Source organism: Oryctolagus cuniculus, chromosome 7, assembly GCF_051225735.1.
Source record: "Oryctolagus cuniculus isolate XC-2025 breed Fujian yellow rabbit chromosome 7, ASM5122573v1, whole genome shotgun sequence".
Lineage (NCBI taxonomy): Eukaryota > Metazoa > Chordata > Mammalia > Lagomorpha > Leporidae > Oryctolagus > Oryctolagus cuniculus.
The window spans coordinates 53,750,078-53,894,256 of record NC_142873.1 but is presented as its reverse complement, the minus strand read 5'-3'; the positions used below and the strand labels follow the sequence as shown (position 1 = coordinate 53,894,256).

At 46.6% G+C, this 144,179-nt stretch overlaps 2 protein-coding genes across 7 annotated transcripts in view; both read right to left on the bottom strand.

Moving 5' to 3' along the window:
• Positions 1-1,498, bottom strand: part of TRIM45 (tripartite motif containing 45) — a 10,285-nt gene extending 8,787 nt beyond the window's left edge. For 2 of the 6 annotated variants that reach the window (XM_051858761.3, XM_051858762.3), the window contains exon 1: positions 125-1,498. In XM_051858761.3, the coding sequence (XP_051714721.3) occupies positions 125-612 (488 nt within the window). In that variant the 5' untranslated portion in view covers positions 613-1,498. The remainder of the gene's footprint in view (positions 1-124) is intronic. The other 4 variants (XM_089336977.1, XM_089336979.1, XM_089336978.1 and 1 more) reach the window with 4 other exon arrangements.
• Positions 1,499-29,692: 28,194 nt separating this feature from the next.
• On the bottom strand, positions 29,693-94,250 carry VTCN1 (V-set domain containing T cell activation inhibitor 1). Its single transcript, XM_002715400.6, has 6 exons — positions 94,165-94,250; positions 57,285-57,349; positions 40,977-41,324; positions 39,679-39,957; positions 33,839-34,008; positions 29,693-31,285 (listed from the first exon to the last, which is right to left on the bottom strand). The coding sequence occupies exons 1-5, from the start codon at positions 94,194-94,196 to the stop codon at positions 33,884-33,886; spliced, it is 849 nt and encodes a 282-aa protein (XP_002715446.3). The 5' UTR covers positions 94,197-94,250; the 3' UTR covers positions 29,693-31,285; positions 33,839-33,883.
• Positions 94,251-144,179: the final 49,929 nt, after the last annotated feature.

Below are 144,179 nucleotides of genomic sequence, written 5' to 3'. Positions count from 1 at the left end.
TGGTTGACGTTCAACTGTAGTTGAGAAAGCTTTCTTCTTCATCTGCTCACCCAGGGGTCTCTGTATCTGATACCTCCTTGCACTCTGCTCCTAAGCCACACCCGGGAGGGGATCCCATCTTTACCTATGAGCCTGGCAGCAGAAGTGGCAGAGATTGGCTTTGCAGGTCTGACACCTCTTCTCCACCTCCCTGTCGCTGCACAGGTCACACACCAGGCCCTGGCCTTCCCCACGCAGGCTCTCCAGCATGACATCATTCATGGCCAGGTGGTCTAGGGTTAAAGCCTTCACTCCACCCACGGGCAGGTCCACCTGGGCATCACATACCGGACAGAGGATGCCAGTCTGCGGCTGCACACTGCGCGGCTTGAGTTCCTGGAACATTGACCCCTCAGAGCTGCTGTCGGAGTCTCCCCCTCGGATATCCACTACCGAGAAGGGTTCCAACTGCTCCAGACACTGGGTGCAGACCGTGTGCAAACAAGGCAAGAGCCTGGGGGCTTTGAAAAGCGCCAAGCACGAAGGGCAGTGGGTCTTGCCCGGGCCCCCAAGTGCAGTCCCGCTGGGAAGTTTGCGCACCAAGCCCATGGGTGGCTTCCCGTGTTCTGACATAGTCCCCACGTTTGTGCCTAGTATCAGAAACAGCCCTGGGCAGTTCTAAAATGGTGAGGAAGCCCACCCAAGGAGAAAACTTCCAGAACTTGAACAGAGACCATGGGGACGCTCTCGTTGGCAAATAAAAGGGCACACGGGAGGAGGCTTCCTCAAAGGACCCACCCACAGATATCGGCAGGATCTGTGGTACGGCCCCCTCCTTTCCACGGCATCCCATACCAGACCCGCCCAAGCCCTCCTCCCCAGATGCGCTTCCAGCTCTAAGCCTCAGGCCAGTGGCGCTGCCAGATCCTCGACCCCTGCATCGCCCGCCCACCCCAGCCAACCCCTCCCGCCTTCCCGCCCCAATGGCCCCGCGCCCCACACGCGACAAGCGCCACCCCCGCCAGCGCGCAGTGAGGTAGGGAGCCCTGCGGCTCCTGCCCTCCGTGGAGGGCGCGCGGCGGGCGACGGAGCCGCCAGTCCCCGCCGGCTCCTCCGTGGTCACTGTATCTCGGGTCCTCGGCCCAGGATGCCCGGAGAAGCGCTGCCCTCGTCCCACCAATCCCAGCCCCGTCTACTCCAGCGAGTCCAATCACCATCCGAGAGGGGCGGCCCTCGCCGCTTGGGGCCCCGCCATCCTCCAGAGTGACGCGAGCAGCAGCCAGTAAGTTTTGGAAATTCCACATTCTCGCCTGTCCGCTCACGCGAGGGAAGGGACCAAGCTAAGGGCCGGAGGCTGGGCGGCCAAAGAGCACGGGGCGGCGAAAGGGAAGTTAAAGAGAGAGGCAGGGAGTGAACGACATAGTGTAGGCAGCGTCACCATTTCACAGGGACTGTCCGTCTCTCTAGCTCTGAGGCGACCAGAGAGGGCTCAGGCCCATCGAAGAAGCCGCGCAGATACACCACACGCACGGCCTTCTTTCTGCCTTTGGATTGGCCCCGAGAACGCCGACTGGGCTCTCCCATTGGTCCGTGGCGCTGTCAGTTGCCCTCGGACGTGCTCAGCCCGGAGCTTGCTGGGAGTTGTAGGAGCTGCTTTTCTGGCGGCGCGGTCACGGGTGTTTGTTAGCTGCGGAGTTCCCGCGTGGCTTTGGAATTTTAGTTCAAGAATCCCTCAGGCCTAGCGTGCGGGTCACAGAAACTCCCGTGGCCCTGGTTCTGGGCACGAGTTAGGGACACCTTTGAACAACCCGAGGAGCTCGACTTGCATCCCCTGGACCGGAGAAGCTTTGGTTTCACCCACTTGGGAAAAGTGCAGTTGGTCCAAGAGGTGAACTGTGTGTCACCCAGAATCCTACAGCTGTGTGTAACAGAAGCCGGCCAGCAGAGCAGATTTGGAGCCGGCTTTACCCGTCAATCTTGATTGAGGCCGCCTGAGCGGTCACAATGGAGTGGTTGGAGGATGATGTCCACTTTGTGGGCTCACGGGCTAATTGGGAAATGAACCCGTCTGGCACCCTTAGCTTTATAATTTTGTTGTCTTTGCAAAGTGCCCTGACCGGGAGTCTCTGGATTCGGCCAAATCGGGGCTTTGCTACGCCTGGGATCTGAGACCTGTATCTCCAAAACTCCAAAAACGGTAACTAGCTGACTCCTCACCCTCGGCTTGGGGTCTCCAGCGGCTTAAGCCTGCCTGGAGAGCCGAGGTGTCGCCCGGCTTTGCAGCGGGCAGCTGTTTAGCTGATGCCCTCATGACCCGCTTCGGGCATAGTGCCTGGAGCCTTTGAAAAACATAGAAGGGGCAGGGCAGAGGTTGACTCCGTAAAACATGAAAACTATTAAGTGAAACCATCGAAGGGTGGCTATTTCAAAAACACAACCTCTCAACGAGTCAAATGCCGCTTTTATATGAACATTACATGTAATTTCCAAATGTAGGCATGGCTACAAAGGCCTTAAAACACTCCTTACCTAGATTTCTGCAGCCTGTCTTCCTTCTCCACACTTGTCCTCAGGATCTGCTCTGTCTCCACTCCAGTATGTTGGAATAAGTCACACGCTGGGCCTGGTTTGCTATATATTCTTGCTGAACTTCACCCCCACCCTCTCTGGTGCCAGGCTGCGCTTCGCTTCATCTCTTTTTCATGCAATATCACATTGCCTGTGATGGGTGTTCCCACTTCTCTCATTAAGAAGTGCTTTATAATTTACATGTGCCTTATCTCATTTACTCGTCACAACTTGGAGGAAATCAGAGAGGTCTGGTGATCAGCCCGTGTAGCCTGTCTGAGACTTGAACACAGCCTTGGGATGTCGTGTCTGAAGTTCTACCTCGGCTACCTCTGCACTTCCCTTTCTCGGCTTCTTAAACATCCCATCCCTGACGCGCTCCACGGCTGCCTTTAGTTGAGTGGAAAGAGAAGGTTGCCTGGAGGACTCCCTCACCTCTCTGCTTCAGGATCAGAGTCTTGACACTCCTGACCAACCTCACTGCTATTGTTCTCTTCCAGGGCCGGCCACTCAAGACCTTCCTTCTTTAATCCCAACCTCTCTCGCCTCCTCCGAACTCTTCTATGTTTTCAGTGAGTCCTCGACTAACATTCTATCAGGAAGTGTGCCCGAGCCCTGCAGGGGCACACAGATCTTCCCCTCGCCCCACTCCCTTTCGACCAGCTGACTGTGGTGGCTCTCACCACTCCACTGTCCAAAAGAACACTCACTGTGTGTTCATCACCATCCATTTACTCCTTGCCTCTTTCCTATTGAAACTCTTGTAGATTACGAGTGACCCTATTACCGGCCTTTTCTCAATAATCTCTCCAGCATTCACCATTTTTATGCGTCTCCTCCTCCTTAAAACCTGCTTCCTCCTTGGTGTGGGGAGCAGCCCGGACTGGACTGAGTTACTGGAATTAAGACTTATTCTATGCATCTGCTCTCCCACAATATGGCGCTGGGAGAGAAGTAAACAGCTTCCACACAGCTGCCTCCAGTTCAACCAATAAACTGTAGGACTTGCTACTGATTGGAGGAGAGCAGCGTACTCGGCGTGTGGGCAGCCGAGTTGGGATTGGCGGAGGAGGACTATAAAGGAGGAGAAAGACGGCATGCACCAGGGAACATCTAAGGGGAACATCTATCCGAATAACACCTGTGCAGCCCCCGAGAAGAGCCGGCCGGCGGTGTGCCGCTCCCCTGCAGAAGTGGGGAATGTGGCCAGGGGGAACTGCCCTTCCACGGAGGTGGAAGGGATAGTAGCCAACCCGGGAAGAACCAGCAGCAAACCCGGGGAGGGCCGAGCAGACGAAAGAACAGCGCAGGGTCCTGTGTTGTTCCTCCACGAAGAGGGGGAGCGACACTTGGTTTCTGCTCTCCTGGCCTTCGGATCTCAGGATGCTTCTCCCAGGCTTCCTCTCTAGTTCTCTTTCCTCTTTTCTCTCTTGTGCTGATGATCCCAAGAGTCACACTTTTCTTTCCTTTTTATTTTTTTAAGCAGAATATCAAGCCCCAGTTCTTAATGATACATTTCTTTTTGTGTTTAGACTTATTTATTTATTTGAAAGAGTTATAGAGAGAGGGGGAAAGACAGAGAGAGCTTCCAACTGCTGGTTCACTCCCAAGATGGTTGCAACGGTCAGAGCTGGGCCAGGCTGAAGCCAGAAGCCCTGGCTTGCTCCAGGGCTCTCGCATGGAGAGCAGGGGCCTAAGCACTTGGGCCATTGTCTGCTGCTTTTCCCAGGCTGTCAGCAGGGAGCTGGATCAGAAATGGAGCAGTTGGGACACAAACCACCACTCATGTGGGATGCCAGCATCACTGGTGGTAGTTTTACCTGCTACACCACAACACTAGCCCCTTCCTTCCTTCCTCCCTCCCTGCCTTCCTTCCTTCCTCCCTTCCTTCCTTATTTGTTGGCCTATTGTTGTGACACAGTGGGTTAAGCTGTAGCTTGTGATGCCAATACCTCCCCCCCTTTTTAAAAAAAGATGACGATTATTTATTTGGGAGGCAGAGTAATAGAGAGTAAGAGGCAGAGACACAGAGAGAGAGAGAGAGAGCGAGTGAGCAAGCTCTTCTTCTCAGATGGCTGTAATGGCCAGAGCTGTGCTGATCTAGCCGGGAACCAGGAGCTTCTTCTAGGTCTCCCACGGGGGTGCAGAGGCCCAAGGACTTGGGCCATCTTCTACTGCTTTCCCGGGCCATAGCAGAGAGCTGGATCAGAAGAGAAGCAGCCGGGACTCGAACTGGCGCCCATATGGGATGCCAGCACTGCAAGTGGTGGCTTTACCTGCTATGCCACTGCACCAGCCCAAACACTTTCAGTACTTACCTATTCCCAGAGGTTTTGTCAATCCCTCTATAAAAAATCTGCATCCAGATGTGCCCCTATCATGTTAGCCCCATGTGTCTTAATTTTCACTGGACTTTGCTTACTGAACTGTGCTGTCTGGGTTTTCCCCTTTCATTCTTTCCAGGGTGACCTCAGTCTCCCTCCTCTCCAGCTTGAAATGTTATAGCGCTCCTGGCCTACTTTCCCTTTTCCCATATCCAGGCAGGCACTGTTTTTTTCCATCCCGATTGCCAATATCTTACTGCATAGAACTTTAAAGATGAGGCAGAGCTTTATCACCTTCACATCAAGTATCACAGGAGTCTCTTATTACCCCGTATGACGTTTTTAAAAAAATTGATCTACACGGTTATTCCACATCATGCAAGTCAGTCTTCATTCTGAAAACCTTCAGGAGCTCCCCATCTCTGGAGGATGATATTTGGATTCCTTAATAGAACCATAAAATTGGCCTCTAAGATGTACCAAGGACATTTAAGGCCAATGTGCCTGCAGTATTCTCTTATATTATTTAATCTACCCTTCCTTCTATGTCAGGCCTGCTTCCCAGTAATTCCTTGAAGCCTTTCTCAATATTTTAAGGCTCCAGATTTGAGCTTTCAAAGCTCTCTAGCCAATATTGTTGACTTTGCAGTTTGTGCTACCTTGTAATGGTTTTTACTTATGTATGCATATATATGTTGTACATGTCTGTGTATACCATAAATATCTACACATGTGTCGCTCCCCCTCTTCGTGGAGGAGCAACACTGAACCCTGCGCTGTTCTTTCGTCTGCTCGGCCCTCCCCGGGTTTGCTGCTGGTTCTTCCCGGGTTGGCTACTATCCCTTCCACCTCCGTGGAAGGGCAGTTCCCCCTGGCCGCATTCCCCACTTCCGCAGGGGAGCGGCATAATGGTGCCGTGACTCGGATAGGAAACCTGACTCGGATAGGAAACTTAGGAGGGAAGAAACGGGAAGAACTGGGAAATTACCGGAGAGAGAGATTAGCAAACAGCCTAGGGAAAAGCCGGACGAAAAAGGAGCCGGAAGAAGCTATTGAAAGCATAGGCATAGACTCGGATACGGACTACGGGGGGAAGCTGGGAGAAATCTCTAAGGTCGAAAGCGAAAGTGAAAGCTAGAACAAACAGACTCGGACGCGGACTGTGGGGAGAGGCCAGGAGAAATGAGGGAGGAATATCGTTGGAGGAAAGCTTGGGGAAACATACCGGGTAGAGAAAAATGTTAGGGAAATTGAAGCCGCGGGGGGCAGGCCAAGGCGGAAACGAAAGCCACTTTGGGATTCTCAAGTTAGCCCGGGAATAGGGGGCGAAAAGTTAAAACCAGAAGCTGAGACGCAAGCCAGATTGGGATCCGTCTGATTAGCCCGGGGAGCAAAGGACGGGAAGCCAAATCGTGGGGCGGAGACGTACGCTGGGTTGAATTCGCCAGGCTAGCCCGGGGAACTTGGATTGAATCCTAGTGGCGGAGACGCAAGCTACGCTGTGTTACTCGCGGAAGCCGCCGCGTGCAGAGAGAGCACGGGGCGTGAATAGATAGGGAACGCTGGCGTAGGCCGTGGTTCAGACGCGAAAGGGTTAAGCGTGGAGACCGCGGAGCCGCGCAAAGCCGGGAAGCTGCGCAGATGAGAGAGGCGCGCGGGCTGAAGCGGCGCAGAGCCGGGAACCCGCCGGCGGGGCGAGGTGCCGGGAAGCTGCGGGGATAAGAGAAACAGAAGTTTTAGAAGTAAAGTGAGAGAAATAGGAATGCTGGCAGACAGAAGTAAAATGGGAGAAATAGAAATGCCCGGAGATAGAGAAATAGAGAAAAATAAGGCCTCCCCTCAACATGCCAATTAGAAGGCTTGGATTCGGTCTGCCTGATTTAAGGCGGTAAGCGCCAGCAAAGCTCGACCAGAGTATGAGCTGCAGGTCACCGAAGATAGGCACGAACCAACACTAATAAGTCTCCCCCACAATACGGCAATGAGAAGGCTTGGATTCGGTTTGCCTGATAGGTTTTGTAAACACCTGCAGGCAGTTCTAGCAGAGCAGAGCATGCGCTGCAGGGCACCGAACACAGGCACGCATCAGCGCCTAAAAACCTCCTCACAATGGCGAAGAGAGGACCCGGATTCGGTTTTCCTGATTGATAGGACTTGTAAGAGCCTGTGGCAACTCTAGCAAGTACAGCAGAGTGTGTGCTGCGGGACACCGAAGACAGGCGCGTATCAACGCCAAAAAATAAAAAGAAAGGGGGATCTGTGGGGAGCAAACCGGACTAGACTGTTACTGGAATTAAGACTTATTCTATGCATCTGCTCTCCCACAATATGGCGCTGGGAGAGAAGTAAACAGCTTCCGCACAGCTGCCTCCAGTTCAACCAATTAACTGTAGGACTTGCTCCTGATTGGAGAGCAGCGTACTCAGCCGAGTTGGGATTGGCGGAGGAGGACTATAAAGGAGGAGAGAGACGGCATGCACCAGGAACATCTATGGGGAACATCTGAGGGAACCCGTGCAGCCCCCAGAGAGCCGGCCGGCGGTGTGCCGCTCCCCTGCGGAAGTGGGGAATGCGGCCAGGGGGAACTGCCCTTCCACGGAGGTGGAAGGGATAGTAGCCAACCCGGGAAGAACCAGCAGCAAACCCGGGGAGGGCCGAGCAGACGAAAGAACAGCGCAGGGTTCAGTGTTGCTCCTCCACGAAGAGGGGGAGCGACACACATGTATGAATGGTATTAACTGTCTCTCTGTTCCCTTGCCAGCCAACCTAGCACCTACACTGTAGGTGTTTACTAAAGACCTGTTATTAACAAGATAGAGAATAGTGAACTCAAATAATAGTAAGACAACAGTCACACATTGAGGGAAGAGTTTTGTGGTAGTGCCCACCATAAGTGGTATGGGGTGAGATTACTGGATGAAAGAGGATTTGTTAGGGTTGCTTCTTTCTCAGAATTAATGCAGTGCCTTGTCTCATGCTCACACACAGCTTCATCTGGGGACCTCAGCCAGCACACAGTTACCGGGAGGTGCATAAGTCATGGGATCAGAGGAACAGGACTGATGACCAGGGTTGTGTCAAGGTGTTACGAGTGCAGCCCACTTCCATTGCCCAAAACTAGGGAGGGAAGATGACCCGTCAGGAAATCAGGCAGGTCAGGACTGGGCTCTTTGCTTAATCAGTGCCGGCAGACACGGAGTGAATATATGGGAGCGGAACCTGAGAGCTCTGTCAGAACCGTTTTTCGCTGTTGCACCTGTCTCTATCAGGCATCATTCCTCCTCCTGTATTTCAGAGGAAGGTGAATCCTCTTGAGACCTGTGCTTGGAACCCCAGCCTCCTTCCTCTCTTCTGACATCCTCTTCTTCTGTCTGGAGGATCTTTCAGCTCATACCCAAGCGTAAGTCACTCCTACCTTATGCTCCTCTCTGGTTCCCAATCTCTTTCTTCCTGTTATGGCTAAGCTTCTTGCTCCTCTAACTCTTTTTAGTTGTTGCATTTTACTCTGGAACACAGGATAATCTAGTGTTTGGTCTCAGCTATGCCCTGAAATTGCTTTTGTCAAAGTTACCAAAAGCTTCCTATTGGCTATATCTGGTGGTTACTTTTCAGTTCTTTTATAAATGAATTCACTATAGCTTTTGACACTGAAAGCTTTCACCTTGAAACTCTCTTCTCTTGCTTGCTGTCCACTGACCCTGGTTAACCTTCTGCCTCCTGCCCCTCTGCCCACTCCTCCTTTTCCCTGGTAGTACTTCTTCCACTTAACTCAAATGTTGCTTTATCCCAGGTCCTTGGCCCTGTTTGAACTTCTTTATCCTTTCTTTGTTGTGGTGTTTGGAGGTGATGTATGTAAAGCACTAGTCCATTTTGCTACCTGGGGCCTCTCTTTACTGTTGTCCTTATTGCTTCCGACAGATCTCTGAATTCAGTAGCTCCTTTCCATCCCTACTCCCTGCTTTAGCTCTTGTTCTTAGGCTTTGTCTCGGTTCCTAATTGGTGTCCCTATCCCTGGTCCATTCACTAGTATTCCATCAGTGATCTTTCTGCAATTCATATTTGATTTTTGTGGCTCTTCATGTGTATTTTGACTTAGAATATGTTTTTCCAGGTGTCTTTCTGGCCTGCTCCCAATGAGATTAGTAAGCTCCATGAGGGCAAGGTGATTTGACTATGTGCCAGGCACCAGAGACAGATACAACACTGTTAGAACAAGCAAACATTTCTGCTCTCATGGGACTTGTCTTGTTGTAGGAAAAAGCAGCCAATAAACAATGAGCATAGTAACTACATGAACTGTATAGGGTGTTAGGATGGGATAAGTCCCACGGAGGGAAATTCAGCCGAGTGAAGAGCATCTGTCAGCCGGGTAGGGTGTGTTGCAAGTTAAATGGGGTGACCAGAGCTAGTATCACTGAGATGGTGATATTTGAGCAAAGATTTAAAGATGAAAGAATGCCCCATGCAGGTGATTGGAGGAACGGTATACAGAAGAGTCAGTGATGTTAGGAGAAGAAATACCTACTGTGTTAGAGCAGTGGCTAGGAGTCCAGAGTGACAGGAGCAGCCTGAGCAAGGGAGAGAGGGGTAGGAGCTGGCTGTCAGCGTCCAACTCCATGGATACGTACGTGTTTCCCCTCATTCTACTTCTGCCAGTCCAGCTGACCTCATTTCTTGAATTGCCTTGTGCCAGTCCCTTCAGCCTTCTTTTATGATTGAACAAGCTACTTGCTCTGCTTAGGACACCCCGCCCACTCTTCTTTGACTAATTAAAGTCTAACTGTTCTTTAAAGCACAGTTCAGACATCACCTTCTCTAGGGATCATCTGTTTCCCGATCTTCATTGGGTTCCCCTCTATTCACTACCCATGTAACCATGTGACTCTGTGATGATCTCTGTCAAGTTTTTAACTTTTTGCCTTTCACTTTTCCACTTGCTTGTGTACAAAGTTTGACAAAACTATTTTCAGTAATACTGAGTGCACAAGGTACAAATTCACTCCCTTCAGAATGTCCATTCTCCCAAAAGCAATTTATAGATTCAATGCAATCCCAATCAATATACCGAAGACCTTCTTTTGCCCTCTGCCCTCATTATACTCCCACCCCAATGCACTAGGAACCATGTCTGCCTGCCTGCCTTTCTTTTTCTTTTTTGAGGATTGACTTATTTAATTAAGTCAGAGGTACAGGGAGAGGGAGAGAAAAAGAGAGTTTCTGGTTCATTCCTAGAATCTCATCGGATCTCCCACATGGGTGGCAGGGGCCCGAGCATTTGGGCCATCTTCTGCTACTGTCCCCAGTGCGTTAGCAGGGAACTGGAATGAAAATGGAGCAGCTGGGACTCAAACTGGCCCTCCTGTGAGTTCAGACACTGCCAGTATTAGAGACACAGAAAGACATGGTGCCGGTACTAGCGTTGTGGGTTTAACAAATGCGTGATGAGTTAACAAATGGCTGAGATTAATGTTTCATTTCTAAAAAACTGATCTTAATGACAGGACAAGTTTTGCTTCTGATTTTCCTTTTTGAAAAGGGCAAGATTCCTGAAAAAAAATCTTTAGTGCCATCTAGTGGAAGTAGCTGCAATGAAAAGATATACTTTGGATCGTGTTTGCTTCTGTTCTATCTTATTTTTCATTTGAACTGAGAGAAGGAAGGACATGGTTGCATAGGCTTCAGCACACACTGCCTTATGGGTATTTTGATATTTTACATTTAAATTTATTTGAAAGGCAGAGAAAGAGAGAGACAAAGATCTTCCATCTGTTGGTTTACAACCCATATGCCCACAACAGCTGGAGCCAGAAGCCTGGAACTTAAACATCCAGAGCTCCCTCGTGGGTGGCAAAGATCCAGATGCTTGACCCATTACCTACTGGACCCCCTGGTGCAGCTTAGCAGGAAGTTGGAATGGGAAACGGAGCTGGGACTCAGACCCAGGCACTCTGATACGGGATGCAGGCGTCCTAAGCAATATCGTGACTGCCACAACAAGTACTCATGCTGGGAGTTTTGGTTTTCTGTCTAGCAATTCTCTATATTCTGAGATGATTCTGCTTGTGATATCTAATAAGTATAAACATAGTCCTTCCTAACTGATATAATATGTGCTAAGTGGGCAACTCTGCAAGTTGAAGGTGCAGGTGCAATAGCTAGAATAACATAGCTTTGGAGCTCTTGTGTAACTTTTTTCAGGTCAGACTATAAAAACACAAGACATCAGTTCCATTATTACATAACTACCTACCATTTTAGGAAAAATTTTCCACTGTGTTATCCAAGCTCTTTTAGCTCCCTCATTTCGCTCCCAGTTGTCTGACCAAATGGTTTGCCATAACTTCAGACATTCCATAGTTGACGTAGTGTGAGAACCGCACCCAATCTCTGTTGGTTTAATGTAGATTTAAGTGGTTCCTAGACCGTGTGCCTTAGTCATCTCTTTCTGTGAACTCCCTTTTCTATGTGTATCACAAAATAGTTTTAACCTCTTTCAAAATGAATGGTTTTGAAAGTACCTGTTATATTAATATATTTTATTAAAAAATAAATGGAAGAGCAGGCATTTGGCTTAGCAGTTAAGTTGCCTGCATTCCACATCACAATCCCTGGGTTTGATTCTCAGCTGTCGCTCCTGCCTTCAGCTTCTTGCCAGTGCAGACCCTGAGAAGTAATGATGGCTGTGGTGTTTGGGTTCCGGCCACCCCTGAGGGAGTCCTGGATTGAGGCCCCAGCTCCAGCCCTGGCCCATCCCAGATCACTGGGAGCATTTGGGCAGTGAACCAACCAGCAGCTGGGATCATTCTCTCTCTCTGTGTGTCTCTCTGCCTTTTAAGTAAACAGATAAATTATTTAAAAATGGGGATAAGTTCTCTTTGATAGTTTATACAGATGTGTTTTCCATATGAAACATAATCAAGTGGGTGGTAATAGGAGAAAGGGCACAGTGAGAGACTGGATTTCCTGGTGCATATGCAGCAATGCCCAGGGTTGCAATTAGAGCAGCAGCTGGCACTGCTCACACTGTGTGTGTTAGAGAATCAATCACAAAAGTCATGTTGATAATCATCTTCATAATATTGCATTACAACTTAGCATGCACTAGTTTTTACTTTAGATTCTTTTATTTAATACACATGTCAACTTTCAAGATTAGCCATGCAAATTTTGGTTTAGCCAAGGGCCTTGGGAAAGGGTTTATAATGTGTTTGCTCCAGATACCTTCATGGCTTGCTCCTTGCCAGAATGATAAAGCAGCAAGGGCAAGGACTGTTAGCTGTTGAATTCTCTCTGCTTTCCCAGGATCTAGGTGCATATCCAGCCCATAATTGGAACTCAGTAAATATTTATTAAATAAGTGTATGAAAAAACTGAGGCATGGTGAGGTAAAAGCATTGGCTTAAGGTCTCAGATGAAGCAATTAGGGCAAGAATTCATATCTTCTGACATCTTTTCCATTGAGTGGTTCAGTGTAGCACCTGTCTCCAATCAGCACAGCTTTTAGTTCCCTCCCCTGGGGCCCCTGGGGCCTTTGCTTCGAAAGGACCCATCCTGGCCCTTCTCCAGCCACACCCATTGTATGGGCCACGGAATTCCAAGAGCTCTTGGAATGTATTATGCAATTTAAATGTTATCTTTTCATAAGAAGGCTCAGAAGTAACTTATTCAGGAACACACAATCAGTATCCTCAGGAAGTAATAATTCTATACTTACCAAGTCACTAATGTGTGTATGTATATGTGTGTAGATGTGTATGTGTATGATACACAGGCTGGTCTGCTGTATATGTCAACTTGCATCTGTGGATTCAATCAAATGTTGATTTAAAATATATTTTTAAAATTTAGGCCTATATTGAACATGTACAGACTTATTTTATTTATCATTACTTTCTAATACATAACCACTATTTATATAGCATTTATATTGTATGAGTTTTGGGTATTATAAGTAATCTAAAGATGATTTAAAGTGTACAAGACAATGGTTATATGCAAACACTATGACATTTTATTTAAGGAACTTGATCATCCATAGATTGGGTGCCTGCTGGGATTCCTGGAACCAATTCCCCATTGATTCCCAAGGACCACTCTATATGTGTGAGTGGTGTGTATACTTGGACATATACACATACACATTTTTCATTGAAAACATGTGTTTGATTAAAAGCATGCAAACAATTTTTAAAAATATAAGTAAACAGTAAATTCCCCATGGTAGGCCCCACGTCAGAGACAGAATATTAACTTTTTTTTAACTTAAAAGAGCCCATACATTTAAAAAGTTGTATTGAAATTTAACTGAAAAGTGATCCCTGTTAAATATAAGAGTGGGAATAAGAGAGAGAGGAGATGTACAATTTGGGACATGCTCAATCGGACTTGCCCCAAATGGTGGAGTTAGAAATGTGCCAGGGGATTCCAATACAATCCCATCAAGGTTGCATGTACCAGTGCCATCTCACTAGTCCAAATGATCAATTTCAATTCACAATTGATCACACTGATGGGTCTGGGAGTCGAGGGGATCACACAAACAGGACTAGTGTCTGCTAATACTAACTGATAGAATCAAAAAGGGAGAGAACGATCCAACATGTGAAGTGGGATACACAGCAGACTCATAGAATGGCAGATGTCCTAAACAGCACTCTGGCTTCAGAATCAGCCCTTAAGGCACTCGGATCTGGCTGAAGAGCCCATGAGAGTATTTTAGGCATGGAAAGCCAAGACACTCTGGCAAAAAAAAAAAAAAAAAAAAAAAAAAAAAAAAAAAAAAAAAAGAAAGGTCTCTGTGAGTGAGATCCCAGTAGAAAGAACAGGCCATCAAAGAAGGAGGTACCTTTCTCTGAAGGGAGGAGAGAACTTCCACTTTGACTATGACCTTGTCTAAATAAGATCGAAGTCAGCGAACTCAAGAGGCTTCCATAGCCTTGGCAACTCATGACTAGAGCCTAGGGAGATTACTGACGCCATAAACAAGAGTGTCAAATTGTTAAGTCAACAACAGGAGTCACTGTGTACTTACTCCTTATGTGGGATCTCTGTCCTTAATCTGTTGTCCAATGTGAAGTAATGCTATAACTAGTACTCAAACAGTATTTTACACTTTATGTTCTATGTGGGTGCAAAGTGATGAAATCTTTACTTAATATATACTGAATCAATCTTCTGTATATAAAGATAATTGAAAATGAATCTTGATGTGAATGGAATGGGAGAGGGAGCGGGAGATGGGAGGGGTGTGGGTGGGAGGGAAGTTATGGGGGGCAAAAGCCATTGTAATCCATAAACTGTACCTTGGAAAATTATATTTACTAAATAAAAGTTTAAAAAATTTTTTTTAACTTTTTTATTTGGGACACTATACTTATTACATACACGATAGTGTGGAAAAGTGTAAGGTGCTCCCAAGTACCCTTTACTGAGCTCCACCACTACACAGAATTCTGTCCTTCTTGTCTAATTACTGCCCCAACTTTCACTTTGATTATTGTCTTTGCTGGAGCGTTCTAAAGCAAATCCCAGATATTAATGTGATGTAATTATATTGAGATTACCTTAAGATACTAATTTGTAAAGGTTTGGATATAAAATTGGAAAATATTTTGCATTTAATTTTTAAAATGTCCTTCATTTCAGAGAAGACTCACTGGAAGCTGGGCCTTTAACAATGGCCTTGTGACTATCAGTAAGACTTCATGTGTGCACACACGCGGGTGTACTTGTCATGTCCTGCTGCTTATGTCAAGCAGCTTCCTTTGCAGGATTCAGTGAGCCTCATCTCTTTTTATCTCACAGCCAGCCTACTATCTGTGATTTCCTTTCCCTTCTTTGGGAAGAGCTGTTGAAAATGGTAGGGAAATAAATGCCTTTTTTCCTCTCACTTTTTTGAGTGATGAAATCTGAAAATGATGACTGTAAAAGAGCAGACTATGATTTAATGTAGGACTTTTTTTCTAATTCCAGCACCAGCCCACTTTCGTGAGCTAAAGTGCACTCACGTCCTGGTAATAGCTCTAGAGCACGAGTAGGTTATAATATATCATGGCACATACAGAAGTCCATGCATTAGCTCCAGGAATGTTGCTAGGAAATAATGCCCCTGGCTGCAAAGAAATATAAATAACCTTCGCCTAAAGAGGCAAAACCTAGTTATTTACTTCTGTACTGACAGTAACTTTTTTTCTTAAGTACCTATTTTCTCGGTAGCATTTAAGTCTGCACTGCACTTTAATAAAACATTTTTCATTCTTTTTGCACAATGCACCAGACCTAAAAACCCTTTCCCCAGTTAGTAATGAGGGGAACATGGTATTTTCAGGAAATTATGGTGTGATAAAGCCCTCTTACTCTTCAGTGCCCCATGCTGCTCCCGTTGAGGAAATCCTTGAAGTGGTACCCTCTGGAGCTGGAGTGGGGGCAGCGTGCAGGGATGACGCGCCTGCGTATCTGTGGTCCAGGAGCCGAGAGGCAACAATCAGGGCGGGGTGAAAGTTCAGAGACTTATTTAGAAACTTCCTTTGCCATGCAAAAGCACATTTTCCTTATACTTGGATCCAGAGTGGCTTGGAGAAGTGCTGATAGAGATTGTGAAGTAGGAAGAATGGAGGGCAGGTCAAGTCTTTCCAAGCTGCCTTGGACACTGTCACATTTTTAGACTTGTGCTGTTCAACATGGGAGCCAGGAGGCATAGGTGGCTTTTTGGCCCTTAAAATGTGGTTAGTCCAAATTAAGATAATGCTTTTAGTCTAAGATATATGTTGGTCTTCAAAAATTTATTGTGCAAAAAAAAAATGAGTATTTCATTAATAATGTTGTATGTTGATTGCATGTTGAAGTGATAATATATATTACATTGTTTTTCAAAGATTTACTTATTTGGAAGACAGAGTGACAGAGGGAAAGAGAGACAGAGCGAGAACTCTTCCATCTGTTGGTTCACTGCCAAAATGGCCTAGAGATGGTTCAGACCAAAGCCAAAGGCCTAGAACTCCATCTAGTCTCCAAAATGGGTAGCAGAAGCCTAAGTACTTGAGCCAGTCTCCTCTGCTTTCCCATGTGCATTAGTAGGGAGCTAGATCAGAAGGCCATGACTTCACCAATGCCAGCTCTTATTTTTGTTTTTATAATTTTTAAATATAGACTTTATTTTTTAGAGAAGTCTCAGGCTCACAGCAAAATTGCGTGGTAGGTACAGAGCATTCTCACATCCCTCTCCTGCCTACACAGGCCCCAGCTGCCTCACCAAGAACACACTGCACCAAGATGGTACATGTGTTAGAATCAGCAAGCCCAGGTGCACATACTGTTATTACCCAAAGATCATAGTTTGCGTCAGAAATCACTCTTAATCACCTTTTATGAGCTTTGGCAACTGTATGATGCATATCAACCATCACAGATAGTTAAAAAAATTGTGGAAAATGGAATTAAAAGATAAATTTGTTCAGGAGCAAAAACATGTTGCAATCCATGCTTAGTATTTCTCATCATTGAAGACCCCAAATGGTATGTAGGGTGTTTCAATGCCTTAAAAAATCCGTTGGCGCCACCTACTCATTCCTCTCTCCCTCCCTCAAGCCTCTGGCAGCCACTGTCTCTCTTATTTCATCTTTTCCAGAGTGTTGTAGGCCAGAATCAGCCAGCACTGAGCCATCCGGATGACCTCTCTCACTTGGTGATATGCACTGACATTTCCTCCACATCACTTTGTGGCCCAATGGCTCATTTCTTTTTCAGCACTGAGTAATATTTCATTGTATGGGTATACTAGTTTTTCTAAAAATGATACTATTTTAATAAAAATATAGTAAATAAAACCTTTTAGTAAAATTAATTTCCACTTGTTTTTTTAAAGGTTTTTATTTTTATTTTTAGACAGGCAGAGTTAGACAGTGAGAGAGAGAGACAGAGAGAAAGGTCTTCCTTCTGTTTGTTTACCCCCCCAAATGGCTGCTACGGCCTATGCACTGCACAAATCCGAAGCCAGGAGCCAGGAGCCAGGTGCTTCCTCCTGGTCTCCCATGTGGGTGCAGGGCCCAAGGACCTGGGCCATCCTCCACTGCCTTTCCGGGCCATAGCAGAGAGCTGGCCTGGAAGAGGAGCAACCGGGACAGAATCCGGCACCCCAAATGGGACTAGAATCACGGGGAGCTGGCGCCACAGGCAGAGGATCAGCCTAGTGAGTCACGGCGCCAGCCAATTTCCACTTGTTAATTCCTACTTTTAAAATAAATGTCTATGGGGCCTGCGCTGTGGCATAGCGGGTAAAGCCCTCTGCCTACAGTGCTGGCATCCCATATGGGCACTGGTTCAAGACCCAGCTGTTCCACTTCCGATCCAGCTCCCTGCTATGGCCTGGAAAAGCAGTAGAAGATGGCCCAAGTCTCTGGGTCCCTGCACCTGTGTGGGAGACCCTGAAGAAGCTCCTGACTCCTGGCCTTGGATCAGCACAGCTCCAGCCACTGTGGCCATTTGAAGAGTGAACCAGCGAATGGAGGACCTCTCTCTCTCTCTCTCTCTCTCTCTGCCTCTCTTCTTCTCTCTCTGACTTTCAAATAAATAAATAAATAAATCTTTAAAAAAAATACATGGCTATTAGAATAAAATTGTATAAATTGCTCATAGCACAATTCTATTGGACAGCTCTGCTCTAGACCTTATGAAAACAGTGTTATCAGTAGAGTTCATCTTTAGTACACCTTCTCATTCCAACCCCTGCCTAGCTTTTGTTGCCTCCAACAATGGGCACTCTTCTCTAAAACTGCCTACCTTCCTTAGTTTCCTGTGCCATCCCTAAATGGCTTGGGGTCATCATGCTTCCTTGTACACCATTCCCACCACCATTGGAAGTCACTTCAGTGATTTTGCAGGACTGGATGAAAATTTACTAACTTGGTCTTTTTTTTTTTTTTTTTTTTGACAGGTAGAGTTATAGACAGTGAGAGAGAGACAGAGAGAAAGGTCTTCCTTCCATTGGTCCACTCCCCAAATGGTAGCTATGGCTGACACTGCGCTGATCTGAAGCCAGGAGCCAGGTGCTTCTCCCTGGTCTCCCATGCGGGTGCAGGGGCCCAAGCACTTGGGCCATCCTCCACTGCCTTCCCGGGCCACAGCAGAGATCTGGACTGGAAGAGGAGCAACCAGGACTAGAACCGGCGTCCATATGGGATGCTGGTGCCGCAGGCGGAGGATTAACCAAGTGAGCTATGGCACCAGCCCCTAACTTGGTCTTTATTTGAAAGGTAATTACAGAGATAGAGGGAGAGACACACAGAGAGATCTTCCACCTGTTGGTTCACTCTCCAAGTGGCTGCAATGGCCAGGGCTGGGCCAGGTTGAAGCCAGGAGCATGAACTTCCATCTGGGTCTCCCACATGGGTAGCAGGAGCTCAAGTACTTGGGCCATCTTCTGCTGCTTTCCCAGGAGCATTAGCAGAGAGCTGGATTGGAAGTGGAGCAGCCAGGACGTGAACTGGCCCTCATGTGGGATGCTGGCATTGCAGGCAATGGCCTAACCCACCGCAACATAGTGCTGGCAATAGCTTGGTCTCTCACCATTATTCTGGATTTCCTGGAGCATACGGAAATGTGCTCAGACGGCTTGCTTACAGCAAAAAGGTGTCACTTAGAAGAGATGAAACAGTGTAAGGGTTAAAAACATTATTTGATAGAAAACTTCCAAGTTATTTTATTATATAAGTGATTAACATTATTTCTAAAACTTAAATGGAATAGAAGCTCATTCTATCGTACTCTGATTTATTCCTCTTTTGTGTTGGGTCTGTTCACCTTATATTTTCTCAAGGGGAGCAATATTACACTTTAATAGGAAAATAATTGGTTATTGGGATATGAGAAAAATATCTTGCTCTTTCAATGTATAAAGCACAGATATGTATAGACAGTACAAAACCACATCTATAGCACATCTGTAGATTAAAATTTCTTGAGGGGAATGATTAAGAAAAAAGTGTCCAAAAATGTTCCTTAGGGCATTAGTCATGAAAAGTAGCATGCAGGATATTCCTAGAGTGTACCCATAGCCATGGGACTTTTTAAGGATCAGTTGATCTCTGCATTTCCCAAGGAGAGTGAGGAGTATTTAATAGAAGAAGAATATAGCAAGATTCACATGTACAATTGGGGGAGGGGAGCATCTTGGGGGTGTTGCAAATGTCTGCTACCATTTGATTACTCTTTGTTAACATTTTGCCAAATTCATTCTCTCTCTCTCTCTCTCTCTCTCTCTGTGTGTGTGTGTGTGTGTACAATGTAGGTGAAGAGGGCATAGAAGTTCATTGCATTGTCTTGTCAGTTTTTTCTTCTTCTTCTTTTTTAAAGATTTATTTATTTGTTTGAAAGTCAGAGCTACACAAAGATAAAAGGAGAGGCAGAGAGAGAGAGAGAGAGAGAGAGAGAGAGAGAGAGGTCTTCCATCTGCTGGTTCACTCCCCAATTGGCCGCAACCGCTGGAGCTGAGCTGAGCTGAAGCCAGGAGCCTTCTCCAGGTCTCCCACACGGGTGCAGGGACCCAAGGACTTGGGCCATCTTCCGGTGCTTTCCCAGGCCATAGCAGAGAGCTGCATCAGAAGTGGAGCAGCCAGGACTTGACTGGCACCCATATGGGATGCCAGCACCGCAGGCAGCAGCTCTACACGCAATGCCACAGCGTCAGCCCCTCAGCTGTTTTCTAGGTGTGAACATTTTCAAAATAAAAGTTGGGGTAAAAGGCCATCCTTCTCCAACCCTGTATCTAGCCACCCCTGCATTCCCTTTTTACTCTGGGGCCCTGTGGAGCTGCAATCTCTGGCCTTTTGCATAAGTTGCACCCTCTGCATAGAACACAGCTTGGGGTCTCCCTCCTCTTCCCTCATGCCCAGCCTCTGTATGGATAACTCCTAACAGACTTTGTTTCTCTTCCTCCAGGAAGCCTTCCATCACCACCCAACTCCACCCAGGTCTAGGTTCAGACTCCCACATATTTTCTCTTTATTGAAATTGTCCTTGTCATATAATACTATATCACACATTATATTTATCTGTCTTCACTGGACTATAAGTTCCTTAGAGGAGAGGAGAGGACAACAACTTGTTTTAGTCATTTCTTTGTCCTCTGTAACTTCACAGGGCTTCTCTCAATATTTATTAAATAAAGCAAAAATTAACTTTTCTATGAGATGCATAATTATTTTACATAATTCCATGCAAAATGTAAAAAAAAAAGACAAAAGTAAAATCGAAGCAAACTTGATGTTTTGTTTGACTTGTAAACTTTTACTCCTGATAACAGTATAATTTCAGGTTGAGCTTTTATCAAATATAAAAGCTCCCAGATGCCCATTGTTAAGAGCTCTTGGTGCAACATCCCTGACCATCCCAGGAACCATCGTCTGGCTGTTGCCCTCAGCTCCGACACGGTCCTGCTTCTGCCAGTGTGACACAGACTCTGCAGAAAAGGCCGGGGGTAAGAGGGACAGTGCGAATTTACAAAGATAGATGGAATATGCTTTCAGGATTTCAGAGTTTAATGAGAAATACAAACTCGTGAGTGATACTAGGAGTTTTTCCTTACAGCTGTATCCTCTTTTTGGTAGTTTAAAAAGCAATTTCACATATTTGTCCCTCAACAAAAGCCCTATGAAGTAGGCATTCTCACCCTATCTTATGGCTGTTCATATAAGCCAGAATGTACTGGGAAAGGAAGGGGTTCTTTTCTTTTTAAAGATTTTATCTATTTATTTGAGAGGCAGAGTTACAGATAGAGAGTGGGAGCACTGATTCACTTCCCAGATGGCTGCAACGGCTGCCACTGGGCTGGTCCAAAGCCAGGAGCCAGGAGCTTCACCCAGGTCTCCCATGTGAGTGCTGGGGCCTGAGTACTTGAGCAATCCTTTGCTGCTTTCCCAGGTGCATTAGCAGAGAGCTGGATTGGAAGTGGAGCAGCAGGGACTCGAACCAGCACCCATATGGGATGCTGGCACTGCAGGTGGTAGCTTTACCTGATATGCCACAGCACTGGCCCCCAGGAAGGGGTTCTTTGTTCTCTAGACTTTAGGTATTTTCATCATATCTAGGGTCTGCCAACTTTACATCCATAGCTCCTTACTAAACTGCACACTTTTCCTTCTGCATAAAATTCTGTAGATTCAACTCAGGTGCAACTTCACCCTTCACTGGCAGGAGGTACAATCTAGAGCATGATGCACTCCACATGGAAAATTCATCAGGAGAAATGCATAGGACTTGGATAAAGTCATCCCCCCACCATTTAGCTACTCGATGGCTCTATAATTCTATACATTTGCTGAAGACAAAGGTTATCATTGCAGCCACATAAAAATTGTGTGTAAATGAATAATGACTGTACAGGCATGGTAATCATTATTAGGGAGCTGGACTTAGGAGCAATTTTTTTTTCTATAAGAAAATCAGAACTTGAAGTGGGCATTTGGCCCCATGGTTAAGATGCTGGTTGGGTTGCCACCATCCCATATCAGAGTGCTTGGCTTTGAGTCCTGGCTCTGCTTCTGAATCCAGCTTCCTGCTAATATGCACCCTGCACGGCAGCAGGTGATAACCCAAACACTGGGTTCCCGCCAAGGACCTGAGCCGAGGTCTATGCTCCTGGATTCCACCTGGCCCAGCCCTGACTTGAGGAGGGAATCAGCAGATGGAAGATTTTCGTGTTTCTTTGTTTTTGTCTCTCTTCCTTTCAAATAATATAAATAATAAAATTAAAATTGGGGGCAGATGTTTAGCCTTGTGGTTAAGATGCTTCAGTACCCCATAAGAGTACCTGGGTTCAATCCCTGGCTCTGGTTTCTGATTCTGCCAACACCTAATGCAGACTCAGGGAGGCAGCTGTGATGGCTTAAGTAGTTACGCTTTTTCCACCCATGTAGGAGACCTGGATTGATTTCTTGGCTGCTGTCTGAGGTTTGTTCTGGCTGCAAACATTGTGGGCATTTGAGGAGTGAGTTAGCAGTGAATCTATCTTCTCTCTTCCTCTCAAATAATAAATAAATAAATAAAATTTTGAAAGAAGTTAAAAATTGTTAACTTTTAAAAAATTTATTTGAGAGGCAGAGTTAGAGAGAGAGAGAGAGAGAGAACCATTCACTGGCTCTCTTCTCAAATGGCTGCAATGGTCAGGGCTGGGCCAGGCTGAAGCCAGGAGCCTGGAACTCATTCTGGGTCTACCATGTGGGTGGTAGTGACCCAGGTACTTGGACTATCTTCTGCTGCTTTCGCAGGCACATTAGCAAGGAGCTGGATTTGAAGTGGAGCAGGTGGAACTCAAACATGTCCTCATATAGGATGCCAGTGTTGTAAGCAGTGGCTTAATCTGCTGTGCCATAATGCCAGTCCCCATCAACAATTTTTAGTGTATATCCAAGTTCTTTTGTACACTCATTAAGCTGAGAGTAACCTATCTTGAATACTAATAGATTCGTGGCTTTCTTTTTTTAAAAGATTTATTTTATTTATTTGAAAGGCAGAGTTACAGAGAGGCAGCGGCAGAGGCAGAAAGAGAGAGAGAGGTTTTCCATCTGCTGGTTCACTCCCCAAATTGCCACAATGGCCAGAGCTGGGCCAATCTGAAGCCAGCAGCCAGGAGCTTCTTCTGGATGGCCTACGTAGGTATAGGGGCCCAAGGACTTGGGCCATCAACTGCTTTCCCAGGCCATAGCAGAGAGCTGGATTGGAAGTGGAGCATCTAGGACTTGAACCAGCACCCCTATGGGATGCCGGCAGTGTAGGTGGTGGCTTTACCTGCTCTGCCACTGTGCTGGCCCTGATTCTTGGCTTTTCAAACCCATGTGTTGAGTAGCCAATTTTCCTATGTTTTCTCAGCTCTGTTCAAGGACATACACAGGATTTGTCAGAATTATTGGATCAGACCACAGTGATCTAGGAAGGACTGTTCTTCTCTTTCTTTCTTGCTTTCTTTCTTTCTTTCTAAGATTTATTTATTTATTTGATAGGCAGAGTTACAGAGAGGCAGAAGCAGAGATAGAAAGAAAGAGAGGTTTTCCATCCACTGGTTCACTCCCTAAATGGCCGCAATGGCCAGAACTGCACCAATCCGAAACCAGGAGCCATGAGCTTCTTCCCAGTCTCCAATATGGATTCAGGGACCCAAACACTTGGGCCATCTTCTACTGCTTTCCCAGGTCATAGCAGAGAGCTGGATCAGAAGTGGAGCAGCCAGGACTCAAACCGGCACCCATATGGGATGCTGGCACTGCAGGTGGAGTTTTTACCCTGTATGCCACAGTGCCAGCCCCTCTTCTTCTACTTCTAAGCATATTCACTCTTCTGTTTCTAACAAGGCCTACTGAATGCTTGCTTTTCCCTTCCTAAGTCACAATGAAGCCGCAGGCAGGAGGATTAGTTGAGGGACCGAGGCAATTGTCCACCTAGTTGCTACTGTACATCTGAGAAGAGGTCTGCAGGTCTCTTCTCCCTGCCCCTGACAGGGAGCTTGTTCACTCTGCAGGTGCGGCCACCCCCACGTGAGAGCTCTTACAGAAAAGTGGTCACCCTGTGTGTTGTCATTCTAACCGACCAACGTCCAGTGACATTGATGGATAGTGAGGAGAGCCTGACCCTCCCTGTGATGTCTGCTAGGCAGGTCTGACTATTCCTTTTTTTTTTCTTTTTTTTTTTTTAAGAAAGCTTTTATTTAATAAATATGAATTTCATAGGTGTAGCTTTTGGAATATAGCAGTTCTTCTCCCCCATACCTGCCCTCCCACCTCCACTCCTGTCCCACCTCCCACTCCCTCTTTCATCCCATTCTTCATTAAGATTCATTTTTAATTATCTTTTTTTTTTTTTTTTTTAACAGGCAGAGTGGACAGTGAGAGAGAGAGACAGAGAGAAAGGTCTTCCTTTGTCGTTGGTTCACCCTCCAATGGCCGCCACGGCCGGCGCGCTGTGGCCGGCGCACCACGCTGATCCGATGGCAGAAGCCAGGTACTTATCCTGGTCTCCCATGGGGTGCAGGGCCCAAGCACTTGGGCCATCCTCCACTGCACTCCCTGGCCACAGCAGAGAGCTGGCCTGGAAGAGGGGCAACCGGGACAGAATCCGGTGCCCTGACTGGGACTAGAACCCAGTGTGCTGGGCCGCAAGGTGGAGGATTAGCCTAGTGAGCCGCGGCGCTGGCCTCATTTTTAATTATCTTTATATAAAAAGATCAACTGTATACTAAATAAAGATTTCAACAGTTTGCACCCACACAGACACACAAAGTATAAAGTACTGTTTAAAGACAAGTTTTACAGTTAATTCTCATAGTACAACACATTAAGGACAGAGGTCAGCTATTCCGTTTCCTTGACTGAGCAGGTACTCACCTGAAGGACCCTGGAAGCCTTTGGCAGAACAACCTAATCTCAGCTCTGAGCTTTGTGGGCTTCCCTTTCTAATAAGACCTTCCCTCAACTGGGGGCTTCCACGAGGTCATACTCATCTGCCCTTCTTTCCCTACAGTTATAATACAGATTTTTACTGTTGGGGAGGGTCACTCTTTACTGTAATGGGACTGGGGAGGCCTCTCTATACCAGAAAACTGAGAGGCAATGGGGAGACCTGTCTATTGGAAAACCTGGCCCTGATGAGTCCAGTTGTGTCTGACCCAAGCACAAAAACAAGAACCCAGAGGGTTGTCCTGCTCCTTTAAACTGATTGTAAGTCTTCCCCGAAATAAGCCGTCTTCTATGTTTGCATTACATGGCACCAGAGGACAGTGTGCCTGTGTCCCTTAAGCGCTCTGACCAGCACAACAGATGTTTTCAGTCAGGAAGGGCTGCAGAAAGTTAAGGGTTTTAGAAAAAGAAAAAAAGAAAAACTAATTCTGTCCTGAGAGCCCCAGGATAGAAAAGATTGTAACCTGTCTAGCCCCGAGGCAGTCCTAGTACTCAGCAATTTCATTTAGTCCCACTGTGATTCAATTCTCCTTCTTTGAAGATTGGACCCACACTGGTTTTATTTTTCGTCTTTTCATGCTCTGTGGTCCTTTGTAGCATTTAAAATAGTAACCTGTGGTTTGGGGAGGCCATTAGGCAATTCAGCCCCCTTAGCAGCATGCACCTGCTGAGTCATTGTGCCCTAGGTTGCAAGTATCCTCTGACACCATTCGAATCAGTGAGCTATTTGGACAGGGTTTTCCATTGTGTCCCAACTGTTCAAACGTTAAGCGTCTGTTCTTGGTCAAACAGAGGAAAAGGCAAAATTGTTCGCATCTTTCCTGTTGTGATTCCTTGATATTCATTTGCCCTGTCTGCCCTGTCCATGTACTTAAGAATAGCTCATTTTTGTCAATTCCTTCACACATGCTAGTGTTAGGGACTGAATTGTATCTCCCCAGATTTGCAGGTTGAATTCCTAATCCCCAGAACAACTCAGAATGTGACTATGGAGATACAGCCTCTCCAGAGGTCACTGGGCTTAAATGAAGTCATATTTGTGGACCCCAATCCAGTGTCTTTGTAAGAAGGGGGAGAGATCCCAGACACACACAGGTGCAGAAGAAAGACCTCGTGAGTACGCAGCAGACACACAACTGTCTGCAAAACACAGAGGACTCTGTTGACTCCTTGATCTTGTACTCCCAGCCTCCAGAACTCAGAAAATAAATTTCTATCATTTAAGCTGCCTGATCTGTGGCATTTGATGATGGCAGTCTTGCCACACTAATATAACCAGGCAGTGTCATAACTGCTTTTTATGATTTATTTGTTGTTCCTTTATTTGAAAGGCAGAAAGACAGATAAAGTCTTCCACCTGCTGGTTCACTCCACAAATGCCTGCCATCAGCCAAGACTGGGCCAGGCCCAAGCCAGGAGCCCAAAACTCCATCCAGGTCTCCCCTGTGAGTGTCAGGGACCCAGGTACTTGAACTATCACTTGCTGCCTCCCACAGTGTACAACAGCAAGAAGATGGGTCAGAAGTGGAGGAGCCAGGACTCTAACCAGACACTCCAACACAGGGCATGTGTGCCCCAAGAGGCATTTTAACGGCTGTGCCAAACGCCCACCCCCATGAAGTATTTAATCGTCATGGTTACCAGATGAAGCAGGTACGATTTAGACAGGGCTTCCCAATATAGACTTTGCCCACAGTAGGGGCTCAGGCCTGACTTTGAAAGTAGGTAAGTGGAGTGCTCGGGCTCATAAATGGGTGAGGTGGGGAGAGGGATTGGATGGAGCCGAGTGTTTTCCTGACACATGCATATCTTGATCCGGACTGTGTGTGTTCCTTGCTCATCACACGTAAGGAACACAAGGTGGTGTCCTAGGAGTGCGTTAGGAGGAGCTCACAATTTTGCTCTTAGTCTGGTTTCTGTTGCTGCAACAGAATGAATACTCGAGGCTAGGCAAATTACAAAAACTGAGAGGTTTATTTGATTTACGATTCTGGCAGCTGGAGGGTCCATAGAACTCAGTGCCGGCATCTTCGAGAGGGCCCCCTGCTGTATCACAACATGGCAGAGAATGGAAAGGGAATAGACCCCGCTTTATAACAACACACTCTCGGGCCAGCGCTGTGGCTCACTTGGTTAATCCTCCGCCTGTGGCACCAGCATCCCATATGGGCGCCGGTTTTAGTCCCGGTTGCTCCTCTTCCAGTCCAGCTCTCTGCTGCGGCCCAGGAGGGCAGTGGAGGATGGCCCAAGTCCTTGGGCCCTTGCACCTGCATGGGAGACCAGGAGGAGGCGCCTGGCTCCTGGCTTCAGATCAGCGCAGCGTGCTGGCCGTGGCGGCCATTTGGGGGGTGAACCAGCGGAGGGAAGACCTTTCTCTCTGTCTCTCTCTCTCACTGTCTATAACTCTACCTGTCAAATAAATGAAAATATAAAAAACACACACACACACACATTCTCATGGGAACAGACTCACCCAAGACCAACCAGCACTGCTCTCTAATTGTCTTCCACCAGGTGCCACCTCTTTAAGCTTCCACCTGCCCCCCGCCCCTGCCACAGTGGGGCCCAGACCTGCAGCACGTGCACCTGTGAGGAATGCACTCAAACCATCTCCAAACCACAGCAGCCGGGAAAGGCCCGAGCATAGGAAGGGGTCATTGCAGTCTCCTCCAGGGAGAGGAGCTGTCCTCCATGCAGGAGCTGACGGTCTTCATCAGCAACCAGCTGAAAGCTCCCAGTGACTCCCCCTATGCCAATACAAATAGAACCACAGCCAATACGCATGTAATGTGTTAGCCCCCAGATAGCACTCGTGTATGTGTTTGTACTCTTCCAGAAATGGTGTGGCTTGTGAAGACAGGTGTGGGTTTGAGTTTGGTTAATCGATTGGCTACAGGATCCTGGGTGAGTTATGGAACCTCTCAGAACCTGTTTTGCCTTCTGTCAAATGGTGATGGTGATGGTACAAGAGCCAAAATGATACCCCTGTGGTAGGATAAGGATGGAGCGGGAGAGGTAGCCAGCAGGACATTTTGCACGCAGGGGACACTCAGTCTCTTCCCTCAAAGAGGCTGTCTTTGCACCAGTGGACTTCCACAGTAGTTCCATTCCCTTCAAACAGCTCGCGTTACTGTCCACAGCTCTCGTTACTGACGACAGTGATGCTTAACTCCAGCAGGGGCCTGGAGCTAGGGACGCCTGCATTATCAGGAAGCACCCCCACCTTCCTGCTGAGAACTGCTGTCTACACTGTGGGACCCCAAGTCTCCCTGACCAGGTTGATATGTTTGAGATACTTTCTCCTTCACTCTTACTGCTTTCTCTCAGTGGAGTAGGCGTTAGCTCCACAGGAGGGCAATGCAGTAAGCTAATGAAAAAGGTACTTGATACACTGCCTTCTCACATGCAGCTAGACGCCAGGAAGCATCTGGGAGAGTTGTGGGAAAACAAGATAAAGAACGCACAGGCCTAGAGGAGTGTTGACTGGGCCATTTGGGGAAAATGGATAAAAGGGAAGGTGAGAGGAATGGAAGATTATCATCATTTTTCTCATGGAGCCTCATTTAGCTGTCTGTGATTTGGCTTCCTCCGGGGGCACCTGCCACCTCTCACTAGAAACAGCTATGTATGCTAGAACCCTGTCCCACATCCAGTCTCACCTGCCCCAGGTCTAAAACCTGGGCTACTGACTTGGGTCAGATGAGTATATAGTTACCTGAACCATCTCATCAAAATCATATTAAATACCAAAAGGCCCTAGAATTTTATCTCTCAGAACCTAAAAATGTTCTCCCTGTAATGATACATGAATGGTTGCACATAAAATTTCATAGCCCCAAATATGGAAGACTAGAAAGGGAGGAAATGGCCTGTGTCTCTCATGAACAGCTGGCACACAGGCTAGGTTAACTGAGCATCATTCTTTGGCTGTTCTAAGGGAAGGGTTATAGGACCAAAGTGTCCAGAAAGTTCTGAGTTGAAGTAATGTTTAGTGTTTTGGGTAAGGGACCTTATAACTGAAAATACTAAGGATACCTCTTAGGCCAGGCAATTACATCTGAACTGAGGAGTTCAGATCAAGCTCAAGGTCAAAGTTACGGCTTTGAGAAGAGTCAGGCGATGCCATCATCTGCAGCAGCCGTGCCTTCTAGCAGCCAGGGGCTCCTGCAGTGCTGCCAGCCGAGCCTCCTCTCCAGGCAATGACTTAGCTGCTATGGCCCAGGGCAAACCAACAGTAAACAAGTCCTCCTAGGGATCCCCTTGACTTCTTTCACAGACAAATCTCCAAGGACTGGTTGGGTTTCCATGCTTATGTTGTTATCATCTTCAAGGGAGTCAAAATGCACATCAATGAAAAAAATAACGGTGTGTGATTGTGTGGCAAATTGTGTGTGATTGACTTTGGATCACTCAGAGATAGCTTCACTGGGAAAGAAAACCTTTTGGACTTGGAGAGTGTGTAGAATGTAAAGAAAAATGAGAAGGAGAATGGTTGCACTTTTGTTTGTGGGTCTCTATTTTCACTGGTGATGCCCACATGGGAACTCGGGGGAATGATGCATGTGAAAGAGGAAGTTAGCCCAGCTTAGAAGGAGAAGGCAGTTCGGCAATGTAGAGAATCCAAGAGCAGTCAGGTGGATATTTGAAGACTTCATCAGCTTTAGGGGGATTGGGAATTACAGTTGTCATCAACAGAACCAAAGTCCACTACATATTCCTCGGGGCAGAGCCTTATTATGTAATAATGACGCCCTGCCTCCCCCCTTTTTCCTTAATCAGCAATGCGCAGATTGAGGTCACTGTGTACTTAAAAACCAAGTTCACATGAACCTAGGACAAGTGGTAGCCTGTACTTGACTTTGTCCCGTCGTTTGTTCCCTCAAATGTGTTGTTGGTTCTGAAATGCTTTGGCCTTTTTGGCATTGCTGGATGTCTGGCATATGTCACGTTCTGGTCACTTTACCCGGAGTCTCCGGGTCTTTTTTTTGACAACTGAAAGGACTAGAGAGGATGATTTTGAGGTTCTTCTAGCTCAAAGATTTGAGAATTTGGTAATTCCTCCCTATACACTGTAGAAATTCATCTCTCTATGTGGATTTTTCCATTTAACTGCCTCAAGTCCCCTGTGCCACTATTTCCTAACTAGAGATGTGCCAGGGGACATTAATCTGGTGGAGTTTCCTTGAGAAACTACTCAGCCACCTGGCTGTTCTCACAGTTCCCACCATTCCCTGCCGTTCGTTTATCCATTTGTGCAACACAAAGTGTACTGAAGACTTGTCCCATAATTATAAGCCCTAATCTTTCACAACTTCTCTGTGGTATATGTAACCCATTGTCCACATCACTCACTTTCTTTGACAAACCAGGCCGGCAGCAGTGTAGGAAATGTATATTTAATCATTCTCCTGAACGGTCAGAATGCTGAAATCAAGTTTTCGGTGACACAATGTAACACAGTTGTGGTGAGTCCAAGTGCCAGGCAGGCAGTGGTCAACACACGAAGAGTTTTGGGGGAGAAGGGCTGGAAACCAGCGTCCTTTTCCATCAAAGCTTTCTTCCACGAGGCCTTAGTTCATGCCCTGCTTTCAGAAGTCCCTGTGTGTTTCAAGGAGGATACCTGGATTGCCTTCATTTGAATTTTGGTGAGACTGGGTCCTGAGATCAAAATTCAGAGCAAGAGACCTTGAGCTGGAATTCCGGCATCTCTCTCTCTCACAGAACCCAGTTTGCAGGGAGACGGAAGGGAGAGGAACCTGAAGATAATCCCCTCTTGAATTTCCCAGGGCCCTGTGGGTTCAATTCCTTGGAAGACGCTGTCCAGGTTGCCTGACACAGACTTCCAGCTCTCTGTGCTGAGGCAGCAGCCAAAGAGACAGAAACCAGTGCCTAATCCTGGGAAGCAAACAGATGTATTTGCTCCCTCCTTTTTACTCTAAGTCAGGGTCTCTAACCTTGGCGTGACTGACGAGGGCTGGCTAATTCCCTCTGGTAGGGTGCCGTCCTGTACGTTGTAGGATGCTGAATAGCATCTATGGGCTACACTGGCCAGGTGCTAGTAGTACCGTGTCCTCACCTCCCAAGTTGTGATTCCCAAACTTCGTCTCCAGACATTGCCAAGTGTCTCCTGAGGAATAGGGGTGGAGGGGACGCAAAATTGGGCCTGGTGAGTCTCACTGTTCTAGGTGCTGTCAAGAATGGGAGCCATGAAGGACAGGGAGTCGAAGCCCCATACCTCGTGATGACGTAATGCCACGTAGGCAAGGTGAGAGGTCCTTCCCTGGACCACTAATAGATGAAAGTCCTCTGACAGATACACTGGCATTGGTTTGTTTTTAAAGAGATGCTCCCATGATTTAGAAAAGCACTGTCAGCCAACTCCTTTTCTTCCACTAAAATAATTTTTCATTCTTTGGCGTTTATAAGGTGGGAGGGGGAGCCAAGACACTTTTGAAGGCATCGGAATGAAGTGCAGATCTTTGGCCCCACCTCTGAGGGTGCGGTGGCAGCTGACCAGCAGCGTCTTCATGGCATACACAGCAGTTGAGTTTGTGGAATACAAGACGAGGTTGTATCGTGAGCGAAACTTGCCAGAGCTTCCTCGGAGCAGCACCACAGCACGAGAGACTAAGATTCAGAGCCAAGGCAGGTGCACTTTCCCATCTCTCACTCCCCGGAAGTCAATGGAAGGTCCCTGAGATACGGGAGCACCTGTGTCCACGTGTGCGCCACTCAGCAGTCTGCACACTCCTCCAGATCACATGAATTAGTTCCCCAATTTTTCATAGATGTCTTTGAAGACAGATTTATTTTGCTCTTACTGGTATCTTCTCTGGGTTGCTTTTGACATCTTTTTTTGTTTCCTGTTTTTGTTTGTGCACTCCAGACTCCTAGATATGAATTCATTTCCCCGCAGAAATATAAAACTAGGTCATATCATCTGGTAAAATTGTTCTGTAGATTCCTGGGATTCTGAAAATAACAGCAATAAGACACCATTACAGCCAGTCAGCAAACTTCTGTTTGAGAACCAAGCCCCTCCCTGACGCTGTGCCTGTGGGTATCTTGTTTAGAAATGGGCTTAATTTTCTGTATTTTGATGTTGTCCTATTGAGGCCACGCAGTCCCATGGGTTGCTGGGGCAAGGGGCATGTCTTGAATCCATCCTTAAGGGAGGTCATTCCAGGGACTTCTCAGGAAGAGACAGGTCCTCAGATGAGGAATGGGCAGGCTCCCTGGTAGGGGTGGAAGAGTGCCTCCTGCTTCAGTCCCCAACAAGAGGGTATGTGTGACCTAAACTGTCATGGTCGGTCATAATATGTGTATCTAATAATGACCAAGTCTTTAGTTTAAAAATATCTGAGGGGCCGGTGTTGTGGCATAATGGGGTAAGCCACCACCTGTGATGCTGGCATCCCATATAGGTACCGGTTTGAGTCCCGGATGCTCCATTTCCTGTTCAGCTCCCTGCTAATGCGCTTGGGAAAGCAGCAGAAGATGGCCCAAGTACTTGGGCCCCTGCACCCACATGGGAGGCCCAGAAGAGGCTCCTGGCTCCTGGCTTCTGCCTGGCCCAGCCCTGGCTGTTGTGGCCATTTGGGGAGTGAATCAGTAAATGGAAGAGCTCCCCTCCTCCCACCCCACAAATCTGCCTTTCAAATAAATACAAATAAATCTTTAAAAAATATCTGTTTGGGCCGGCGCCGCGGCTCACTAGGCTAATCCTCCGCCTTGAGGCGCCGGCACACCAGGTTCTAGTCCCGGTCAGGGCGCCAGATTCTGTCCCAGTTGCCCCTCTTGCAGGCCAGCTCTCTGTTGTGGCCAGGGAGTGCAGTGGAGGATGGCCCAAGTCCTTGGCCCTGCACCCCATGGGAGACCAGGATAAGTACCTGGCTCCTGCCATCGGATCAGCGTGGTGCGCTGGCCACAGCGCCCTGGCCGTGGCAGCCATTGGAGGGTGAACCAACTGCAAAGGAAGACCTTTCTCTCTGTCTCTCTCTCTCACTATCCACTCTGCCTGTCCAAAAAAAAAAAAAAAAAAAAAAATCTGATTGAAGGCTGTTCCTCTGGTTCTAGAGAGAAGGAGGTGGGGCTGCAGCTGACTGGCTCGCAGTACATCTCCCAGTGTATCTATGTCATGGCTTTTTTTTTTTTTATATAAAAAGGCTGCAAATGATTGCTTTTAGGGGAAAAATGTAGACAATAAGCTGTACTTTGTAGGTCCTGTTGTCAAGTTGTAGGTTATTAAAAACTCTTTTGCAGTGCTATGAGAAATCAAGGGGGAAAAAAAGTTCCTTCTAATGGTAAGATCGCCAAAGGACACGGTCCTCAGGAAACCTCCCTGCACTGGCGGTGGTGGAGGGTGGGAAATGAGGGCAGCTGGTGAGTTTCCTTCTGAAGAACTGACTCCGGTCCCTGCATTGTGATAAGCGCATGGAGAACAAGAGGAAGAATGAAAAGAAGCCGGTCAGATCTTTGCCTGCCCCGGGGACTGAACACTCTAGATAAAGAATGGAGAATGACTCAGCGAGCATAAGCTCAATGATACATGCATGGCACAGGGATGGCAAATCCAAGGACCCCAGCAAAGGGGCACAGGCGCTGGGGCGTGCTTTCCTGCAGTGGACAGAGGAAGTAGTACGTGTGGGTTGCTCTAGAGGTAGAGATTTCCGGGGAGGGGCAGGGGCAGAGGGAGGAAGGCTGGGAGCACTAGCAGGTGTTTGCGGGGAGGAGGATGCTCATCAAGCACAGTGGTTGGAGGGCTGTGACCGCAGAGCTGAGGACGGTAGCTGCCATCTAGCGGTGCCCCAGAGTCAGGGTACGTTCCACAGCCAAGGGTTCCTGTGATGAAAACAGTGGGGGAAGACTTTCCTCCCAACACCTTGCTTCGCATCTCCTGCAACAGGAAGGGGGAGCAGCGAGTACAAGGTTTGAGAACTAGTTTGGGTGTGAGATAATGGAGACAGGATTAGGATCAGTGTGAGAGATGACAGGGGGAAATGCGCTAGGGGCTGGTAATAAATGACAGGGAGGACAGAGGAGGCACACAATTAGCTCTAGAGCCGTGAGCCTCGGGGCTGGTGGGTAACCAGTGAGTCATGTGGCAGTGCTGGCTCATACACAAATTCCACATGCTGGGGAATATTCCGAAGGAAATGTCCTAGCAGTAATTGGAACCCAAGGACTGCAGTGAGAAGGAGAAATCTCCGTAGGAGGCCTCGTTGGCGACTCATCTGCCCACTCTCCCGTCCCCGGGGCCCTGCTGGAGCGGTGGGGGTGAGGTCACTTGTGTGAGTAATTATGTCATTATGCTTTGTAGGTAATAGTGGCATTCGGGGTAATTAGGGATCAACTCCTCTTTCTCTTCAATAAGATATTTTTGCCTTCACTGATGACTCCGTCAACGAAGAGGTGTTTCAGTGGACACAAGCATTGCATTGTGCGGCGCTGTTTTCTCTCTGACTCTTGTTAGGAACACAAGCGCAGCCAGGCCCAGTCTCCCCTGCCGTTCGTGATTCATCTCACCTGTGGTCCCAGAGGCTTTGCATGCCTTTGTACGGCCAGGGCACATTATTTCAGCATCACGTAAGAGGAGAGGGGCAGGAGCAGCCAGCCGACGGCAGAGCGAGGGGAGACACTCGGGGCAGCCCTGGAGTTGAGCAGCTGCAGGCTACTTCGCCTTTTGATCTCGGAGTCTGTAAAGGGAGGGAAGAACATTGAAGGTCCCGTAAGAGAAGCTGGATGTCGTCTTCACGTGCCTGCCTAGCAAAGAACAGGCCAGAGCGAGGGTTCCCCACACAGGCACTGTTGTACCCCTCGCTGCATGTTCCTCTGACTGGCTTCCTTTCTTCAAAGGAGTTCCATGCCATGGTCCCCTTCGGTAAGCACTCAGCCAAATGCAAACCTACACCAGCAACGAGGCTGTTAGAGGTTAGCCAAGGAAGAATGAGCCAGACACGCAGCCATGGCCAGGTCTTAGTTTCAGGCACATCTTTCCTCCAGGCTGTGACCTTTACCGGTTCTTTGTCACTGGCTTTCATTGCACCACTATACCGTAATGAAGAAGAATGGTGTTCATTTTGAAGTAGAGGAAGGTAGAAGTGAAGTCATAAAATTACTCTTCTTTTACTCTGTTTTCTCCTTACACAATCTGATCTCATTTAGTTCATTTTGGTTCTGTCACTGACTAGTTATGTAACTCTAGGCAAGTTAATATGTGATTGACTCCAGTTTCTTAATCTATAAAATAGGGCTAAAATAATAATAATCTACATCATAGGATGTTTAAAATAAGGCTTAATAAGTGCATGAAAAGCACTTAGTTTAGTGGCTGGCACATAGTGAGCACTGATTATTAGCTATAAAAACAATAGTAATCTCAGTTCAGCCTAATGATTATCACTTCCATCCTGATCATTTCCAAATCTACTTCCCTGGTTTGAACTCCATCTTGAGTCGCACTTCTGGATTTACAGTTGCCCCTAAATATGTTGGTTAAAAACATAACGATTCACCAACTGTTTTGAGTGTCTACTGTTGAGATTCAAAGATGTCCAATAAATAGCACTCTCTTTTCCCAGCTTAGCGCCAAACCAATTAAAGACAAGGACAGAAAAAGTAAGGCAGCGGAGACCAAAATATAACTTTGCTGAAAAAAATCTGATAACAAAAGATGAAACTTTATAAGTGGGCTGCAGCCCAGACTTCCCCAGTGGGAGCCGAAAAGGAAGTAGGGAAGCTTTCCTCCTGGCAGATTCTACCCCTGAAAAACTGACAACTTGGAGGAGCAGAGAAAAATGCGTACTTCCTTCCTGGTAGCATTTCCAACCTCCTAAATATCCTGGGTAGAAACATCACAGTCATTTTGACTTATTTCTATTGACCTTCACACATATTTATATATAAACACATCATCAATACTTACACAGTTTTTTTGCTCAAGTAATCTGTTTTCCCACTGCTGCTGCCCCAATTAATACACTCATAATTTCTTCCCTGAACATTGCCATAGGCTCTTGACTTCTTGGCTTCCTAGTCTATCAAAATAGTTTTTCTTCTCCTTTATCACCCAACTTGATCTCTGTCTTACCTACACAACCCACTGATCCTCTACAATCATGATTATGAGCTTTTTCCAGTGGGTACCATGTCTACACTGTGACAAACTTTTCTTAGGATATTTGTGCGATTCTTATCAGTCTCTCCTGGGGGATAATTGTGAACATACCTGGCATGCAGTAGAAACTTTAAAAAAAATGACCTGAATTAGTAGTATACTCAGAGAACGTAGGAGGTGATTCCCATGGTCCTATTCAACTTTTTAAAAATATGTGCAGAGGTGTTGACATTGTGGCATAGTGGGTAAAGCTACCACCTGCAACACTGTTATACCATATAGGTGCCAGTTTGTGTCCTGGTTGCTCCACTTCCGATTCAGTTCCCTGCTGATGGCCTGGGAAAAGCAGTGGATGGCCCAAGTGCTTGGGTCCCTGCACCCGTGTGGGAGATCCGGAAGAAGCTCCTGGCTCCTGGCTTCAGCCTGGCCCAGCCCCGTCATGGCCATCTCAGGAGTGAATCAGTAGATGGAAGACCTCTGTCTTTCTCTGTGTATGTGTCTCCATCTCTTTCTCTCTGTAACTCTGCCTTACAAATAAATAAATCTTCAAAAAAGAAGAAAAAAAAAAAAAAAAAAGAAGGGGCCACACTGCAGTGCTGTAGGGTAAGCGCCTTTGCTTGTGGCACTGGGATCCCATGTGGGCACCAGTTCCTGTCCCAGCTGCTCCTATTCCAATCCAGCTCTCTGCTATGGCCTGGGAAAGCAGTAGAAGGTGGCCCAAGCATGTGCAAGACCCAGAAGAAGCTCCTGGCTCTTGGCTCCTGGCTTCAGATTGGCTTAGCACTGGCCATTGTGGCCATTTGGGGAGTGAACCAGTGGATGGAAGACCTTTCTATCTGTACCTCTCTGTAACTCAGTCTCTCAAATAAATTAAAAAAAAAACTTCACAAATAAATAAATAAATAAAAAAGAAACCACATATGGAGCACCTACTTTTTACATGGCAAGAAGGAATTTTAAGGCCAGCGCCGTGGTTCACTAGGCTAATCCTCTGCCTACGGCATTGGCACCCTGGTTCTAGTCCTGGTTGGGGTGCCGGATTCTGTCCCAGTTGCCCCTCTTCCAGTCCAGCTCTCTGCTGTGGCCCAGGAAGGCAGTGGAGGATGGCCCAAGTGCTTGGGCCCTGCATCTGCATGGGAGACCAGGAGGAAGCACCTGGCTCCTGGCTTCGGATCAGCGCAGCGCACTGGCCGTAGCAGCCATTTGGGGGGTGAACCAATGGAAGGAAGACCTTTCTCTCTGTCTCTCTCTCTCTCACTGTCTAACTCTGCCTGTAAAAAAAAAAAAGAAGAAGAAGAAGAAGAAATTTTATTGTTTTCTTAATTTTGAGCTTCCAAAAGTTGTATTTAATCCTAATATAGACACTTGGAATTAGAATGTAAGGGGAAAATCTATTTACTGAATAAAAGGTGTTCTCAATTTCTGTGTGTGTGTGTGTGTATGTAAAAGTATATATACATATATAATATTTCATTAATCATTGCCTTTCTCCTAGGCATTAGATATACAGTTTGGAGCTTTTCAACAATATCTGGACTGAGATACTGTTGCCAGCAATCATTGTTATAAAGATCAATGGTTCACTCCCCCACCCCGCTTTTCTACTAAGCAGGACCGCCACCAAACACTGCCTCATTGGTCTAGGTACGGTCATATGACCCACACTGAGCCAATCAAAGTCCTTCTTGGGAGTGCAGACTGGGGCTGATGGATTGAGGTCAGTCTGGTGAATCTCCAGAGAGAAAGACATTTTTTTAAATTTAGGAGCTTTGGCATCCGCATCTTGCCATATACACTAGAGTAAGCAAGTACAGAGAGTGTGGTGTAGAAATTAGAGACAAACTCATAGGAATTGAAATTCCTGATTCCACCTGTTTCTGAAGTCAGTATTTTTGATTTCATGAAATATAGTATCTTTTCCATAAATACCCCTTTCAGTTTACTTGAATTGATTTTCTGTTATAGGCAACTAAGAGCTCCCTAACCAAGATAGTCACCAATTTGTCCCTCAATAGATTATCTCTTGTGTGTGTGCTTTAAACCATATATAATGGTTTAAAAATTGTAGTAAAAACACATAACATTAAATTTATAACTTAAGCCATTTTAAGTATACAGTTCAGTAGTGTTAAGTATATTCACATTGTTGCATAACCAATATCCAGAATGTTTTCATCTTGCAAATTAAACAGCCATTCTGTCCGCCTCCATCCTCATCATCCCACCTGGTATCCACCATTCTATTTTCTATTTCTGTGGCTCTGACTACTTTGGATGCCTCATTTTCATAGACTTATACAGAGTCTGGCTTTTTGTGATTGGCTTATGTCACTTAGCATAATGTCCTAAATGTTCACCCATGTTGTAGCATGTGACAGGATTTCCTTCCTTTTTAAAGCCTGAATAATTTTGCATATACTATGCATATGTATTTATGTATATATCACATTTTGTTTATTCAGTAACCTGTCAGTGTACATTTTGGGGTTGCTTCTAGCTCTTGACTATTGTGAACAGTGCTGTTACCAACATGGATGTGAAAATATCTGTGAGACTCTCCTTTTAATTCTTTTGGATATGTATGTAGAAGTAGGATTGCTAGATTATAGAGTAGTTCTATTTTTAATTTTTGAGAACCTCCGATTCTATTTTGATAACAGTTGCCCTGCTTTAGAATCCCATCAACAGTGCATGTGGGTCCCACTTTCTCTATATTTTCGCAAACACTTGTTATTTTCTTGGTTTTGTTTGGCTTTGTTTTTGATAGTAACTATCCTAATGAATGTGAAATGATATCCCATTGTGGTGGTCTTGATTTGCATTTTTCTGATGATTAGTGATGTTGAGCATGTTTTCGTGTGCTTTTTACATTACCTTTGGATAATGCTGGTGCATTATCTTCAGGAAAATGTCTATTCAAGTCCCTTGCTCATTTTAAAATTGGACTGTTTTGCTGAGTGTAGGAGCTCATTATATATTCTGGATATTGAACCTTTATTAGGTATATTGTTTATAAATACATTCTCTCATTCTATAAGTTTTCACATAATTTTAAATTACAAATATAAGCTGGTAAGGATATGATATATTCAGTCAAATTCAGCAAACATGTATGGGGCACTTAGAATGTGCAGGATAATTTCTGCCTAGCTCTGACCTTGATATAGAAAGCAGCTCTTCTTGTATATTCCTTCCTCTATAATTTGAATCCAGTTTTGCCCCAAGAGAGATGATCTTAAACGTCACAATTCAGGGGCTCGCACTGTGGCACAGTGGGTTAAAACCCTGGCCTGAAGCGCCGGCATCCCCTATGGGCACCGGTTTGAGTCCTGGCTGCTCCACTTCTGATCCAGCTCTCTGATATGGCCTGGGAAAGCAATAGAAGATGGCCCAAGTCCTTGGGCCCTGCACCTGCATGGGAGAGCTGAAGGAAGCTCCTGGCTCCTGGCTTCGGATCGGCACAGCTCCGGCCATTGCTGCCATCTGGGGAGTGAACCAGGGGATGGAAGACCTCTCTCTCTGCCTCTACCTCTCTCTGTAACTCTGTCTTTCAAATAAATAAAATGAATCTTGTTTTAAAAAAGGTCAGAATTTGGTCTATGCATTTTCCTGACTCTAGCTCAACCTTAGGTTTTGTGTAGTAGCACACTGTAGGCAAACTAGGGTGGTGGCCCTGTCAGCCAGTTCTCAGCAGAGTGCTGGGAAAGCAGCTCCTTGTAGAGCATTCACATTCATCTGGGGCCAGTATTAGTGGGGTCACAAGTCAGTTCCAGGATTGTTGAATAAAGTCAGAGCCCAGACTTTTAATCTTCAGATTCAAAACCTCAAAGGCAGGTTAGAGCCAAGCCAGTGGGATGGTGGCGGAAAACTTAGGATATAGTATAGCGACTGAATATATCAAATATGTCAAGTAATCACCATTTCTCCGCTGTTACACAAAAGTCGTACCAGGGAGTTAGACAGAGCCTCGGGATCCTAAACACTGCTTTCCAGGAAACCCGTTGGTGAGAAGGTGCCGGAGATGAAGCCTAATCGCCATGGCTGACTTTTGTGACATGGATGTTGTTTTGTGCTTGGCCTGCTCTTAGGTAATGCAGCCTCAGCTGGAATTGTGACTCAGGTCTCAGGGAAGAGGACTCCTGTGGTTTTTGTGCCCTGGTACTGGGACATAACATGTTTCTCAAAGGAACTGGACCTTGATATTCTCTCCCCTTAATAAAGCCATGCACAAAAGCCTGGAGGGACCCACCTGTGACTTTGATATCCCCGGTGGCTTTGGCGATGTCATTTTCGATCATACAGGAGTACGTGTTGTTGACTGTGACGTTGTAGAGCACAGACACAACCTTCATTGTCACATTCTCCGAGTTCAGCTCAAAGCTAGTGTTGGAGACTTCTGAGAAGTTGGCACCCTGGTCCACTTGGGATGCCCAGACCACTGTGGGCTGGGGGAACCAGCGAGGAGCCTCACATCGCAAGCTCTCTGAACTGGCATTATAGTCCACATTTACCTCTGGCATGCTGAAGGCTGCAAGGTCAAAAGTCAAAAGGGCAGATGTCAAGGTCAGACAGATAAGACAAGATAGCATTTGAAGTGCTAGGTCTTAAAAATCACAGTCATTCCCACCATTAGAAGTGACTCAGTACCTCCCTGGGGAGGAATCTGTGTGAAGTCCATTGTGTTGTAGACACAAACAATGATTTGCTTATTGCTATGCATCACAACCCTTTGGCCAGAATCACAAACTCCAAGTATTTAAGTTCTAGGTATATTATTGCTACAACAGATCACTTTCTCTAAGTAAGAGAAGGTCCCATGATCCAAAAAAACCTTATCCCTCAGGGAAATGGAGCATTTTCTTAGGAACCCGTGAAATCTTCCAGATTTTATGTATTTTTCGGCCTGGTGGATAAATTTAGGGTGAAGAGGGAGAAGAAGAAGAAAGAAACAAATGGCATTCTCCTGTCACCCACAGAGATTCCATACATAGAATTTACACAAAGAGATGTAAATTCAGAAAACATGTGTTCAGCTACGTTGGCAAGGAAGGGTGGATTTCATGGTGGAGAGGTATTCATGAGTTCACAGGACAAGACTGCTTTGGCCAGTTCCCTAGGAACTTCTCCTGGAATGGATTACACTGGATTGACTCAGGAGTCTGGAGATTCTGGTTGCAGACTTGGGCCCGGGCCTCCTTGGCATAGAAACGTTCCAGCCCAGATAGGCTTTCCTTACTAGTAGCACCAGGTGCTACCATAAAAGAGACTACATTTATTTCGGTAAAATATCTGTGAAGAACACACACATAAGTTTTGAAGTGGCAATAAACTAGAACAACAGATTTTAAGTCTTAACATGATGGCAGACTACTTTTGGAGTTGAAGTGGATCCTGGGCATAAACAGCAAGATGGCTGCTTACAGAATTGCAAAGGTCTTTGCCTGATACTGGTCTTTCATGAACTCAACATATTTCATTAGCAACTCCTGCTCTTTCGCCTCAAATATCTTTCGGTACGTTCTTTCCCTTCCCTTGAAAGGAACTCACCTCCAGTTTTATACTCAAGGTTGGCATTCCCTTTGCCTTTAGAAGTGATGATGTAACACTTGTAGGTGCCAGCATCTGTGAGTTGCACATTTTTCAGCCTCAAAGAGGCATTGCCAACTATCACTTGATCTGTAAACACTGCTGTCCGGCCTCGGAACATCTCATCCTGGTCTGACAGGTCATCTTTGCCTTCTTTGAACTCATGGACCAAGCCTACAACACCTTCCTTCAGCCACTGGATCACAATATCAGAAAGTCTGATGTCGGGTTCAAAAGTACAGCTCAGGATTCCATCCTCACCAATGTTCCCGGCCGAGGTGAGAGTAGTGACTGTGATGGAGTGTCTCCCTGAAATTCAAGAAGCAAGAGTCAATGCCAAGGGCAGATTTGGGACTTCTACAACCAAACCATTCATTGGTAAAAGCCAAATGGAGACTTTTAGGATAAATTAGAAACAGAAGCACAGGTGAGGCATTTCAAAAAAGACAACAAGAATTGAAGAGAAGGAAGACAACATCGTGTTATCTACATTGATCTGCCCTTCACCTTTGCTTTGGTGAGACCAAGAAACCTAAACCTTGAGGTTGAAAGATGAGAATTCAAATCTTGGCTTTGTCACTTTATAGCTATGTCATCCTGCATAAGTCGTGTTACCTTTCTGGGCTTCAGAAAAATAGAGGCAAAAATATCTGTCTTACCTACCTGAAGGGGCTCTTGTGAGGGGTAAGTCAAGTGGAAGTGAACTTGACTTGCAAACTGTAATTACACATGTAAGTTATTGTTAGTCTTACTTAACCAGAAGTGGCACAGAAGTGAAACCGCATGTTAACTGAATGAAGCTAGTAACTATGCAGGATGTTAAATTATAAATGTTGCTACTTTTTTTCTCCACTTGAATGATGAAGAAAATAAGGCATGGAGAATACCAGGAATTTGCTCAAGGTTACAATTCTAGCTATGGCATAGTGGAGAATAGCATGAATTTTGTTGATTTTTGCTCACGGTAGAGGCTACACCCTCCTTTCTGAACATATTACCAGGAGAAATATTAATTATGGGACCAGCTGTACACAACTGCATTTTCTTCACTTTCCTGGGTTATAGCCCAGTCAGGGAAAGATCCACCAGCTGTTCTTTGTGCACTGGAGGCGGATCAGGACGCCTTTAATTTGCTGAGTATTCCTGAGAGACTTCTTCTGTGCTCTGGATGTGAAGCTAAGGAGAGGATGGCCATGGAGTGGTGGAGCAGACAAAGCGAAGTGTGGGAGAGAGATCATGAAAGAGGAAGATGGGGCGAGTTCTCCACGCCAAGAGCTGGCTTGGATCCCGAGTGTGCTCAGATCTAGTTCTTGTCTCACTCTGCATGTTCTTTAAGCAAACACCTAACATTAAAATGGCCTGCACGTCGGTGCCACGGCTCACTAGGCTAATCCTCCGCCTGCGGCGCTGGAACCCCAGGTTCTAGTCCTGGTTGGGGCGCCAGATTCTGCCCGGTTGCTCCTCTTCCAGTCCAGCTCTCTGCTGTGGCCCGGGAGTGCAGTGGAGGATGGCCCAAGTGCTTGGGCCCTGCACCCACATGGGAGACCAGGAGAAGCACCTGGTTCCTGGCTTCAGATTAGCGCAGCATGCTGGCCATAGCGGCCATTTGGGGGTGAACCAGCGGAAGGAAGACCTTTCTCTCTGTCTCTCTCACTAACTCTGCCTGTCAAAAAAATAAAAATAAATAAATAAATTAAAAAATTAAAATGGCCTGCACAAGCCCCTCTGCCTTATAGACGTAAAAGCCCAGCATGATGTGTCCTGAGCACTTCTCAGTTTCCTTATTGGTATTCCTGTCTTTCACCTTTGCCTCCATCGGTCCCCTTTTCACGCATTAATCTGACAGGTAGACCTTATTACAGTGCATTCATAACATGTCTGTTCTCTAATGGCCAATCTTCCATGGTTCTTCAGGGCTGTGAGATGACTTTCCCATTTGCTAGCGTGGTCATCAGAACCAAACACCGCCTACCATGCAGTAAATGCTCCACGGGTACTTGCTGCTACCGTGGCAGCCTTGTTTCCCACTTGATCCTTTCATAATCCATTCTGTCTGTTTCTAGCAAATGATGTGTTGATTTTCTGCCCTTGATAATCTGTCATCTCTCTAAACAAAGCAAACATTTTCTTTCCAGATGTCAGAAATAAACATTATGAATGTAGGGATGTCCTTGGCTTTTCTCTTCTTCCAGCCCATTAGATTTGGAATTGTTTAGTTGCCTGCAAAATCTTCATAAAGTAGATGAGGGTAATGATTGGGCGACTGAATTGTAAAAGCTAAGCTAGATTTATTTTCACTAGAAAGAACAGAGGGGTTTTGACGGGAGAAAAATTAAAGCAGCAAAAGAAGCAGAGGAAGCAAAAACATGTGCATAGATCGGGGTGGGAAGATGTTTTGGAGGCTTGAGAAAGTGGGACGAGAGACTTCGGGAGCTGCTGCCATGCATGGCCATTCACGTGGGAAATTGAGAGAGAAATTATGAGAGGACAGTTTGAAGTTTGTGCTGCCTAATATGAATGTACTACACCCCCATCTCCTGTCCAGGCGTCTTCTTGAACAATGCTTTAAGGATTCAGTTTGCATTTCAATGATTTTCATTTGACAGACCCATATCCAGGGCCTCCCCGGCTGGCATGAGTCATTCAAGTACGCTCCCCGCTCATCTTGCATCAACATTTCATAGTGCCCTCCTCTCCTGTCTCCAAATTCTACTTAGATTTGAGTCTGCTCAGATGGCAGCCCTCCCAAGAAATCTTCTTTTAATCTGCCAAAAAAAAATTTTGTAGATTCTCTCTTTATTCTTCTTCAACACTTTCTTTGGCCTTAATTATAGCAGCTGTCTCCCTCTACCTTGCCTCTAGTCCAGATCTGGCAGTAATTTGCGAGTTTTTCAAGGGCAGAGATTGTCTTAATCATACCTTAAGTCTTACAGTGGCAAGTGCTATGTTCCTGTAGGAAAAACACGATTTACTGAGTGCATGAATAAATGGAGAAATGGAAATCAGGAAAGTCAAAGCACTGTTTGAGATAACCTATTCAAAATGGTTGTAGGAGTAAGGAACATTTGGCAGAATTACCACATCTAAATTTTGGAGAAATGAGAGCCAGTGAAAAAGAAGGCAATAAAAATACACAGAGATTCTCAATAAAATCATGGAGAAAATGTAACTACATTAGAGCAAGAGTAGACTTGATTATAGTTTATAAAGTGCCATTGAAGTTGAATTGAGAAATTACTTTTCAGAAAAAAATACATGATTAGCATAATATATAGAGAGAATGAAATGGTAATGACATATTTTAGTTCAGTAATTGTGTCACTGAGATAATTTGAAAGTGTTGGCCTTGAGCCCATAGGTAGGGAATCCATTGAAATATCTCCTAGAGACCTTAATGGTTAAAAGCAGGCAGCTGTGGAGTGCCCCAGGGACCTGCTGCAGGTTCTAATCATTTAAGGTTGCATTGATGATGTGGCAGATGGAATGAGTGTAATGTCAATTAAATCCTCCTCCCTCCACATATCAAGTACGGAGGAGTAATAAAAGCCAGGGAGATCTGAGACCATGAGTACCTTGCCATTGCTCTGCAACCAGAACATAGTCAGTCAATACTCATTTGTTAAGTGAATCAGTGAGAATTAAAAGTGGCAAAATGTAATTTAATTTACAAGCAACAACATGCAACTATTATTTCTCACAGCAATAACGTTGGAGCTGGCGTTGTAGTGCACGGGGTTAAACCATTGCCTGTGACACTAGCATCCCATATTGCAGCACTGGTTTGAGTCCTGGCTGCTCTGCTTCCGATCCAGCTCCCTGCTAATGTGGGAAAGAAGCAGAAGATGACCCAAGTGCTTGGGCTGCTGTCACCCACGTGGGAAGCCTGGATGGACTTCCTGGCTCCTGGCATAGGCCAATGCCATCCTCAACCAGACATTGTGGCCATTTGATGAGTGAATCAGTGAGTGAAAGATCTCTCTCTCTCTCTCTTCTCAACTCTGCCTTTTAAATAAATAAAATAAATCTTTAACAACAAAAGAATAAATCTATATTCCAACCTGCAAACAAATGTTGGCTCAAAGAGCATTATAGAGTCTGGCCTGAGAGGAATCCAGACCAGCTCACCCCCAGAGCCTCTTGTGTGGTCTGATGGGCCTGAGCACGAAAGGAGCCCGTGCAGATGGGTTACAGGCAGCCATCAGTTGATCCGGGATTCTATGAGACAGCCACAGATTTTAAGTGCTTCGTTGGCCTCTAAGGATGACCACAGTTCTGGTGTCTGTGCGTGAAGAAAGTGGGGCGGGGGTGTCAAAGGGGAGCAAGTTGAACTCAGAGCAGCTCTGCTTTCACACGCAGTGCGTGCTATTCGATTGGCCGTCAGTAGTAGAAATGGGACTCTCTTGGAAACTGGGGTGCAGATGACACAAAGCAAGGATTCTTTGCAGGAATTACAGCTCAGTTCTGGAAAAGGAGCTTTCCTTTGAAATGACTCAGACCTGTACATTCCAGTCCCACAGAGAGCACCCTAGATGCCTTCAGTGTGGCACTCCGCATCTGCTGAAACCCAGCTGTCCAGATGTGCCCACAGGTGGAAACACAAGGCTTAAGCCGGTACCCATGTGGCCTGGATGGCACCTGTGGGCACCACTCTTGCCAAAGAAGAGGGTGGGGCTGGGAGTAGCCCTACCTCCATGTTGGAAGAAATCGGAAAGAAGGCAAACCGGGTCAGATAGAGGAGCAACGTAAGGAAGCAGCAGGGCACAGTGTTCGAGCACATGGCACAGGTGTCGGTGTCAGGCTGTCCAGGCCCAAGGCCCAGCTCTGCTGCTTACTGGCCATGTGACCCTGGTCAAGTTGCTGACACTTTTATTCTCTAATTTTTTCATCTGTAAAATAAGAATGTTCCCTTAGAGGGTCCCTGAAAGGACTAAATCATTCAGTGCTGGTGAAGTGTTAATGAAGTACCTAATGATCTATGTGAAACCTTAAATCAGTGTTATTTGTAACCATTATTGATTAGAATCATTTGGAACACTTGTCGATCAGAGCCCCAGGAAGTAAGGAAAGGAGCGTATTATTAAGTGCTTTCCCAATGGTGACTCATTTCAAACCATGAGGGGTAAGACCCAATGTACTCACTTTATGAATGAGGAAAAAGAGGTTGGTTTGCCTAACGCCCTGTATCTAGCAAGTAGTGGAGCCAGGATCACACCAGCCTTGTCAGCACTAAGCCTATGCTCTTTTATCACATTTTGCTGACTCTTGGGGCTAGATTGAGATATGTAGTCAGTCCACTTCATTTAAAAATAAAATCAATTACACACTAGCACATAGTGTAAGGTCAATAGCAGTTACTTTTCTCAAATGACTACATTTGTTTATTTGTTTGTAATATCAATGCTTTTCAAACAGTCTGAGCAATGCTCCTGTTTTGGTGTCATAAGCACATTCAGGCTTGTCCGGTGTCCAGATGGAGAGGATTAGGGGACAGTGCCCTGTGGCTTCCTGCCCTGAACTCCCTGCCTTCAGAGGAGACCAGGACATCGTGCAGCTCCCAGGGGTGCAATATTATTCCATGAATGATACCAAAGGACACCCAGGAAGTGTCAGACCTGAGACTGGAGTGTCTCTGATCCTTCAGGTCTTCCACGCTACAGAGCTGTTCAGAGTCTCCCAGGGAGTGGCCTAAGCCCGTCGGGGGTCTTTCTGCTACATCTTCCTTCTCAAGGGATCATCCACAACGGCTATCCTCTAACAAGGGGCCAGGGGAGCCCCCAACCTCTCTTCTGAACAATTAATTTTGAATGCATCTCATGTTCTATGGGGTCCATATTTGGAATTGAATGGCTATGAGAGGTAGCAAATATAATATTAAGAGAATCATGAAGAAAATACCTTTTTTTCTGTATTTGGAAATATTTTCAACACTTTATAAGCTGTGGTCTCAGGAATAATGCCTGCAGGGCAAACCAGGGAACACTGTTCTCAGCCATGACTCCGAGTGAATATTATCTTGGTATAGGGAGTGTAGGTTCTAGAAACAAATTCCTAGGACTCGAGGCACAATCATGCTTGCTTGCTGTGTTTGACTTTACACAAGTGTATCACCCAGGCACAGTAACACTATCTACCTCCTATTTGTTGTGCATAGTGAATGGTGTATATGCATATAATATATGCAGTCACAGAACAGTGAGGTACGTGAAGAGAGAATTCAGAAGGTATCATCATTATCACCATCACTTAAATGATACTTGCTTAATTTCAATGTTTTGTATATTAAACCAGCTAACATTTTATTGAATTTAAGTGTGATAATTGCTCTCTTGTAAAGGTTTTGATCCTTCAATAGAGGCAATTAAAATATCCAACTAAGTGGTATTAAATTAATAAACAGCCCATTTTATCCAAAATAAATAGCTTTCACCCTGTGAAACGGGAAGGAGGCAGAATTGCTCTTTGTTGGTGATAATGTTTTAAATCATTGATAGTTCTGTGTTGAGTAGGTTGTAACTGCATTCTATTTATTCACAACTCCATGCATCCCTCCATTTGTTCTTTGAAAAACACTTAACGAGTGCCCTCTGCATTGGAGGAAGTGAGCTCAGGACTTGAGGTCACTAGCATTACTTGAGGTTGCTATAGCAACAGGAAAAGGTGTAAGTAACACAGCGAAGCTGTTACAATGTGAAAATTCCTGCCAGGGTAGTCAAGGCTACTAACAATCAAAAGAGAAACAACTTTTTCTAAGGATTCTGATCTCAAGTCTGTTAGCCCTAGGCCCAAAAAGGTTAGCCATCAAGATTTGGATTAAAGGTCAAAACGAGGACATAATAATTCAGGGTGATGTATGATAAGGAAGAGATTAAATTATAGTTGAGAAAGAGTTAAACCTTAGAGAGGAAAGTATCAAAATGTGCCTTAGCATTAATATTTTTTTTAAAGATTTATTTATTTATTTGAGAGGCAGAGTTAGAGAGAAAGAGGTCTTTGATCCATTGGTTCACTCCTCAAATGGCTACAAGGGCCAGAGCTGGGCCAATCCAAAGCCAGGAGACTCTTCTGGATTACCCACGTGGGTACATGGGCCCAAGGACTTGGGCCATCTTCCACTGCTTTCCCAGATGCATTAGCAGAGAGCTGGATTGGAACTGGAGCAGCCAGGACTCGAACTGGCGCCTATATGGGATGCCAGCTCTGCAGATGGTGGCTTAACTCACTGCACCACAGTGCCAGTCCCAGAATTAATATCTTTAAAAGTTATTCCAAAACACTTGTATTCTTGGTCAATATTTTATTTTCTTATAAAAATACATATTTGTACATGCACAAATATGTTTCTGAATGTGTCTTTATATATGCCCGTACTAAAGTACAACATACATCCATAAAAATCCACTCATGCTAACTGTACAACCTGAAGAGTTCGCATAACTTCACCCCATGAAGCCACAACCTACAGCAAGAAACGGAACAGTCCCTCCCTCCGAGTTCCCTCATCCCTTCCTCATTGCTACCCCTCACCCTTCCCCAGGGATCATAACCATTATTCTACCTTTTAACAACACAGGTTTATTGGCATATTTTTAAAAATTCTGATTTATTTATTTATTTGAAAGGCAGAGAGAGAGAGAGAGAGAGAGAGAGATCTTTTATCTGCTGGTTCACTTCCCAAATAACTGCAATAGCCCGGGCTGGGCCAGGCTGAGGCCAGGAGCCAGGAATCCAATCTGGGTTTCCCAAGTGGGTGGCAGGGACCCAAGTGCTTGGTCCATCATTGTTGCCTCCCAGGATGTGTATTAGCAGGAAGCTGGAACTGGGAATGGAGCCAGGACTTGAACCCAGGTACTCCAATATGAGATGCAGGCATCCCAAGCAGTGCCTTAACTAACAGGTCAAGCACCTGTCCCCATTCACTTGTTTTTAAGTTGTATATACGTGGTCTCATGCAGAATTTACTCTTTTGTGCTGGCTTTGTCCCTCAACCTTGTGTTTCTAATAGGAAAATGTACTTAGTTGAGGTCAGCGTTGCAGCACAGCAGGTTAAGCCACCACCTGGGAAGCTGGCATCTCATATGAGCACCAGTTCAAATCCCGGCTGCTCCACTTCTGATCTAGCTCCCTTCTAATGAGCGTGGGAGGGCAGTGAATAATGGCCCTAGTGCTTGGCCCCTGTCACTCGTATAAGAGACCCAGATGAAGTTCTAGATTCCTGGCTCTGGCCTGGCCCAGCCCCGATAGTTACAGTCATCTGGGAGTGAACCAGAAGATGGGGAGCTCGCTTGCTCGCTCGCTCTCTCTCTCTTGCTCTCTTTCTGTAACTATGCCTTTCAAATAAATAAATAAATCTTTAAAAAGAATGTACTCAGTCTCCTCAGTCAGCAGGAACTAGAAACCACCGGATTCCACACCTTCCAGTGCTTGGGAGGACACGGAGTCTCTCACGCACTTCCGCTGAGGCGCAAACGCTAAGTTACTCTGGGACACTGAATGGCAGTGTCTCCTGAAAGCTAGCTATTGGCAGCCTGGCCAGACACTCCTTTGTGAAGTACGTGTTTAAGGTAAGATATTAGAAAAGAATTAAAAGACAGCCAAACAAAGCAGAAAGAGGGAACATCAATGAAGATAAAAGAATTAGTAAAAGGAAAGCAAATGAAAGAAAGTAGAAATAAACCGAAAGTACCGTAGGAGGGTACTTCAAAAACTGAGAGGAGGGGGTGAGCATTTGGTATGGTCGTGAAGATTCCTGAGCCCATATTGGAGTGCCTGGTTCAAGTTCTGGCTCTCTTCCCGATCCCAGCTTCCTGCTCATGCAGACCTGAGAGGGAGTGGTGTTGGCTTAAGTTCCTGCCACCCACAGGAGAGACCTAGACTGAGTTGCCATCTTGTGGCTTAGGCCTGGCCCAGCCCCAGCCATTGGGGTCATTAGGTCAGTAAGCCAGAGGATGGCAGACTTCTCTGTCTGTCTCTCTTTCTCTGCCTCTCAAATGGAAAAAAAAAACTGTGGAAAAAAGGAATTGAAAGACAAGTTTGGTGCAGAACTTTGAAATTCATGCAGTTTCTTCATAATACACATTTTCAGTAACTTTTTGAAGACCCCATGTATGGATGGCTTTAAAATGTTTTGCACCAAAATAAAATTATCTTTGAAGCAATGTTTCATTTATGTATTTGAGAAACAGAGAAAGAGAGTCCACTGGTTTACTCCCCAAATGCTCACAAAGGCTGGGGGACAGAAGCCAGGTCTCCCTCATGGGTGGCAAGAACCCACCTACTTGAGGCCATCACCACTGTTAGGGTTTGCATTAGCTGGAAGCTAGAATCAGAAGACAGAGCCTGGTATTGAACCCAGGTACTCTGATGTAGGACGTGGGCATCCTAACTGGCATTTTAACCACTAGGCCAAATGTCCTCCCATCTTTCCTTTTTTTTTTAACGATTTATTTATTTATTTGAAAGTCAGAGTTACACAGAGAGAGAAGGAGAGGCAGAGAGAAAGAGACAGAGAGACAGAGACAGAGAGGTCTTCCATCCGGTGGTTCACTCCCCAATTGGCCACTATGGCCAGAGCTGCACCTATCTGAAGCCAGAAGCCAGGAACTTCTTCTGGGTCTCTCATGTAGGTGCAGGGGCCCAAGGAGTTGGGCTATCTTCTATTGCTTTTCCAGGCCATAGCAGAGAGCTGGATTGAAAGTGGAGCAGCCGGGACATGGACTGGCGCCCATATGGGATGCTGGCACTGCAGGTGGCAGCTTTACCTGCTACGCCACAGTGCCAGCCCTGTCTGCCCCTATCTTTTAATCCCACTTTTTCACAAACAGTTTAAAGTACTCTCATAAAACTAATACTATCTGCAGCCTTGTTAAAATGACTTTAAGGAGGGGCAAGATTAGAAATTAGAGGAGCTAAAATGGCAAATGAAAATAAAATTAATTATAAAAGGCTATTATAGTGAATTTGGAATTCATCATAATTCATTTGGAATTTATAATTCTTTGAGAATTATAAAAGGCTATTAGAATTCACTCTAGTGAAGCTGGAAACAAACTCATGTACGAATACTTGATTCATGACAATGATGGCTCAGGGACAGAAGTGGGATGGGGGTGGGGAGTGTTTTTTTTTTTTGTAATTTTTATTCAATGAATGCATTTTTACATAGATACAACTTTAGGAATATAGTGGTTCTTTCCCCCATACCACCACCGCCCCCCCCCCCAGCTCCCATCCCACCTCCCTCTCCCTCTCCCTCTCCTATCTCCTTCATTATGGTTCATTTTTAGTATGACTTTATACACAGAGGACCAACTCCATGCTAATCATAGACTTCAACAATTTGCACCCATGCACACACACAGCATATAGAGTACAATTTGGGGAGAGAATTTGCAGTCGATTCTCATATTACAATTCAATAGGGACAGAGGTCCTACATGGGGAGCAAGTGCACAGTGACTACTGTTGTTCCTTTAACAATTAACACTCCTTTTTATGACATCAGTGATCATCCGAGGCTCTTGCCATGGGCTGCCAAGGCTATGGGAGCCTTTTGTGACCATAGACTCCATCAGTATTTGGACACAACCATAAGCAAAGTGAATGTTCTCTCCTCCCTTCAGAGAAGAGTGTCTCCTTTGATGACCCTTTCTTTCCTCTGAGATCTCACAGAGATCCTCCATGTAGGATATTTTTTTTTTTTTTTGTCACAGAGTCTTGGCTTTCCATGCCTGAAATGCTCTTTCAGGCCTTTCAGTCTGACCAGGAAGCCTTGAGGGTTGATTCTGAGGTCAGAGTGTTATTTACCGCAAATGTCATTCTAGGAGTGCTGTGTGGACTGCTTCTGACGTTGGTCCTTCTTTCCTTTTTAATTCTATTATTTTTACTGGGTACTTGACATTATTTATATCATCGCTTTTAAACTTAGACTGAGCTATCTGTTGCCTTTAACATTTAAGATGATCATTTTAACAGTGAAGATGGCATCTATACCACCGATGCTTATGGGTCTGGAGCCCCGTGACTAGTTCCTAGGCTGTGTCCTTAGAGGTGAGTCTGCATGACTGTATGCAGTACTAGACTGTTTTACAGTTATAGACTACCTCCTCCATCTCTTATTCCCCCTCTTACTTTTAACTGGGATCTTTTTCCAATTGCCTTAAAGTACATATAATTAACTCTGTGTTACATAGAGAGTTCAGCATATAGTATGAAAAAGAGAAATGAAAGAGAATGAAAGAAAACAGAGAAAAAGAAAACAAAAAGGATACACGTAGTAAAAAGTAACAATGGTAAACTGTCCCTCCACAATCAGGTCACAATCAGGTAAAGGACTCTTGAAGACACTGATTCTTTTTTTTTTTTTTTTTTTTTTTTTTTTTTTTTTTTTTGACAGGCAGAGTGGACAGTGAGAGAGAGACAGAGAGAAAGGTCTTCCTTTGCAGTTGGTTCACCCTCCAATGGCTGCCGAGGCCTGGCGTGCTGCGGCCGGTGCACCACGCTGATCCGATGGCAGGAGCCAGGTACTTCTCCTGGTCTCCCATGGGGTGCAGGGCCCAAGCACTTGGGCCATCCTCCACTGCACTCCCTGGCCACAGCAGAGAGCTAGCCTGGAAGAGGGGCAACTGGGACAGAATCTGGCGCCCTGACCGGGACTAGAACCTGGTGTGCTGGCACCGCAAGGTGGAGGATCAGCCTAGTGAGCCACGGCGCCGGCCTGAAGACATTGATTCTAAAAGTGACAATTTCACTTCTATAGCTTTCATTTTAGGTGCACTATTAATTCTCCCAAATCAGGGAGAACATATGGTGTTTGTCTCTTTGGGTCTGGGTTATTTTACTAAGTATGAGGTTTTCCAGCTTGCTCCATTTTGTTGCAAAGGACTGGATTTCATCCTTTTTTACTGCTGTGTGGTATTTCGTAGTGTACATATCCCACAATTTCTTTTTCCAGTCTTTGGTTGATGGACATTCAGGTTGCTTCCATGTCTTAGCTATTGTGAATTGAGCTGCAATAAACATGGAGGTGCAGATAGTTCTTTTGTTTACTGATTTCATTTCCCTTGGGTAAATTCCCAGTAGTGGGATGGCTGGATTCAGATTTCTGGGTCTCTCCATACTGTTTTCCACAGTGGCTTTACCAGTTTACATTCCCACCAAAGTGGGTTAGGGTGCCCTTTTCCCCACATCCTCTCCAGCATTTGATATCCACTTGTAAAGTATGAAGCGAGACCCCTACCTTGCACCGTATACAAAAATCCACTCAAAATGGATTAAAGATCTAAATCTATGCCACAACACCATCAAATTAATCGAGAGCATAGGGGAAACCCTTCAAGACATTGGCACAGACAAAGAATTCCTGGAAAAGACCTCAGGGGCACAGGCAGTCAAAGTCAAGATGAATTGGGATTTCCTCAAATTGAGAAGTTTCTGCACAGCAAAAGAAACAGTCAGGAAAGTGAAGAGGCAACGGACAGAATGGGAGAAATTATTTGCAAACTACACAACTGATAAAGGATTAATAAAGGACTAATAAAGGATTAATAACCAGAATCTATGAAGTGATCAAGAAACTCCACAGTAACAAAACAAACAACCCAATAAAAAGATGGGCCAAGGACCTTAACAGGCATTTTTCAAAAGAGGAAATCCAAATAGCCAACAGACACATGAGAAAATGCTCAGGATCAGCCATCAGGGAAATGCAAATCAAAACCACAATGAAGTTTCACCTCTCCCCAGTTAGAGTGGCCCTCAAACAGAAATCAACAAACAACAAATGCTGGGGAGTGTTTTTAAAAAATGGAGCTGGGTCTACTGGACAGCCACACAGAAAGAACAAATCTTGACCCTTGTACCATGCATAAAATTAAATTTTAGAACATTTGTGTACATAAACATGAGAGGTTACACAGCAAAGCTTCTCCAAGGCAACCTAGAACATCCTTATGACCTGGGCTAGGCAAAGATTTCTTAAGGAAAAGTTCCAAGTATAAGGGAAAGGATTGCTACTTTGGACTATGTTAAAATTAAGAACTTCTGATTCCTGAAAGAAATCAAGAGAGTGAAAAGGCAAGAGAGAGTAGATCTGGTGATACATATAACCAAGTTTAAGCCAGAATATATAAAGAATTTCCATGAATCAAGAGGAAAACGACAGATACAGGCACACCTTATTTTATCATGCTTTTCACATATTGCGTTTGGTTTTTTTTTTCTTTTTTTATTTTTTATTTTTTTTATTTTTTGACAGGCAGAGTGGACAGTGAGAGAGAGAGACAGAGAGAAAGGTCTTCTCTTGCCGTTGGTTCACCCTCCAATGGCCGCCGCGGCCGCCGCGCTGCGGCCGGCGCACCACGCTGATCCGATGGCAGGAGCCAGGAGCCAGGTGCTTTTCCTGGTCTCCCATGGGGTGCAGGGCCCAAACACCTGGGCCATCCTCCACTGCACTCCCGGGCCACAGCAGAGAGCTGGCCTGGAAGAGGGGCAACCGGGACAGAATCCGGTGCCCCGACCAGGACTAGAACCCGGTGTGCCGGCGCCGCTAGGCGGAGGATTAGCCTAGTGAGCCGCAGCGCCGGCCCGGTTTTTTTTTTTCTAATTGAAGATTTGTGGAGCAGATAAGTAGATTTCCCATGTAGGTGAAAGAAGGAGATACCATCCAGGACTTTCATAGCAGGAGAGGAGGTCAGTGCCTGGCTTCACAGCTGCAAAGGCTGACCTTCCCGCCAGGAGCTAAGGCATCTGGTCACTTCAGGTTGAAGTAATAATCATTTACCATTCCCCAAACCCTACGGCCCTACTCTACCTGTGCTTTATAGAGGGGGGACAAAAGCTGGGTGACAGCACATCTGTTTACAGTATGGTTCACAGGGTATTTTCAACCCACTGTTGAGACCCAACACGCAAGACAACAAAGACTCCTTTCCAGATGTTACTGCCCACGGACAAGGCACCTGGTCACCTAAGAGCACCGAGGCCGTACAAGGAAGCTAACACAGCATCCATTGTGCTGCAGCCCATGGACCAAGAATTTCCACTTTCAAGTCACATTAGTTAAGAAAGGCATTCCCAAGGCCATAGTTGCTCTAGACAGTTATTCCTTTGATGGGTCTGAGCAAAGCAAATTTAAAGCCTTCTGAAAAGCATTCACCATTCCAGATGTCTTTAAGAGCATCTGTGATTCGTGGGAGGAGGTCAAATACCAATGCCAACAGGAGTTTGGGAGCAATTGAACCCAGAGGTCACGAATGACTTTGATGGGCTCCAGGTTTCAGTGGAGGAAGCAGCAACAGACGTCATTGTAACAGATCTGGAATTAGAAGTGGCACCTGGAGATAGGGCTGCATTGCCACAATCTCACAATACATCGCATGATAAATCATTGTAAGATGAGACGTTATTTCCTATGAATGAGCAAGGATAGTGGTTTCTTGAGATGGAACCTGCTCCTGGTGAGGATGCTGGGAACATTGTTGAAATGACAACAAAGGATTTAGAATATTACATAAACTCAGTTAATAAGGCAGTGGTAGGGTTTGAAAGAATCGACTCCAATTAAACTGTTATCAAACAGCATCAGAAATACACAGAAATCTCCATAAAAGGAGGAGTCAGTGGGTACAGCAAGCTTCATTCTTGCCTTGCTTTAAGAAACTGCCACAGGGGACCGGTGTTGTGGCATAGTGGTTAAGCCGCAGCCTGTGGTGCCCGCATCCCAGTGGTTAAGCCGCAGCCTGTGGTGCCCGCATCCCATCTGAGCATCAGTTTGGATTCAGACTGCTCCACTTCAGATCTGGCTCCCTGCTAATGCATCTGGGAAGGCAGTGGGAGACGGCCCAAGCGCTTGTGCAACTGCCACTGACATGGCATGGGGTTACTGGCTTCTGGCTTGGGTTTGGCCTAGCCCTGGCCATTGCAACGATTTGGGGAATGAACCAGCTGATGGAAGCTATCTCTCTCTCTCTCTCTCTCTCTCTCTCTCTCTGTCTCTTCTTCTCTCTCTTTAACTCACTTTCAAATAAATAGTCTTTAAAAAAGAAAGAAGAATGGACAAAAGATAAAATATTTACTTGATAAAGAAAGTGAGAAAGGGTGTTAATGCCTTGTCTAGGCCAACACACGTGTAGCAAGTCTCCTTGGCTTAAGCCTTGTGATCACTTTGTAGTGGCAGCACATCTGTGCTGGGAGACAGGGACAGAATACAGGAGGCCAGGACTATGAAACTGATGTTAGGGAGGGAAAACTTTGGTCACAGACTGAGTTAAAGTAGAGGCTGCAGGTGGTTGATGGGAAATAGAGCAAACAATCTGCCTCAGAGAAGACAGCCGCTGGCCTAATGCAGTGTCACAGCTAAGGTGGCATCCATAATAGATGTGACGCTTCAGAGAAATGGGCTGCACAGAAGAGGAAGGGGCAGGCTCTTCCTGCCGCGGGTGTCGCTTCACTGCATTCGGAAGCCAGCCATCCACGCCATGATGGCATCTGCTTCCTGCACGGTACAGTGGGCTCTTTGCCTAGGACACGTGTGTGCAAAGACTTGCGATTCTTCAGCACGCCGCTCAGAGCTTCAAGCAAGGAAGTCACACACCCAGGTCAACCACTGGGAGAATGGCTCAGATGAGCACTTTCTTGGGAGCCCAATGCCACCTTCAGCCCTGCCAGGCAGATTGACTGCTGATCAACATCTGCAGTGAGGGAACCTGGGCCGACACCGTGGCACAGTGGGTTAAGCTGCTACCTGCAATCCCAGCATTCCATATAGGTGTCAGTTCAAGTGTCTGCTGCTCCACTTCCGATCCAGCTCTCTGCTAATGCGCCTCAGAAAGCAGCAGAGGATGGCCCGTGTCTTTAGGCTCCTGCACCCAAGTGGGTGACCTGGCTCCAGTTTCAGGCTCCCAGCCCCAGTCATTGCAGCCATTTGGAGAATAAACCAGCAGACAGATTCTCTCTCTCTCTCTCTCTCTCTCTCTCTCTATCTCTCTCTCTCTCTCTCTCTTTCTGTGTGTGTGTGTCTCCACCTCTCTCTATATATAACTCTGCCTTTCAATTAAATTGATAAATCTTTTTAAAAATTAAATTATGGAACCAAGGCCCAAAGAGTTAAATGACTAAGGTGAAGAGAGTGCAGTAAATAGAAGAACAAGTGCTCAACTCTGCAGTTCTGTGGGTTCGAGTCCTGTGCTCTTTCTGTATTCCACATCAATCGATTGACAGGTTCAATGGTGAGGGGAGAATGGATCATGTAATATAAAAAAAAAAACCACATACCTGAAATTCCAAAGCCAATGATGAGTGCGATTGCTCCAGCCAGAATAATGATGATGCTAATAATGCTATGGAAAGAGAGAGAGAAACAGCAAATTACTTCTTTGTTCCATTTGGCACACTGCGACCTGGGCGCACGTCCACTGCGCAGGAAGATGTGCCACACAGGGCAGCTCAGCTTTCCTTGCCACAGAAGCTCCTTCTGGGATACGTTCCTCAGAAAGGAACCTCCACAGCTCATCCCCATCTCGCTGGGGCGTTGGGGTAGGTTAAAGGAGTGGCCCTTTTATTCGGTACTTACTTATTTTCTTTCTTATTTCTGATGCTTATTCTTACTTTCTTCTTTCCAGATCAGGGAAGACCATGCACAACGACTGATGAGAACATCTCTGCAGAGCCAGGTGCTATGGGGTGGGGTTGGGAGGTGGGTAATGGTCCATACCCAGGCTATCCCGGCATTCGTGTCCAAATCAAACTTATTCAAGAGGCTAGCGGCATGGGGGAGGGGCATTGGCCATCTTTGTCTCAGAAAAAAATTCTCTTCCCCTTGCCAGTTAGCAAGAACGTGTTGTAAGTTGGAAAGGGGAGTTGGAGTAGGCGAAGGTTAGGAAGACAATGGGCACAGTGTCAGGCAGATCCCCAAGGTTCACTTGGACCTGGGTGGGCAGCGATCCTTTTGATCTAAGACTTGACTGTTTACAGTGGGCGATCACAGTTCGTGGGTAGGCGTGGAATGAGTGGTTCAGCGGTTCCTTTGGCGTTAAAGTCAACGACGGCAAATTCCTTCCTTGCGTGATTCTAGCCATTTCCTTGCGGTCAGTCCCTGGAATCCCTCAGCACGCACTATTTGTTGGGTTAAACATGAGTCTGATTAATCTCAAGACCAGTGATTAGCTCATTCTCCAATGCTGGTGTGGAGTCTCTCAGCTGCTGGGGTCCTGAGTTGTGGGCGTCCATGCACTCATGTACGTCCACTGTGTCCCCTTAATTTGCGTCGATTTTCCTCTGCCATTTTTCTCCCTAACTCTTCCCTGAGACTGCACTCTCTACTGTTTTTTTTTTTTTTAATATCTTCTACACTAGAGCGGTCAGCTCCCTCCCTGCTCTGCTGTCTTTGAACTTCTCAGCCCATCCACCTGCTTAGATCGTTTGTTTACCTGTCTTGTCTCCTTCCATAAATGTTTAACTTCTTATCTTCACTTTGCACCCACTCACACCTAATCCACTGTACCCATGAGGTCCTCAGTGGATTGTTTTCTTGTAATAAAATAGTAAACGTGTCTACTACAGAAAGTTTAGGAAATATAAATAAGCACAACAAAATCCCCTGTAATTCCACCGTCTGGATACAGCCACTGTTACTGTTTTGCTCTGTATCCTACTCGTCTTAAATCAACAGATTAGCAAGTGAAACTGGGAAATTGCACAAATAAACAGATGAGGAAGTATTTCATGTAGTGAGTATGAGAATTGTGCGGCAGATGTTGTTTCCAGCACCATTTATGGATTATGGCATGTATCCACGCAGTACCCTTAGGAGGCGAGCAAACTTCTCATCTCCACCTCATTGATGAGGAAGCAACACAGGAGACTAAGCGTCTCTTCCTGAAATCACGTCGTTAGCCAGTGGCAGAGCTAAGATTAGGATCTGCTAATTTTGTACTCATTTGCTTCCTCTACTGCTTCCCTGGGCGTGGTGGCTCCCACGTGGGAACACGTCCCTCCACTCTACCCAGGTGAGCCCACGCTCTACAAGGGGACAGCAGCTTCAGCAGGCAGCGCAGAGGGCACAGCCGTCCCGGGAAGCTGGCCCCATGGCTGCTTGCCCCAGGGCATGCATCCCAGGCAGGTGTCCTGGGCCACACTCTCACACTGTTCACACACTCCCCACACCCACACTGAGGTTACTCAATAGGCAGGACAAAAGGAAGGCACAGGGAGGCAAAGAATGGTGGTACTGAGAGCAAAAGGAAGCGCAGGGCATTTTCCTCTCTGCCTTGAATAGGTCCATTGTGCGCAGTGCCCATGGCTCCGGGACGGCCCACTCCCAGAAGTAACAGGAATGAACAGTGCTCCTGGAGGTCAAGGCCTCCTGAGGCGCAGCCACAGAGGAGGCAGGTGAAGCTTTAATAACAGGGCACCTGCTAAATTGGTGCTTCCTGGTCTGAGTGTGGGCAAGCGGCTGCTTACACGCAGGGCAAGAGGTACCGCTGGCTTTCCTTGACCCCGGTACCAGGCAGCAGATCTGCATTTGTGGTCCAGGGCTTGCACTTACTTTGGATACATTACCTCATTTCCCTGAGACTCAGTCTTTATCTATAAAATGGGAACAAGAGTAATTTTCCATTTCACCTACGATAAAAATGTAATGGGTTGCAAGTTCCCAATTGTTACTTTGACGCTCCAGTGCCCCGACTGTGACTTTATTAGGAAATGGGATTCTTGCAGATGTAATTAGTTAAGGTGAGGTCATCCTGGAGCAGAGTGGGCTCCTAATCCGATAGGACAGGTGTCTTTTTCCAGAAGGAGGAATTTGGCCACAGCACACAAAGGGACAACACCACGTGAAGACGAAAGCAGGGATCTATCCCCGGAAGCTGGGGCAAGGGGCGGGGCAGCCTCTCAGGTACAGCTCTCAGAAAGAGCGAACCCTGCAGAGCGCTGGGCTCAGACTTCCAGCCTCCAGCCTCCGGAACCACGAACCACACACCTGTTACTGAGCCACCCTGTCACAGTATTCTGAGCAAAGTAACACAACAGGGTTGTAGAATCCACAAAGGGCTGCCCGTGTGTTACTGCTAACTATAATTTCTACCTGTAGCTATGTGCTCTTATTTCATTTTTAAAAATTTACTGTATTCTATATCAAACTGTTAGGGAAGTGGGGCTGGACAGCAGAGACACTGAATAGCTGTCCGGACACTCACCACAAGCAGGGGGCTTTTTAGAGTGTTTCGGTCAAAGCAGATGAGCCCCAGGCCCACGTTTCCCTGGCTGTCACCATAGAATCCTGCCATCTGCCAGCAACTTCTCTGTCTAAGCAGGAGTCACCTTGAGGCTTGCTCAGAACTGGCATTCCCTTGGGAAATAGCTCAGCTCCACAGCCTTGGAAAAAGAAGCAGGAACCATCAGAGAAGCCAAATTAAATAATTCCAGTCTGTTGCTTATTAATTTTTAAAAAGAGGAATAAAATATTTCACATAAGATGTTCTTGCACTGCTTTCTGGTCTTCACTTTCACAAAATCATTTCCAATAACTATGCTACAGGAAAATTGTCATGCAAAACTATGCATCCTAACCAACACATTAGAATTCAAGGTATACTTTTGTCTGTTCCTCACAACAGAATCCCCTACCCCCCTGCAAAAATTCAACATTTCTGGAGGACTCGTTCACTTGGTAAACACTTACTATATGCAAGACCTGGTGCTGGGCAATATGGGAGCAGTATGGGGATGAAGTTAACAAAGTCTGTGCCCTTAATGAGCTTATAGTTAGAATTGCAGCGTGTGCACACACACATACATCTTTGTAATTATGTGGGGCAGAATGTGATTACGGCATCAATAAGGAGAGGACCAGATTTTCCCAGGGATTCTAGGGAAGTAGGAAGTATTTGAACCTGGGGAAAACAGGGAGACTCAAAGTGCATTTCCACGAGTACTTTTTAAAAAGATTTATTTATCTATTTGAAAGGCATAGTTACAGAGACACAAAGAGAGGTCTTTCACCTGCTGGTTCACTCCCCAGACAGCCACAACAGCTGGGGCTAGGCCAGGTTGAGGCCAGGAGCCGGGAGCCTCATCCAGGGTCTCCCACGTGGGAATGTGGACCCAGGGACCTGAGCCATCTCCCACTGCTTTCCCAGATTCATTAGCAGGGAGGTGGATTGGATGTGGTGCAACTGGGACTTGAACTGGAACCCATATGAGATGCCAGTGGTGTTGTGTGCAGCGACTTTCACCTGCTATACCACAATGCTGGCCCTTCCGTGAAAAAAAAATTTAAAGAGAAAGGGAAGGGAATGATTTTATCCTGAAATACATGTATTTAGCTAATCCTTGCCCCTACCACCTCTCTGCTCAAGACAGAAAAACAAAGCAAGGGTGTTACTTCTGCCCTGGGTGGCGACAGACCCTAAGCCCCACCCTGGAGTGCTCTGGGAGTGCTGGCTTTGCAGGGTGAGGTCCTGGCTTAGTAGCCCCGAGTTCCGCTGAGTGTGCCCACCTGCCTGGCATGGCCTCATCCAGTTCCTTGCTGTGTCTTTGCTGCAGCTACTGTCGCCTTTTGCGGCACTTGAAAGACATCGGGAATCTGTTAAAATGAGCGTTCCTGAAGAGCCTCTCATTCTGTGAAATGCCACAACAAAGGTAATAGGGCTCGTGGGGGGTAAAAGGGAGCTAAGGGCAGGCCACTCCAAACCTGTGTGGCTTTGTAATTGGTCTACTAACAGAAGCGATAATTGGTCCGCCAGAGATAAGGCTGAGCGCGGGAGCACCAGAAGCTGGTGCAGAGGATATTAAACACGCACGAAAATAATGCAGTGCACACTCTGGCTTGTGGTCCTGTGAGCCCCTGGGGCTGCTGGGAGCTGGACACAAGGGGAGTATCACCCCGGGCATGCGAGGCTGGAACGTGCTTCCTGAGGGCGGGAGCCCCACGTGCACGTGTTCACTTAAAATGACAGAAAAACAAAAAGGAAAAAAAATACAGAACCGAATGCCATGCTCAGCTCTTCCCATGGAGGTGGCCATTGCACTCTACGATTTCAGCTCCTCTCACCTTGGAAAACACACATGGGAACCACACAGCTTCCATGTTACCCAGTCTGCACTACCCTGCTTTTCGACCACAGCTGGTGCTGTGAAAATGCGTATCACATGCTGGGCTAGAGACAGCAATCCCTTACGGACTGCCTTTCACCGGGTCAGAGGTTTGTGGGGTTGGTAAGACAGCAGCTGGCTCCTACGGGCCAGTTCTCTACATACGGGACCTTGTTCTATCTTCAGGGACTCAGTAAGGGACGTGCTGCTGGCGTTACCTCTCTGAGGCTTAGGTTAGATATCGTGCGGTGAAGTTCAGATGAGGCTCTCACAGACTCAGGAGCTTGCACCCCTGCTTCCATGCCTGATGGCCAAGGCCCTGAGTTTGGAAGGCTCCTCTCACCCCACCCCTGCATGTCGACATCAGCGCCTTTTCTGAAAACAAGGTGCATTGTGGATCTGCGGTACCGTGTGTGGAGCCCACAGTCAGGGAATCAAAATGCTCTTTGTGTTACTTCAGTGTTAGTAGTTTCTGTGTTCTCACGTTTCTGCCCCCTCAAATTCTGACAGAACTGAGATACCACATTCCTCAAAGATCGTTAGTGAGCTCCACTTGTGTGGGTGACAAATGTTTAAAACTCTAAAAACCAGATTAGGTTAGCAAACATGGCATTAATCTGAACAGACTCTGCTTTCAACTTCAGTGGACCGAGCAGAACATTGAGTGACTCAAGCTGTGCCACCATATTATTTTATTCATAAGCTAACAAAGTGACTAGGCGTATGAAGAATGCTGGAATGGAAGACACTTACTGCAGCCTCTCTACAAAGTTCTTCTCCTTTCTAAATGCCCCCCCCCCCCCACAGTGAAAAGGGAACAGCAATTACAGCCAGCCCTCCTTATCCGTGGTTATGCATCTGGGGATTCAACCAACCACGGATCAAAAAATATTCAGAAAAAAATCTGCATCTTTACTGAACATACACAGATGTTTCTTGTCCTTATTCCCTAAACAGCATAGTTTAAAAAGTGTTTGCATATAGCATTTACATTGCATTAGGCAACGCCAGTTATCTAGAGATGATTTAGAGTATATGGGAGACTGTGTGCAGATTACATGCAAATGCTCTGCTATTTTGGGGCCTAAGTCTCTGTGGATTTTGGTATCCACAGGGGTCCTGGATTCGGTACCTGAGGATGCCGGGGAAGGACTGTGTTGTACACACTCCGTGGAACACAGTATTAGGCTTCAAGGTATCATTATCCAGCCACGTCCTGGAAGCTGATGAGTATGGGTGTCAGGGTTCTGGGCAGCTTCGATTGCTGTCTACTCCAGTTCTACAGTTTTCACTTGTTTCCCTGAAGAATCCATGCTACAGAGTGTGTTTGCTGACCCCTACCTCCCTCTCCTGTACCTCTGGTGGAGCCCAGACTAGCTTGGGTGGAAAGAGCTGAGAACAAGACTATCAGGAAGGTGCCAAGAGCAGGAGCATCAGGATGGTGAGAGGAGGGTGGAGAAGAACTTGGCAGAGAGCAGGCACCACTTCACAGGTATCATTTCTGGGCAGCTGTGGCTCTGACCGCATTGCTTTCACGGCGACGGATGGCCAGGCTCTGTGTTTGGGAAAGGATTTAGGGCGTGGTATGAAGGAAGGAGTCTTGACTGCCATGGAGTATCTGATGCATCCTCTGTTCCTTCTAGCTGCCTCCACGAATCAACAGAGTCCCCCAAAGCGCAGGAACTGAGGTTACATCATGACCTGGGTCCCAGCACCACAAAACCAGGGAACCTTGGCCAGCCAATAGGTTTCATCTTACCTGCCAACAATCATTTGAATGATTGGTGAGTGGCCTAGAACACACACACTGTGTTGGAAAAGATTGCAAGGCAGCCTTAAGGCTCACATGGAGGAGTGCTGCCACTGATTTGCCCTTTCTAAGCGAGCATGTGGGTCTCAGGTATGCTATTCCTGAGTCAGCAGCGACCCATGAAAGGGTTCTTAGCTGACTACTAACCACAAAACTAGCAGAATCTTGGGCTAATGTAGCAGAAATGCCATGACAACACAATGGCAGTAGTAGCCAGTAGTCTGTGTGTGATGTTGGCCCATGCTTTAAGAACATGGATTAACATTCGTCTTTAAGACAGAGTCTCTCAACCTCATACTTGAACTGTTGGACTGGAAACTTCTTTGTTGTCGGAGGCTGTCTTGTACATTTAGCAGCAACCCTGGCCTCTACCTTCTGGTTGACAACACCACCCTTTCCCCTCTAGGGACAAACAAAAATGTTTCCAGATGTGCCACCTGGATTGACAGCCATTGAGCTAGAAGAAGGGGGACCAGAGAGAGTAGTGGTGTCACTAGAAGGTATGCTTTTTGAAAAATCACTGAAGGGAATGGGAGTGGCTTAATTTAAAGAAGACTAAAAGGAGCGATGCCATTTCAGTATTGGAAAGGTGCCACCTGGGCCCATGTTCCATCACTCTGGAAGAAACAAAGCCAGCAGGTGAATGCACTAGGAGATTGGAAGGAGGTGAAATACACAGATAGGCTTTGCAACAGATCCAGCCATCCACCGGCCTGAGATACCTGAGATCCCAACCACGGGATGCATGTGCAGAAGGGGGGCCACTTAGGAAGAAGAGTGGGTAGGGAAGAGTTTCTAGCACCAGATAAGGAGTGGAGCAACTTTGAAAGCCCCCTTTCGAGCAACAGCTCTCTATAGAGCTGTGTCATCTGATGACTGGGGGCTTGCCTTCTGCCTTTGCCATCACTGCATATGCTATATGTGCCCCCAAAAGCCTTCGTTAATCACGTAACAGGGATTTCCTGAGTGCGTGGCCGCATGTGTGTCATGAGACCCCCCACAACTACTCTACGAGATAGAGACTATTATTTTTGTTCTACAGATGCGAGAGATGAGGCTTCATGTTATATAACTCCCCAAGGTCTCTCCCCCTGGGAAATTATGGCAAAAGTGGACTCAGTTCTGAGACACCATCATCATTGGTCTTGGTTATTAGGCTGTATTTTATATTAATCCCACATTTCATAAAACTTGGGGCTCAAGTTAGTTGGCAGGCATGTATTTTATGTAGGTATAACCTGTGGAAGGACACCACACAGGGGTTTGCATAGATTGAAAAAATTGAATCTTCCCTAAGAGGTATCTTCTGTCTGAGACTCTGGAGGGGAGTATCAGGTGGAAAAATCGAGATTGTTAACAGGTACCTTTTCCTAAACGATATTCGAGTCGGTAGCAGCTGAGATGTGATTTTATTCTTAAGCCTGTCCTATTTATAACTGTCGCCCTGATTGCCATGAAGCTCCCCTTAGCATCGCATCAACCTTGTGCACACTCTTTCCACTGGCACCAGCACGGGAGACAAGAGTCAACACAAGGCTGATTGCGAGTGGGTTTCCTAATCAGACCTGTGAATCAGCTCCTGATTCTCAGTGCACAGAAGCAGCAGTTGCAGGAGGTTCCTCGGGCATTATAACTGGTCCCATTGTGTTGGCTAACAAGCGCACTTCACACCTTTTACGACCCTCCCACGACGTGAAGTGCCTGCACTGTTGGAAAAGCCACTGGGAGTCCCACAAGCACTGGGTGTGGTCCATGCCTGATTGTACGGCTTCCAAACCTGAGTGTAGGCGAGATTTGCAGGTCACTCACCAGCACCCACAGCGAGCTCTGGCCCCCAATGAACACTTCGTTTTTGTGATTGGCTACTCTCCCCTTCACTCACAGCCTCCCCCCACGTTGTCCGGGCCTCTACCGGCCTCTTTCACAGTTCCTCCTCCAGCCCAGGCCCAGAGGAGGGCAGGAGTACAGCTCCCGGAGGGCCTGATCATTGCTGCAATGGGTGGGGGCTGCGGTGAGGGCCCAAAGGAACCAATCGTATAAATACTGCTGCTGGGTTTACATCCTAAAGTTCCTCTGAGTTTTACCCCTCCATATCACCCCATATGTCAGTGACTCCTGAAGGGTTTGAGACCGTCCTAACTCAGCTCCAGCGATTTCTCCAGCCCGTCTGCCCATCGGGAGCCCTGTACTCTGTTCACTGTCTCCTTTCCTCTCTGCCTAGACCAGGCTCTCTCTCAAGTTAGCAAAAGCGAGTCCAGTCAAGGCCCAACCCCGCTCTTCCCTGCTTCATTTGTCTTCCCCAAAGGACAGCGTGGAACGGCTCTTTCCTTGGTGGATTTAAGGGAGTGGGGTGGAAGCTGGGTCCCAGATGGCTGGGAGGGCGTGGGGTTTGCACTGGGGGGTCAGGAAGGCAGGCGTCAGACCTGGGGAAGGCTGAAGGGGAAGGGTAGGGCAGGCTCCCTCCCGGGAGAAGGCATTAATCATCCTCCCCACCAGGTACCTCAGGGACCGGGGCCTCAGGCAGATGGCTGGCCCCAGCGAGCCAGGGACCTAGAATCCCGATGCCTCGCAGCTCCCTAAAGCCACACCAACTGACTTCTCATTCCTTTCTTGCCTTCGGGAAACCGGGGGCTGTGGCTGGGGAGATCCAGAGAAGTGCTGGGGCTGGTGGTCGTGGTGCAGCCAGCCATGGCCAGCCAGCCTCACTCTGGCATCAGTCAGTTCATTGTTTAATCTGTTAATGAAGCTGAAAGCAAGGGTGTCACCCTCAGCGCTTCTCTCTGCCCAAGCGCACGCACCTGCAGTAGGCAGCCCGGCTTCTCCGTGTTCTGAGAGGGGGCACAAGGTCATATTTGGATGCTCCAAACCCTCTCTTTTAGTAAGACCAGAACTATCTTCCCAGGGAGAAGCAGGTCAGAGAATCCTGGCGATCAGAAACGGATCAATGGCTCCGTCCTCCCTGGTCCTAGCAGGAGTTCTGCTGCAGGTCTCGCCCATGTCCCCCTGGTTTAGACCTGGACACAGTTCTGCAGGTGTGGCCGAGCAAGGCTCCAGAGGACTGAGGCGTGACAGTCAGGATGCCTGGCACATTCCTTGAGGGCTTGGCCTGCCTGGGCCGAATTCTCCAGCGGCAGACCCTGGGGCTGCTCTGTGCCTATGCCGACCTCTGCCTGCCCACGCTAAGGACGGCAGTGGGGAGACGCTGTCTGTCCTCGAATCTGCTGTCATCCTTCAGTTGAACCTTTCTGTGGCCCTGTTCATGGGCGGCAGACATGAGGGAAGTTTCTTGGACTTCTAGCCTGAGGTCTGTACTCTCTCTCTTCCCAGGAGCTGGGCTGGGCCCCAGGGCCCGCCAGGGAGGCCTGCGATTCCCATCCTGCTCCTTAGTCTTCTCCCTCGGGTCCATCCTGACCTTGGGACACTGGGTTGAGCTTTCTCTTACAGCTCCCCACATTCTTCCCAGAGCCCACCAGCCTGATGCCTAGGCAAGCTGGCCCGCCGTGTCCTGCACCCACTCTGACCGCTAAAGCCCGGTGCAGCCTGCACACTAATCCCACACGGTTAAAATGCTGCTGCACAAACACAGGCTGGGGAAGAGCCTACCTGCATTTGTGAAGATCCTGTTCCTCTCCCCATTTCCGGTTCTCCACCTCCATGTTACTCTGGCTCCTTGATCACGCCAGGCTCTTACTTGCCTCTGTGCCACTGTCATGCTGTTTGTCAGGTTCTTGGAACATGGTAGTACCTTAATGAATGCTCCATCCTGCCAATCCCTCTCCATAGTGCCAATGCAGTGCCTCACATTTAAAACATGTTGAACTAATGCATAAATACCTATACCGCACTATGAAGGAACCGAACACATTTCTAACTTTTGAGAAGGTGCTTATGGGAGAAATGATCATTAATTTCCCTCTCTAAAGGAAAACAGTCTTTTTGAAAAATTGTGTTCTGTGACATCTTTCTGATGCCGTGAATGAATACGAAATGTCTTGGGGAGTGGGCACAGGACAGAACTGGCTGGCTGAGTATCAAGACTCAGCCTGTGGAAGGAATTAATCTCCGGCAGCTGTGCCTGATCACGGGTTAGATCAAATCCTCTTAGTCGTTTCTTTTCATAAATGAGGTACAACGCAGTGATGTCCCGCTAAAAGCCAAAGGAGCGTTGTAGGGAACAGAGAGCTTAATTTCCAGCTGTAGCATGTATTAAACATCCATAAGAAAACACAAACTTAATTTAAAAAAAATTGAAATGCTAAATTTTAAAAAGAGAAACCACACACATACACACACACACGTGCGTGAATACTTGATTTTGCAGGGGAGAAAAATGAGGGAGAGTGACTGAGGCTGACAATGAAGCCACAGCATGAACCGCGAGTGGCAGGAGAGTGCTGGACACAGTGGCTGCCCGTGGCTGCCTGTGACTTCTGTCTCGGGAGCCATGTAAGCTGCAGACTCACATGAGCGAGGTAGGACACCCCAGCCCCCGCAGGTAGCAACTTCATTTAGTCTTGGTTCTGGGTTAAGGAAAAAAAATACTCCTTGAAATCCTGCTGCCAGTCATCACGCAGGTTTGAGGCCTCAATTCACAACGCCCCCAGCCCCAGAGAAGGTGGCACCGAGAGTTAATTGTTAAGGGCCCCAAGTTGGTAAAATTCCAAAGCTTAATAGAAGCAAAATCAAATATTCTCAGAATAAATGCACTTTTAACCCAGGCCTTGGCAAATTTTAGTGGATAAAATTCTCAAAAGTATGAACTCAAGTGAAAAATCACAAAGTACACTGGGGAAAAACTGCTCTGGGTGGAAAGTGTGGTAGAAACGAGGGATGGGTTTGGAAATGAAAAGACTTCAGGTACTGGAACCATTAGATACAGAATATAAAATAAGCCTTTTAATATGCTAAAATCTAAGAATAAGGGAATAAGGAAAAAGAGTGAAACAGAACATCTAGATATGAAAAATAAATAACTGATATTTAAAATGCACTGAACAGCCTAAGTTGCAGTAGAATGGATAAAACTGGACACCAGAATTAGTTAAACTGAAGAGTTGAAGAAATTTCACTCAATACAGTAGTACAGAGGAACAAAGAGATTAAAAATATGAAAGGGAGGGTAAGACACATGAAGACCAAAATGAGAAAATTTAATGTTTACCTAATCAGAGGTTCAGGATAGAACAATACAGAATGAGGGCGAAACAATATTTTTCCAAGAGAAAAAGGCTGAGTATTTTCCAGTATGTATGAAAGACTCCGGTCTTTAGATTGGGGCAGGGCAGGGAGTGGGGGTGGCCAGTGAATCTCAGGTAGATAAACAGGAAGGAAATACAACCCAAAACCTCACAGTGAAACTGAAGAAGAACACAGACCAAAAACTATTCCAAGCAGCAAGAGAACAAAAAGACTACCCAAAGGGATGAAAATTAGACAAACAACTTAATCTCCAAAATAACCAAGGAAACCAGAAAAATGATGGGATTGCCTCTTTAAAGTGCCGAGAGAAAAGGAGGTGAGAGATATGAAGTGTCTCTGACAGTTAGCAGGTACCATAGGCACTAATATGATAGAGGGAGAACACAGCACCCACCACTAACTGTATCTTCATGCCCGTTAGAGACACTGCTAGATGCAGCTCTGAAACTTAAAAGTCAGTTTCGTACTTAATCAAGGATCGAATGAGCTTCAGCAGTCACCCAAAGGCCCTATCTGCTTCAGGCATAGTGAATAAGTTGGAGAAAAAAGGCACAGAACACGCTTTTCTGTGCAGGAGTCCAAGCTATCAATACTTCAAGAGACGAACCAAGGAACGCATTTCTTGAGCTACTGTAGAGTGAGCTGAAGCTTAGGCAGCCCTGGGCTGGCAGGGAGGGCCACTCAACATGACCTTCCAGCATTAGCACTGCAGGGATGGTGTCGGTCCCCCTTACCTTGACAGCCTCACTCACAGAAAGGAGCCAAAGAGAAAGTCAAGGGTCAATGGGCCTACCTAGAAATTGGCAACAAGGAAAATTAAGTGGCAATGTTTTGGCTTACGTGTGCATTACTTTTTTCTAGCTTTCTATTCTTCATACTGTGAATTGCAGGTGGACGAGGTCATTGCTGTGCGCTGCTACCACTGTTTGGAGGCTTAAGGCATTGTTTCTGAGAAATATTTAAGGCTCAAGGAGGAAACAACCTTCTTCGCTCGGCGCCTGTCTTTATAACGTATGTAGCATCTGCAGGGTGGTGTCTGGTGTGTCGCAAACGCATTAAAAAATGTTAGTTACTGTCTCTAATACCACAAAGCTAAGGCCCCTGGCAAGATCGGGGGTGATAGAAAGGGTGGAGAGTAGAGTTAGGAGAGGAAGCTCCCACTAGAAACACTAATGGCAGATTCTGTCAGGGACTGAGAATCCTGTCGGGCCTGGATTTTCCCTTGTTCTAGAAACGGATTAGCTTGGCCCCTCACCAGCCCAGAGCTGAGAAAAGGAATCCCTGCCGGTGCCCTTAAAACTGTCCCAGCTAAATTAAGTCTTGACTTAGCTTTAAAAAATCAAGACAACAAACTAATGGTTCTGTATCTCCAGCATTTCTGAGTTTCTTTCTCCTTTTAGGCACAGCTTACTCAAGCCAGGCACAGAAACAGTCTTGCTATTTCAGTCCAACCCCAAGGCCCTGGTGGCCACTGGAGCTGAGAAGCATGGGGAGCCCCAGTGGGGCCGAGGTAGCACAGAATGCGGCTCTGCAAGGCGGAAAGCAGCAGTGACCGGCGTTCGGGTCCCTACCACCCAGGGAAGTTTCTTACTACCTCAGGGAATTCAATCTCCTTCTTCCAGAAGATTCTGTGGCTGCCACCAGAATCCAAATCCAGCTAGGTTGGGGGTTCCCTGGTTAGGGCCAAGGTGGCCTTTCTTGCATGAGACTCTGCCTGGTTGCTGTGAAATGTGGCCTCTGGTGTACGGAAGGCGTCTTTTCCAGACACTGGAAATGTATGTCAATAGTGCGCATGAGGGCTCCTTCCAGGTGTGAGGGGTCCCCAGGGCACAGTTTGGATTCATAACGATTTGAATTTCTGGTCTATTTCAATGGCTCGCAGGGATGACGAGTAAAGCAACGGGGAACAGAACAATCCTATGAGATCTGAGCTACCAGGCCCACAAGGAGGCATCTTCTCTGTGTAAAGTGGGTACACCCATTTATACAACAGAATAAGACACCTCTAGGGTGCTGGGGCTCCACAGCCTGAACTCCAGTGGAGGCAAGGCCCTGCCTGGTCACAGCTCCCCTCCTGCCCACATCGTAGTAGAGAAGGAACAAGACCATGCTCAGACTTTTTTTTTTTTTTTTCAGTGTTTTCTTTGCAATTTTAAAATGTCATGTTGGGAAGAGGGACTGGGAAAGTGAAATTAACTTCGCAGCAAAAGAAGAAGAACCAGACAGGAGACAGGACTCAGGGAAAGAGAAAAGCGGATGCGTAGAACAGGGCCCCTTATCTCCTGGCCACCTGGAGGCCAGATGTCCTCTGCATTCACTGCCAGCTGGAAGCCAAGGGCACTGCTGTGACACATCTGGATGTGCTAGGCCCTGTCCTGGACTCCTTAGGGCACAGCCAGCAAGCATGATGGTATTTATTATAAATTTTACATTTGGCTGCTGAGACCTTGTTCCAAAACCCTCAAACAAGGAGCTTCGTCCTGTCCACTATAACAATTACCTAGCACTACAAAGAACCTAAATTTCAACTGTTCCTCCAGGCACTTGAATAATCGGGGTGCACACCAGGGCACACGGTCATGAGGCGTGAAGTCCCCAGTGACACACCCCATCTTTTCAGCTCACTTGGAAGCCTTGCGTTCTCTTCATTCTCTAGGGCGTGGCTTTCCCTATAGAGTTTTTTTTTTTTTTGGTGTGTTTTTCTGTTTGTTTTTTAAATTTTCTTCCCTAAACTCAGGGATTTATTTATTTATTTATTTTTAAGATTTATTTACTTTTATTTGAGAGACAGAGTTACAGAAAGAGAGAGGGAAAGGGAGAGACAGATAGCTCTTCCATCTGCTGGTTCACTCCCCAAATGGCCACAATGGCTGGAGCTGAGCTGATCCGAAGCCAGGAGCCAAGAACTTCCTCCTGGTCTCCCACAAGAGTGCAGGGGCCCAAGGACTTGGGCTATCTTGCTCTGCTTTTCCAGGCAGATTAGCAGGAAGCCGGATTGGAAGTGGAGCAGCTGGACCCAAACTGGTGCCCATATGGGATGTCAGTGCCATGAGCGACAGCTTTACCTGCTACACCACGGCGCCCACCCTGTAGATAAGTTCTGAGAGAAGCTGGTGGCAGCCTGTCTCAGAAACGGCCTCTGCACCCTCACTGCCCCTGGTAGACCGCTCCATCGTGGGCCTGGTCACAGCGTGTGGAAATGATCTGCTGGCACCAATGCGTCTCCTTTATCCCCTCTGAATTCCTCAGACAGAGACCGTGCGCTTTTACTTTCGTGTAGCAGGATGCTAATCTAAAGTTGCAAGTGAGGTTACTCGACGGTGCACACCAGAGTGCGGTGCCTCATCACCGGGCGGAGTTTGAAAAAGGAATCTTGGACAACTGTTCCCACAATTCCTAGCCACGTCGCACAGCTGAAGGATTTGAAAGGGGCTCTGAGCATGAAGAAAAGATTTGTGAAGATATTTCTTTGGAGAAAAGTGTTTTCTTGGGCTATGAGAGCACCCCCTCTCCTTCCACAGCACACAAATACAAAGCGGAACGTGAGGAGCTTGCTGTGTGCTCCTAGCCGGGTGAGCTTGGGGACACCATGGGTTAGAATCGAAATCATACTTGAGAAGTCCAGTGTGGTCTAGAACAGACTGGAGTGAGGGAGGGATTGGAGGGGAGGGGAGGGGAGAGAGAAGAGGATGGGGAGGGGAGGGAGGAGAAGATGGGGGGGAGAGGATGGGGAGGGGAAGAGAGGAGAGGGAGGAGAGAAAGGGGAGGGGAGGGGAGAGGAGAAGATGGGGAAGGGAGGGGAGGGGAGGTGGGAGAGAATGGGGAGGGGAGGGAGGAGAGAATGATGCTTCATTTGGCAAGTCACTGCTCTTCTCCCAGCTGAGGGCTGTGTGCTTTCTCTGTGGGCCAGAGCTCCTGGCATCACGCTGAGTCCTCCCCCACGGGGACATCTGGAGAGGGCACTTGGATAGCAAAAGTCGTGCCTAAAGTAGACTCCAAGAGCCAGGCCTGGGGTGACATGGGCCAACTACAGAAGCCGCGTTTTCCTAAGAGGCCCCAGAAGTCTCATTATGCACTTTTCTAAAAGGTCAGTAGGAGATAAAAATAAACTTTTCTTTTGATTATAATTATTGGACATGTCCTATTTATTTTCCAAAGTATCCACACATGGCGCCCGACTCATCCTAGGCCTTTGACCGATGCTGAACTGAGCTGGCCTGAATTGGCAGCACTCCTGTACCAAAATATGTCCATGACACAGTTCAACTGAATGGCAGGCCATATTTGTTATTTCAGGGCTTGGTCAGGTTTTGTGTGAACAGTTAAAATTAGCAAATAAATATAAACACACATTTAAAAATTATCTCTTCGTTATTGCAGATGGGTAGAAAAAGTTTTCTAGATCCAGGAAGGCCTCCTGGTGTAACCCATATAAAGTCTAGGTGTCTGGTAGTCCAGTTGTTGACAGTGCCATGGTCAAAGAAATATCAATGTAGCAGAAAAGTTGAAAGGTAGTAAGTGAAGAGCTGGGAAAATATCAGAAGGCATTACACAGACAATGCACAGGAACATTTCATCTTGGAAAAAATCCTCTTTTTTTTTGGCTTCTCCCCTTCTTATTAACTCTCAAAACTTTTCCCTTCTTGAAATTTCCCTAAAACTCTCTCTGCAATCCACACTCCCATCCATCTCCTCTTACTTGTAGCCTCCCTTGCTGCCTATTTTTTTCTCTCTCGCCAACCGATTTTCTATTTTCTGTCCTTGCTTTCACACCCTTTGTGCCTTCCCTGCATGGTTTACTCCACAGGACTTAGAACTGTGAGTTGGAGAATGAAGAGACTTAACAGAAAATGCCAAGATTTTCTGGCAAAGTTGCACAGAGGAAGAAGAGCCTGCCAATTTTTGTTTTTCCTTGCTTTTCCATAAAAAGGTAGCCTTGGAAAAGGGCAGCGTGAGGGAGAGCAAGGACTGCTGTTTTACCAGCCCTGAGGACCTGCACCAACTCTCATCATTAGCTTATAATAAAGCGAAACTCCTTATTAGCAAATCTACTAATGGGGTTTTGTTACTGATTAAAGTATTTAGCATAATATTTTACCTCGTTAGTCACTGGGACCTGGGTAAATACCTGTATTATTTGCCTTACTGAGAATAGAGTTGGATGATAAATTAAGAGGAAGGCAGCTAAGAGGAAAGACATCTGCAAGACGGTGGTGTAGGAGGTGCCTCCACTCCTGTTCTCCCATAGCAGCAATAATTTGTCAGCCATCAATGGACAGAAGAGCCTTTATGGGAGATTCAGGATCCAAGTAAGCAGTTGCAAAACCCTGGTGAAGCACAAGCCCAGAGGGTGCTATTTTGAGAAGGCTGATTCACTGACATGGTCCTAGCCACCAGAAATGTGGGATCAGCTACAACTTCATTTGGCTTTGATCCTGTGACCAGTACCATCTGCCAACAGGCCTGGAAGGAGTCATGCCCGTACAATAGTACCATAGGTGACAGCCTCACTGAGCATAGTCCCAGCTGTGGATTCTAAAGCAGCCTGTGCCTTGACTCTAGCCCTGCTCAGCCACGGCCCAGGAGCAACCCTGCGGGAGAATCATTTCTCCATGCTTGCAGAGGCTGACTTGATGAGTTGGCTCTAGCACAGCCCTGTCATGACCCAAGGGCCATCCTGCTCACTCAACCCAGGAGAAGGCACACCCGTCCACATCCCCAGCAGAGGTCTGCAGACTTCAGTCTCAATTGTAGATCTGAGGCAATCCTGTGACTTGATTCCAGTCCCTCTCGAGTCCTAACTGCCTAATTACCCGGTAGGAGTCATCAGGGACATAGCAGGGGCCATGGTCATCCATACACTTATTAATAGGTCCTGTTTCAGAGTCTGTGGACCCAGCTGAAGCACTCAGAGTGGATCTTTGACCCAGCATCAGCCCTACCAGTCTAGGAAAACTCTAGTGCACCCAGAGATCACCTTGTCCAAGCCACTGGCAATTCTCAAAATAGCTGCATCTACAGTGCACCCTACTGCAGATCCAGCAGCAGCTACATAAACTGTTTCCAATTCTACCTGACTGCAATCCTGCAGGCAATCACATCAGCCCAGGGACCCAAGAGGAAAAGATCATTACCTGCTTTGTTTAAAGACTAGAAGGGATATTTTTTCTTTCAAATGCATAGACACCAATGCAAAGCTTCATAGATGATGAAAAATCAGGCAAATACCACCAAAGAAAACTAACTAAGCCCCAGCAACCAACCCCAAAGAAATGGATACCTATGACTTGCCTAATGAAGAATTTTAAATAGTCACCTAAAAAAAAAAAAAAAAAACCTCAATAAGATGCAAGGAACAGAGACAACTAAACAAAAAGAAAAGATGTATGAATAAAATGAATTAAATAAAGAAATAGAAATCATAAAAAGGGACCTGGGGCTGGAATGACAGAACTGAAACATTCAATAGAGTTTCAACCCCAAGCTTAATGATGCAGAATAAAGAATAATTTACTGTCAGGTAGAGGGACAAAAAAAAAAAAAAAAGAATGAAAAAAAGTGAAGAAAACACATGGGGCCCATTGTATACCATCAACTCAACAAGCATTACGGGACACCGAAAAGAGTGAGAGGGAAAGTGGAAGAAAGTTTATCTAAAGAAATAATGACGGAAAAGTTCTCAAATCTTGGTGAGAATATGGATTTTCAGATTCATAAAGCATAAGAGTTCTCAAACAAGATTGACTCAAATAATATTACTCCAGGACATCTTATAATTAAAGATTGAAATATCAAAGACAAAGTGAAAGTAAAGTGACATTTAAAGATGCTTATCACAGACAAAGGAACCTTAACAGTATCAGCAGATTTCTCAGCAGAAACTTTGCATGTCAGGAGAGAATGAAATGATATATTCAGTTCTGAAAAAAAAAAGTCAACGTAGAATTGGTGCTTGCTACAGCAGTTGAGATGCTCCTTGGGATGCCCATATCCTGTGTGAGGGTGCCTGGGTGTGAGTTCTAGCTCCTCTTCTGATTCCCGCTTCCTGCTAATGGGCAGCAGCAGCTGATGGCTCAAGTAGTTGGATCTCTTCTACCTATGTAGGAGACCCATGTTGAATTTTGAGCTCCTGGCTTTGGCCTGAGTCAGCTCCAGATGTTGCAGGCATCTAGAGGGTAAACCAGCAGAGGGAAGACCTTCACCCACCCACTCTGTGTGTGTGTGTGTCTGCCAGTTTCTTTGCTGTTCAAAGTTTTCTAAAAGAGAAAAAAATGCCAAACAAGAATACTGTACCCAGAGAAACTATCCTTCCTTCAGAATTAAAGAAGATATGAAGACATGCAAGTAAAACAAAACTGAAGGAGTTCATCACTACTAAACCTGCCTTGCAAGAAATGCTAAAGAGAATTCTTCAAGTTAAAATGAACAGATGCTGTATCTCACCAAGTATCTCACCAAGATGATGAGCACATAAGGGAACAAGGAGAAGCACCTGACACATGTTCTCCCTGCCTTTTAGAAAATGGGGAGCTCTTCCTTTGGCCACATACATGCACATCTACAAGGATGTGTCGACATCAAGGGAATGGGTACTGTTCCAAAAGCAATGCCCCATAAATGTCACTGTGTCGAAATAGGAAGAATGTACAATGTTACCTGGCATGCTGTTGGCATTGTTGTAAACAAACAAGTCAAAGGCAACATTCTTGCCAGGAGACTTAATGTGCTTATTGAGCATATTAAGCACTGCAAGAGCCAAGATCTCTTCCTGGAGCAAGTGAAAGAAAATGATAAGAAGAAGAAAGCCACAGAGAAGCTACCTGGGTTCAACAGAATCACCAGCCTGCTCCACCCAGAGAAGCCGCTTAGTCAGAACTAATGAAAAGGAGCCTGAGCTGCTGGAACCCATTCTCTGGGAATTTATGATGTAATAAATATAATAAAAAGATCTCTGACTTTAAAAAATGATGCTAAGAATATGAAAGTCTAGAAATCACTGATAAAGTAAATATATAGTCAAATTGGGAATATTCCAATACTGTAATGGGGCTGCATAAATCACTTTTAAATCTGGACTAAAAGTTAAAAGTCAGGAGGATTCAAATACAGTAAACTATAGCTGCACTAATTTGTTAATGGATACATAATATAAAAATATGTAAAGTGTGACATCAATATCACAAAATGTGAGAGAGAACAATGAAATGTAGAATTTTTCTATGCAACTAAGGTTATGTTGTTATCAGCTTAAAATAGAATAATATAACTATAAAATATTTTCTGTAAGCCTCATAATAACCTTAAAAGAAAAAACTGTAGTAGATTCACAAAAGATAAACAGAAATGAATCAAAGTATACTTCCACTACTGTTGCTTTTAAAAAAAATCAAATCACAAAGAAAGATAAGACAGGACAAAAGGATTAAATTTTACAAACCAGTCAGAAAATAATGTGAAAAAGTAAATAGTAGGTACTCACCTATTAATAATTTCTTTAGATGTAAATGGGTTGCATTCTCCAATTAAAAGACACAGAGTGGGTCCAGCGCTGTGTCACAGCAGGTAAAGCCACCACCTGCCATGCTGCATCCCATCTGGGTGCCAGTTTGTGTACCAGCTGACCCACTTCCAATCCAGTTCCCGGCTAATGGCTTGGGAAAAGCAATGGAAGACGTTCCAAGTATTTGGACCTTTGGATCTTGCCACGCAAGTGGGAGACCCTGATGAAGCTTCTCGCTCTTGGCTTCAGCCTGACCATTGTAGCTGTTTAGGCAGTGAAACAGTAGGAGGAAGATCTCCTCCTCCCACCCAGCTCTCTCTTTAAAAAATATATATATATATATATGTGTGTATATATATATATTTTAAAAGAGCGACTGAATGGATTAAAAGATAAGATCCAACAATATGCTGCCTATAAAGGACTCATTTAACATCTAACAGACAAGCAAAACATTCTTTTCAAGCACACATAAACCATTCTCCAGGATAGACTAAGTATTAGGCCACAAAGAAATCTTAATAAATAGAAGGATATTTTCCAAGCATAACAGTATTAAACTATAAGTAAATAGCAGGAAGAAAATTGAAAAGTTACTAAATATGTGGAATTCAAACAACACACTCCTGAATAACCAATGAGTCAAAAAAGAAATAAAAAGAAAATCAAAAAGTATGTTGGGACAAACAAAAATAGAAACACAACATACTGAAACTTACGGGATGAAGCAAAAACATTCTTAAGAGGGAAGTTTATAGCAATAAATGTCTATATGAGTAAGAAAGAAAGAGCTCAAATAAACAACCTCAAGGAAATAGAAAAACAAATAAGCCACGTCCAAACTTTATGGAAGGAAGGAAATAGTTAGAACAGAAATAAATGAAACAGAACCTAGAACGAAAATAGAACAGATCAGCTGAACAGTTATGATTTCTAGAAGACAAACATAACTGGCAGCTGTTAGCTAGACCCACCATGAAAAATAGAGAATGCAAATTCGTACACTATAAACAAAAGAGGAGGCATTATAATGACATGATGGAAATACAGAGGATCAGAAGTGACTCTGGACAATTATACATCAGCACATTGTATAACCTGGATGAAATGGATAAATTACTGGAAACATAGGTCCTGCCAAGACTCAATAGTGCAGAAACAGAAGATTTGAACAATAATTCTCAAGATTAAGACAGTGATAAAAAATCTGCCAACAGACAAAAGCCCAGGAAAAGCACTTGAAGAATTAGTGCTACTTTTCCTCAAGTTTTTCCAGAAAATTGAAGATCAGGGAATGCTCCAAACTCATTTTTTGAGACCAGCATTTTCTTCACACCAATCCAGATAACAACAACAAAATAAAATTATCGACCAATATCCCTGATGAACATAGAGGCAAAAATCCTTAACAAAAACTAGCGAACCAAATTTAAATCAACATAAGGAACACCATACTCCATGACCAAGTGGAATTCATCTCTGGATGCAAGAAGTGTTCAACATATCCAAATCAGTAAACTTGACATACCACATTAACAGAACAAAGGATAAAAATCATATGATTATCTCAACAGATACAGGAGCAGCATTTGACAACATACCACATACTTTCTCATGAAAAAAAAAAAAAAAACCTCTCAACAAATTAGGTACAGAAGGTTGAATGAGTGTTGACATAACAGCAGCCATATATAACAAGCTCGTAGCTAACATCATAATCAACAAAGGAAAGCTGTTCCTCTAAGATCAGAAATAAGACAAGGATGCCCATTCTCATCATTTCTATTCACAAAAAGCACTGGAAGTCCCAGCCAGAGCAATTATACGGTAAAAAGGACAATAAGGGGTCAGCACTTTGGCATAGCAGGTAAAGCCACCACCTGCAGTGCCAGCATTCCCTATGGATGCCGGCTTGAGTCACAGCTGCTCCACTCCTGATCCAGCTCTCTGCTATGGCCTGGGAAAGCACAAGTCCTTGGGCCCCTGCACCCACGTGGGAGACCCAGAAGAAGCTTCGGACTTCCAGCTTCAGATTGGCCCAGCTGCAGCCATTGTGGCCAGTTAGGGAGCAAACCAGCTGGTGGAAGACCTCTCTCTCTCTCTCTTTCTCTCTCTCTCTCTCTCTCAACTCTGCCTTCCAAATAAATAAATAAATAAATAAATCTTTTTTTAAAAAAAGAAACAATAAGCTTCTTAATCAGAAAGAAAGAAGTTAAATTGTCTTTCTTTGAAGATGACATGACTGAATATACATAAAATCCTAAAAGAATCCACTAAGAAAAACTAGTAGAACTGGTAAGAAACAAATTCAGTAAAGTTGAGTATACCAAATCAACAGACAAAAGTCAATTGTGCATCTATACACTGACAACAAATTCTATGGAAAAGAAATTAAGAAAATCATCTCATTTCCAAGAACATCAAAATGACTAAAATAGTTAGGAATGAGTTGAACCAGGGAGATCAAAGAGCTGTACATTGAAAATATTTATTTTTGTTTAATCCCAATTTAAGAAATTGGGAAAGACAAACAAATGAGAAGATGTCCCATGTTAATGAATTGGAAGAATCAATATTAAAATTGCCATACTACCCAAAGTGATCTACAGATTCAAAGAAATCTTTTTCAAAATTGTGATGGTATTTTCATAGAAATATAAAAAATAATCCTAAAGTTCATCCAGATTCTCAAAGGAGACTCTAAATATCCAAGGCAATATGAAGCAATAAAAACAAAGCTGGGGGCATCACCGGTCCTGACTTCAAACTGTATTGCAAAGCCATTTAAAGAAAAAAACAAAAACCACTGTGGCACTGGCTGAAGACCAGATACATGGATCAATGGAACAGAACAGAGAGCACAAAGAGCAGCCTCTTCATACTCGGTTAACTAATCTTTGACAAGGGCACCAGGAACCCACAATAGAAAAAAAGATACTCTCTTCAACAAATGATGCTGGGATAACTGGACACTGACGTGCAAAAGAATGAAATTGGACCCCTACCATATATCATACACAAAAATTAATTCCAAATGCATTAAAGACTCCGTGAAAGATCTGAAAGAACACTCCCAAAAGAAAAGACATGGGAAACCTCTTTAATATTGGTCTTGGCAATAATTTTTTGGTACACCACCAACAGCATAGACAACTAAAGCAGAAATGAACAAGTGGGACAACCTCAAACTGAAAAGCTTCTTTAAAGGAAACAACAATATTGGTAGGCAACCCAAGGCTGGGAGAACGTATTTGAAAACCGTATGTTTGATAAGGGGTTAATATACAAAACATATAAGGAGCTTAGACAACTCAACAGGAAAAAAAGAAAATTATCCAATTTTTTAAATGGGCAAAGATCCAGTTATATGTATTTTTAAAGAAGATCTACAAATGACCAATATGAATATATAAAAGTTCTTAGCTTACTAATCATCTGTGGGAAATATAAATCAAGACCGCAATAAGAGATCACCTCAAGACATGAGATGGCAAGTGTTGGTGAGGGTCTGGAGAAAGAGGGACACTGGGACACTGTTAGTGGGAAGGTAAATTGGCCCAGCCATTGTAGAAAACAGTGTGGCATTTCCTCAAATAGTTTCAAAACAGCTACCATCCCATCCACTCCCAAGAGCACTGGTATCTTAACACAGTAGAGCATGCCGGGGAATGCACACCACACACAACGTGGCTGTCTTCATTTAAGTGGGCTAGCAAGTTCACAGTTCATGCACTGGTCACAGCTGTCCCTGGGGGTGATCAGAGAAAAGCCTCTGTTCCAGGGGGCCTGGGTGAGCGGCTCTAGGGGCTCGAAGAATTCTTGTATAAACTGAGCATTTCCTTCAGAGTCTGACACCTTTGAGGACTGCCAAGGAGAGCCACCACCTGGGAACTCACTTCTTTACAACTGTATTTGCCTTAAAGGTAGCACATTGTAACACTGTCACGATCTAAGGTCTCATCTGCCCTGCCTGCCTCAGAAAGATAGCATTTACATTGGGACAACGCATTCATTAAGGTAAGTGGGATTTGTTGGGGTCTGTGTCAGTAAAAATATTTATTTGCTAAATATATAAAAGTTGAGGGGCTGGCGCTGTGGTACGGTGGGTTAAGCTGCCATCTGCAATGCTGGCATCCCACACAGGCACCAGTTCAATTCCCAGCTGTTCCATTTCTGATCCAGCTCCCTACTAATGTGCCTGGGAAAGCAGTAGAAGATGGCCCAAGTGTGTGGGCCCCTGCACCCGTGGAAGACCCGGAAGAAGCTCCTGGCTCCTGGCTTAGGCATGGCCCAGCCCTGGGCGTTGTGGCCATTTGGGAAGTGAACCAGTGGATGGAATGGAAGATTCATTCTCTCTCTCTCTCTCTCTCTCTCTCTCTCTCTCTTCCTCTCTCTCATTCTGATTTTCAAATAAATAAATATTTAAAACTAAAAGCTGAGCATTCCATTGAGCTAGTAATTTATTAGAAAATATCAGCCTAGATATATGAGAAAAAAAGCCAGATTTTTCCCTTATGAAAGTTTGAGAACTATTAAAAAGCTTTCAAGGTTTTGGTCTTCTTCTGTAACTTCAGCACAGAAATCTGGAGGGAGGAGCTCTTTGAGGAAAATAGTCCTTTTAGCTTTTCAAAAGAACTAAGATCCTGACAGCTTTGTAATATCAAAACACAGTTTTCCTCACACTGATGTTCCTCTCTGCAAACAATTCAGAGTTTTGCTTCTCAAGCTTTTAAAGCAAGGCAGTGGAACACGGCAGTTGGAGTTTTGATATGGAGACTCCTGGGAAGCCAGTTTCCTGAGCTCTAAATCAAGTGTAGCTCTCCAATCCTCAGACCCAAGGTGATACGCCTCCTAAAATCCCCGGTGCCATAGCGCCTGGCACCTCAACTGCCCTGGCTACTTCAGTCTTATTATTGAAAATAAAATTTTTCCTAAGCTAGAAAAGGGCACAGGTTTTGTTTTTATTTTATTTACTTATTTATTTATTTTTTGACAGGCAGAGTGGACAGTGAGAGAGAGAGACAAAGAGAAAGGTCTTCCTTTGCCGTTGGTTCACCCTCCAATGGCCGCCGCTGCCGGCGCGCCGCGCTGATCCGATGGCAGGAGCCAGGTGCTTCTCCTGGTCTCCCATGGGGTGCAGGGCCCAAGCACTTGGGCCATCCTCCACTGCCTTCCCGGGCCACAGCAGAGAGCTGGCCTGGAAGAGGGGCAACCGGGACAGAATCCGGCGCCCCGACTGGGACTAGAACCCGGTGTGCCGGCGCCGCAAGGCAGAGGATTAGCCTAGTGAGCCGCGGCGCCGGCCTAGGTTTTGAAGGCAGGTGGATTGCATTTTCATCTCCCGTTACAAATAGGTTCACACAGCTGTGGTGATGGTAGCAGTGAAGTTGCTGATGTTAGGAACCAGTGGCTAGGAAGTGGCCTTGTGGACTGGGTGGAGTCCTGCCTTGAACCAGTGGCCTCCTGACCACAACCTCTGTCTTCGCTCACTTGAAAATCATTCTCAAAGGGGATTTGGTCTCAGCTAGTGGATTTGCACATCTTCTAATCATCCCTCCAATCAGGTTCTCATTCATTGGAAGCCTTAATTTATTCAGCTGGCCCACAGAGAGGCCAAAGCCCACCTGCCTCTGCTGCCGTGTTACGTTTGGCTGGTGCTCATCTCTCCACTTCTGGTCCCTGCACAGACTTCCTCTTCCCATTCCCATCCCACCTCGTACGCCTTTGCCATGCCAGGATGTTCTTCCCCCATCTCCTTGCTCAGCTAATCCCACTCAGACTAGAAGTTACCTCTTCCAGAAAGTTTCTCCACCACCCAAACTTCATGGCCACCACGAAGACTAGATCAGAAGTGTTGCCAGGGCCAGGGGTTTAGCCTGTCAATTAAGACACTGATTATTAATGGCCAGCGCCACAGCTCAGTAGGCTAATCCTCCGCCTGTGGTGCCGGCACTCCGGGTTCTAGTCCCGGTTGCTCCTTTTCCAGGCCAGTTCTCTGCTGTGGCCTGGGAAGGCAGTGGAGGATGGCCCAAGTGCTTGGGGCCCTGCACCCCATGGGAGACCAGGATAAGCACCTGGCTCCTGGCTTTGGATTGGCGCAGCGCGCCGACCATAACAGCCATTTGGGGAAGTGAACCAAAAGAAGGAAGACCTTTTGCTTGTTCACTCTCTCTCTCACTGTCTAACTCTGCCTGTCAAAAAAAAAAAAAAAAAAAAAAAAAAAAGGACACTGATTAAGACACCCACGTATGCACTGTGGCATAGCAGATAAAGCCCCCGCCTGCAGTGCCAGCATCCCACATGGGTGCCGGTTTGAGTCCTGGCTGCTCCACTTCCGATCCTGCTCTCTGCTATGGCCTGGGATAGCAGCAGAAGATGGCCCAAGTGTCTGGGCCCCTGCACCCACATGGGAGACCTAGAAGAAGCTCCTGGCTCCTGGCTTTGGATTAGCCCAGCTCTGGATGTTGAGGCTATTTAGGGGAGTAAACTAACAGATGGAGGATCTCTCTCTCTCTCTCTCTCTTTCTCTCTGTACCTGGACCTTTCAAATAAATAAATAAATTTAAAAAAAAAAAGACACCCACGTACCACATTGGCGTGTTCGAGTTCAAATTCCAGCTTCGTCCCTTGACTCCATCTTCCTGCTAATATGCATGTTGGTGAGTGCTCAAGTGCTTGGGGCCCTGCCACCGTATGAGAGATCCAGATGGAGTTCTTGGCTCCTGGCTTCAGCCTGACAAGTCCCAGATGTTATGGGCATTTGGGAGCATCAACCAGAAGAACAGAGCCCTCGTCTATGTGCTGCTTTGGCTCTCTAGCTGCCTCTCAAATAAGTAAATAATAATAATAAAAAGGAGCCGGCGCCACAGCTCAATAGGCTAATCCTCCGCCTAGCGGCGCCGGCATACGGGGTTCTAATCCCGGCTGGGGCACCGGATTCTGTCCTGGTTGCCCTTCTTCCAGGCCGCTCTCTGCTGTGGCCAGGGAGTGCAGTGGAGGATGGCCCAAGTGCTTGGGCCCTGCACCCCATGGGAGACCAGGAAAAGCACCTGGCTCCTGGCTCCTGCCTTCGGATCAGCGCGGTGCACCGGCCACAGCGTGCCGGCAGCGGTGGCCATTGGAGGATGAACCAACGGCAAAAGGAAGACCTTTCTGTCTGGCTGTGTTCCTCGTAGACACAGACAGGACACAAAGGGACACGGACAGTGGGATATGTGTGATCAGTGTTTTCAGCATTTCTGCCTATTTTAAGGTCCAAGTGATATGGCTCTTGGTACATTTGAAAACCTTTTCCATTCCAGCGGGCCGGGCAGCCTGTCAGTGACAGATGTAGGTGTGCCAGGTGTTGCAGAGGCTTGTGTGCCACCACCATCCTTGGCGTGATCAAATCACTGCACTTTATCACCTGTGATCCTCAGGGCCATTCCGTGTACCGTACCATCTTTACTTAATAAATGAGAAAAAGAAATCTGAGGTTCAAAGAAAATTCTCTGGCTTTGGGATCGCACACAATAAATGTGGAAAAGGATTTCAGGCCAGGGCCCTCGATTACTCTTAATCCCACCCCTTTTACAGCTGCGGTGCCCGCCCCTCCCCTTTCCCATTGCTATCAGAGCACTCAGTCTATTAAGAGTATCTGAGGGGCTGGCACTGTGGTGCAACCGGTAAGGCCATTGCCTGTGGTGCCGGCATCCCATATGGGAGCCATTTGAGTCCCAGCTGCTCCACTTCCGATCCAGCTCTCTGCTGTGGCCTGGGAAAGCAGTGGAAGATGGCCCAAGTCCTTGGGCCTCTGCACCTGTGTGGGAGACCCAGAGAACCTCTTGGCTCCTGGCTTCAGGTCGGCGCAGCTCTGGCCATTGCAGCTAGTTGGGGGGGTGAACCAGTGGATGGAAGACCTCCCTCTCTCTCTCTCTCTCTCTGCCTCTCCTTCTCTCTCTGTGTAACTCTGACTTTCAAATAAATAAATAATTTTAAAAAAAGATTATTCAGCTTTACAGAGAGAGGACAAACCAGGTGCGAGGGCCTGAAAGATGCTGTGACCTGTTCAGGGTTTCCTGGTGTTTGCTCTTTCGGTGAGCACGAGGCATTGTGAAAAACCAAAAAGTTTGTTCTGATCTTTCTTTATAATCGCATGCTCATAGCAACAGCCCTGAGTGTCCAAGAATTTCTTTTGTAGGCACAGTCACTCTGAGAAGTGCCTCTCACTCGCAGGGGCAAGGGAAGTGACCCCATTCAACATCACTTGAGGGCCAGCACTGTGATACAATGGGTGAAGCTGCTGCCTGTGTCACTGGCATCCCATATGAGCATCTGTTTGAGTCCTGGCTGCTCCACTTCCCATACAGCTTCCTGCTAATGTGCCTGAGAAAGCAGTGGAAGATGGCCCAAGTGCTTGGGTCCCTCCCACCCATGTGGGAGACCTGGATGGAGTTCATGGCTCTTGGTTTTGCCCTGCACCTCCCTACCCCTGGCCATTGTGGCCATCTGAGGAGTGAACCAGTGGATGGAAGGTCTTTTTCTCTCTCTGTAACTCTGCCTTTCAAATAACTAAAATACACTAAAAAAAAAAAAAGCCACTTAAACCTCACACAGCTACGATTAATCACTATAATTAGCTCCGTGCTCTCAGAGGGAAGCAACACACAACCTTCTAACTGCCACCCCCCACGTCCTCAGTGGTGTGTCACAATAATCCCCTCCGGTTCCTAACAGCTGCTGGATGACCGCAGCGATGCCCAAGTTCACTGCAAGTTGGTCGTACTGACGACCACAAAGCAGTATGTGAGTGACAGGCAGCCTTCTCACAGCTCTGTCATGTGAGGAATTCCAGACAGTGGGTCAGCGAGGTGAAAATGAAAAGAAAAATACAGGGCAAGTGCTGAGTTGGTCCAGCCAGGCCCCTGTCTCCTTGTACTGGGGATTTACCTCTGCCCAGCATTTCCGTTCCCTCTTTTGAGCATTTGGCTCTGGGGGCTGCAGAAAAACAAATTCTAATTCTGGCCACATGTGTCTTTGGTGCCCACGATGCTTCTTCATAGATGCACTGGCAACTGGGGCCGAGTCTCCTCCCTGCATCCACATCAACTTCACTCACTGAACAGTAGAAAGCGATTTAGACGAACACCTATAAACCAGGATGATCACAGTACCCTGGAAAGATGAACTGACTCATAATTATGATAATGACAGGGCATTTGAAATGATGCCCATGTTTATTCAGTGTCTGCCATTTGGAGAATATGAAGTGGGCTATTAATGTCACCTGGTGAATCGGCCCTACACCTTTCTGAGAGCAGAAAGGGCATGTGTTAGTTACAGGAAGCCAGTGTGGGGCGAGGTTAATCAAGGAATTGCTGTAGAAGGAGAAGGCGTGAAAAACAGGATGGCTGTGGATATCGGAGAAGAGTGGACGTTCTTGGGAAGTAAAACCCCAGCCCACCCTGTGCCTCTGGGTACCTGCTCAGCCCGCACGCGAGTCGTCTGGAGGGCAGAGCAGGCTCTCCGTGCTGTTCCCAGATCCCACGGTCACGCACCCTGTCCCACTCACGTCTTCTACTCTTTGGTAATTACCCCGGCTTGTTGTTTCTCAAAGGTGTCCCGATAAAACTCAGTAGGTCTTGCCTTAAGGAGGATTACATTTTCCTGACACAGAAATCACAGATTTCTTTAACTGTGTAGGACCATTCAGAGCCTTTAACATAGTAATTGGCAGAGTCAGTGTCCCCAGGAATTTATATTAGATGGAAGCATTTGAAAATACCATTTTCTAGGTGTTGTTGGCAGTTTCATACAGTCACACCTGACACTACTCAGCTCCCCCAAACTTGCTTGGCTACAGAATCTCCCGAGGAAAGTGTGGGCGCAGCGTCAGTGTCCTCAGAACCCGCTTGGAGAGCCGCTGTCTTTGTACCCTTACACAGAAAGACCGCTACGTGCTTGAGGTGTGCGTGCTGCTTTGGCCCCAGTGGTACCCAGGGCCACCTGGATAATGGGTTGAGCAGAATGGGACACACTCCCAAGACACATGGGGCATCCGGCCGGGTCTGGGGCTGAGTTTCTGGGAGGGGAAAGCCCAGCGCAGCATTTCCCCATCTAATAAAAATTCAGAAATGCTCACTGCTACATAGAAAAACAACTGTTGCAGGATAAAAAGCAAGGCTTTCTACACTCTAAACTTGCTTTAAAACTTAGCTTTTATTAAAAGAAAACACAGTTTCCATGGAAAACTCAGAATGGAAAAAAGCACGCACTGCATTAATAACTAGGAAAAAATTCCTTGTGACTGGGCTTGAAAAGGGACAGAAAAATAGTCATTGGCAATGATGGAGCCATGAGGGACTCTTGGTTTCCTCTTTTCAAAATATCTTTAAATGTTAATATTTTTACTATTTCACAGTAAAAAAAAATAAAAAAAATTATGAGTTACTCATTAGGATTTGGGTCCATACCAAAGTTTCCTCTGGGAACAGCCCAGTGCCCCTCTCCCCACCCTTCCAGGTGGGAAAGGAGCCGTGGAGAAGAGACTTCCCCCAGGTCCCTGGACTTCGGAACTCGATGTCTCTCTGGCCTCCTCACTTTGCTGGAGGCAGCAAAGACCTCGGGAGCAGGTGCACACTGCCCCATGAGCAGCCATCTCTCTCCTCACATAGATGAAGCCATCTACACAGATCCCAATGCTACAGGCATTCTCAGCACCCAAGTGCCCCTTTCTAAACTTGCATTTAAGGTGGTTTATGTGAAGTGTTGAACCAGATCTGATAGAGACAGTATTTATAACTGATGATTAGCTTTCTCAGCAAGGCCTTGGAAACTGGTTAAATCCCAATGTTTTAGACATCGTATAATGGGAAAGGAAAATTGTAGGAAATAATCCCAACATAAAAGCACGATTGTAGCTACAATGTGGAGCGCACAGACTTTTGTAGGTTACTTTGGGCTTTAGCTCCCGTCTCTAAAGGTGTGTGCATGGGGACACGTGCACCCAGCACTGTTGAGTTTACAGCCTCCAGGGACCCTGCCTCGGTGGAGAGAGTGGTTATCATCAGCCAAGGAATTCCTCTGCCAGGCCCTCAGGCAAGGCCTGATCTGCAAGGAAGGGTCCCCGCACAGCTGCAACACGGAGCACCTGACCAGGAGCCCAGGCAATGTGACAGCCTGCAGCGTGACAGCTCTGGTTGGCCTATGGGACAGCTCTGGCCAGCTAGAGCAGCAGCTATGATTGGCAGATAGGACAGCCCAGCCTGGTCCAACTGACAGCCTGGTCTGCACCACCCAAATCCCTTTTCTGTGCACCACCAAGCCTCCCTTTCCCTGCACCGCCAAATCCCTGTTTCTGTGTAGTGGAAACTGCAAGTCCCATCATGTTGCAAACTTAGAAGCATTGGGAGCTGGAAATACCCAATATGGCTGCAGGCTATTCTCCCCCCACACCTCACCATGGCCTTTACATCATTATAATAAAATTGCCACGGCTGACACTTCCACTCCCATCTGACACCACGACACTTCTGGGATTTCCAAAAATGTGTATGAAAATGGGCAGTACTCAAGGCACATCCCAGATTCCACCTCCTTTAGATATTCAATTAAGCCCCACCCCAGACACCACCCCTGTGTCTCTCCCAGTAGTATAAAAGGACAGCTCTAAACCTTGTTAAGGGTGGCTTATTCTCCCTGGAGCCTGCCAATGCTCATCCCTTGAGTGTGTTGCTTTTGCTTTAAATAAATCTCGTTTTGCTGCTCGCCTTTGTCCACCTTGCAGACAAGAACCTGCACCAAGCCTGGTCAGGAGCCAAGCTGGAACAGTTTGGGAAGTGAAGGATGGAGAAGCCCCCCCATTGCTCACTTCTGGTTTCTCAGTGCAGGACAAGGCAAGGCACCCACCTGAGACTGGGGTGGGGAGAAGGAATGTGGGGTGAAGAGAAGCGGGCTGTGCCATAGCCATTCTGGGCACAGAGTGTGAACAAAGTGCAAGAGGAGGCAGGGTGGGTGGGGAAAGAGACAAATCAACCCCCCCCCCCCCACACACACATACACTTTATGGCTGCTCTCTGTGGAATGTTTCAAGGTTTTTATTCTATGCAGTTTTTCCTTCTAAATCTGCAGAGAAAGAAAGAAGGAAAACTTCCCCTCCTGTGGTTACTGCTGTGCTGGGAATGGAGGGATCATTAGGAGTGATGGGGCAGTAAATCTGAGATTCTCGGGCGCATGGTTTGGGACTTTGGACAACTAGAGAATGAGAAACATAACCCGGGCTTCTCACCCGGGAAAACTTTGTTTTTCTCTTCATTTTCATCAAGACCCATCTACTGATCTCCTAAGGAGGAAAGTGGAGGGACAGAGGATCCCAGGAGAGATTTACAGCCCCCTGGCTTCAACCCTCACACTTTCCCTCAACAATCAAGGCGTCCAGTGAGTGCTTTGGCCGTGCACCCAGATCCCCTGCTGGGCTTAGAAAGTCTGGATCCCAGGCCACCCCCAGCGTTTCTCATGGGTCTGGAGAGAAAATCAGCCTGGCTGACAGTTCCCTGGTCCTGCTGGCAAGGAGGGCACACTGGGGACCTCAGGTGGCAGAGCAAGGACTGGAATCCCCAAATATCCTGGACAAACTAACCCTAGCTGCTCTTTCTGAGTTTGCCAACCCCCCCCAACCCCCAGTCACCTTTCCAAGTCAGTTTGTTACCTGGAAACAGTGTTAATTAGTGTAATTAACACATAAAGAACTAGCTGTGTGCAAGACACTGCTCTGGACTCTTTACATGCATTAACCCAGTCTTTCCAATCATCCTAGGAGCAAGGTGCTTCTATTAGCATCCAATTGACTGATGAGGAACTGAAGACACAGAGAGGTTAAGTAACTTGCTTGAGGTCACCAGCTAGGAAGTGGAGAGATGGAATCTGTACACAGATCAGACCAATGACAGAATCCACAGTATTTCCACTTCCTCATACGTCAAAGGGAAGCATGGATGAAACTTTAAACTCTCAGATTTTCCAATCTTTGGTGCTGGGGGTAAAAAATGATCTTTTGGATTGTGGCACAGTTTTTTAACTAAGGTGACTAGGAAAATTAGGATCATTGAAAAAGCCTTTTCTTACTATTTATTTATTTTTAAAGATGGATCTTATTTGAAAAGCAAAGTGACACAAAGAAAGCAGGGAGAGGAAGAGAGAGAGATCTTCCGCCTGCTTGTTCACTCCTCAAATGGCAGTACATGGCTCCATCGGGGTCTCTGCCACGGGTAGCAGAAGCCCAGGCACTTGAGCTATCATCTGCCGCTTTCCTGTGTGTAGCAGCAGGGTGCTGGATCAGAAGCAAGGCAGCCAGGACTCAGGTGCTCTAAGATGGGTTGCTGGTGTTTCTGGCGTCGACGTAACCCATGTGCCGCAACACCAGCCCCGCCCTGCCATTCTTTCGCAGCACGCACGCCGCCTGGGGGAGTGTCACCCATGGTCTGGATTATCCCATGGATAAAGTGAGGCGGTGCACAGACTTGCTGCAGTTTCAAGCTCTGTGAGAGTATGCTTTTCACGGAGCTTCTGTCACTTCTTATTCCTGCACACGTTCGTCTGGAGCAGCTCCGGAGACAACACAGACCAACAGCCCCCAGGTGCCAGCCTGCTCTAGGGACAAGCAGTTCCCTCCTGGCCACCTAAGAATCCTGTTGCTGGGGCATCAGTGGTCAGTGAGGAAGTGAGTTTTTGCCAGTGATGAGTTGCACTCCAGTTTAAATTGCAGGAGGTGGCGCAGAACTGACTAGAAATAAAGTTTTCTAATACAACTAGTATAGAGGGCTGGGTAGTAACTTGCTTATTTCTGCCACTTGTTGACTGGGAGACATTGAGAAGGGCCTCTTGCCTCAACATTTGCATCTATGAAATGGGGATAATTAGGAGTGTGAGGGAGTCTGGCTATTTAACCATTAACAAGTCCTTTCACAGCTCCAACATCCCTTGGAGGTTGTTGCTCCTGGTGTTAGCAGTGGCTCATCAGGGAGCCCTCCCAGGCTCACCTCACCCACCCTGAAGCTCTTTGCTACCACCTTTTAATGCTCAATGCTTGCAGGGTCTGGCACTTAATGTAGAGTCTACATCCCAGCACATCCTAAGGTGCAGAGAAGGATTGTGGCTCAACGGTGGGGTAGACTTGATTCTATTTTCCAAAACAAGAATGTGGAGAAATTCGGAGGTGGGTGTTGTAGCACCGTAAGTTCAACCACCTCCTGGGACTTCCATACTGGGGTGCCTAGGTCGAGTCCTGGCTACTTGGTGCCTGCGATCCAGCTCCCTACTAATGTGCCTGGGAGGCAGTGGATGATGGCTCAGGTACTTGAGCCCCTGCCACCCATGTGGGAGAACCCGGAAGCAGTCTCGGCCTCCTGGCTTCAGCCTGTGCCAGCGCCGGCTGCTGTGGGCATTTGGGGAGTGAAGCAGCGGATGAAAGCCTGTTGGAGAGTCTTCAAGGGCTGTTCATCGCCAACGATAAATTCTGAGTGCCGAGTGTGTACATAAGGCCCGGCTTGTGCTGCTGTCACCCCCCCAGTCCCACCTCCCGTCACTGGAGCCTCATGCCCTGGTGAGAACACAGAGCACCTTACAGTGTTTCCAGCACACCGTGCTGTGTGCTCAGCTGTATCTCGTTGGGTTCCCTCTCCTCCGTTCAGATCACACCACCTCCTTCAGTCACGCTCAGGAAGCCTTCCTTGAGAAGTGCTCCCTGTGCCTAGTGTCTCCTGACTTACGAACGGCCAATTGGGATTACTTGAGAATCTTCCCCCCCATTCCCCAGGCTAAACGCTGGTCAGCATCTCCGTCGCCTGTGCCCACTCGGTTCCCTGCACGACCGCCATCCACATCCCTGGGACACGCTTTCCAGATCCTGCCTCCCACGGACGCTGCTTGTTGGCCTTCTTCCTGGGGGCCCTTGTGCACAAGCGCCCCGCCAGCCTTGTGGCTTGCCACCACTTGCGCAACCCCGGAGCGCGAATAGCTAATGAGGCACGCTGGGGCCAACAAGAGGAGCCTCTGTTGACTCCAGTGGGTCTCTCAAGGGTGGGGGCTACGCAGTTGGAACACCCACCTTCTGCTAATCCTCCGGCAAAACCAGTCGGGCTGGTCGTAATGTATTATTAGAAAGCCCACACGCCCGCCCATCCTTGGGACAACACAGCCACTTGCTGCGTGTTTCACATCCGTGGGACCCGAGCTGACGGATTGTGAGGGGGCGGGAGGGCGGTGGTAGAGGTGGCAGCGAGGGTAAGCACGGCTCCGTGGGGAGAGCCTGGGGCTTCAGTGGCCGAGAGGTTCCAAGCTGCCCTACCCTTACGCACAGTCAGGTGGCCTTGAGCAAGTGGCTTAAATTCTGAGGCGCTGAGGAACCCGCACCAGGCAGCAGTGAGCTTGAATGGAGCGCTTTCAGCTCTTGCTGTAGGGCAGGGAGAGAGGCGCTCAGGAACGCTAGCTTCTCTGCCCCGGGTGCTCTGTGGGGACAGGGTCAGGGCAGAAGGCTGCCACCTGCTGCCGCCCCAGGGTCTGAGGGAGCCGAGGGAGGCGGTGCCGCCCCAGCCCCTGCTGCGGACCCCAGGAGGCCCCGCCGCCCACGGGAGATGTTTTACGTCAAGGAAGAGAATGTTCTCGGCTGCCTCTGGGAAGTAGCGTTCTCTCAGCCTCCTCGCAACTTTTCCCTGTTAACCTGAGGTTTTCTTTCCTCCCTCTTCCCGGGCTCTTCTCCCTTCCGCTGGAGAAGACCCGACCATTTGGAGATTGCTCCTTCCATCAACCCTGGGAGCTCACAAGCACCCGCCCTCCTGAGCGCCGAATCACCTTCCAGAAACCCCTTCATGTTTCCATCTCACTGCCTCCAGCAAGGAACATGCTGTGGGAGGGAAAGAGAGGCCGCGAGGACGGAGCAGAGGGACGCGGAGGCAGAGAGTGCACTGGCCTCTTGCCGGTTTCTGGGGGGGCTAAGTGGCAGCAGTGGCAGCGGCAAGGGTCTCTTCTCCAGGGCGTTCCAGGAGGACTAGGGCCCCATCCTGCCGCAGGGGGCTAGAAGGAAACGCTCAGTGGTGTTGAGAACTCACACCCATAGAGCGGGAACAAAGCACCTCACCTCCTCCACCTCCTGGCTGTATAGAGGGGCCTCCTATACCCCCAGTCACAAACACCGGTTCCCTTCCATCCCATCAAATGTCCCCAGGCCTCCTGCCCAGTGCCCACACATTGCTCAGAGTTTTGACATCTCAGCAGAACCCCCCAGCCTGGCACACACTCCCCTCAGCCCAGAGATGCCCCAGCAGGTGCCAGTCCTCCAGGGCAGGTCACCAACCAAAACCCTTCTTAGCCCTGACCAGGTGCCCTGAGTGGTTGGGGTGTGGCGCTCTGTCTTGTCTGCTTAGGCTCTTGTCTGGCCCAGCTCCTGCCAGCCCCATGTTAGATCAGATAAGGGCACAGGTGGGGCTCTACCCATCAGACAGCCCGGCCATGCGCAACACTCCAAGAGACCTCAGCCCCGTGCCCTCCACCTGTGAGGAGAGTGGCGAGAACATTACCTCCAGAAGATGATCTGCCCCAGGGAAGCCATGGCGGCTGGGTGCTGGGGTGTGTGGAGCCGCTGCTGCCCTTCTGGGTGCTGTGACTCACAGTCGGCTCCTGGTGCTGACCTTAAATAGCGCACAAAGGCTGGGAGGGGTGCACACAGCTGGGGACAGCTCAGGTATGAGGAAGCAGCCCTGCTGTGCGGAGCTGCCTGCAGGCATGGTGGCCGCCTGCTCCCCACGGGCTGGGAAGCCCAGGGTCAGAGCTGCCCTGCCAAGCCCTGACCTGGCAGGAGGATGCTTCCCAGGCCCTCGCTGCAGGGCTTGTATTGAGCACAGGGTTTTTCCTCTGGACCGGGGAAGGAGCGCTAGGGAGGGAGATTAAATCTCCAAATAAGACAAGGACTGGGACTGCTCAAAGTGCCAGAGCTGCGGTGCCTTGGGGGGCTGGGGGTCCCCACCCTTGCTGGCAGCTGACACTCAGACAGAGCTGGGTCGCCCCTGCAGGATCTCCTGTGGAGGCGATTCGCGCTGGCGAACCTCAGAAGGGCCCTCACTACGACGACAAGAGTGCTGAGTGTTTGACTCAACACCGAGTTCTCCTGGGGTCTCTGGGACTGCCTGACTGGGTGGGCAAATCTGTTCTAGAGAGAGGACCTGCCCTTCTCACCTCACTGGGTTTTTTTTGTTTTGTTTTTATTTGTTTATTTGCTTTTTAAGACTCAAAAAAAAAAATACACAGAATTTGCATAACATAAAAGCTCTTGGCTAAAGGTGATTGAGTTAGTAAAATTGATCTCTGATGTTTCAGATACAGCATTCGGGTTTCCAGCCAGACTGGATGTTTTTTCTCAAAAAAATATTTATTTATTTGAAAGACAGAGCGACACACAGAGAGAGACAGGAAAGGGGAGAGAGGGAGAGAGAGAGAGAGAGAGAGAGATCTTTCATCCATCAGTTCACATTCCAAATCCCCGCAGCATCCGGGGCTGTGCTAAGACAAAACCAGGCGCCTGGAATTCCTTCCCGGTTTCCCACATGAATGGCAGGAGCCCAGGAACTTAAGCCCTCACCTGCTGCCTCCCCGAGTATGCATTAGCTGGAAGCTGGGTTGGAAGTGAGCCGGCACTTCAGCTACAGATGTGGGCATCCCAAGCTGTGGCTTCATCCGCTGTTCCATGACACCTGCCCCATCTGGTGCTACCCAAACACAAAGCTTTCCTTCTTCAGAGTGTTTCCTCCACACGCCTGAGGAGCACCGGATGTGAACCATTCCGATCTGGTTGTCAGGCTTGCTGGCTACTGCTGCCTGCGTGTTGAAAGCAAGGGTGCTCCAGGCCCTCAGCGGAATCATTCCAGGGCTGGTGCCGGGGTTGTTGGAGCAAGTGCGGAGTCCAGGTGGAGGGTGGAGGTGGGGAGAAGGCAGGGGCAGAGAGGGCAAGTTCATGGTGGGGAGATGTCCAGAGTCCAACAGAGCCAGGTTCAAATCCTGGCCCCCTAGAAAATCTTGTGGCTTTGGGAAAAGCGCTTTGCCTTCTTCTAGGCAACTCTTACTGGGTGGAGTGAGGAGTCCAGGAGAGGTGGTCCTCATGCCTTCCTTTCCTCCAGAGTAGCAGGTGACATCCCGGGACCTCAGAGGCACTCTGGTGCTGGCTGGACCCTTCCCAGTCGGGGGCAGCTGAGGGCAGCGGGAGTCATGGCTTCCATATTCCCTGCACATTCTGGCTCAGGGCACAGGCATTCTGCCCAAGCCGGCAATGAGCCTTGGAAAGAGCAGCTCTGCCCTGACGGCGGAGCAGAACCTTGGAGACTCTCTCCCCAGCCAGCCACTGTTGGCAGGAGAAGGTTCGGAGAAGGTCCTGGAGGAAAAAAAAACAGCCAATCCGGCTGGAAGGTCCTGAGTGACCAATGAGCAACTTCTGGTTTTTTTTTTTTTGTTGTTGTTGTTGTTGTTGGTTCATTTTTAGAAATTGGAAGTCAGAGAGATACACACAGAGAGCTCCCATCTGCCAGTTTACTCCCCAGGTGTGCACAATGACCAGAATTGGGCTGAGCCAAACCCAGGAGCAAGGGACTCAATCCAGGTCTCCCGCCTGTGTGGCAGGAACCTAACCATGTGAGCTGTTACCTCTGCCTGCCAGGGTGCACATTGGCAGGAAGCTGGAATTGGGAGCCAGAACCAGAACCGGATATGAAGCCCAGGTTGCCATAATATAGAACCAAGGTGTCTCACCAGGCATCAGCTGCTAGGCTGAATGCCCATGGCCTTAACCCCACAACAACGGGCAGCTTTTGTCAGGAAGAGGCTGAAGGGGTGTGCTTATCTGGCAGGGACGAAGAGCTGAAAAGCATTTGCTGTGTCTGGAGAAGCAAACAGGTGTTACCCTGATTCTGAATCCAAAACCTGAAAGGTCATACATGTAGGGGCTGGCATTGTGGCATAGCAGGTAAAGCCACGTGCCAAGCTGGCATCCCATATGGGTACCAGTTCAAGTCCTGGCTGCTCCTCTTTATATCCAGCTCCTTGCTAATGCACCTGGGAAAGCAATGAAGGATGGCCCAAGTGCTCGGGCCCCAGCACTCACATGGGAGACCTGGAAGAAGCTCCTGGCTCCTGGCTTCAGCCTGGCCCAGACTTTCAAGTTAAATAAGTAAGTAAATAAATAAATAAATAAAGAGTTGTGCACATGAAATAATGGGGATGTCATTGCAAACAACCGATGAAGCCTGTGTGTGTGTGCATGGAGAGAGTCTTACAAGCATGAACGCCTCGAGCCGTTCTCTTGGCCCTCATTCTTATCTGAGCCCCTCGAACCAGCGCCTCTCACTCTGTTTTGCACCCAGGCCTCCCCCTTTGTCTCTCCCCTAGGGGATGGCTTCTCTATGGTTCTGTCCTTTCCCTTCTCTTATAGCGCATGCGTCTCCTGGAGGCCTCATGCACCACTCTGCTTCTACTGCCCCAGTGTCTGGAGATCCCAACATCTGTGTCCCCAGTGCCTGTCTCTTGAATGAACTTGAGCCCTGCCACCAGATGCGTAGCGAGCAGCTTGACTCAGCTGTCCTACGGGGACCAGAGAACCGGAGCGCATCATCCGCCTTCTCTAACCCTGCTGCTCCTGCTGGCTGCAGCTCCTAGAACTCCTGCTGGGTCACACAGGCCAGAAACCTCAGTCTCCTTCCTCTGCCTTCTCCTCCCCTCCTGGGCTCTCCCATCTCCTGATCCTCTGTGTGAGCTGCTGGGATTCCCATCGCAAGGTACCGTAGATTGGGTGGCTTAAAGAGCAGAGATTGATTTTCACACATTTCTGGAGTCTACCCATCTGAGACCTAGATGTCTGCAGGCTTGGGTTCTCCCGAGGCCCCTTGGCCCATAGACAGCTGCCCTTTCTGTGTCTCCGCATAGTCTCCCCTCTATGTGCGTGTCCTAAACTCGTCTTCTTACAGGGACTGTGGTCCCATTGGAGTAGGGTCTACCCTCATTACCTCATTTTAACTCAATTACTCCTTAAAGGCCTCATGTCCAAACAGTCACATTCTGAGATATGGAGGGTTAGGAACTTCAAACAGGAATTTTGGAGATTGACACAGTTGAGCCCAAATCCATCCTCTAATTGCCTAACTTCAATCCCTCAGCATTTCCTGTTTGTGTTGAGTTGTTTAATAGTGTCTAGTTTCATTGTCCTGCCCCTGGCCTGCCCCTCTGTGTACCAATGCACCTGCTTCTGCTGAGTGGTCTTTCTAACAGGCGAATCTGATGAGGCCATGTTCTGCTTTAAATGCTCAATGGTTCTCCAGGACCTGCATTCTGGCTTCTGTCTACCTCTCCCAGTTTTCCCTGTACGGATGCCTCATGAGCACTCTGGGAAGCAGCCATGTTGAGTGGCGTTCAATTTCTCCAAAAGCCCCTCATGCTGTCCCCACGCCACTCTGCCTTTATCAGTGTTGCTCTCTGTGCCTGGAATCCATCGTTGCCTTTTTCTTGCTTTATATAAAATCTATGGGAAACTTTTCCCAACCACTTCCATCTGGCAGGTGCAGGCTCTAGGCTCGCATGTGCACCTGGTGCCAACTCTGTGTTCCTAACTTGTGGCTGTTGACTTATCTGTCTCCTTCATTAGACACATCTTAAAAATAGAAAAGGAGGCTTATCACAGCAGCGTAAGGCACGCACAGAAGAAACAACCATAAAATGTTTGTTGAATAAATGCACATTTTTCTTTCACAGCACACAATAATAGCACTATTTTCTGCTTATGCATCTATCTCATTGCTAGTCTGTGAGCTCCTAGGGGATAAAAAAAACTGTGCCTCATTCATCTTTTTCATCACCAGCTCCTAGCACCGAGATAGACATAAAAAGGGCTCGGTAACATTTGATGGATGGGTGAGCAGGGATCCACTTGGGTGTGATCAATCAAACACTTTCTGGAGGAGACGTCTTGAGAGCTGGATTGCCACTCTTAGAGGCAGGAGAGAACAAGTTGCACTGGAGATGGAAGAGCAGTGTAGGATGGAGAAAAAAGGGAAAGCAGATGCATGAAATAAACACAAAAATCTGTTTTCCCTGTTGATCTTGGGGGAAAGACAGAGACGGACTAACCATGTGTCTGGGATCAAAGCATCTTCTCACGGAACTTCTTTTAAATCAAAGAGCCCTGTCTTTAGGTTCTTTTCTCATTGTTTATCTGCACTTTTCCTGTGTACCAGGATTAAGATTCCTCAGAACTGCAGCATACCCTGGCACTCACATGTATGTGGGGTTTTATACATCTTCAAAAGGCCCCAAGAGGAGGTGAGCCTTACCATAACCCTACGAAGTGAGTGTCACAAGTGGCAAACAGCCTCAGAGATTAAGGAATTCATTCAAGGTCAACTAATTTGAATTTTCCTGAGCCTTACTTGTCTACAGCTATAAATGGGCTCATATTAATAAAAATTATAAAGATTTCACCAGCTCTTGACTCTGCCTCATAGAGTGTGAGACTAAGATTACCTAGCCCTCTGCAAGTTTTAGCTTTGGGAGTCTTAGAACATGATACGAAGGTTCTCAAAAGAGCAAACCGAGTCAGAATCTTCCACCAAGGGCCCCCAAGGAGCCATGCCTTTGTGCCATCCTTGGTCACTGTGGCATTAGCAAACCTGATGCAAGCAGAGCCTTGAAGAGCCTTGTGCATTTGGCCACACCCTCTCTGGCTGCAGAGAACTCTGCGGGGCAAAGCCTGTGGGACAGAGATGAACCATCGAAGCGGGGATCCATTGCAGCCACATGAATGACCCCGAAAAGGAAAAGCATTAGCTGGCTGGGCCCAGCCCAAGTGGCCGATCCGCATAATCACAAACAAATAAAATGGCAGTTGTTTTAAGGCACTGTGTTTCGGAGCGGGTTGTTACAAAAGCAGCAGAAAACCTATACATGGTCCTTTCACCCGGTCCTGCTCCATATTTCTCTCTGCTGGTCAGTGCCTCCGAAACCACTCCAAATGAAATCTCCCAGTCTACTGTTGAAGCCTGCTAAGGCAACCTTACTCTATAGAGCAAAGGTGCTATCTTGCTTCTAAATTGGAATGGTGTTCCATGGAGCGCATAGTATACTAAGACATATTGCACACACACACACACACACATGTGCACACACTCTTGCCTTTCCAAAAGGAAAAAGCAAAGCAAAACAAACAAAACTCACTCAACTTCATTGTTGGATCTGCCCACAGGAAAGAAAAAAATAAGGGACCATCATCTGCCAGGAGCATCTCTATATATTTTCATCAGCATTTGAGGCTCCTTCTATAGAAAAGTCCACTCTAGGATCTGCTCCAAGAAATACCATGGAGTTAGCTGGGATTGGGATCTTGTGATACTCTGCTAGAGGAGAAGAGATCTTACAAATCTCTACATAGCTGGGAAGAGCAAACTTGAAACAGGCAGTAGGAAGGGATGCCGGCATCTGGCAGACGTGAAGTAGCTATCGTTTTGTCTGAGTCTTTGACCTTCTGCCCCCCACTAGTGCTCTCTTATTAGGAGTGGGCTGACTGCTTCATCCCTGCCAAGCTGAGGACTGAAACCTGAAGCAGATGCCATGCCTCCTCTCCATCCCCCCGCCCCACCCCACCATTCTTCAGTCACAAGCCCCCAGTGGTTCACAAACTGGTGGGAACTCTCCCATCATCACTAAGTCAGGAACCGCTGGAGCCTGGGTGCAAGCCCTGGTCAGCTGACTCCAAGTTCATTTCTGCTCCCTGCCCCATATTCATGCGAGACATTGCTGATTCATCCTGGGACCCTTTCCTGCTGGTCTGGTTGTGGCTCCAGAAATCCTTCCATCTGGGCAGCTCCAACCAAGCAGTTGGAGTTGGTCCCTATATTATTAGTTGCTGAGGAGTCCAGGACAAAGTGACACCAATGGTGGCCCTGACAGCATATGTTTTTGTCTCTCTGGAGACTGGAGGTCAAAACTCAAGGTGCTGGCAGAGTTTAATCCTTCCAATGGCAGTGCAGGAAGGAAGAGTTCCAGGCTTCTCTCCCCAGCTAACAGATGCCATCTTCTCCAGTCTCTTCACAGCTTCCTTCTACGTGTGTCTGTCTGTGTCCAACTCCCCCTCATTACAAGGCCACGGCCATGTTGGGTTAGGACCCAACCAAATGAGCGCACTGTGATTTCCTCCGTAAATCCTCACCTCCAAATAAGGCCACAGCCTGTGGAACTGCGAATATACGGGGAGTCTAGCATATCTTTTTGAGGGTGCAGTGGACTGAGTGTGTGTGTCTCACCAAATGCATATGTTGAAATCTTGACCCTCAGTGGATGGTATGAGGAGGTGGGGCCTTTGGGGTCTGATCCGGTTATGAAGATGGAGCCCCTGTGGATGAGATTAGTGTCTTTTTTTTTTTTTTTTTTTGACAGGCAGGGTGGACAGTGAGAGGGAGACAGAGAGAAAGGTCTTCCTTTTGCCGTTGGTTCACCCTCCAATGGCCGTCGCGGCCGGCGCGCTGTGGCTGGCGCACAGCGCGCTGATCCGAAGCCAGGAGCCAGGTGCTTCTCCTGGTCTCCCATGGGGTGCAGGGCCCAAGGACTTGGGCCATCCTCCACTGCACTCCCGGGCCATAGCAGAGAGCTGGCCTGGAAGAGGGGCAACCGGGACAGAATCCGGCGCCCCGACCAGGACTAGAACCCGGTGTGCCGGCGCCGCAAGGCGGAGGATTAGCCTAGTGAGCGGCGGCGCCAGCCGGAGATTAGTGTCTTGATAAAAGGGACCACAGAGAGTTTTTTTACCTTCTCTCTACTTTGGGAGGAAACAGTAAAAATTCATCATTCCAGGGCTGATGTCGTGGCACAGCAGGTTAAGCCACTGCCTGCAGTGCCGGTATCTCATAGAGTGCCAGTTCAAGTTCCAGTTGCTCCATTCTAATCCAGCTCCCTGGTAATTCGCTTGGGAAAGCAGCAGAAGATGGCCCGAATGCTCAAGATGGCTCCCACGCAATAGACCCAGATGAGCTTCTGGCTCCTGGCTTCTGCCTCCCGAGCCTGTGCCATTGTGATCATTTGGGGAGTTAATCAGCTGATGGAAGAACCCTCTCCATCCCCCTCCTCTCCCCTCCCCTCCCCTCCCCTCCCCCTCCCCCTCTCCATCTCCCTCTCCCTCTCCCTCTCTCCCTGTCTCTCTCTCTGTAACTCTGCCTTTCAAATACACCCAGAGGTCAGCAGTCTGAATCCCAGAAATGGGTCCTCACCAGAACCCACCTCTGCTGTACTCTGATCTTGGACCTCCAGCCTCCAGAACCAGGATGTAAATGTTGCTTAAGCTACCTAGTCTGTGGAATATTATCATGGCAACCTGGAATGAATTAAAAAATGGGACAAAATTCAACCTCTCACAGTCCTGTAGATGAGATCCACTCTTCTTCCCTCTCTGCATGCTTCTGCTCCAAGCACTTGGGCCATCCTCCACTGCACTCCCGGGCCACAGCAGAGAGCTGGCCTGGAAGAGGGGCAACCGGGACAGAATCCGGTGCCCTGACCGGGACTAGAACCTGAACCCGGTGTGCCGGTGCTGTAGGCGGAGGATTAGCCTATTGAGCTGTGGCGCCAGCCATGACAGCTAACTTTTACCCTGCTTTATCTCCCACCATGCCTCTCTCCCCACACCTCCTTTGCTCCAAAACTCCCCCTAGTCGTTACCCAAACCAAAGCAGCATATTTATTATCCCAGCCGTCTGGGATGTTCTGGGCTCAGGGATGTCCTGAGGAGGGACCACCTGTGTCACGAGGATCCGGAGAGAAAGAGATTGACAGCAGTTAGTGCTGTTCAGTCTGTTTCCAGCCCCGAGGAGGAGGGTGCTCGAGCAGCAGAGGGTAGAGAGAGTGTGGGAGAAGAATTGGTACCTTGCTGTGCCGGGCAGCACCCGAGCATCCTCCACTCGCTCTCAGGCTGAAGGAGGAGTGAGGATTATGGATTAGCACCAGGCAACAGCACAGGGAGAACTCTCTCCTGAAGCACCTCTCATCCTGCCTCACGCCAGTCTTACCCGTGAGCCTGCTGTTCACTCAGCAGCAGCCATGATGCTTGAAAGCATAACACACATCCCATCACTGCCCTGCTAAAAGCCCTCCAGCACTTCCCCCCAGACTCTCACGGCCTGTGAGCTCCGAATCCATCCGGTCCCTGCCTACCAAGCTACTCACTGCATTCTCTCATGTCCACATCTGTAAAATGGGGATGAATACGGATGCTTTTAGAATGAAGCCAGAGGATATACAAGGATACTGCCAAAGTCCATGGAAAGTTCCATTTAAAAATTGAAAAAATTTCATTAAAATGGAATTAAGAGGTACGTTTATTTTGGTGCAACTAACTTTTAAACTTCATGCATAGTTGTTTTTTCATAATACATATTTTCATGAACTTTTTGAAAACCCCTTGTGTGTCACACACAGACCCACACATCATGGCCTTCACTGCCATCAGGACACATCTTGGTTATATTTGAATTTTAAGAAGTTATTAAACTGAGCATGCATATAACCATGTGGAGAATTCTAGGATTAGGTACTTGGTTCATGAGTAAGGGTCAAGTTAGTGGCTTGGTTAATACATCTTTGAATAGAAGATTTGACAAAAGTTGGGCATAAAAGAGTGAATAACTGGGAGGGTAGAAACTTAAGGGACGAATGAGGAACACATTAAGCTCTAGCCTCTCAAGTGTGACCCTTATGGAATTGAATGGTCACAGATTTTTAGAAAAACAGAAGTATTCCTACTAGTTATCTCACACTTAAGTTAGTAGTCACTCATGTCTAATATACTCCATCACACAACTACAACAGTTGTGTAACTATTTCTGCCTGGCCTAACACTAACTGGCTTTCACCATTTAATAATGATATTTAAAACTAACATAATTCTGTAAGTTTCATCTTGAACCAAGGCATTGTAGAGGATTCCAACAGTTAGAATAATAGGTATCAGCATAGTCTCATCATTGCACTTGGTCCCTGCAGGAACTTGTAGGCCAACGTTGGATCTTTTGAATTCCCATGACTATGAGTAAAAGATTGATGGGGCCCACAGCTAGGGATGTGTGGTCATGGTGCCTCCTATTGAGAAAAACTAAGTCCCTCTTCACTAGTTAAAAGTCATCACATTTAGAATAAATAACAAACATCGACCTACTTCTAAGCAGCTTGACAGCTGAAACCAAACACTGTATAAGTTCACACATGGGCTTGTATCTTTCAGGCCTGACTCCCAACAGCACCACTTCTGGGCACGGTTCTAATTCCAGGCTGGCCAGACTCTGTCGTGACCTTGGTTGGCATCCAACCTCATGCTGGTCCCTTCTGGTAACAAGATATTCCACACATTCCTGACTAGCGTCTGAAGTTACCATTGAATAATCAAAAGATCAAATCCTTAAGAAATACCAGCTCCATTTCTAGCCGAGGGGGAAGGGAAGAGACTGTTTTAGAAACATTATCAGGAAACCACTATTCAGCTGGATTACGTTAGGCAAACAGAAATTTTAACTGGTGGTAAAACAAGAAGCCAACTTGGAACCTCAAGCTGAAATCATGGTTTCAGGTGACAATTTGTCCCTCTCAGAAACTGTGGCCTTAGAGTAGTTCCTTTTGCCCACCAGTTCCAAGGCGGTTGACCTCTGCCAAGGTATCGTAAATCATTCTCTTACCCCAACAATGAAGCCCAGGCTTCATTTCTCAGTTTGCTATTCATGAACTGCAAGAAAACACCCCCAGGGAACTCAACCACTGTTCTTTACAGGGGCTATGATTAGATGAGAGCTGCTACTTGACCCATCAATGGGTTTTTCCACTGGTTCCTGTTCTATTAATTAAAGAAGGAGGAAAGCAGGCATGCTATGAAGAACTCTGGCCCAAGATTTTGGAGGTCACTTGTAGGGAGCGTGTGTTCCTTGTTGGGTTTCTCCTCTGACACTGACCTGTGTGTGACCTTGAAGAAGTCCCTCCACCTTTCTGTGCCTCAGTTCCTTCATCTGCAAGGTTATAATAGTGACAAGCTTCACACCTACCTATTTGATGCTAGACATTTTAAACCAGAACTCAGATATTGCCCCACTGATTTCTCTTTAGAAAGGTGTGGTCTTTTCTGTGCATATCACACCCCATTTCCCAAATACAATGGACAGTTTTATTTTGGATGATTGGATTTACTGGCTCATTACAATTTTAAACATAGAGCAAGTCACACAGAATTCCTACAAATTACTCCCTGAGGCTGATAGAGTTGGCAGGCAAAGAGGCAGCTTGGGATTTGATGTGAACACACAGGTTGTGTGGCAGTTGAAGGATTCATGTAAAAGCAGCACTCCAATCATTTTTTTTATTTTTTAAGATTTATGTATTTATTTTGAAAGTCAGAGTTACAGAGAAAAAAGGAGAAATGGAGAGAGAGAGATCTTTCATGTGCTGGTTCACCCTTCAGTTGGCCACAATGGCCAGGGCTGAGGCAGGCTAAAGTTAGAAGCCAAGGTTGAGGTAGGCTGAAGTCAGGAGCCCGCAGCTTCATCAGGGTCTCCCACATGAGTGGCAGGGGCCCAAACATTTGGGCCATCTTCCTTTGCTTTTCCCAGGCCATTACCAGGGAGCTGGATTGGAAATAGAGCAGCCAGGACTTGAACCAGTGCCCATATGGGATGCTGGTATCATGGAGTCAACAGTTTAACCAGTTATGCCACACTGCTGGCCCCTGCACTCCAACCTCAGAGCACAGAGAGGAGAGAGGATTGTTGACCCCACAGCCTGGGGTTTTCTGTATTTGAGCCTTGATTTACTACCTATTTACCTGCTGGCTGCCTTGTCTTCTCTGCCTAGCAAAATCTCAGCCCTCTTTCAAGGTTTCCAAAGTCTCTTGCATCTGTCTTCCTCAGTCCTTCCCCTTTTCCCCCTATCTGGAAGCGTTCTCCCTCTAGAAGCACTAGTTTGTGCAACACCCATCAGTTATAACAGTGCATGTATGTCTGCACCTTGCTCCACGTCCTTTCCTGAGCCCAGGGCTCACTGTCTGTAAAGTTTTCCCCAGCAGAGGGCAAAGGGATGACTAGAAGACTGTGAGCATGAGTATTCAGTGACCTCACTGGGCCTTCTTTCCCTTCCTGGATGCCATCCACGCTCCCTTCCTAGGGCAGCATGCATGAGTGACTAATCTGCGTGAGTTTATAGAGATCCTGTCCCTAATTGCAATTTTGTACAATTCCAGGGCCAGCCCAGCTTCAGAGCTTCCTGTGGGATTGGCTGAGGCCTTCAGGACTATGTCCCAGGGGCCAGTGCTTTGGTGTAGTGGACTAAGCTTCTGCCTATGGTTCTGGCGTCCCATATGGGCACTGGTTCATATCCCAGCTGCCCCTCTTCTGCTCCAGCTCCCTGCTAATATGCCTGAGAAAGCAGTGGAAGATGGCCCAAGTGCTTGGACCTTTGCATTGCCTGGGAGGCAGACATTTGGGGAGTGAACCAGCTGATGGAAGACCTCTCTCTCTGTCTCTCCCTCTCTCTGTCTGTAACTCTACCTCTCAAATAAATAAATAAAAGTCTTAAGAAAAAAAAAAAAAGACCATGTCCCAGCCCAGTTTCTTCCTCTGCTCAATCCTGTTTCCTTCTTTTCCCTTTCACGGCTGTGGTTCTCAGAGCACTACCTAATAGCAGTCATGCATAAATCCCGACTCAGCCTGCTTTCCAGGAATCCCAGCCTGCAACATGCGCCACTGGGTAGCAGGCGCTCTTCGCGGTTGTGGAGTTGGAGTGGTGGACAAGGCCAGGTACCTTCTCTTGTGGGACAATCTATTGAGAGAAGACAGACAATGAACAAACACACACACATAGTAAGTTGAACAGGGGTACGGAGGGAAGGAGAGAATTGGAGAGTGACTCAGGAACATGGCGGGAGTGCTGTTTGGAAAGAGGAGGCTTAGGAGACTTCACTGAAGAGTAGCGATAGAATGATCGAGAGAGACAGAGAGATGTCTTGGGAAAGAATATCCTAAGGCCTCGGAATAACAGCTTCAAAGGCTGTGAGACAAGGGAACAGCAGGAAGGATGATACCAAGTATGATGCCATGATACCCAGAGAGTCAGATGGTGTAGGGCCTAGAGTCACGGCTCTAGTTCCTGTACTGGGAAGTGAGTTAACAGGGACTTGTTACATTATTTAAAGAAAGAAAAATTATAAAAAAGAGGCCCAAGCAGTGACAAAAATAATGAGTGTATCAGCCGAAGGTTATGATTCGATGTGCCTGAAATTTAGTGCTGTTTAAAAAAATGCATTTTCAATTGAGAAACACCATCTATTTACAAATTAGCTCTTGAAAATACAAGGAATACAGAAACTGTAAAACAAACTCTGGTCACGAGCCCCTACATACATTGTGTGAAAGCAATAGTCTGATCTCCAGGTTTTGAAAACCAGAACTAAAAATTCACCACATAGAAAAGACCCAAGTTTCCAGCTTAACAAAACTTGGGTGCAGTTACACAAAATGTTTAATAAACGGAGTTTCCCCCAAATGTATAAATAAAATGACAAGACTGCTTCCATGCCTGGTGAGGCAGACGGGTAGCCCAGTGGTTAAGTTGCTCTGTAGGACACCACAGCACACATCAGAGTGCCTGCTTTGAGCCCGGACTACTCCACTGCACTTCCAGCTCTCTGCTGATGAGCATCCTGGGAGGCGTCAGGTGACGGCTCACGTAACTGTGCCCCCGTCACTCACATGAAAGAGCTAGATTGAGTTCCGAGCTCCTGGCTATGGTCTGACTCAGCCATGGTTGTTGAGGGCATTTGGGGAGTAAACCAGAGGATGGAAAATGTCTCTTTCTATCTCTCTCTTTTTCAAAGAAAATGAAAATAAATAAATAAAAATTAAATATGTGTCTGGCAACTCCAACTGTACTCTGAGGCTGCACTAAAGGCGTGACAATTTGGACAGATCCCCAGTTAGCCTGACCATGTTTCTTCCTCGGGCGGTGGAAGAAGGAACAAAGAGACTGTGCAGCAAACAGAAGAGCGCCTGAAACATAAACAAAGACAGGTCAGGTTTTATTAAAAAATCCAGGAGGAACCGTTCAGTCCGTGAGTCTTGACTTCAGGGCTTGGAGACAAATTTGAGAGTCGTTGGCATACAGACGGGACATGAAGTGTGGGAGTGAGTGTGATAAAAAGGGATGTCTGTATGTGGGAGCTGCAAGATTCCAACAATAGGAAGTCGGAGAGCTGAGTAGGGCCCAGAAAACGTGGCTAAAATGGAAAGGCCCACAAGGAGAGGTGCTCGCTAGTCCAACTGCCAAATATGGCGCAGTCTAAGAATGGACTTGGCGAAAGGGAGCTCATCGGTGATCCCAAAGGAGCAGTTTTAGCAGAGTTGTGGATATCAAAAGAGAACAAGAAGATGCAAAGAGAAGACAGTGAGAACACGAACAATGCACTTGTGTATTTTGCTGAAAAAGGGGTGCAGAGAAATGGGCTGGTAGCTGGACAGGTTGTGGAGTGAAGACCGGGACAATTTAAGATGGAAGATATCCTTTCTTCAGTGACTATTTATTATTTATTAAACACATACTGATTTTCAGGCCTAAAACTATGCACCGAGAAGCAGTGGGAAATTCCTTGGTGGATGCCTGGAGTGCCTGCAGCCCTCCATAGGGCAGCTCTGTGGGCGGTTCTGTGCGGGTTTCCAGCACCCGCCCTAGACACACGCCAGAGCACCTCTTTGCTGTAGTGCCTCGGGGCTGCTCCAGCACTCACCTGCGTGCTGCTGGGAATTGTCCAGCTGAGAGGGGACAAGCGAGGATGCTGGAGAGATGAGTCAAGGCAGGAGGGGATAGGGTGCTGAACAATCGGGAGGGTTAAACCCTCCTGTGTGGCAAGAGGGAAGGAGCCAGTGTGGGTAAGGCTGCATGTGGGCCGGCAGACTTGGTGGTGGGCGTGTGTGAATGTTCTCTTCAGATTAATTCTGTTGACTCAGTGGAATAAGCACCAAGGTCAACGATGGAGTTTGGATTGTGGTGCAAAGGTTTGGGGTCTGAAAAAAGAGGACAAAGTATAAACACTTGTCCAGAACATTCACTGCCCGGGTTGTGTGCAAGGTGCTATCCTAGGCACCCGGGATAGACCAGTGGCTAAAACGGAGCTTCCTGTCCTGCCGGAGTTCACTGCCCAGCGGGCTCAGCAGAGAAACACTCACAGGTCCCAGGCCGCACCCCGGACCCACCTGAGATTTGGAATCAACACCAACGTGAGAGCGATCACACGAATTTCATATTGTTCTGGGATTCTGATAGCCATCAGAGCAGTGTCTGGAGAATATGAAGTAGAACAAACTAAAAATAAAAAGCAACATTGGAAATATATGTCTAAAGCTAAAGAGCGTTATTTCCCACTCGCACCTGCTTTGCGGTGCAGCAGGCCAAGCTTTCTGTTCTCAGCGGAACCATTTCAATAGCCTCTTAATTTATTTCTCTTTTCCATTATTTTCTCCCTTTACCCCAGTCTAAAAAACCTTGTGAGATCGATTTTCTGTAAATGTAACTGTCAGCGTGTCACTCTGCTGCTCAGAAGCCCAAACAGGCCGGCACTGCGGCTCACTAGGCTAATCCTCTGCCTGCGGCTCTGGCACCCCGGGTTCTAGTCCCGGTTGGGGCACTGGATTCTGTCCCTATTGCCCCTCTTCCAGGCCAGCTCTCTGCTGTGGCCCGGGAGTGCAGTGGAGGATGGCCCAAGTGCTTGGGCCCTGCACCCGCATGGGAGACCAGGAGAAGCACCCGGCTCCTGGCTTCGGATCGGCACAGTGCACTGGCTATAGCTCGGTGCGCCGGCCGCAGCGGCCATTGGGAAGTGAACCAATGGCAAAGGAAGACCTGTCTCTCTGTCTCTCTCTTTCTCTCACTGTCCACTCTGCCTGGAAAAAAAAAAAAAAAAGCCCAAACAGCATCTGGCTCTCTGTAGGAAAAAGCCTAAACTGAGTTTCATTTTCAACACTCCTCTCCATCGGGTCCTCATGCCATTCCAGCATCTGCTCATTTCCTTACCTGATTATCCTGTGCCATTGCTTTACTCACGGCCCATGGCCTGTGCCTTGCACTCTGCACCTGAAGCATTGCAACCTGAGGATGTGTGTTGGTGCTCTGTTCAAGGCACAGGCATCCCCCACCAGAGTGCCTGGGTTTGAGTCCCGCTCCACTTCCAATTCCAGCTTCTTGCTAATCCACATCCAGGGAGGTGATGGATCAAGTAGCTGAGGCCCTGTCACCCGTCACACACGTTGGAGACCCATATTGGGTTCTTAGCGCCTGGTTTCAGACTGGCCCAGCCATAACTGTTGTGGGCATTTGGGGAGCGAATCAGCAGATTGGGTAGATTTCTCTTTGTTTCTCTCTGTCTCTGTCTCTCTGTTGCTGTCTGTCTTTCAAATCAAGACAAATACATAGGGGCAGGCGCCATGGCTCACTTGGTTAATCCTCCACCTGCGGTGCCTGTATCCCATATGGGCACCAGGTTCTAGTCCCGGCTGTTCCTCTTCCAGTCCAGCTCTCTGCTGTGGCCCGGGAGGGCAGTGGAGGATGGCCCAAGTGCTTGGGCCCTGCATGGGAGACCAGGAGAAAGTACCTGGCTCCTGGCTTCGGATCGGCACAGTGCCGGCTGTAGCAGCCATTTGGGGAGTGAACCAATGGAAGGGAGACCTTTCTCTCTGTCTCTCTCTCTCTCACTGTCTGTAACTCTATCTGTCAAATAAAAAAATAAATAAAAAATGACAAATACATAAACAAGAGTTGAGGAAATCAGTAAAAACACTGAGCTTTTCTGCCAGTCTTCAGGTACTCATGCACCTTTCAAAGGCCTGCTTGCTGGCAGCTCGTCTCCTGCCCATGTGGACAGTGAGCACTCCCCTTGGTCTCCAGGCACCTTATGCCACCAGTCGATTAGGTTTGTTCAAAGATCTTTTACATGCAACCTATATTTTAATTTAATATTTTTATTTATTTATTTATCCATTTATTTATTTTGAAAGAGAGAGAGAGTAGAAGAGATCGTGTGCACAGAAGAGAGAGACAAAGAGAAAGGTCTTCCATCTGCTGGTCCACTTCCCAGATCTGAAGCCAGGACCCAGGAACCTAAAGGTCTGGAGGAACCCCAGATCACTTCTTTCAACGGCTTTTTCCTTCTGAAGCCCCCTATGTGGGTGGCAGGAATTCAAGTACTTGAACCATCACCTGCTGCCTTCCAGGGTACACATTAGCCAGAAGCCGGATCAGAAGAGCCAAGACTCCAACCCTGGGACTCTGATGTGGGAGGCATCTCAAGCAGAGTCTTAACTGCTGAGCCAAACCCATCCCTTTAAAAAATTATTTTCTTATTTTTATTTATTTGAAAGGAAGAATGACAGAGAGAGAGATAGAGAAACAGAGAGAGAGAGAGAGAGAGAGAGAGAGGACAGGGAGTGAGACAGACTCTTCCATCTGCTGTTTTACTCCCCAAATTACCACAACAGTCAGGACTGGCCAGGCCAAAGCCGGGAGCCAGGAGCTCCACCCAGGTTGCCCACATGGGTGTCAGGGATGCAGGAACTATGTCCATCACTTGGTGTCTCCCAGACTAAACCTGAGCAGGACACTGGGTTAGAAGCACGACTGGGACTCAAGCCCAGGCACTCCAGTATGGTGTGTGGGGCTCCCAAGTGGTGTCACAATCACTGCACCAAATGCCCACCCCTTAACTTAGATTTATGATCTTCGACGTGTTCACGTCCCCCTCTCTGCAGTTAGATTGTAAGCTTTTAGCAAGTATGCCTTACACTCGTCTCTCTGACTGTCAGCAATTCATGATAACCCTTGCTCAGCATTTCATGGTGTGTGCTCAGAGCCTGAAAGGATGCCATCAGGGAGCCCTGGAGCTAACCTCTGACTGGTGGGTCCAGTACAGAGCTAGCCTTTGATTTGCGCATCCAGGACACAGCTAGCTTCTGATTGGTGTGTCCAGTACAGAGCTAGCCTCTGATTGGTGGGTCCAGTACAGGAAACTCACACAAGAAGCCGCCTCCCATTTATTTTCACTCCATTATTAAATATTGCATGTTATTATAAAAATTTATTTTCTTATTTTTATTTATTTGAAAGGAAGAATGACAGAGAAAGAGACAGAGAGAGACAGACTCTTCCATCTGCTGGTTTACTCATTAAGTTAAAGCTACGTTGAAAGCATTTTAAAACCACTTTGCTTTTGCCAGGTTGCCAGCACTCCTAGTTTTTCTGTGCAGAAGGTGGTCTATGAAATGCAGCATCTCACATACAATGCATCAGCCAGGAGCCCAGCAGCTCGGGAGTGTTTAATGCTGAGGTTCTGGGGAGTTTCTCTCACATGGCTTATGTCACTTGGCTGAGAAACAGATTTTGCAAATGTAGCTTACTGTCAACAAGCTGCAGCACACAACAGACAGCCCATGCCTACACACACACACACACACACACACACACACACACATTCTCTTTTTCTTTGCGTAAATGAATAGCAACCTGGGTGTGCCTGCAAAGCCCCAGCAATTATCATGAAACCCAGAAATGGTCACTGTATAGTATCGCGAGTTCTTGGTCCCCAAATGAAAGAACATCCTGCTTGAGGCTGAATCTTTTCTGTACCCAGAACACTCTTATTTATTTCTTCACCCAGAAAAGATTTATTGAAGTTTGACTATTCACCTGAGACGAATGGGGTAGGGGACACAATACAAAGGAAAATAAGGTCTGGATTCTACTCTTTTTTTTTTTTTTGTAAAGATTTATTTATTTTACTTGAAAGTCAGAGTTACAGAGAGAGAGAGAGAGAGAGAGAGAGAGAGAGAGGTCTTCCATCTGCTGGTTCACTCCCCAGATGACCGCAACAGTTGGAGTTGCACCGATCTGAAGCCAGGAGCCAGGAGCTTCTTCCAGGTCTCCCATGAGGGGGCAGGGGCCCCAGGACTTGGGCCATCTTCTACTGCTATCCCAGGCCATAGCAGAGAGCTGGATGGGAAGTGGAGCAGCCGGGACTAGAACCGGCGCCCATATGGGATGTCAGCACTGCAGGCGATGGCTTTACCTGCTATGCCAGAGCGCCAGACCCTTGGGTTCAGGTTCTATTCTTAAAGGGTTTTTTATTGATCGGAGGCAGGTAATACAAGTGGCTAAGTTCAAGTTCAAGTACTGGGAGAGACTAAAAATTAGAAACAATGAGAACAAAGGGAGGGAGACCTTGGATGAGAAGGGAAAGGGCGGTTCAAGAAAGTCTTCTGAGTGGATACTCAAGTAACAATATATAAAATTACCTCAATAACAAATATGTAATTACCATGTGACCCAGTATCTCCACTCCTTTTTTTAAAAACAGATTTATTTATTTATTTGAAAGTCAGAGTTACAGAGACAGGAAAGGAGAGAGAGAGAGAGAAATCTTCTATCCATGGGTTCATTCGCCAGATGACCATAATGGCTGGGGCAGGGACAAGCCAAAGCCAGAAGCCAGGAGCTTCTTTCAGGTTTTCCACATGGGCACCTTCTTCTGCTTTTCCCAGGCCATTAGCAGGGAGCTGGATTGGAAGCAGAGCCGCCGTGACCAGAACCGGCGCCCATATGGGATGCCAGTATTGCAGGCGGTGACTTTATCCACTGCACCACAACAATGGTCCCTCCACTCCTTTTTATGTACTTCAAAAAGCTCATGAGAAATGCGTATTAAGAAAAAAACTGCATGGCCTTTGAAATTTTTTGCATAAAATTAAATTTTTTTAATTCTATTTTTTTCCCAAACTTCTTGAAGAATCCTCAAATCCCTCCCAAACTGAAAACAGGTACAAAGACTTTTACACATAAGGTCTTTCAAAATAGGTGGCACCCTAGGCTGGTATGGTATTAGCTGCATATTGTAAGTTGGCATAGAAGAGTCAAACTTTGACCCATGAAAATTGTTACTCTATTAGGCATGACCATTTGTGAAATTCAGGAAATTGAGTTAAAATCATAGTTTTCTGTGCCAAGATAAAAAGTCTTTATGATATTATATTTAAAGATAATATGCCCTTACTTTATAAGGTACTCTGTTAGAGGGTCGCTTTGTAAGAAATGAAATGTGATGCAACGAACTCCTTCCTCAGTATCAGATATAGTGAATGGGATGGCTGCAGCTGACTGAAATTGGACAAGCATCTTGCGACCATATTTCTGGCCAACACAGTTCCTAGGCGATGCAGATGGCAGAGAACCCAAGGTTCACCCTGCTCTGTAGGGCAGACCGCTGACTTACTGGTGAGAAGGTAGTTCAGGCTCATTGGAAACACTCCTTACATCACCACTTGAGCTCAGAAACGCTGCATCCATTGCCATTTGTCTTTCAGCCTTGTTAAGGTCTGACATTGGCCAGAATTCCTTCATTCCTTTGTTGATTAACAGGGTATTTAAAAGAGAACCTCTTTCCAAGACAAGGCTCTTTGATTGAATGTCTTTAAGAACAAGTGGGAACATGGCTTCTGAGTGTGAGGCTGCAGAGAAACATCTTGAACTATAAATGTGGCTTTATAATGACCACATTAAATACAAGGGGCCTTTTAAAAGCTCATGGAAAATGCATATTTATGAAAAAACTACATGGATTTCAAAAAAAAATTTGCACCAAAATAAACTGTTCTTTTATTTCCATTTTACATGAATTTTTTTAAGTATACTGCTCAGAAAAAAGAAACAGGTTAAACTAATTCTACTGTTCAACCCAATAAACCCAAAGTAATATTACTGTAACATGTAATCAATATAAAAATTATTGGGGCCTGCATTGTGGTGCAGCAGGTTAAGCCGCTGCTCACAATGCCAGATTCCCCTATTAAAGTGCTGGTTCAAGGCCCAGCAGCTTGGCTTTGATCCAGTTCCTTGACAATGCACCTGGGAAAGTAGCCAAAGATGGCCCAAATACTTGGGTCCCCGCTGCCAACTTAGGAGACCTGGATGGAGTTCTGGGCTCCTGGCTTCAGCCTGGGTCATCCCCGGTTGGTGTAGCCGTTTAAGGAGCGATCAGCAGATGGAAGATCGCTTTCTCCTTCTGTCTTTCCCTCTCTCTTTGACATTCTGCCTTTCAAATAAACAGATCTTAAAAAGGAAAAAAAATCTAAAATTATTAATAAATTCTTAAAGAAATGGAAGTATGGAGATAAACAGGGAAAAAGAGAGAAGGCAGAAAGGATAGGAGAAAGTTGTGCAAGAAACTGCCATTTGCTGGCACAAATACATGTCCATAGATTCAAGCACTCTTTGCTCTTAACAAACACTACCTTTTTTTCCCCCCAAACACTGCCTTCTTTGATCCAAACCCCCACAAATTCATAAGCACAAATAATCATCTGCATGTATACATGTGTTCCCACAAGCCATTGAGAAGAATTATTGGGCATATGAGCAGGACATTTCTTCCAGATGTCCCACATTACTCAGTTGGTCTTGGGTACCACCCTAGGCACAAACTCCTTGCTTCTTGCATCTGTGTGAGCTTGGCCCTGCGCAGGTCCATCCTCCACGGCTGACTTTCCTCATTGCCCTCTGTGCTACCATCTTCTGGCTCCACCTCTGCCACTTCCTCCATTTCCCTCATCTAGTTAATGACACCCCTCCACTCACCTGCCAACAGCCTCTTAATTATTCTATCAAGTGGCTTTTTCTGGTCCACCCCTGCTTAACTTCTCTGCAGCATTAAGTTCCTAAATAATTCCTCCAGATATATTTGTTAAGACCTCAGTATGTGCCATCACTGCAAGGCATCAGGAAGACTAAGACAAACAATGAGCCCCCCAAGTCTCCTTCTCTTTGTCTTCCTCCCCTTCCAACATCTTTATCATTTAATTACTTTTAGGACTGGCTGGTTGGTGGAGCTATCAAGATGCCTCTTGGGTTGCCTGATTCTGTACCAAAGTGCCTGGGTTCAAGTCTCAGCTTTGCTTCTGATTCCAGCCTCCTGCTAATGTGCACCTGGGAGGTAGCAAGTGATGGCTTGAGTGCTTGGGTCCCTGCACCCACAGGAATCAGCTCCAAGCAAGGCGTGCAGCTGGGGCCGCAGCTTGCAGTCAGCACTGTGGAGTTAAATCTTTATTTAGCATTGCTCTGTGCCCTTGGTGTCCGTAAGCTCTTGCCACATTTGGTTAGTGAGGTCGAGAGATGTAGTATTTGTTCACTGTTCTTGTCCCCTCCCCAATATCAAAGTGCGACGCCTGCGATTTGTTAATACTCTGGGTGACTCATAGCTAACTTTGCACGTCCAGCTATAGGTTTTGTTTGATTTCCTCTTTCTCTCAGGACTTTTACAAATACATCTATACATGGATCTTCGGAAAAGTTTTGTGAGGTGCGAGTTTTTTCTCTTTAGCGGACACTGAGCGGTCAGTCACTCCATGAACCGCCTGCCTGTGAAAACAAAACAAACAAAACCCCAAGGGCTGTTTCCCAGCAGGTGGGGTGGGGTCGGGGCTGGGGACAGCCATGCGACAGTTTCAGAAAGATTCATCATCCGGTCGGCTCTTTCCTCTCCACTCGTCCTGCAAGAAGGATGTTGATCCTATTGATTTCAGCCCATACATTAGACAGGAGACAATAATAGATGTTTGATTTTTCTGAATTCAAATTTTTTCTAAAGGGAACTTAAAATCTGCTGCTGTATGTTATGTGATGTACAAGACGCTTATGCCACGTGAACAGGGGCACGTTTGGTTTGCATACTTTTTTTCCTCTTTGTATTAAGTTGTACAGAACTTCCAGATTCAGAATGAAAAGAAGGATGTTCTGTACCAAACTTCTAAGCAATAAATTGTTATATGTTAAAAATGGCAACAACAAAAAAACACCTGAGTTCCCAGGTATGGGCATGTGGGGAATGAACCAGTCTATAAGATCTCCCTCTTTCCCTCTCCCTCCCTCCCTCCTTCCCTCTCAAATAAAATAATAGAAATAATTACTTACATTAATTTCCAAATCTATTTTTCCACTGTTATTTCCAAAGGGTCCACAAGGTCTATTGAATCTTTTTGCTTAGCATCTATGAAATCTGAGTTCCCTACCATGTGAGCAGTGTCTTATCTGGCACAGGCATCCCAATTGCATTTAAATCACTACAGTAGCCACTATCCACCTTCTAAACCGCACAGCTAACCCTCGTCACGTCTCCCTTCTAAACCCATCTGTAGTGTCCCACTCTCTCCCTTCTGGGGTCTTCTTTTACCACTTTTTAGGCCCTGCCTCTCTAACAAGGACCAGTGTATGTGCCAATTCCTCCACAAACTTCTCTTGCCCCAGCTAAATCCAGTATCTTCCTCCTTTGAGTTCCAAAGAATTCTATCATCTCTTAAAGAATTTATTCACTGAGGCCAGTGCTGTGGCATAGTAGGCTAAGCCTCTACCTGCAGTGCCAGCATCCCATATGGGCATCAGTTCTTGTCCCAGCTGCCCTTCTTCTTCTTCTTCTTTTTTTTTTTTTTTTTTTTGGAAGTAAGACGCTGTACTTTATTTCAGAAGGTTCAAGTTTTTTATCATAATTGAAGGAAATGCATGATTGAGTAAACATTGATAGCATTGTTTTCCATTAAATAGCTGCCCTTCTTCTAACCCAGCTCTTTGGCCTAGGGAAAGCAGCAGAAGATGGCCTAAGTGCTTGGGCCCCTGCACCTGCATAGGAGACCTGGAAGACGCTCCTAGCTCGTGGCTTCAGGTCAGCCCAGCTCCAGCCGTTGCAGCTATTTGGGGAGTGACCCAGAGGATGGAAGACCTTTCTCTCTCTCTCTCTCTCTCTCTCTGCCCCCCATCTGTAGCTTTGCCTTTCAAATAAATAAATAAAATCTTTTTTAAAAAAGAATGTATTCATTTTACCTTTAGTAGAGTTATTTATTTATCTGTCTTCTTTCCTTGAATTCAGAAATTGTAAGAGTGCAGGAAGTGTGAATTATGTGCTGAAAATGTGCTGAAAAGCAGTAAAGCACTTGGCCCAATGGTTGGTACTCAATAAATGTTTGTCGAATGAATGATGAAGTTCATGTTTGATTCAAAATACCCTTTATCATCCTGAATTTTTTTTCTTCCAGTAGTTAAAAAAAGAAACCCATGAAGACATTGAATCAAAAAATTAGTTCATTGATTTTTGCAAAAACAAAAAACCACTGATGGCCAAGCACTGACATCTGTTGGTGATAATGATCAATTTAGATAATCTAATGGGCTTTAAAAACAAATTTATTATAATCAAGGAACACAAAGCCATCTACCAACTGTAACAAAGAACCCAAAAACCTTTGGGGCCTCTGTCATGGTCATAAAGCAGGATTCTAAGTGAATGCAGATAAGCGGCCCTTTGTGAATGGTTTACAGCATAATGCAGATACAGGAATGAGGAGGGTTGTCACTCAACATCTCAACCTTTAAGGTTACTTGGCCCTGTTGTCTGGCATGGGGCAATTTGCTTTCTCTTAGGCAGATGTGAAACTGGGAGGAACTGTGGGTGGGGGGCCCCCTGCCTTGATCCCTGCCCCTACAACTGTCCCAGCCTCTGTGGAGCAGTTTCTACCCCTTGGCCTTGGGGAAATCCATTCTTGGCCTCGCACAGGAATGTGGCATGGAAATGATGCTATGGATGAGGCTGAGTGGCTCAAGGTCCACATTTTAATGATCCTCCTGTAGTTAGGAAGCTAGCTTGGTAGCCTCTGCATACCACCTTGATGGTTTGTACAAATGCAATCTGAAGGACTCCCAACAGCTGCACCTTTAAACACCCTTTTTCTGGACGCGCTTTCCACACTTCATCTATTGACCTCGCAGAATGGCTCAGGGGCCTGCTGTCTGTCCCAGGGGTCTGAGAGACGTCACAAGCAGATGCACCATTTGGCTCAATGACACTTGAAAATCCAAGCAAGTGACATTTCTGAGACGGTGATAAAAAAACAACACAAAAAAGAAACTGTATATATAATAAAGCATGGAAGGTAATTTTTGAAATTTTCTTTCTAAGATGTGTTACCATGATGATCTATTCACTTGTGCAAAAAACTATTTTACTTCTTCCACAATTCACCTGGAATTGTTCTCAGCTGCCCAGAAATCATAAACTCACAGGGTTGGAAGAGCCCTTGGAGATCATCTGGTCCAATGCCCTCATTTTTCCTACAAACAAAATGAAATTGCCTCAGTTTTATCTTCATTATAAATGTTATGAATGCTTCCTATGGGGTCAAATGCAGCCCATTGGGTTCCATATTAAACCAGCTTTGTTTATAAAACTTCAGGAGGAATTAATACATGGTGTCTCTTTGGATAATACATGATGGAAAACAATGTCAGAATCAATTCCATAAAGTGGAATTATGGAAATAAAAGGCCGCAGACTAGAAGTTTTAGATTAAGGCTCTGTAAACAGGAAGAATGATTGGAAGACGCACCTGAGAGCAGTGGCTTAACTTCTAGGCTTCTTGGTACTTTGGGGACGCATTTATTTAATTTTTTCGAAACCAGCTAAGTAACTTGAGCAAATAGCTAGAACTTTCCTTGTGAGAACTGTCGCTGTGGTTAGAGAGTTCTTTGTTCAAAAACTTTTTTTCTCTCTTCTTTTGCATGAATGGAATTTCTGATGGCACAGAAAAGCTTTGAATAGGGATACCTAGTAACCCAGAGGAAGGGATAGGTGCTTGTCGCGGTGGTTAAGATGCCAACTGGGCCACCTGCATCCCGTATCAGGGTGTCTGGGTTCAAATCCTGGCTCTACCTGTGATCTAGCTTCCCGTTAATGTACACCCTGGGGTCAACCGTGATGGTTCAAATATTGGGTCACTGCAATCCGCATGGGAGACCTGGCTGAATTCCAGGCTTCTGGCTCCAGCCTGGCCCAGCCCTGGCTTTTGCAGGCATTTGGGGAGATCTCTCTTAGTCTGTGCGTGTGTCTGTCTGTCTCCTCTCTCTGTCTCTATGTCTTGCAAGTAATAAATAACAAAAGGGGGCTGTTTGGGTGCTATCTTGTAACACAGGGGACTAGTGAAACTTCTAAGTATAAAGGGATAGGTGGAGTGCTCATCAGGTAGTGGAGAACATGAGGACGTAGAGGTAGCTGGTGGTAAAGCAAATCTCTTACATAAATGGGTGCAGATAGAAATACAACTATTGAAAACTAGAATGATAAAATCACCTCTGGATCAAATACGTCACGTTACTCATCAACTAGCTCAGGTCCACCTTTATCTGCATTAGGTACTGAGACCCCTACTAACATTTTGTTTAAAAATGGCTGCACTAGAGGGTATTCACAAGACTTAAAAATCATCGATCTAATTCAATTCCCTTGATTGAAATCAATTAAACTGACATTAATTAAGCACCTGCTGCTTTGTTTGAACTCTGATGGTTTCTAGGGATATAAAGATGAATAAGACACACTTTCTGCTCCTCAGAAATTTATCATTTTGTGAGAAAGACAGGCCCATCAATCACAACAGAGATGATAAGAGCTATGGGGATACAGATGAAGGAACAATTAATTTAGCCAGAGGGAGCCAAATAAAGCAATGAAAGTGCAACATTTGAGTCCGACCTTTAAATGTGTTAAAGTTTGTCAGGTGGAAAAGCAGCCTGAGAGCTCTCAAGGTCACAAACGCCTGGAGTGGGTGGAGTGAGACAAGGGTGTTGGTGTCTGCTGGAGCCGCTCTGGAGAGAGACGCTGGGGCCAAGCTCACAGGCTGGATCAGCGAGCACATGCCAGGGGTCACCAGCTGCTAATGTTGTTGCTATAAGAAAGGGGATGAAAGTGTCAGATCTACGCTTTGAATATGTAGATTGGGAACAGAGGGAGGAGGGCTCAGTTGGGAGGCCTCACCAGGTCCAGGTGGGAGAACACGAATGCAAGCAATGTTTAGAAGTGAAATTAATTGTTCTTGGTGAGAAACAAAGAGATAAGAAAGAAGAGGAGCCAGATGGGTTCTTTCTTGAGAAGGGTGTGGGTATAGTTCTACTCTTTTGTCTGTGAATGATAGACATCCAGCTGGGCAAAATGGCAAATACATTATCCCTAGAACTCAAGTTCTTAGAAAACCACGTGGAGATGCAGCCAGGCCCTTAGAACTAGAGAACATCGCTGGCGCCGCGGCTCAATAGGCTAATCCTCCACCTTGCGGCGCTGGCACACCAGGTTCTAGTCCTGGTCGGGGAGCCGGATTCTGTCCCGGTTGCCCCTCTTCCAGGCCAGCTCTCTGCTGTGGCCCGGGAGTGCAGTGGAGGATGGCCCAAGTCCTTGGGCCCTGCACCCGCATGGGAGACCAGGAGAAGCACCTGGCTCCTGCCATCGGATCAGCGCGATGTGCCGGCCGCAGTGCGCTGGCTGTGGCAGCCATTGGAGGATGAACCAACAGCAAAAGGAAGACCTTTCTCTCTGTCTCTCTCTCTCACTGTCCACTCTGCCTGTCAAAAAAAAAAAAAAAAAAAAAAAAAAGAACTAGAGAACAAACATGATCTGAAGTCAGTCTTTCTCTTTTCCACCCACCCTCCTATACACTCATCCCTGCTTTCCACTTCTTTCTGTCAGTTTCTCCCCTCCCCATCTCTGCCTTTTAGAAAACAGCTTTGTTGATATATCACTGACTTAAAATACACTGGGCATACTTAAGGTGCATAATTTAATAAGTTTTGAGATAAGTATATACCTAGGAAACCATTACCATAATCAAGATTGTGAATATATATGTATCTGTCACCACCAAATTTTCCCTTTTTTTTTTTTAGGATTTATTTATTTATTTGAAGGTCACAGTTACAGAGAGGCAGAGGCAGAAGCAGAGAGAGAGAGAGAGAGAGAGAGAGATCTTCCATCTGCTAGTTTACTCCCTAAATGGCTGCAATGGCCTGAGCTGGGCTGATCTGAAGCCAGGAGCCTGGAGCTTCTTCCGAGTCTCCCACGTGGGTGCAGGGGCCCAAGGACTTGGGCCATCTTCTGCTGCTTTCCCAGGCACATTAATAGGGAGCTGGATCAGAGGTGGAGCATCTGGGACTCGAACCAGCACCCATATGGGATGCCGGTACTACAGGCAGTGGCTTTACCCACAGTCTTTTTGTAATTCCTCCTTTCTATCACACTCTGCCTCTTCCTACCTCTCCTCGCTTCCCAGCAATCACTTAAATACAAACATTAATTTGTATGTTCAAGAGTTTTATGTAAAGGGATTCATCTAGTTTTGTTCGGCTTCTTCCCGTGACATGGATTCGTGTTCTGTGTGTGTGTCTCTAGTCCGTTCCCTTCTATTGCTAGGTAATGTTTCATCATCTCTGCTCTTCTCTCCACGTTGCAGTGTGGTCAGCTCATGCAGAAGGAAGCCTGGCCCACAGGAGTCCCAAGGTTCACGTTTTATGGTTGCCTCCACCAAGCACTGCCTGATTCTCTTCCTGGTCTCAAGTTCAGAAAGTCCCAAGAAGGATTCTGATTGGCCCTTGCTTGGATCAGATACTCACCCTTGGGCCAAAGATCTATACGTGGATGGAAAGGGCCCCATGAAGAACATTGCAAATCCACTAGAATCTGGTTGTCTTTGGTTCCAGCTTTCAGACCACACGAGAACACACTCTGACCTCTTTCCCCACCCGACTGCTCAGGCACTCAGTGACTTTGTGAGCGTTCCTGTGGAAGGATCTGGTTCCACACCATTGTCATTTCTCAAATTTCTCTGCTCTTTTGGGATTTATCTCTATTTTAGATGATAGCCCAATGATTTGCAAAGTTTTAAATTTTCTATTATTTATAAATCAATAGAACAGAATAAAAAATTCAAGAAGTAGATTCAAACATACACAGGGATTTAGCATATGATAGCATTACCCTTTTCTTTTTAAGATTTATTTCATTCATTTGAAAGGCAGAGTTACAGAGAGAGGTAGAAACAGAGAGAGAGAGAGAGAGGTGTTCCATCTGCCAGCTCACTCCCCAGATGGCCACAAAGACAAGGGCTGGGCAAGGCTGAAGCCAGGAGTCAGGAGCTTCCTTCAGGTCTCCCACGTGGACACAGGGCCCTAGGACTTGGGTCATCCTCCACTGTTCTCCCAAGTGCACCAGCAGGAGGTTGGTTCAGAAGCGGAGCAGCCAGGACTTGAACCAGGCCCATATGGGATGCTGGCATTGCAGGCAAGGGCTTTAACCCACTGTGCCGCAGTGCTGGCCCCTATTGTCACCCTCTTAAACTGGTGGAAAAAATGATACACTGTTCAATAAACAACTGTGGGCCCATCTGGAAAAAAAATTAGATCCATGTTGGTGCCTTATACCAAGATCCATTCCAGGTAAGTCAGAAATTAAATGTAAAATAGTAAGTCCTAAAAGGAAACTTCCTGCATAAATTCAGAGTGGGGAAGACCTTTCTAACAATGATACAAACTCTAGAAAGCATAAAGGAAAAGATTTAAAAATTAAATCCCACCAAAAGCAAAATCTTTACTTGGCAAAAACTGCTTGAAGAAAGTCAAAAGACAAATGGCAAATTGGGAGTAAATTGCTTGCAGCTCATTCCACAGACAAGGCTTACTGCCCTTAATCTTTTAAGAACCCCTACAGATCAGTAAGAAGTAGAAGTCAATCGTCCAGAAGACAATTGGGCAAATAGTAAAGGAAACAGATCACAGAAAAATGAAGCACATGTAGCTCTGAAAAATGTGACTAGTCAGTAGTATTCATTTTAAAAGAGACACAAATGCAGACTACAGCAAATTATGTTACTGTCAAGTTTGTAGAAATCTAAGTGAACTGTACACCGTACCTCAAGGAAGTGGGAAATGGGTGCTGCCCCACACTGCTGCTGCATCAGTTGGTGCTACCTACAGGTGGGTAATTTAGCAGTAACTATCCAAATTGGTTGCTTATTGCAATACTGTTTGCTGTAGCAAGAAACTGGCATCAACCCAAGTATACAGCAATAGGGAATTGGTTAAACACATTACAGTGCATCCGCATAATTGAATATTGCTTAGTCGCAAAAAGGGATTGCAGGCATTTCTTATGAATTAGCATTGAAAGATTTCCAAGATGGATTTTGAAGTGAAAATAAAAAGGATAATGCAGTATAATATATAGTATGCTCTAATTTTTATATAGAGAAAGATATTGAATTGTGAATTTGTATTTGCTTGTATATCAATTTGAAACCTCTTGAAGAACTCACAGGAACTTTTTTTATGGTGAAAAAACATATATTTAGAATTAGGCAGCGGGGCTCAGTCTGGATGATCCCCATAGTGTTGGCGACACCCAGAGCACCGTCCTCAGGCGTCACACACACGCCTTCTTCTCTCCATCAGGTCTGATCAGGGTGTTGACCTTGGCCACACCAAGGTCACAGAGTTTCTCACAGCGTGTTGGATCAGTGCTTGTTGGCCTTGACCTCCACAATGAACACAAGTGTACCGTTGTCTTCTGTCTTCTTCGCGGCCAAGCCAGTGGTCCAGGGAACTTGATGGCATAGCAGTCAAGCTTGTTGCTCCTGGGGGCGCTCTCCTGAGGATATTTGGGCCACCAGAGGCATTGTGTCTCGGGCCGCAGGAATGTGGGTGACGTGCGGATCTTTTTTTGTGTGGCTGTGGACACCTTTCAGCCCAGCCTTCTTGGCCTTCAAACCCTTTCTCTGGCTGTGGCTTTGGGAGGGGCAGGAGTGTGCTTCTTTGCTTTTGGTGCCATCTTGGTGAGACACTTAGGAACTGTTAAGGTGATTAGCAATTGGGAGAGATAAAGCAGAACAAAACACATGGGTAACAGGTGGAAAAGAGACAGCCATCCCCAGACTCATTTAACTCTGAGTCATACAAATATGCTACCTACTTTAAAAATTAAACAATTCTTAATTCTATTATTTGTCAAATAAAAGTTCACATGCCATCCTGAGTTGTACCTTCCCAGGAAAGAAGAGAAAGAACAAGTTACTGCTTTTCCTTAAAAAGTTCTCATTACCCTAAAGTCACAGTAGTGTCCCATGTGTGCACCTCCGTCAGACTGTAGAGGGAGCTTCTTGAAGACTTGGACTATTTTGTATTCACCTGTATCCCCCACAGTGCTTTGCGCCTAATACGTGCTTAATCTGTTTACTGAATGAATGTTATTTTTGGATTCAAAACATTATTTTAATCCAGGAGTACTTTTTAGTATCAGCACTCACAACCTTCTCTACACCTCCAACTCCTCAGCTGCTCTGCCCGTCAGGATCGCCGGCTGTAGGTAGGGCTCTTACTGCACGCCAGGCACTCTGCCAGGTGCTGGGGACACAGACGGGAGGGAACTGTGGGGACACGACCTGTTTGTTAGCCTTACTTCCTGGGGGAGGAGTCCCATCAGTCTCTTGAGGTGTAGAGATGCTCTGGAACACGGAGTTCCTTCCTAGTCCCCAAGTCCCCATAGGCAAGCGCAGAGCAGATCATCCCACAAGCTGCAAACCCGGGCAGCACCGGGAGGGAGAGCCGGCCTTCAGCCTCCGGGCTAGTGCCGCCCTTGTTATTGCGCAGGGTGGAAGGCAGAAGACTGGGGAGAAAGAGAAATGGCAGATGAAGCCTTTTAATTTGTCAGCAATTAATTATTTCCCTTACTTTAAATTAAAATGTTCAGCTTCTCCCAGTCACTCATCAACAACTGTTACCATCAGCGTCTCTTCAGCCCAGGGAAGACTCAGCAGAGACCTGGCAACAGAAGATAAATGGCAAAACCTTCGTTAAGCGACTGCTCTGGGAATGAGTTGTACTGGCTTATTGATTCTTCTACTTATTGGAGACTTACCCAAAAAACTCTTTTTTTTTTCTTTTAGCATGCATTCATCCTTTTGGTCATTTCATAGTATCAATTAATCAACTTAATCTAGTAAAGTGGTTAAGAGCTGTTGCTGGAGCCAGGCTGCCTGGATTGAATCCCAGCTTAATCTCTGTGTTCTTGTGGGGAAGCCACTCACCTTCTGCCTTCTCATCTGCAAAATGGAGATGGTAACAGTGCTTATCTCATAGCACTTCATATGAAAATCACATAGGTTAACATGTAAGGTCCATGAGATAGTGCCCAGTACATGGTGGGTTCTGCACAAAGGCTGCTCTTACTATTGATCACTTCCTCTACTCTGTACAACATACTCTGTAAGTATGACCCCTGTCCCATCATGAGTTTATAGTTTTACCACTATATTCTTTATATTCTTTAAATATTTATATTTATATTCTTTAAAATTATATTCTTTATAGCTTTACCACTATAAAGAATTCAAACAATATAGAATCATGCAGAATAAACTTACAAAATAAGTAACATAAAACCATACAGAGTAAGTAAAAATGTACCTCACTTTTTTTAAAAGGATTTATTTATTTATTTGAAAGGTAGAGTTACAGAAAGAGAGACAGAGAGAAAGGTCTTCCATCTGCTGGGTCACCCCCCAAATGGTTGTAACGGCTAGAGAGCTAGGCTGATCCAAAGCCAGGAACCAGGAGCTTCTTCCAGGTCTCCCATAGGGGTCCAGGGGTCCAGGCTCTTGAGCCTTCATCCACTGCTTTCCCAGGCCATAGCATAGAGCTGGATCGAAATTGGAGCAGCTGGGACTAGAACCAGCTCCCATATGGGATGCTGGCACTGCAAGCAGTGGCTTCACCCACTATGCCACAGCGCCAGCCCCAGCCTGCCCTACTTTTCTTAATTCTACTTCCTAGAGGTAACCATTATTAATAATTTCATGTATCCTCTTCCAGAATATTTGTCTAGCATATGAATATATAGACATATTAGTTGTTTATATTTAACAAAACTGGAATCATTCTAACAATGTACATTGTAAATAGTTTTGCAGTTTGGTTTCTCTTTTGAAGTGGTTGCTTTCCCTTTTATAATAAGAGAAGCCATACTTTGTCCAATATTCCTCATAGTAGTGGGCACTGGGTTGTTTTCAATTTCAAAAACATGTTATTTCTTTATTTTGGGGAGTCAGAGAGACACAGAAACAGCTCCCATCTTCTGCTTCACTCCCCCAAAGCCTCCAACAACCAGGGCTTAGCCCATCTGAAGCCAGGAGCTGGGAACTCAATCCAGTTTTCTCACTTGGGCAGCAGGGACTCTAATATTTGAGCCATCACCTGTTACCTCCTAGGGTGCTCATTAGCAGGAAGCTGGAATCAGGAGTGGAGCTGGCACTTACCTTAATTACTTTTTTCAAGGGCTCAGTTACTAGGCCGTATGTCTGCCTCTGTGTCCATTTTTAACCAATGCAAACAATACCTTAATGAACAGTCATATACGAAGATGCTTCAAAAATTCATGAAAAGTGTAGCTAAAAGATTCGTTTATTTTGACATAAAAATCTAAAATCCATGCATAGTTTTCTTCCATAATACATATTTTCTGTGACCTTTTTGAATACTCCTCATACATGAAACTGCACATTTGTAGAGTATTTCATTAGAATAAGTTACTTAAAATGGACATTGCAGTTCGTTTCTCTGCCCCTCGCCTGCCTGAAATGTAAGTAACTTCTCTAACAAAGCAGGGCTGTGTGATGGTGAGGGGTGGCCTCAGAGCCTTTGTGACAAGTCTCATCTCATCACACCTGCATGTGGGCTGGCACTCTGGCCCAGGCCTGATGATTGTTTTTTTTTTTTTTTTCTTTTTATGAATCTCTAATAATAACTTATTTGGTCATGATTTTCTTCTATCTCAAGGTGTTGAAAACATTCACATTAATAGAGGCCTTGCTTATCTGTGTTCCAGGTAATTAACATCTTCATGTCAAAGTTTCATTCACATCCCTTTCCCCTCCAAGTCCACTCTCCCTAAGGCATCATAACCGAGCCAAGAAATCCCTATAACTCCATGACTTTGATCCGTCTCAAAATAATTAAAACTCCTGAATAATGAAAGAGGGAGCGAGTGAACAGGGACATAGCGGTAGGAAGTGCTAAAAGAAATGCCAGGAAGGATGGTATCCTGACAGTATTTAGACTGAGAAATCACTCCAGAGGAACAAAAAATGCCACAGCTATGCGCAGATTGTGACCGACTGGGTAAACGACTTTATAGTCCTGAGCTAAGCTAAAAGCATGCCAAAAGGCAGAGCCTGAATCTGGGAGCTAGGGAGCAGGCTTACCTGCTCTGACAAAGAAACCCAAAACTACGGCCGCTCAAACAAAGCAGAAGCTTAATCACTCTCTTGGGAGGGGCCACTGCTAGGCTGAAAGTCCGGAGGGGGCAGGCAACAGTGTTCCCTAAGGTGGCCCCACGACCCAGGCCATGGAGCGGCTCTCCATTCTCGGTGGCGGCCCCCACGTTTGGTCTAAGTTGGCTGCTGAAACTGCTGCCATTTCCCACACAGCAGGGAATGGAGAGTGGGGCACCAGCCCTTTTCCCTGTGAAGCCTGGGACCCTGATGCTGCTACACTGCTTCTGCTCTTACTCCGGGGCAAGAATCTAGTTTATTCCCCTCCTAGCTGCAAGGGAGGCCGAGAAATGTGGTTGCTACATGGGTGACCATTTGAAAACCTAAATTTTGGTGTTTTATTTCAAACAAACTAATAACAATCATGGAAGGAGATGTTACGATTCTGCTCTCCCGTACTGTGTTTATGTGAATGGGCATTTCGTAGGATTTGGAACAGGAGGGTAGACGTAGGAGCATTGTGAAACAAGGTGTAAAACCAATCAGGAAAGAGTTGGAGACGGTGTCCTAAAGATTAAATATCCATTGGGAACACCTCCCTGGAGTTGTAGACTAGGTCATGGCCTCTACTCTGTAGTACCACTGTAAGCTTCTCTCTTCAAAGCTCTGATCAACTTACAGGTGAGTATTTGTACAATGACTGACTTTCTCACTAGAGTGGAAACTCCATGAGGGCAAGAATGATACCTGTCTTATTCAGTGCTGTATCTTTGGTGCCTATGACGTGGTACTAGACGTGCCCAACAAATGCTTGTTAAATCAAGGGGGAATACAATCAAGAGGTATCTAGTCTCTGCACTCAAGACACGAATAATCTAGTTGGAGAAGAGGGAAGATAGGCACATTACACCTATAACACCAGGCAAGTCCTATAAGCGGGGAACCCAGAAAGTGATGGGAGACAACATCCAACTGAGACGGTGGCTGCTGCCATTCAAAGCCTGTTGAATTGAGGTCTGAGTTCTGCTCATCCAAGGAATGCAGAAGCCAGGGTACTGCACATGAGAGCACCGATCTTGCCATGTGACTAATGACTAAGCCTAGATTCAAGTATAGAGCACAGGGAGACAGGGGAGCCATTGCAGCCCTTCACTGTCTCGGGCCCCACCACCAGCCGAGTACCAGTTGTTTCAAGATTTATCGTTGAGCATCACTTCTCCATAAAAATGTATCTGATCACTCCACCCCACCTCATCCTGTTCAGCTGGAGCTGAACTCTTTTGTCCTATGTTCCCAGTGTATCTGATATTTCATATCAAAGCACCTTCAGAACACTTTCGGTTTTTCTCTCCGAAACCCCAGCAAGGAAATCTTGAGGGACTGTGCTTTATTTATCTTTGCTTCTGTTAAATCAAAAGGGCCTGGAGCTTAGAAGGCCTTCAATAAATATTGAATATGGGAGCTAACCTACGGCTGGGCATCGTATACAAGTATCCCTTATCTGAAATGTGTTGGACTGGAAGTGGAATATCCATATAGAATATACCAGTTTTGCATGGTTTATCTGAAAATTTGGGATCCAAAATGTTCCCCATAATCTAAAACTTTCTGAGCGTCAACATCACACTCAAAAAATGGGATTCTCAACCTGTATTTCCAGACCAGTGAAGCTGCACTCTTTAAACTGTGTGCTGGGGCCGGCGCTGTGGCATAGCGGGAAAAGCCGCTGCCTGCAGTGCCAGCATTCCACATGGGCGCCAGTTCAAGTTCCAGCTGCTCCACTTCTGATCCAGCTCCCTGCTATGGCCTGGGAAAGCAGCAGAAGATGGCCCAAGTCCTTGGGCCCCTGCACCCGCGCAGGAGACCCGGAAGAAGCTCCTGGCTCCTGGCTTCAGATGGGTGCAGCTCTGGCCATTGCAGCCAACTGGGAAGTGAACCATCAGATGGAAGATCTCTCTGCTTCTCTCTCTGCCTCTCCTCTCTCTGTGTAACTCTGACTTTCAAATAAAAAAATAAATCTTTAAAAACAATAATCCAGGGCTGGCGCCTTGGCTCACTAGGCTAATCCTCCACCTTGCGGCGCCGGCACACCGGGTTCTAGTCCCGGTCGGGGCGCCGGATTCTGTCCCGGTTGCCCCTCTTCCAGGCCAGCTCTCTGATATGGCCCGGGAGTGCAGTAGAGGATGGCCCAAGTGCTTGGGCCCTGCACCCCGTGGGAGACCAGGAGAAACACCTGGCTCCTGCCTTCGGATCAGCACAGTGTGCTGGCTGCAGTGCGCCAGCCATGGCGGCCGTTGGAGGGTGAACCAACGGCACAAGGAAGACCTTTCTCTCTGTCTCTCTCTCTCACTGTCCACTCTGCCTGTCAAAAAAAAAAAAAAAAAAAATCCAAAGCTTAGGAATAAACAGCCCTTGCTAGTTTACCTCCCAAGTCCAAAGACGGAATGGGGCTGTGAGCTGCTTCTTTGCTCTCCAGGTGTGTGTGCCCCTTCCAGGCCTCACCTGATGCTTGCTCTGCCCTCACTCTCCTGTCTGCAAGCCCACTGCTCAGGGCTGTTTGTCACACCTGAATGCCATTCTAAGCACCCAACCTACTCTCTGGAGAGCCTGTACCACTGGGAGTAGCCCGTTTGTCCTGTGCTCATGGCTGCCTCAACAGCGCTGTGGTTGCCTTCTCCTAGTTACTGCCCAGCTCCCAGGCCTGCACCTGTCCTGCAGTTTAGGCTTCCCAATTAGAAAATGACAGTCAGCACCAAAAGGAAGACGAATATTCTGGTTCCAATGAAGCAACCTGAGCAAGTTCTTTCTCTACATGAGTGATTTCAGACTTATAAGAGAATACATTAAATGCAATCCAGCAACTGTACTCAGAAGGGAGGAAAAGTGGAGTACTTCTGGCCAAAGAAGAAAATGTAGATTACTATAGTTACTTAGCCAATCACATACACACTTTAAACACAGACTAGAATTCTATCCTATCCTATCCTATCCTATTCCATTAGATACCTAAACTACTTTATTACAAATTGCATCAGTCAGGTTTACGCCCATAGACTAATTACTTTGGAGGATATTTTAGTATAATTAATAGTGAATCAGGTTAAATTCTTTTTAAAAAAAATGTTTCTCAGGACTGGAACTGTGGCGTAGTGGGCTGAGCCTCTGCCTGCAGTGCCAGCATCCCATATGGGCACTGGTTCTAGTCCCGGCTGTTCCATTTCCATTTTACTTTCTTGCACTTCTCCCACTACTCACCAGATAAATGCATGCACCTGGGCCCTCTGAACAATTTCTGTTCCCATCACAGAGCAGGGAAAGCGTTTCATAATCCTGTTAGTTTCCTAGGCCATCACAAAGTACAATAAACTGCCTGGCTCCAGAAGTTTTTGGAGGCTTGTCAGTCCACTTTTTATTGCTAGTAACATAATCCCACAGTCTGGATAAGTTACAAAGAAAAGAATGTAGGGGTTGGTGTTGTGGTGTAGTGGGTAAAGCTGCCGCCTGTAATGCTGGCATCTGATAGGTGAGTGGGTTCATGTCCCAGCTGCTCCACTTCTGATCCGGTTCCCTGCTAATGGCCTGGGAAAAGCAGCAGAGGATGGCGCAGGTGTCTGGGCCCATGTGGGAGGCCTGCATTAAGCTCTTGGCTTTGGCCTGGTTCAGCCCCCCCAGTGGTTGTAGCCATCTGGAGAGTGAAGCAGCTTCAGGAAGATCTACTCTCTGTCTCTTCTTCTCTCCCTGTAGCTCCGACTTTCAAATAAATAAATCCTTTTAAAAAAAAAAATAGAGAGAGAGAGAGAGAAAAGAACTTTATTTTGGCTCCTGGTTCTGGAAACCCAAGGTCAAGGGACTGCATTTGGCGATGGCCTTCTTGCTGGCAGAACCTCAAGGCAGAGCAAGGCATCACATGGGAGATACGGGGGGCATGCATGTGTGAATGGCCTTTGCTTTCTCTCTCTTCTCTTATAAAGCCAGTAGTGTTCAATCCTGGGGGCTCCACTCTGATGAGTTTAGCTGATCCTAATGACTTCCCAGGTGCTCCACCTCCACAGGTGATTAAGTTTCTACCCTCTTAATACCTCAACCCCAGCATTTGGGACAAACTAAATTCAAACCATGGCAAAGCTCAAAGTCTGAAATCAATGTGTTGACACAGTCATGCTCCCCAAGAAATAGGTAAGTAAGACTTTCTTTGCCTCTTCTAGATTTGTCCTGGCCATCTTTGGCATTCCTTTGCTTGTAGATGCATCATTTCATCTTCTTATAAGGACAATGTCACACTGGGGTAAGCTCATTCTAACAACTTCCTGTTAACTTAATTAAATCTTCAAAAACTGTATTGCCAAATAAGGTCACATTCCTCAGTACTGGAGGTTAGGATTTCAATGCATCTTTTGAAGAGAGACCTAATGCAACAATAAACAATACTAATGATAGCAACAGTGATCCTTAAGCTCTAGCATGCTTCAGAATCACCTAAGAGTTGTTTTGTTTTATTTTGTTTGTTTGTTTTCTTGTTTTTTAAAGACAGAGTTACAGAGAGAGGTAGAGACAGAGAGAGAGATCTTCCATCCGATGGTTCACTCCCCAGATGGCTGCAACGGCTGGAGCTGCTCCAATCCAAAGCCAGGAGCCAGGAGCTTTTTCTGGGTCTCCCACGAGGGTGCAGGGCCCCAAGGACTTGAGCCATTTTCTGCTGCTTTCCCAGGCCATAGCAGAGAGCTGGATCAGAAGTGGGGCAGCCGGGACTTGAACTGGCACCCATATGGGATGCCAGTGCTTCAGGCCAGGGCTTTAACCTGCTGCACCACATCGCCGGCCCCCATCTAAGAGATTTGTAATGATACATGTTGTTGGGCCACCCATTCAGAGTTTCTGATTCAGGTCTGAGAACTTGCATTCCTGTAAGTTCTAGGTGATGCTGTCACCATTGGTCCTGGTGGCACACTTTGAGAACCATGAGTACAGGAGCTTGCAATCTATGGACCGGCGGCATCACCAGCACCGGGAAGGCTGAGAAAAATTGGGATGCTCTCCTGGCTCATGCCCCAAACTCACTGAGCCAGAATCTGCATTCTTCCAGGTGGTGTGTGTGCACGTGGGAAGCCTTGCTCATTGCCCTGACACAGAAACAAGGTTCCAGAGAGCTGTACCAGTTGGCTCAGTCCAGTCGAGTTGGCTCCATCATCGAGGCCTCCCAGGGCCTCAGTTGGTGTCTGACCTTCAGCAGAGTTCAAATCTCTCCTCCAGACCCTACTCACCCGAGCAAACTGCCCCAGCTTGGGAAATACAGGAAGTCATGCCTGAGGTCAAGTCTTCCTAACCCTCAAACAACTGAAACCCAGGCTGCACACACCACTGTGCTAAAGAGAAAACACGGCTTGTTCTTGAAAGCAGCTGACAGATACACTTGGGGATGCTGACACACTGGAGGGAATTACACGACTCACAGATGTACCAAAGAGCGGTTGAGGAAGATGTGTCACCACAGAGGTTGTGAGAGAGGTTTCTCTTGGACCCGCGCCTGATCTATTGATCTTTTTTTGGTTACTTTTAGCGCAGTCTTGTGGGAAGCAATTTATTTTCATGACTGCTCTAATTGGAAAAACAGGTTCACTCGGTTGTGATAAGACTTGTGCTTTACAAGACAGAGCGTAGGAAACAACACAATTTCTGCGGCTGCCCCTGGCTGTGCTGAAAGGTTGTGGATGGCTCTCTAATGTGGTTCCCAGTGGTACTGTCTGGGATGAGGGTGTTTGTCCTGGCAGCGTTTCGGTAGTGCCTTTTATGATTTCTAAATGAAGCGCCAAACCCGGACCTGACCCCTGAACTAGTGAGAAAGGGTAGGCTTTGCTAGCCAGGGCTCGGGCCAGCCTCTCTTCCCTGGGCTGCTTACGTGACTCCCGCTGTTCTGGACTCAAGCCAGCCAGAGTTATTTGCTGCTTAGCTGCTCGTCTGCTCACTGCATCCGCTTCTGGAAGCTATACTCCAAAGTCAGCTCCTCCTGTGAGAATTTGACTTACAGGCTGTACCGTAAAATAGTGTCGGAGCTGACATTAGCTTGTAACATCCACTCTAATACGTCCCCTTTGTAGGCGTCGACAAGGAAAGTGACTCTGTGTGGCTCACACAAGTGGCCTGTGTCAGACCCAGCCCTGTCTGCGCCACCCCTTTATCCTGTATCTCCCTTGGAGATGAACTGACTTTGCAATTAACCACAAACTAATTACCTGCCACAAACCATCAGCTCACACGGATGTTCTCTGCTCCTAACCAGCCTGAGAGATCAGTGTTACCAGTTCCTGGGCCAAACAAGGTTGGGGGTACACTTAGCACCCCAAAATCATAGTCTGGGGGCCTGTGGGGCAAGCCTGGGCAATTCAGGAGCCTGGAGAAGTCATGTGGATATTTGAGCAGCCTAACCTGCCGAGGGAGGCTGAGTGCACACACCCCCTACGACAGGGAAGCTAACGCTTATCTCCAGGACTCTGGGACTGAGGGCTCAAGTGTTGCCAGACGTATCCATTTTAGAGATGCTAGACTTTTGTGCGTGTTTACATATGGAGTGGCTTGTATTTTAAATATTGGCTCACATTTCAAAATATCTTTAAAAACACTGGCAGGCTAAACAAAATCCAGCCCACGGGCTACCACTTCAGCATCTACAGCACAGCAACCGTGCAGGGAGGGTGCTAAAGGCAGGGGGAGACCCCTGTGCACCCTGGATCAACCTCTCTGGGTGGCTTTGTCAGGGTAACCTCCCACCCTCAGGTCAACGGTCCCATCGCACAGCAGCCACGGGAAGAGTCAGTGAGATAAGGTTGGTGCAGCCCTGAGCGGGCTGCCAGCAGCAGCGACACTCAGTAAAAGTCGGTGTTGCTGTTGTCACACTGAGCCATTAAGACCTGATGGTTGCTGGTCAGAGCGCCAAGCAGAAAGCCCTCTAAGGCCCTGCTGGCATGCACCTGCCAGGAGCTCTGCATCCTGCTCAGCCAGTTTCTGGACCAGAGTCCTCTTGGGCTCCATGATCCCTGCTGGGAGGTCAATGTTAGGATAGTACAGCATCCTGGCACACAGCTCCCTGTGGTCGACCTCTGTGGGGCTGGACAGATGGAAATCCCAGGCACAGCAGCCTGGAGAGCCCTGGAGGATGCCAGTGCACTGCCTGCCATGTGAGCACGCACAGAAGAGAGCAATTCCAGTCAGGAGGCTCCAGGCGCTTTGGCTTATGAGACGAATGCCCTTCCGAGAATACCTGGAGTCACCTGATACAAGAATGCAGCCCCGACCAGAGACAGCTTTGCTCTGGTTTTTCTCAGCTAGTCAGGTGTAGGTGAAATATGCAGCTGAGATAGGGATCTGGCCCGGAGGGCCTGGTCAGGGAATCTGGGCGTTTCAATGTGGTGGGGAACTTTGGAATGTTGCCTGGCTGGTGCTCTAGGAATTCCTTCAGTTGTCAGCAAGGATGGCAAGGAACTGAAAAGCAGGGATGCAAATGACCATTATGCTTCAGGACACAGTGTCTTAGAGCCTTGTGGAAATACAGGCAGGTTTTCTCCTTTTACCAGAGGTAAGAAATGGATTCCTTTAGGGGCCCGCGCTGTGGCACAGCGGGTTAACACCCTGGCCTGAAGCACCGGCATCCCATAGGGGCACCTGTTCTAGTCCTGGCTGCTCCACTTCCAATCCAGCTCTCTGCTATGGCCTGGGAAAGCAGTAGAAGATGGCCCAAGTCCTTGGGTCCCTGCACCTGCGTGGGAGACTGGGAGGAAGCTCCTGGCTCCTGGCTTCAGATGGGTGCAGCTCCGGCTGTTGCGGCCATTTGGGGAGGAAGGAATGGAATACCTCTCTCTCTCTCTCTCTCTGCCTTTCTCTCTCTGTAACTCTGACTTTCAAATAAATAAATAAATCTTTTTTTAACTTCCACTTTGACCATGGCCTTGTCTAAATATGATCAGAGTCAGTGAACTCAGGGGGCTTCCATAGCCTTGGCAGCTCATGACAAGAGCCTAGGGTGATTACTGAGGCCATAAACAAGAGTGTCAATTTGTTAAGTCAACAACAGGAGTCACTGTGCACTTACTCCTCATGTAGGATCTTTGTCCTTAGTGTGCTGTACATTGAGATTTAATGCTCTAACTAGTACTCAAACAGTATTTTTCACTTTATGTTTCTGTGTGGCAGCAAACTGTTGAAATCTTTACTTAATGTATGCTAAACTGATCTTCTGTATATAAAGAGAATTGAAAATGAATCTTGATGTGAATGGAAGGGGAGAGGGAGTGGGAGAGGGGAGGGTTGCAGGTGGGAGGGACGTTATGGGGGGGAAGCCATTGTAATCCATAAGCTGTACTTTGGAAATTTATATTCATTAAATAAAAGTTTGAAAGCAAAAAAAAAAATAAATAAAGCAAAAAAAAAAAAAGAAATAGAAATGGATTCCTTTCGGGGGTACCACAGCTGCTGAAGCAAGCAGGATGGTGGATTGACAGCTAACACCTCGTTACTTTCATCTATGGTATAAGGGTTTAAAGCAGAGGGAATGTCATTACTGAGCCGATTGAAACAAGCCTGCTCCGGAGGCTTGGTTGTTTCTTTTTTCTCTCTTCATGGCTTGAAAGATCAGATTACAACTTAGTTTTGGCGGACTTTTAGTGTGAGTGATTGAATTCTTATATTTAGTCCAGTTTGTTGGGGCCTTGGACGGAGCTTAGTATAAAAAATGGCCCCCATATCAACATCATCAAAATGTCCATTCTCCCAAAAGCAATTTACAGATTCAATGCAATACCAATTAAGATACCAAAGACATCCTTCTCAGATCTAGAAAAAATGATGCTGAAATTCATATGGAGACGCAGGAGACCTCGAATAGCTAAAGCAATTTTGTACAACAAAAACAAAGCCAGAGGCATCACAATACCAGATTTCAGGACATACTACAAGGCAGTTGTAATCAAAACAGCACGGTACTGGTACAGAAACAGATGGATAGACTGATGGAACAGAATAGAAACACCAGAGATTAATCCAAACATCTACAGCCAACTTATATTTGATTAAGGATCTAAAACTAATTCCTGGAGCAAGGACAGTCTATTCAATAAATGGTGCTGGGAAAACTTGATTTCCACGTGCAGAAGCATGAAGCAAGACCCCTACCTTACACCTTACACAAAAATCCACTCAACGTGGATTAAAGACCTAAATCTATGACCCGACACCATCAAATAATTAGAGAACATTGGAGAAACCCTGCAAGATATTGGCACCGGCAAAGACTTCCTAGAAAAGACCCTGGAGGCGCAGGCAGTCAAAGCCAAAATTAACATTTGGGATTGCATCAAATTGAGAAGTTTCTGTACTGCAAAAGAAACAGTCAGGAGAGTGAAGAGGCAACCGACAGAATGGGAAAAAATATTCGCAAACTATGCAACAGATAAAGGATTAATAACCAGAATCTACAAAGAAATCAAGAAACTCCATAACAACAAAACAAACAACCCACTTAAGAGATGGGCCAAGGACCTCAATAGACATTTTTCAAAAGAGGAAATCCAAATGGCCAACAGGCACATGAAAAAATGTTCAAGATCACTAGCAATCAGGGGAATGCAAATCAAAACCACAATGAGGTCTCACCTCACCCCAGTTAGAATGGCTTACATTCAGAAATCTACCAACAACAGATGCTGGCGAGGATGTGGGGAAAAAGGGACACTAACCCACTGTTGGTGGGAATGCAAACTGGTAAAGCCACTATGGAAGTCAGTCTGGAGATTCCTCAGAAACCTGAATATAACTCTACCATTCAACCCAGCCATCCCACTCTTTGGAATTTACCCAAAGGAAATTAAATTGGCAAACAAAAAAGCTGTCTGCACCTTAATGTTTATTGCAGCTCAATTCACAATAGCTAAGACCTGGAATCAACCTAAATGCCCATCAACGGTAGACTGGATAAAGAAATTATGGGATATTTACTCTATAGAATACTATACACCAGTCAAAAACAATGAAATCCGGTCATTTGCAACAAAATTGAGGAATCTGGAAAACATTATGCTGAGTGAAATAAGCCAGTCCCAAAGGGACAAATATCATATGTTCTCCCTGATCTGTGACAACTAACCGAACACCAAAAAGGAAACCTGTTAAAGTGAAATGAACACTATGAGAAATGGTGACTTGATCAGCCCTTGCCCTGACTGTTGTTGAACAACTTAATACGTTATCCCTCTTAGTATTTTTTTTGTTTGTTCTACTTAATACTATTGGTTGAATTCTGTAATTAATACACAGTTATTCTTAAGTGTTGAAACTTAACTGAAAAGTGTGATCCCTGTTAAATATAAGAGTGTGAATAAGAGAGGGAAGAGATGTACAATTTGGGACATGCTCAAGCCGACTTGCCCCAAACGGTAGAGTTAGAAACATACCAGGGGATTCCAATTCAATCCCATCAAGGTGGTATGTACCAATGCCATCTCACTAGTCCCAGTGATCAATTTCTGTTCACAATTGATCATAATGATAGGACTAAGAACCAAAGGGATCACATAAACAAGTCTAGTCCCTGCTAATACTAACCGATAGAATAAATAAAGGGGAGAGCAATCCAACATGGGAAGCGAGATACACAGCAGACTCATAGAATGGCGGATGTCCTAAACAGCACTCTGGCTTCAGAATCAGCCCTTAAGGCATGCGGATGCAGCTGAAAAGCCCATGAGAGTATTTCAGGCATGGAGAGCCAAGACACTCTATCAAAAAAAAAAAAAAAAAAATGACCTAAATGAAAGATCTCCGTGAGTGAGATCCCAGTGGAAAGAACAGGTCATCAAAGAAGGAGGTACCTCTCTGAAGGGAGGAGAGAACTTTCACTTTGACTATGACCTTGTCTAAATATGATCAGAGTCGGTGAACTCAAAAGGCTTCCATAGCCTTGGAAACTCATGACAAGAGCCTAGGGTGATTACTGAGGCCATAAACAAGAGTGTCAATTTGTTAAGTCAACAACAGGAGTCACTGTGCACTTACTCCTCATGTAGGATCTTTGTCCTTAATGTGCTGTACATTGTGATTTAATGCTCTAACTAGTACTCAAACAGTATTTTCCACTTTGTGCCTCTATGTGGGTGCAAACTGTTGAAATCTTTACTTAATGTATGCTAAACTGATCTTCTGTATATAAAGAGAATTGAAAATGAATCATGATGTGAATGGAAGGGGAGAGGGAGTGGGAAAGGGGAGGGTTGCGGGTGGGAGGGAAGTTATTGGGGGGAAGCCATTGTAATCCATAAGCTGTACTTTGGAAATTTATATTCATTAAATAAAAGTTAAAAAAAATGGCCCCCGTGATTTTTGTTTAGCAGCCTCTTGCCAGTCTCATAAGCCAGTAATTTTTTTTTATTTTTTTATTTTTTTAAATTTGACAGAGTTATAGATGATGAGCGAGAGAGAAAAAAAGGTCCTCCTTCCATCGGCTCACCCCACAAATGGCCGCTACGGCTGGAGCTATGCTGATCCAAAGCCAGGAGCCAGGTGCTTCCTCCTGGTCTCCCATGCGGGTGCAGGGCCCAAGGACTTGGGCCATCCTCCACTGCACTCCCAGGCCACAGCAGAGAGCTGGACTGGAAGAGGAGCAGCTGGGACTGGAACCCGGTGCCCATATGAGATGCTGGCGCAGGATTAACCAAGTGAGCCACAGCACCAGCCCCGCCAGTAATATTTCTTCCAGAACCTGGGAGCCTTTGTTAAGGGAGCTGGCTCCCCTAGCTGCCTGTTCCTGTGGGAGACGAGTTGACTGATGGGGCTCAGGACACACCACTCTAAAATACAACAGTTGGGGCTGGCGCTATTGCGTAGTGGGCTAAGCCTCCGCCTGCTGTGCCGGCATCCCGTACGGGCACTGGTTTGAGTCCTGGCTGCTCCACTTCCGATCCAGCTCTCTGCTATGACTTGGCAGGGCAGTGGGAGATGGCCCAATTGCTTGGTCCCTATACCTACATGGGAGACCCGGAAGAAGCTCCTGGCTCCTGGCTTTGGATCGGTGCAGCTCCAGCCGTTGTGGCCAACTGGGGAGTGAACCAGCAGATGAAAGACCTCTCTCTTTCTGTCTCTCCCTCTCTCTATCCGTAACTCTCTCTCTCAAATAAATAAATTAAAAAAAATTACTGTTGACAACTGGGACATCCCACCTTGGAATAGGCCTGTTTTCTGTATTGATTATTTTGAGCCGATTATTTTTAGAAACTGCAGACATAGGAGTAGCTCTAACAAATTGTCCTTTTGGAAGAGAACTGTGCATCTATAAAGGAAATTACTGCAGCAGGAGCTGCTCTGGCCACTCAAAGAGAGGGAGAACTGAATCGCTAGAGACTCTGACTACGGCGAAGACATTTAGTCAACCTGTGCAACACACCTGACTTGATCTAAGGAGCTTCTCGCTGCTCTCACATCTCAGCTGGCCCCTTCCCCACATCCTTCTTCCAGAGAAAGAGGATCTTTAAGCCTGAATGTAGGAAAAAAACCTAATGCATTTATTTTCATTTTTTTTTCCAAAAAGTAGAGAAAGAGCGAGTGATCTGCCGTCCACTGATGCTCTCTGGATGCTCACAATAGCTGGGCCTGAGCCAGGCCAAAGTCAGGCACCTGGAGCTCCGGATCTCCCACAGGGGTGGCAGAGGCCCCGGTACTTGGGCTCTCAGGGGCTGTTTCCCAGGGCCTGCAGCAGCAGGGAGCCAGAAGTGAAAGCAGAGCCCAGGCTGGAACCCAGGCACGGTGACGCAGGCGGTGGGCAGCACAGGCAGCGGCCCGGCAGCTTCACCAAACGCCCGCCCAAGCCTGAACTTGGGACACTTTTCTTTGGGATCTACCCAGTAGACTGACCTCTCTGGATTTTGTTCTCATGTATACACGAGGTACGCAATAATCTCCTCTTAGCCGCAGTTTTGCTCCCTGTATTTTCAGTAACCCACAGGCAGCAACAATATGAATGTGTCAAATGGAAAATTCCACAAATAGGACATTTACAGGTGTTGCATTGCACACCATTCTAGCTGCATAATGAACTCTCACGGCTTGCTGCTCCGCCCAGCTCAGAACCAGGTTTCCTGGCGGTATACACGGCCTGCCCATTCATCGCTTTGTCTACACTGTCAGGTTGGCTGTGGTGGTTTGCAGTGCTTATCTTACCCTTATTTTGTGTAATAAAGGCCCCAAAACACAAGAGCAATGATGCTGGCAATTCAGGAGGTAGGAAGAAGCTGCAAAATCCGTCCAGAACTTTTCGTGTGATAGAGCGTTGTGATTATTCTGTTTTATTACCAGTTAATCCAGGAAAAGCATGGTGTTCACAGGCCTCAGTACTACCTCAGTTTCAGGCATTCCCTTGGAATCATGGAACAAATTCCCAGTGAATGCGATGGAAAACTGCCATACATCTTAATACGCTTCCGCTTGTTTTTCCTTTATCTGTCTTCCTTTACTCCGTCTTCTGTTACACGAAGTCCCAGTCAAGAACCATGAACAGACAAAAAAGGTTTTTTCCCTTCCCTAGTAGCCTAATTTTACTAGGCAGCTTACTCCAATTTGTGAAGCCACCTCCTATGGTAAAGCTAGGAGAAGTCTGTTTCTCCTCTGGATAAAGCCCACGCAGGAAGTCTCCCCAATGCATGATGACACCAGGAAGAACTACCCTTATGGGCAGCAAAAAGTGCCCAGGTCATCCTACTTGAGGACTAGCCCTTGTTTATCTCAACAACACGCACACAGTGAGGTGTATCTGCTGGGCCACATACGACCTAGGATTCTTTCCGTCTCTGCGGTCTGCTAGTGCATGGCCTGTGCCGTTCATCACACCCTGCATGAATGCTCCTTCAATGCCCAGGTCTCCCCTATGGGTCAGTCCCTGCGTGTGGGCTGCCCTCTGAAAGGCGGCCCTGGGGCAGAAGCTGCCAGGGGCCCACAGCACTCCCAGCCCTTCCCTGAAGGGGCGGCTGGGTAGGGGTCAGCCACAGTGCTTTGTTCTGCTTCACCACATTGTTCTTCCAGACAGATCCCAGGTCTTCACAATCTGGCACATTTTCCTCTTGAGAGGTGAGGCGTTCCCTGCCCCATTCATGCCTACTTTCACACAGTGAGAAGGACCAGAGGGCCAAGTCAGTGACAGTCACAAGAGATCACACAGCTCCCTGGCCACTCAGCGGCCGCAGTATTGCTTGCTCCTTGCTTTGCCACCATAACGAGATGCTGTGAAGCCAAACCTGGATACTGGCTGTGGTTCTGTTTCAGAGAATCTGTTCTCAGGCCTCTACCCCGCCGCGAGCACAGTATGAAAGCTCCCAGGTGCTTCCAGTCCCACACACACCCTAGAACACTGTGGCTCGGTCCATTCTCCAGAGAAACGGAACCAGTGGGATATACAGAGATACACTCACATGCACACACACACACGCACACATGCATACACACACACGTGCTCACACACACACACGGATCTGGTATGAGGCACTGGTTCACCTGACTGTGGATACTAAGGCCCACATTCTGCTGTCAGCAAGCTGCAGGCCAAGAAAGCTGGTGGGTCAGAACCAGTCCAAGCCCAAGGCCCGAGGAACAAGGGAGCAAATCCCAGTCAGTCCCAGTCCGAGACAGAAGACCCAAGAATGAGGATCTCTGATGTCCAAGGATAGAAGACGGGTGCGCAGCCTCAAGCAGAGGGAGCAAATCCACCTTTCCTAGGCCGTTTTGTTGCATGTGGTCCCTCGCCTGATTGAGTGACAGCCCATCCTCATCAGGAAGAGGGCGCTTAGCCACCACAGATGCCTCAAGCCACTGTTAGCAGGGAAATAGGAGTTCCTGCCAGGACACCCAGACCTTCCTATACCTTGCCCCTTCTCCTTGTCCCTGGGGGACTTCCAAATCATGGTGAGCACTAGGACATCTGCACCCCAGAATCAATTCCACAGTGCAGAGTGAAACCCAAATCCAGCCGCTTTGGAGATGGTCTGAGCGCCTGCATGCTGTGGGACAGTGCTAAGCAGGCTGATAGGCATGTAATCTCCGGCACCAGTTAAGTTGTCGTCTCCCCTGACCTGGGGGATTCAGCAGTGAAGTTCTCCTCTTCGTAGAAGAGAAGCCTTGACTCACACAGAGCATTAAATCCTCCGTAGAATCCAGCTGCCCTTGAAGGTATCATTTAATCCTTTTGTGCACAGCAGGAAAGAGGCTCTTGCAGCCCACAGAGCCCCAGGCCAGAGGTTTCTGGATTTTCTCTCCAGACAAACACAAACAAAAAGAGAGCAGGGGTGGCTTATTTTACACAAATAGGATTCAACGACAAAAAGCATTAAATGGGTCAAAGAAAAACATTTTATAGTGAACAGAGGTGCAATCTACCATAAAGTTCTAACAGCTAGAAACATCATGTGACAATAATAAAGTATGTCAGAAACATTAAAATGTTTGAAAATGCTTGAAACACAGTATTTGGGAGACTTCTAAACACTTGTATCTCAAATGTTGACAGCTCAGATAAACAAAAAGTATCAAAAACGTAGGAAATCGAATCATAGACAGGATTTTTGTTTATAAAGAAAAAAGTGTCATCGTTTTACACTTCTGTGGAACATTTCAAAAGGAGATCATAAAAAGGACAAAAAGATAAACTCTATACGTTTCCAAGCATAAAATTTACATCAGCCATTTTTATCATAACAGAATAATAAAGCTGGCAATTAGGCGAAAACAAACCACTACTTTAAGGTAGAGGGAAAACTCAGTTATTACAGTTTTGGTTTATTTTTAAAATAATGAAAAGCTATTTTTCTTGCATTCCTGTAACAAACACTTAACGATCACCTTTAAGGAAAATCAAACAGGCTGGCATTGTGGCTCACTAGGCTAATCCTCCGCCTTGCGGCGCCGGCACATCGGGTTCTAGTCCTGGTCGGGGTGCCGGATTCTGTCCCGGTTGTCCCTCTTCCAGGCCAGCTCTCTGCTGTGGCCAGGGAGTGCAGTGGAGGATGGCCCAGGTGCTTGGGCCCTGCACCCCATGGGAGACCAGGAGGAAGCACCTGGCTCCTGCCATCGGATCAGCGCAGTGCGCCGGCTGCAGTGCACCAGCCGTGGCGGCCATTGGAGGGTGAACCAACGGCAAAGGAAGACCTTTCTCTCTGTCTCTCTTTCTCACTGTCCACTCTGCCTGTCAAAAAGAAAGAAAGAAAGAAAGAAAGAAAGAAAGAAAGAAAGAAAGAAAGAAAGAAAGAAAGAAAGAAAGAAAGAAAGAAAGAGAAAGAGAGAGAGAAAGAGAGGGAGAAAGGGAGAAAGAGAGAGAGAAAGGGAGAAAGGGAGAAAAGACAAGACAATCAAACAAGGACGGATGG

Bases quoted from the DNA above. Each gene is read 5' to 3' on its own strand.
- VTCN1 (XM_002715400.6), bottom strand. From the start codon at position 94,196: ATGGCTTCCCTGGGGCAGATCATCTTCTGGAG. The intron at 57,350-94,164 runs GTAATGTTCTCG...CTCTTTCCATAG, and splicing joins GGGCAGATCATCTTCTGGAG to CATTATTAGCATCATCATTA. The intron at 34,009-39,678 runs GTGGGTCCCTCC...CTCCCTTTACAG, and splicing joins CGGGGATATCAAAGTCACAG to ACTCCGAGATCAAAAGGCGA.